Below are 121896 nucleotides of genomic sequence, written 5' to 3'. Positions count from 1 at the left end.
GCCCCTTGCACGCGCTGCGGGGCCGGCGCGCTCAGCTCTGCGCCTCGGCCACCTCCGGGCCGGCCCGGCGCTAGGCGCTCCCTAGGACTCGGGTCTGGAGCGGCGTCGGCAGTGGGCGGGGCCGGCCCGCAGCCCCGCCCCGTTCACGGCCCCTGAAACCCAGCAGCCGAAAAGCTTCAGTCCCAGAAGGGAGCTGCTGTCTGAGAAGGAAGCCGCATCCTCGCTGCCAGCCATAAGAGAAGGGGGATCGCTCTGGGCTCCCGACGGACCCTCCCCAGGGACCCGCCTGCCCCCCGCCGCCCCGCCCCGCCGGGCGCTCCGCATCAGGTTCCCCAGCCGCAGCCTTACCTGCCGGCTCCCGACTCCCCAGGGCTTGCAGAAGATGCTCAGGCCACCGGCGGGGACCTCGAGGTCGCAGTGAGGGGGCATCCGGCCCCCCATTCAGCTCCTCTCCTCCTGTGCTAGGGCCTCCCCAGGGGGGCGAGCATGGTGGTTTTCCCTTGGAGCCTCCTGGCTTGGGACGTCTGAGAAGATGCCTGCCATGAGGCTGTTCACTTGCTTCCTGCAGCTCCTGGCTGGGCTGGCGCTGCCTGCTGTGCCCCCGCAGGTAAGACCCACCCCGCCAACCCCAGCCTGGCTCCCCTGACCTTCCCACCCCCAGCACTAGAAGCAGGGGCTCTGAAATCACAGACTCACTCTGGGGAGTGGCTCCTCCAAGGATGTCCACACACTTCCCAGGAGCCAGCTGGACCATGCCGTCTGGGAGGAGACCTCAGGCTGCACTGTCCCAGACTCTAGCTCCGGGGTCTGTCTTGGTGGGGGGCAGGGAAGCCACAGGGAAGGGAGGGAGGTTTCCTGTCTGGCCCCTGGAGCTCTGGTGGCTTTGCTAAAAGCATCTCTCCACTAATCACAGGCGGGTCCCTGGCCTTGTGGTCAGGGTCGAGGCCCCGTGACAAGGCAGGCACCCCCAGGACCTCTGACCTGGCCTGACAGAGGGAAAGCCTGCTGAAGAGGCCATTGGTGGGGAGGCTGGGCCCTGCCCCCACCAGTGCTCTGGGCTGAGCCCAGGGCTCCTGGGTGGGCTGGGGGTGAGACAGGAGGTCATGCTGTGCCCTCTTTCCAGGGTGGGCAGCCGGAGGTCCTCAGTGCAGGGCCTGGGGAAGTGAGCAGGGCCCTTTTCCCAGGAGCCGGGTGAGTCTGGCCGGGAGCCAGCTTGGGCAGTGAAATCCTGACAAAGCCCATGAGCTCCCTTCCCACTACGCTGTCCTGCTGCCCCGGGAGTCCCCAGCCCCAGCCCAGGAGTGGGTGGGCTGGGCGGTCCCACAGGGGTGGAAGAGCCCCACCACCGCCACCCATCTGCTGGCTGCAGGATTGGCCAGAGGTGTAACGTTACCGGCAGCACCAGCTCATGGCGCCACCCGCTCCAGCCCCTCGGCTCCCACTAGCTGATCACCTCGCCCTGGGCTCTGGCACCCAGCCAAGGCGGGCTGCACAGGGCCCAGCAGGGCTGGGTGGAAGGGAGACCCCAAAGGATTGCAAGATCTTTGGGGCACAGAAAACAAAGTCTCCAAAGCCTCCAGCCTGCCACCCTTTCCAAAAGAGGAAACTGAGGCCAAAGAGAGGGGTGGGACCACCCAGGGTCCAGTGAGTCTTTAGTTGCACCTGGAAAGAGGCGGCTCTGAGACTGAGCAGAGAGTGTGTGCAGCAGTGGGAAAAGAGCCCAGAGGGGCCTCTACGTTCTTGTCAACACACTTGGCCCCAGAGCGCAGAGACCCAAGTGGTTCCCTCATCTCTGCACCTTTCTGTCCACAGCAGTGGGCCTTGTCTGCTGGGAACGGCTCGTCAGAGGTGGAAGGTAAGCCGGCTGGGCTGGGGGTATGTGTGCTCATCCAGCCCTCCCTCCCAGGCCTCTGCGGAGGATGGGAAGAGACTGGCATGAAGGGTGGGTATTGGCTGAGACTGAGTTGGAGAGAATCTGCAAGCTGCCTGACATCCTGGCTGATGAGGTTGGCAGGGCCTGAGAGCTCCCCCGTTGTGACCTAGAGGCCTAGAGAGGTGTATTCCTGGGCCGGGGTCACCCAGCACACAGAGAACAGGGCTGGGGCCAGTATGCCCAGGGTGCATCCAGTTGGCTCAGAGTGCCTTCCCAGCATGTGGAAGGGGCCAGATGGGGTCTTGGAGGGCAGTTCGGGCAGTGAGTGCTGGGGGCCACACTGGTGGTCTGGGAGTGGATGCCGTGGGCCATCAGTCAAGGGGATCAGTGAGGGCTGAGGGGACCTTCCCAGCAGCCCAGCCCTGGCCCGTCTGCAGCGATCTGACGAGGCCTTTCCATTGATTACAAACAGACAGAACATGAGTCGGGCCCTCCCTGACCCCTCCACTCCCCACCCCGGGTGGCATCAAGAGGAAATCTTCAAAGGGCAACATGTTTGCCAAAAAGGCATACGTGCAGAAGGCAGGAGGTGCATGCCAGGCCCCCTGCCTCGCTCCTCCCTCCCGGCCTCTCCGAGACGTGCGGCGAGTCCACACACCACTGCTGAGGCTTCCTACTGTGCGTGTAGGGGAGAGGGAGTGTGTAGCGACGTGCACACGCACGCGTGTGATAGCCTCCGCAGGCTGGGAACACCCTCTCTCTGCTGGCCTGCCTGCCCGCCCACCAGCTGCCTGCGGGCACTTGGGCACCGAGTGGTGGGGGAGGTAGCAGCCCTTGACTTCACTGACGCCCTCCCCCTCCCCTGCTGTGCCCTCTGGGGTTTGGGGAGGGACCCATCACCCATCTCCACCCCATGGCCTTTATGATGCTTTCAGCGTATTTCAGGCAACAGCTACCAAAGAAATCTGAGTCTCAGTTTCCTCATCTGTAAAATGGGAGCCTTAGACTACATGATATTTCAGGTTATTTTTCTAAGATTGTAGGATTATCTGACTCCCTAGAGGAGTCACAGGAGTATATATATCTCCCAGGGACCAGCGTGAGGAGGCCTGGAAGTGTCAATTCCTTAGGGCAGCTCACCTGTCAACCTCATCAGTCAGGAAGCCTCTATGGTGGCCAGGGGAAGTACCATGAGCTTTGGACCCCAGCTATCAAAATCTGAAAATGCCATGCCCTCCCACAAATGCCAGACAAGAGACAACGTGGTCTGCACTTTGCAGCCATGGACATTGATTTTTACTATTACTATTCTAATAATAGCGTTGGGCGTTTACCAGAATTCTATGCTGAGCACAGGCTGTGAACTAGGAAGGCATTTGTATTCTCCTCATTTTATAGATAAAGAACCTGATGCTCAGAGAGGCCCTTGGGGTCATCTAAAGCATCAGATACTCCTCAGTATATGTGGCAGAGCCGAGTGCATGGCACCAGGCCTCCCCATGGCTCATGGCTGAGCAGGCATGAGCAGGCTGTCCCTTGAGGCAGGCTGGCTGTGTGCCCCGCCAGTGACCATGGAGAGCACACCTGCTGGGCTCAGGCTGATGGCCAGCAGCTCTGAGACAGCCCGAGGGCCCCTCCCCAGCAGCCTCTCCAGAAGCTTGCTCTCAGGATTAAACATTTCCCTTCTTGGGTCTCCTCTGTCCTGGGTGGTAGGCAGCTGGAGCCAGGTGGGAGACCTATAGGGCCGGCGGGAGAGCTGAGGGCCCACTTGTGGCCCTTGTGGGACCGCCTAGCCCCACTCAGGTGCCTGACTGGGCCACAGTCTCCCATTCCTTTCCCTGCAACCCCTGCCTCTGGAGCAGGTCTGGGGCCAGAGGAAGTGCATTCAGGAGCAGCTGAGCAGAGTTCTTTCCTGAGGGCTCAGCCCACATCTGGGAGCGGTCGCATGCTCCCTCAGCTGGCCCCTCGCCCAGCCCCCTTTGTTTCTCTCTCACACCCATGCAGCGGCCTCCACCGATGAATTGCCCTCTTTCCCGGGGGCTGCCAGGTAAACCAGGCCCAGCCCACCTTCTTTTCAGCCCTCCCCCAGCATGGTCTGGCCATGTGGCCCAGAAAGTGGTGGATTTCGGGGCCCTGGAGCCTGGGACCTGTTGACACAGTCTGCATGGTGGGGTGTGGGGGTGAAGACAGGAAATCTCTTCTACCGCCAAGGCCCAGCCGGCTCTGCTTAACCTGGCCCAGCCGGGTGGGAGTCTGTTGGTGGAATGGTAGGGGACTGGGGTGCCCCTTCTCTGCTGCTGTCCCCTCCCTGATGGCTGGTCCCAGGGCAGGAGCCTGAGCCTCCTGTGGCACTTTGGCAGCTGGCTATTTCTCTGCTGTTATTTATGTTTTCCAAGGCGGAGATTAAGCGCTAGAGTTACATGGTGCTCGTGAAGATTTTAGACTAAACACGCGCTCATGGAGTTAGGATGGGGAGGTGCTCCTCTGACCTCGCACTGCAAAGGCCGCCTTCCCCCAGGCTTTGGGGCTGCCTAGAGGGAGAGCGCCTCTAGGATCCAGGGAGAATGTCCCTGTGGCTGGAGAGGTGGGCTCAGGGGAAGCGTCTGGTCCCCTTCCCATTCCTGGACCTAGTCCTAGTGCCCCCTGAGCAGACAGGGCAGAATGGAGCAGCAGACGCTCAGATAAGCACGGTTTATTGCCTCTGTGGCCGCCTCTGCCAGCTCCACGTGGACACACCGCCTCCTGGGTATTTTCCACCAGCTTGCAGCCTTTCCCAAGGGCCTCTGCGAGGGCTGAAGTTTATTTTTCCTCTGAGATTACTCTGAGACTCACGTCCTCAGAGGCTCAATGGAATGGACTTCGGCCCCTTCTGCCTCCTAGGAAGGGCCGTGGAAGGAAGCGAGGGGCTGCCAGGAGAGGCCATTGCTCTAGGGCAGAGGCTGCAGGGTCCCCAGGTAGCCCAGCTTTCCTGCCCTCCCCCACCGGCTGAGGATGACCAGCAGGTGTAGGGCAGGATGACCCAGGGCTGGAGATGTTTCTCTGCCACAGTCTCAAGGCTGGGTTGGGATGTGTGCGCAAAGTCACAGACCGTCGTCAGAGCTGGGAGAGAGCTTAGCAACCATCTGCTCCCAGCCTTCTTTTTCCCCAGCTGAGGAAACTGATATACCCAGAGAGGTTAAGTGACTTCCCCACGGTCACACAGCCAGTGTAGGGCCAGGACTAGAAGCCAAGTCTCCTGGCTTTAGCTACTCACTTCCTGGGAGCCTCCATTTGGGGCCAGGCCCCAGGCCTTCCCCTGAAAGAGCAGCATCTTTTGAGAGGTTCCAGATCAGCCCCTAAAAGATCCTGGTCACAACCACCAGGACGTTGTGGTGGTCCGGGACATCCCTGATAATCCTCAGTGTACTGTCATCTAATCAATCAGTTCTTACTTAGCCTCTGTTTACCGGAGGCTTGGGGCCCTGTCCTCACGGAGCCTCAACTTGGTTGTAAAGGAGATAAGAGCCACCAGTGGGCGAGATAAAGCAAGCCCTCAGGGCCGAGTTATGCTCAAAGGAGGAACATCTGTTCCTGCTGGAAAAGTTGGAGAAGCCTTCTGGGAGGAGGTGGCGGTGGGCCTTGAGAAACGGCTGGTGGGCTTTATTTGGTTAGAAATGAGAAGGGGGCAAGGAGCAGAGCCCAAAGGTGGGAATTATGGTGATGCGGCATCCACTGGTGCAAGGGTTGGTCCGACTAAAATGGCGAGTGGGGATGGAGCACGTGGCTGGCTGGTCTTGGCTGCCAGGCAGAAGAGCTGGTCCAGGGCCGCTGGAGGGGCGGGGGGGCGGGGGGGAAATAAGGGCTAAGGGGAAGGCTAACCCTCCCTGTGGGACTCTGCAAGCCAATCTTGCAGAACTCGCAGAACTGACTGTTTGCTGCAAATTCTCCAAGACCAAGGAAGCACCGGGTCATGCCTGAGAAAGACCCAGAAGGCCTGGGGAGCTGCCAGAGCTGCTCCTCAGAGCTCCAGAGACACCAAGGCAGATGTGCGAGCCTGAGTTGAGAACAGAGCAGACAGCTCAGGGCCCCGAGAAATTCTGTTCCACTGGCATTTCCATCCAGCAGATGAGCCAAGAGGGAAACAGTCCTCCCAGAGGGATCACGTCAGGAGCTCGGAGCAGAGGGAGCTCAGATAGGCTGGGGGCTTCGTGGAGGAGGGGGTGGAGGCTGAACCTGGAAGGCCCTGCAGGACCTGGGGAGCTGGGGCTGGGGCTTCGAGGAGCAGGCCCCTCCTGGCCTGACCCAGCTGTCTGTGCCTCCTCGTAGTGGTGCCCTTCCATGAAGTGTGGGGCCGCAGCTACTGCCGGACGCTGGAGAGGTTGGTGGACATCGTGTCCGAGTACCCCAGCGAGGTGGAGCACATGTTCAGCCCATCCTGCGTCTCGCTGCTGCGCTGCACTGGCTGCTGTGGTGATGAGAACCTGCACTGTGCGCCCGTGGAGACGGTCAACGTCACCATGCAGGTAGGGAGAGTCCCCTCCTCATGCCCTGGCCTGCTCAGGGGGCCACCCAGCGAGGGAAGGAGGGCAGCCCAAGGTCACAGGACTGGAACTGACTCCAGCACAGTGCCCTCCTTCCTGAGCCCCCGCCCGGGGTTTGAGCCCACTCACCTCCTCCCTTACCAGCTTACTCAGGCCCTGGCTTAGCCCTCCCCCAGGACCCAGGATATCTGGTTGAGGTTGGAAAAGAAATCCGCTCAGATTCAAGAAGCCTCTGTTTGTACCAGGAGCATCGGGCGCCCTCTCAAGCCAGCTCAGGCCCTGCACTTTGCTTGCACGCAGGCACGCACACACGTGCACGTACACACACGATGGTTTGTCGAGTGCTTTCTGAACAATGCCAAGCACTGTGCCAGGCCCTTCATAGGTGTTACCTCAACTCTCATTCCTTCAAGACAAGTGTTCCCATTTCACAGATGAGGAACTTGAGGTTCGGAGATGTTATTTCACTTGCTCAGCAGGTGAAAGAGCCGAGATTTGAACATGGGTCTTTCTGACTGCAGAGCATGGGCCCCCTTCCTACACTATGGCTATGCTGGTGGCCCTGGGTGGGGAGGGACAGGGGTGTCCCTCAGATGGCCATGCAGGTAGGAGGGCTGTTTGCCCCACCCTTAAAGCAGAATGAGGGCCTGCATCCAAAGGCTGGTGAGGAATAGGGAGTCTTGTCCTCCCCCCACGGAGAGGATGGAGAGAGTGTTGGAAACCACTGGCCACCCCCCCAATCCAGGCATCCAACCTTTCTCTCCCTACAGCTCTTGAAGATCCGCTCTGGGGACCGGCCCTCCTACGTGGAGCTGACCTTCTCTCAGCACGTGCGCTGCGAGTGCAGGTAGGTCCTCAGGGTGGTAGGGACAGGACCCATGCAACTGGCAGCCTCAGCTGCAGCCTGCACTTCCTTCCCGGCTGGCTTTTGTCCCACCATCGGCCGGTTTTGCCTGGGGAGGTGGTCCCAGCAGCTGGAGCACAGCTGTTGAGAAGCTACAGGGCTACAGGGGCAGAGGAAGCCTGGGTCCCTCCCAGACTTTCAGGGGCTCGGAGCATGTCACCTCCTCCCCGAGATGGGAGGCTGCTGCCCAGCCCTGGAAGAGGCACCTGGGCAAAGACGTTGTAAGCTGGGACTTCGTTCTGGCCAGGCTGGTGCCCCTGGGAGGGGGCAGCTGGGCAGAGGAGCGCAGAGAAGGACAAGCCCTGGTGGAAGGACGGGGCAGAAGGAAAGAGGCACTGGGCTTCCCTTAGAATTGAGTCCTCACCTGGCAAATCCTCTGCCCAGTGCCAGTCTCGCTGCCCATGCCCAGGGTACCCTGAACATTCGTTACCAGGAGTAGCCGGCCTGGCACCGCCAACCAGGCTGAGGGAAGAGAGAAATGGGCAGAGATGCTCTCCTGGTGCCAGTGGGCCACAATGGAGGCACCAGACTGGGGTCCTGAGCCCTATCCTGGGGCAGGAAGAGGGGAGGACTACCGCTTATTGTGCATCTACTCTGTGCCTAGCCCCACACGAGGCACTTTTCTCACTTATTCAACAAACATTTATTGAGTGCCTACCGCAGCCAGGCACTGTCCTAGATGCTTGGGATACAGTGGTGAGCAAGACAGACAAGGTATCTGCTCTCAGAACCACCCTGGGAGGTAGGTACTCTTGGCATCCCCATTTTACAGATGGGGAGACTAAGGTTTGGTCCGGTTGCATGATTTGCCACTGCTAGTGCACGACCCCCAGCCTGTCTTCCCCTAAGCCTGCCCTTTTTTCCTGCTGCCTCTCATGGCCATTACCACATGCTCTAGGAGCCCCAGTGCTGCCCTGGGCTTGGCCCTGCCTAGTGTCTAGGGCTCTGGCTGCCCTTTTTGGACCTGAACCCAGGCTCTAGGCCCTCTTTATTGTACTGCTCTTGGGGGCCCTGCCTCGATCTGTTTCCTCCAGTCCCTCCCAGCCAGGGCTTAGCCATATGACAGTCGTTCAGTAGTGAACCCCCCAAGGCACAGTGCCAGATGGTGACCTTTCACCTTCTACCTCAACTATGCCCTCATAGCCACTCTGTTGGGGCAGGCAGACCAGGAGACTGAGGCTCCAAGGGTGTCTCTGACTTGCCCAAGATGGCAGACACATGGCCAGGCTGTCCCAGGAGGCCCCAGTACCATGCCCTGGCTCCCAAGGGAGACAGCCAGCCCAGGGCAGCATTCCCTGGCCCCGAAGCAGACTGTTAATACACTGTCCCACGCCCCCAGCCCCGTTCCCAGGGAAGACTGAGGCCCTGTCCCCTTCCAATGGGCTGGGCAACAGGGACACCTTTCTTCTTGCTTCTGGGCCAACAGCCACAGTGCCGGGAGGCAGAGCCAGGACATGCCTGGTGACCATGGGGCTTGTGCTCACCTCCCCTCACCCTGCCCTCATCCACTCCCCGTGCTGTTGCCTGCAGCGTCACACATCCCCAGGGCAGGGGTGGCAGTTGTGCCCTGACAGGCAGCCTTAGCTCGTGCCAACCATCCTCCAGTCCATGGCCTTGGCCCTTATTCACTGTCCTTGAGGAGACTCCCAGAGTGCACCCTGGGAGGCAGGGCAGGAGCCAGGGAAGGAAGTGACCAGAGAAGGCAACAGAGAACAGGCTCACAGGTCCCCAGACTTGATGCCAAGATGCTGAGGAGCAGAAGGATGTAGAGAGGAGCCGGGAGAGGGATTTGGTACCTCTCTTGGGGAGGTCACCAGAGTCTTGAGTGGAGCTGAAGCCCAGAGCCCTCTGGCTGTCTCTCCCTCGCTAGCTCCATGCTACCCCCTAGTGGCTACATTGCCAACTGCAGGGCCAGGACTGGCATTTCCGAGGCGAGCTACAGGGGTAGGGAGGAAGCCCCCACTTACCTCTCGCCTGATTCTCCCCTGCCTCTCTCTCTATCTGTTTTCCTAGGCCTCTTCGGGAGAAGATGAAGCCAGAAAGGTAAGTGGTCTGGCTGGGGCTCCAGGTTTTTCTCGGGCCTGCCAGTCCCTGTCCTAGCATGGGGGCCCCCAGCCACTTTGTCCTGACGCTTTTGGCTTATTGCAGGAGGAGACCCAAGGGCAGGGGGAAGAGGAAGAGAGAGAAGCAGAGACCCACAGACTGCCACCTGTGAGTGCGAGGGGGGACCATGGATGGCAAGGAGGCTGGGCCAGAGGGGAGCCCCGCCCTGCCAGCAGGGGTCAGTGGTCGGAAGGGGAAAGCAAGGCCCAGGCAGTGGACCCAGGAGTCATCAGGAGACCTTAGTTCTTGTCCTGGCTTAGCCCTGAGTCTCTGTGTGGCCTCCAGCAAGTCATGTCACCTCTCTGAGTCTAGTTTTCCTCTGTGTGGAGAATGAGGGGTCAAGGGCCCAGCAAGCATTCAGTCAGTCATTCTGTGAATATTTACCAAGCATTTACTGTGTGCCAGATTCATCAGTGACCAAACCGACAAGATTCCTGCTCTCCAGTGCTTACACTGGAAAAGTTGTTGGAAAAGTCCAACAGCTGAAAACTTATCCATAGCTGCTTCCTGGCGGCCCTGGGAAAGGTGCAACCCCTCACTGGCTCCCAGGCCAGTATTTCTGCCCACCCCCAGGAGGCCTTGGGGTCCACTCACTTCCTCTTTCCCTTTCCATGTTACCTGCCTATCTTGGCTTCATACCTGGAGTCCCAGGCTGGAGTCCAGGCCGGGGTGTGGCTGAGGTAGAAGGACTAGAGAAGGGAAAACCCGAATCCATGGGAGTAAATAGTAAAAATAAAATATTTCATATGCACTGGAACTCACTCACACTGCCCTTCTCCTTCAGGGCCTGTCTCCTCCCCCTCTAAGACCCCAGGAAGGCATTTCATGCCAGGGGATTGGAGCTCACCCAAGCCCCACCCCATGAGCCTGCCCCTCCGTGAGCAGAGACTTCCACCCCACTCCCTGTAGACAGGGATTCTGGGGAAGTTGGTTCCCTGAAGACATGTGGCCCTTCTTTCTCCCCTGGGCCCAGGCAGCAACTTGGAGAAGGAGCTGGCAGTGTAGTCAATGCAGGGCTGCCCCCAGGCTGGGCAGCCCCACATAGAAAGTGTCTCATTGCTCCATCTGCCAGGACAGCATTCTTGAAAAGTCTCATTCAGGAATCTCCTGAAAGAATTTCAAAAACCTATGTGCTCCCTTGTTCTTTTTTTTTTTCCTTAAGATTGGCCCTGAGCTAACATCTGTTGCCAATCTTCTTTTTTTCCCTTCTTCTCCCCAAATCCCCCAGCACATAGTTGTATATCCTAGTTGTGAGTGCCTCTGATTGTGCTATGTGGGACGCCACCTCAGCATGGCCTCATGAGCAGTGCCATGTCAGCGCCCAGGATCCCAACCAGCGAAACCCTGGGCCACTGAGGCGGAGCGCGCGAACTTAACCACTTGGCCAGGGGGCCGGCCCCATTCGTTTTTAAGTTGACATTGAACTTTTCCATCAAAATTGTAAATAGTTGCAAAGGATATCATTTCTCGCATGTTATATATAAATATAAAAATACTGTAAATATTTTTAAATGTTATAAATATTTAATATAGAGCCCTTATATAACTCTTCAGGTTTATCCTATGAATAGGACATCCTAATTTCCTACTTACCATCATGCACTTTTAAAAAATGAACAGCAACAACAAAAAAATATGAACACTCTCATTAATAGTTGCATATTCACATTGCTTCTTTTTTTCTTGAACTTGTATTTCCATTTCACTTTGCCCATAGACTTTTAGCTTAATGAAATATTTTTTTAATGTTCAGAAGTCTAATGTATCACCTTGCCGTGTATACCCACCACAACAATGGTATATAAGTCTGAATTATTTAAAATTTCCCTTGAACATAAAACTCTAAATTAAATTTTCTCCTGGAGTGAATTCTCACAATAATTACTAGTAGTACAGATTGATCAAATCAGCACAAATGCATCACATTTTAATAAATGCTAAACATGAAAGTGCAATCAGTCTTATCAGGAGTGGCTCTCAATGAGATGGATGTGGCCACCTCTTTTCAATTAGCTAATGAATGTTGCCTCCTGCCAGACAAGACAGCGTCCAGCGCTCCTTCCCTCCCTGTCCGTCCTTGTTTATAGACGATAAAGGATGAGAAACCGCACCCACGTAAATAAGTGAGTGGAACTAGATGTCACTCAATCACTTGAACTCCTTCCAAGTTCTTTGCCAAAAACCTCAAGGTGATGTGCCAACAAAAATGACTTCTCCTGACATAATTAGCTGACAATTCAGTCAAGTTGTTCTTCAGTTTTGTTGAAAGCAAGGACTCGGAAACCGCCTGACTTGTGAAAGGCTTGGTTGCCCAGTGGTTCGCCATATCTCCCTTCTCCATAGCTGCACCTCAAATTGTTCTTTTGTTCAGTGTGTCCCCCCAAAATACTTTTTTACCTTGGGGCAAAGTACGGTAGCAGGGTTTGCAGTGGCAAGATGCTTCCTTCCTTTCTTGGGGGAGAAGGGCAGGTGTGGCTCGGTGGTGGGGAAGCTGACCTTAGGCGGGGAAGATGGTGGGGAAGCAGATGTCGCGGGCAGACAGTTTTCAGGCAGAGCACACGTGGAGGCTGAAAACTGATTCCTTTAAAACCATCAGTACTCACATACACCTTGGGCAATCTTCCTGTACATCTAGGGGTACCTGAAGCCCCGTTTGAAAACTGCTGTCCCAGAGTAACCAGAGGCATTAGTGCATGGAGCCAGATTGGGTTCAAAGCTGGCTCTGTCACTGACTAGCTGAGTGACCTTGGGCAAGTTTCTTAACCTCTCTGAGCCTCAGTTTCCTCATCTGCAAAAGGCTGGTAGTAACAGTGCCTTCCTCATGGGATGCTGTTAAGGGTAAATGAGAGAGTGCTTGGCGCAGGCTGGGGCAGCTGGGTAAGTGCTTGGTGAAGCATAGCTCCTGGCTTCTTGGCGTCGGTGCAAGCAGAGGTCCAGGAGTGCTGCAGTCTCCCCACGCTGCCTGCTGCAGCTCCTGCTCCGGCCATCTGCCTGCCCTCCCCTAGGAGGGACCCCGCCCTCTGCAGTGGGCTCATCCCCCGTCTGTGTTTGTTCTCTGCAGGTGCGGCAATACTGTTCCCCGGAGGTAACCAGCCCCTCGGAGGAGAGAGAGACCCCACACCCAGCTCGTGTATTTATTACCGTCACATTCTTGGTCACCTCCCTGCTGGCACCTGCCCTCTATTTATTAGCCAATTGTATCCCTGCTGAATGACTCGCCCCCTCCGAGATGAGGGGCAGGGAGGGACAGGACCCTCAGGAATTCAGTGCCTTAAACAGAACGTGAGAGAAGGAAAGAAGGCAGCCACAGACCCGTGTGTGCCTTAGCTTGGGAAGAAGCAGGACATGTGGCTTTGTGAGGGGCAGGCCAGGCCCCAGGGGCCCTGGGGGTCTGCAGGGGGCTGGCGAGGGAAGGGGAGGGGGACCCCCTGCCACTACTGGTCCTTGGGCTCCGCTCCGACAGGCGGCCTTTGTTTTGGGAGCTCCTGCCCAGAGTGGGGGTGGAGGGGCCTGCTCAGGCCACCACAGTCCAGCTGGGCACAAAGGCAGGCGGGGTGCGGGGGGTCCCACTGCTTCCTCCTGGCAGCAGCTCCGCACCCTGGAGATCAGAACGTTCAGCTCTGGAGAACAGTGGTTGCCTGGGGGCCTTTGCCACTCCTTGTCCCCTATGGTCTCTCCTCATATCTTACCACTGCTTGTACTGGGACATTGTTCTTTGTGGCCAAGGCGTCACCATCCTGCCCCTCTCAGGGACACAGGCCAAGAGTGGGCCCCAGGCTGGACAGGGAGCAAGCTGCCCCTGCGTAGCTGTCTGACTGCCAAGCCAGATTCTCTTGAATAAACTATTCTAGTCTGGAAACAGCTTTTCCAGGGGAGTGTCTCTGCCGGATAGTGGACAACAGCAGAGAATGGAAGCCGGACAGAGGAAAGGCTCCTGGGCTCCCGGCCTGCCCTGGAGGTGGCTCCGGCCTGCTCTTGCAGCGTCCTGGGCTGTCTTCCTCCCAGCTGCTTTTGGCAGAACCCCAAGGTCCGCTCCTCCCATAAGGAGTGGTTCCCAAGATGTGATCTTGACCCCAAATTGGGGGGCCCTGGCCCCAGCCACCCCTGAACACCCTCAAATGCAGGAGCACAGACCCCTTCCCCTACCCCCAGTGCCACCCCACCCCCAGCCCAGTGCCAGGCCCTCTGGACCCCGCATGAATGGGGCTCCCCATCTCCTCAGGTCCTGGTCGCCGGCTGCTCAGGCTCTGAAGGCAGGGATCCCCAGGGGCTGCTCCATTTTTTCTTCCTTTCACCTCTCATCTTTCTCCGCCTTCTCTTGAACGCCTTGGCATGAAGCAAAAAAAAATTCCTTTTTTTCTTTCCTCAGTCCAAACCACTTACCATCAGACTCCCATGTGCCTGTGACCCACAAGGTGTGTTTGTTTTTATGTCATAAGTGGTGCAGGAAGGGGAGTTCCCATTTTCTGATTGGGGGCTGCTCAAGACAAACCCTCAGGGGCCCAGGGGGCAGGGGACCACCTTCAACTTTGGAGGGAAGCCATAGACAGTCCGGTGGGGCGGGGTGGGGTGGGGTGGGGTAAGGTGGCTCTGCTGAGGCAGCTCATGAGGCCTGGGCACCCCTGGAGGACACTCTGGTCAGAATGTGCTTCTGGCTGGTGATCACAGAGGGGGTGTGGGCCAGCCCCAGGGGATGCACTTTGCAGAAGGAACACACTTTCTCTCCTGCTTCTCCGCTCTTGGGCTGCAGCCATTCTGAGGCATTGCCTTTGACAGATTGAGAGCTGAGCAGAGCACCCCTTCCCCTTGGCCAGGCCTCCAGCTCGGCCCCAGGGACCCCAGCTCAGCCCCTGTAGCATCTCCAAGGCTGTCAGCCTCACAAGTCACCCACTTGGAGGTTAGCCTCCCCACCAAGGCCAGCAACCCTGTGGAGACCTAGATAGAAACCGCGGAGCTCCTGGAGGCCAGATGCAAAGATCTGCATCCATGGCCGGGAGCCTCACAGCGGACGAGTAGGAAAAGAACTGACTGGTCCATTTGACTGGATCAGTGGTCCTTTCAGGTCATTTGGGTCCTAGAGGGCCTGTCTCATTTGCTTCTTTCGTATTCGTAGAGCCCCACCTGTGTACCTGACGCTGTCCTGGGCACCGAGGATCCAGTGGGGATAAAACACACAGGGACCTGCTCTCACAGATCTTGTATGGAGTGGAGAGACAGACTGTAGTCCTGTGTTACAGGATATTGGGTAGGCTTTATTCCTGCTCAAATTGGTGACTGGACCCAGAGCTGAGGAGAAAGGGGTCTTGAGTATCCCCCACTCTAAAACAAAGGAAAACCTGTTTAAGGCTGAACACATCTGCCTACAGGGTTCATTGAGAGATGGCTGAAGTGATTCCACTGGTCCCAAACATCACCCAGATCCCCCTTCCTCAGTCTCCATGAGCAGAAGACCAGGGTTTTGTGGGGCGGGGGGCTGGGGGGGTCACTGGAGACCTGGTTTGCTGGTTTCTCCCTCCGTGCCTCACTGGAGCTGGATTTGCCATTCAGATTAGCCCATGTGCTATCCAAGTGGGAACTGAGGGGAGTGGAGAACTGAAGAGTGACAGAGGACAGAGGGAGGGACACCTTGGAGCATCCAGCAAGGGTTTCCTGCAGGTCAGGGGGACATGGTGGGAGGTGAATGGCCATGAGCTGCCTTGCCATGACATTCCCCTCCCAAGAAGGAGGCCTACAGGCGAGGAGACCCCACGGGCTGCAGACTGTGCATGTAGGATTGGGGCAGTGGCCGAGTAGGGGGGTTAGGTGCGGAGCTGGAAAGGAGCACATCAGGGAACAGTGCTGTGGGGTGGCCTGCGGTGTGCCCACAAGACAGTTGGCATATGGATGCTCGTCATGTCAGGCACATTCATAGCCAGAGAAGAGATGGCCATGGCTAAGAGGGAATTTCCCCAATTCCTCCTTCCTGACCCTGGTTGAAAGGAGAGAAAGGGAATGTGGAGAGGGAAGCGGGTACAAGGGCAGACCATGCCCCTCTCCGCTCCCTTGAGCCAAATCCAGGTCTTGCCTTGGGGAGGGAAAGGGGTTGGTCTTAAATTGGAGGGACCAGCTAGATGGGGCTGGACCTTTAATGAATTAAAGTGACAGGAACATTAGAAGAACTGCTCAAGATGCTGTTAAGAGACAGGAAAAGGAGAATCAATACAGTTCATCTAGAAGCAATAATGAAAGAAAAAAACTGGTTTGTTTGTACTCCCACTCTTTACTCAATAAGCAAGTTACACACATAAACAAAGAAATTAATAAGAAAGTGTCTTATTGCCAAAGTGTGGTTCTGGCGTATTAGAGATGGCCTTAAATTCTCTGACATTCCTCCCCTTGAAAAGGGAGGTCTCTGTTCCCTCCCTTTGAATCTGAGTTGACCTGGGTCTGCTTTGATCAATATAATATAACAGAAGGGACCCTATAATAGTTCCAAGTTCTTTTAAGAGGCCTGGCAGCTTCTGCCTTAGTCTCTTGGAACCCTGAGCTGCCATGTAAGAAGTCCAGCTATCGTGAGGTCACCATGTTGGAAGGAAGCCCAGGCCAGCCATACAGAGGTGTGGAGAGAGAGAATGAGAGGGAGAGATGCTCAGCTGGCCTCCAGCTGTTCCAACTCCCAGCCATCACAGTCGAAGCCCCAGACCCCATGGAGCAGAGAGAAGCTCTACCTACTGTGCCATGTTGGATTTCCTAACCCATAGAATCATGAGATAGAATAATCACAAATCGCTTGGGGGCAGTTTGTTATGCAGCAATAGAGGCTGAATGGAAAATAAGGAAAGGGGATGAGAGAGTGTTTGGGGCAAGGTACTCTGGACCAGGAGGTCACAGAAGGCTTCTCTGTGGAGGTGACATTTATGGTGAAGTTTGAAGGACAAGAAGGAGTTGGTCATGCGAAGATCACTCCAAAACAGAGGACAAGAGCACTCCAAACAGAAGACACTGATGCAAAGGCCTAGAAGGAATTCCAGTGTGGCGGGAGCAGGATGGGCAAGGGAAGGAGGCACATGAGACGTGATGTTAGAGGTTGGCAGAGGCCAGATCATGAAGGGCTTTGCAGGGTAAGGAGTTTGAGTTTTGTTATAATGTGGAGGAAAACCATTGGAGGGTTTCAAGCAGGAGATGAAGTGATATCATGTACATTTTTGAAAGATCACTGCCTTCTGCATGAAGAAATAGACCTTAGGGGCACAAGACTAGGGGTACAAATATCACTTAGAAGGCTGTAGCAAATCCTGGCAACCCATTATGGTGGCTTGGTCTCGGAAGAAGTACTGGAGATGGAGAGAAACAGAGAGTTTGGTCCTAATTTTGCATGTGGGCTGGTTACCCTGGTCATTCATTCATTCATGAGCAGTTTTGAGCCTACTAAGATGAGCCATTTTGTAGTAGACACTTGTGAGGAGGCAAAATATATTAGCATGTGAATGTCTTCCCAGTTTCTCCATTTACCAAAGAAAATCCCGTTCTGCAAGAAATAAGAGAATAAGGAGAGAGGTCTTAGCTGCAGAGGCTGAGTTGATCTACCTAAGAACTAAGAGAGAAGGTAAGCCCAGAGGGGGAAGTAGACTTCAGGGCCAGATCTAGAGAAAGAGCTTGGGGTTTCCTTGTGGAGCTTCTGATGATTTAAGACCACTTGGGGAAAGAAGGAGGGGTTTTGGGAAGTGCTGTTACATTTCCCTCATGTTGAAGGCCCTGATGTTCTCTGAGAGATGCTCACTCAGTGAGACACTAGGCAGAGACCAAGGCCTGTGGATTATTTGGATGAGCTAGAGTTACAGAGAGAAGTAAGACGTTGTCTCTGATCTCAGAAAGTTGGTCAAAGAAATCAGATATGCACAGGTGGTTATAAGAGAAGGAAAGAAGGCCACCTTGCTTAAGCAGATGCAGATGAAGTGCTACTAAAGAAATCACAGGTGTCTGAGATGATTCACACCTGGGGAAAATGAGGGCCGGCTTTGCAAAGTCAGTGGCATGTGAGCTGTCACTTGAGGAACGGGCAAGATTGAGGGTGGGGAGATGACCGGGAAGGCATTCTAGGTGGAGCAACCAGTTAACAAAGACCCAGAGGTGGAAAACCCATGGCTGCACGGGGATTTTCAAGTGTTCAGTTTGGCTGATGCTTAGGGCACGTGAAGCAGAAGAGTGATGGATAAGGCTGGAAGGTAGGCTGGGCCCTGGACACCGTCCTGGGGAGTTAGGGCTTCGCTAAGCAGTGGGAAACACTGAAATTTTTAAGCAGGAGAGTGACGTGATCTTGGAATTCGAGGCTGAAAGAAAATTTACAAATAATCCGTTTCCACCTTCTCATTTTACAAATGAAGAAGCTGAGGCCCAGACTCAAGGCCCCAAAGCCATGAAAGTTAAGTGAGCCAGAATTTAACATTTTACCAGTAAGTGACTGAGATAGAATTGAATCCAGATCTGTCTCCAAGGCCTGTGCTTTCTACCCCTCACCACATCATCTCCTCAGGATGGAGAGCAGGGGAGGAGGGGAAAAGAACCGTGTCTGCTCCAAGCCCGAGAGGCAGGCCAGACATCTGTGAGGTGGGTCAGCGTGGGTCAGCAGAATAGGCCCCTCCACAAACTCTGGTGGGAAATCAAGGCTCCAGACAGGGCGGAGACAGGACAGAGCCGCAGTGTGGAAAGATGGCTGTCTGTCAGCACCAGAGCCCAGCAGCTGTTTTCCTAGTGAAGGCTGACCCTTCCCTTTCCTGAGGGAAGCCTGGAGCACCCCCCTTCCCCCCGACATTGGCTGTGACTGAGGCAGAGAAGGGCCTGGCCCCTGCTAGCCATCTGTGGGCCCCACCTCAGAGACCAATGGGCTCCAGGCCAAAAAGATGGTGTGTTTCTAATCCCTGAGGTGACTCTGTTACCATGGAAACCACCAGGCAGGACAGTCAGGGAGGGAGGAGGTTGAAGGCTTCCTCCCAGAGTTGGACCCACTCCCTGTTTCTGTCAGTGAGAGGGTGTTACCTGGGTGACAGGGAGAGGGTCCTGCTGCCATACTGACCTCTCATCGAGGCAGGAGAATCAGCCCCTGTCCTTAGACAGAGTAGGAGAGAACCCCCTGCCCGGCCCCCCCCACCCCCACCCCATGCTCTGTCTTCCTTTTCTCCTTCTCTCTCCTCTAAGGCCCCTGCCCCCACCACGGCCCCCACCCCCACCCCCCCTCCCCACCCCCCGCAGCCCAGCAGTCAGCCTGGGCCACCCATGAGTTACCATGTGGGCAACACGGTAAGGGGAGCCCCTGGGCTCACACAGCCCCAGGCCCGCAGGGCTGGTTGTTTACAGACATGTGACCGCCTGACGCTCCCAGCTGGGGTCTGAGGTTTAGACTGTAATGGTGATATCCTTCCTTCCCTGAGCTCTTTATCCCTTTCAAAGCTGTCTCCGCCACAATCCCCTTCTGAAGTCTTCTCACTTGCGAGACAAGCTGGAAGGAAGCACTGAGAGGGTGAAAAATGTGCTCAAGGAATTTCAGCCCCAGAGTCTCTGGAGGGCCAGGGGGCTGACAGCTGGCCAGGGGGCTGACAGCTGGCCATGGCTGCCCCACGGCAAGGCAGACTGAGGCCTCTCAGGCTCCCATTCTCTTGTGGACCCAGGGCCAGCCTTGTGGGGTCATGGAAGCCATCACTCAGGAGGGAGGGCCCAGTCAGAACCTGGAGGTGCATCCTCGAGCTGTCCTCCCGGGTCAACTGGAAATACCACTTCTCACCAGACCTGGGCAGGCTGAGGAGGGGCTAGGACTCTTCTCTGGCAACCAAGCCCCACGTGCAAACCCAGGAGACTCTAGATGCCTTTGGGATCCTTCTTTAGAAACCAGCCCTGGCCTATCAAGATTAGCTCCAGCCGCAAAGGGTCTCCTGAGCTGTTTCCCTGAGACCTTTCATCTTTAAATATGTGTAGATGTGTGTAGACTTCCCTGCCATCCCCTCCCCTTCCCCCTGAGAAGATAACATTCCCAGCCTCTTAGGAAAAGACTCATTGTTATGTGGCCGTAATAACAAGTACCTCTTAGAACCAGTTATAAACCTGGTTTAGGTGACCACTCGTTTCAGTAACCACGCTCATGAAATCGCGTGCTCAATCAGTTATGAAAATAACCAGTCAGCACCAGCCTCGCTCCAGCCTTCCAGGGTCAAAGGTCAACTAATTCTTAAACCCTCTGAAAATTGACCCGTCCCTGAACTCCGAGCTTCCCCAAAGCCTGTGTGAGATCACCTCTCTGCCTCGCTCAGACTGTGCCTTGCAAGCACAGCTGTCCCTTGCTGAAGCCAGCAGGAAACTCAGCCTCTTGTTTCAGATGTTGAGAGGTTACGTCTTCCTTCAGTTCTTCCTCCAAAAAATCTTTTTTATAATCGATCAGAAATTCTTCCAAAAGTCAGAACACAAGCAATACATTTTTTTCCAGCTTTGGTATAAAGTTGGCCTAGGCTGGGGCCAGAAGCCCCTTCCTTCTTATTCCTTTGTCCCCTCCCAACATCCCAGCTCCATCCTGGACCCACGTGCAGCATCCACAAGACAAGTAAACCTCTCTTTTGATAAAGTGGATCCCTTCCCTTGGCATAATTTTTATCATGTTGCATTAAGTCAAAAGACCCCCCTACTCCCACCACCACAAGGCATGAAGACAGGGAGAAAGGAAGAGGTGGAGGAGACATCCTGTCACGTACCCTTAATTTCTGATACCAAAACGAGATCATAATATACTCGTTATTTTATAACTTGCTTTCTAAACTTAATATATTGTAAACGTTTCCCCATGACATTAGATATTCTTCCATAATATGACTTTTTGAGTACTGAATTGCATTGCAGCATTTGGATGTCCCACAATTTAATGAATTGACCCATCATTGAATATTTAGGTTCTCTTTTTTGTTGTTATTATAATAAACAATGCTATGATGAACATCCCTGTGGAAATGTCTTTCTGCATAGAAGTCTCTTCCGTCATAAAAATTACAACAGCAGCAGAAATCAAACCCACCCCTCAGTTGCACATCCTCCCTCCAGGGGCCTCCCTATTTTTCTCTTGTGCTTTGGATCTACACGTTTTGAGAGTTGTCTACACTCTCGGACTCTTTCTTGGCATTTCCACTCGCTAGCATAACACAGCCTTGTGAAGGTGACTCCAGGGATCTCCATGGTGACAATCAGCGTTTCCAATTTTCATCTTACTCAACAGTGTGCGTTGTTCTTAGACTTGAACTCACAGTCCCTTCCTCAGCCTGGAAGATTCCGTGAGGTCTGACCTCTGCCCACCTCTCCAGCCTTATCTCATGCCATGCGCCCTCTTTCTCTAAGGTCCAACACATTTGTCTTGTCTTCTTAGTTCCTGGAATTTGTGGTGCCCCCTCAGGGCCTTTGCTCATGCTGCTTCCTCTGCCAGGAAATCCCTTCCCCGCCTCCCACACCCAACCCCTCAACCTTGCTGACTAATACACATGCATCCTGCATCACTCAGCTCAAAGGCACTTCCTCAGGAGAGTCTCCCAAACCACCCCCCTCCATGCCCTCCACCCCCCCCATCAAACTGGGTCTAGTCCACATCAGAGCTGTATGGAGCACTGTCTACTTCCTTGTAGCACTGATCACTATATTCTGAAAAACAATGCTATAATTTCATGTACATATATTTAATATATATATTTAAAGTTAATTTTAATAATTTTGATTAATTTTAATATTAGCTTTTAACAAGTAATTTGCCAATTTACTTTGCTCTTTAAAAACAGAACATCACAGGTTTTGTAGAGCTTTGTTTGACCACTACCAGTCCCTCCTCCAAGTCCAGGTCTGGGCCACCCTTCCCCGGATGTCACCACTGTTAGGAGCTTCAGGTGATCAGCATAGTGGTCCAGAGCTCAGGTTCTGGAGCTGAACTGCTAAGGTTTGATTCCTAGCGCTCCTACTTCCTGACCGTGTAAGCTTAAGCAGATTACTTAACCTCTCCCTGCCTCAGTTTTATCATCTGTAAAGTAAGAATTAATAATAGTAACTAATAGTGTAGTTTTAAGATTTACATAAGATGTTCCACGTTAAGTGATTAGGATAGTGCCAGGCTCACGGTAAGTGATGAATAGATGTTAGCTATTTCTATATGTGATGGTTGACTTTATGTGTCAGCTTGACTGGGTCTTGGGGTGCCCGGATACTTGATTAAACATTATTTCTGGATGTGTCTGTGAGGGTGTTTCCAGATGAGATTAGCATGTGAATTGATAGACTGGGTAAGGCAGATTGTCCTGCCTGATGTGGGTGGGCATCACCCAGTCCATTGAGGGCCTGAAGCGAACAAAAAGGTGGAGGGAAAATTCGCTCTCTCTGCCTGACTGAGCTGGACACTGATGTTCTCCTGACCTCGGCCTGAGATGTACGACGCCATCGGTTCTCCTGGTTCTCAGGCCTTTAGATTTGGACTGGAACTTATACAACCAGTTCTCCTGGTTCTCAGCCTTTCAGATTCAGCCTGGTTCTATGCCACAGGCTTTTCTAGGTCTCTAGCTGGCACATGGCAAACTGTGGGACTTCTTGGCCTCGATAACTGTGTGAGTCAATTTCTTATAATAAGACATCTATTGGGCCAGCCTGGTGGCCTAGTGGTTAAGTACAGAATGCTCTGCTTTGGGGGCCTGGGTTCGGTTCCCAGGCGCAGACCTACACCACTTGGTGGTGGCCATGCTGTGGAGGCATCCCACATACAAAATAGAGGAAGGGTGGCACAGACATCAGGTCATGGTGAATCTTCCTCAAGCAAAAAGAGGAAGATTGGCAACAGATGTTAGCTCAGGGTGAACCTTCCTCAGCAAAAAAAAAGAAAGGAAGAAAGAAAGAAATCTATTTATCTATCTATATATCGTATTAGTTCTATTTCTCTGGAGAATCCTGATGAATACACTATAATATATAGTATTGTTTTGTGTGTGTGCTTTAAAAATACAAATACAAATGGCATCATACAGTAGGTGGCATTCAGAACTGACTTTTTACTCAACAATATATTTTTGAGATCTTGCATATTCACACACATAGATTTAGTTCTAGTTCATTCTTTGGAAATGCTGAATGATAATAATAATTCAATATATGACCATACCAATTTTATTAGATATTTCCATAAGGTATTGAATTTGGATTTTTTTCTCATTTTTTGGTATTGCAAGCAATGCTGCAATTAATATCCTTATGTATCTGGGCAAGTGTTTTCCTAGATTAAATATCTGGAAGTGGGATTGTTAGGTCATAGATTATGTGTATTTCCACTTTAAATGGTTCTGTTAAATCACCCTCCAAAATGTACTAATTTACATATTCCTCCCCATGGGGAATATTTAAAAGACACTTTCTGCCCGAGGATCATGCTGACGTTCTTTGATACTTTCTTCTAAAAATTTGAAGTTGTTCTCTTTTTATAAATTTAAATTTGAAATTTGAATTCAGTTTTGCATATGGTACAAAGGAGGGATCAATGCTTTCTTCCCATGTGTTAAGTCAACTGTCCCAGCACGTCTCATGAAGAATTTGTCCTTGCTCCCCTGATCTGAAATGCCTTCTTTATCCTAAGTCAAATCCCCCTAGATGTGCGAGGTTGTTTTTGAACTCCAGTCTGTTCTCATCATCTATTTCTATGTACCAATGCCACCTGTTTTCAAAATTGCCGCTTTCTAATATGCCTTTTGATCTGATAAGACAAGCTCCTAACCCTCACCATTTGTTCTTTTTCAACGGGCTACTGTTGCACGTTTATACATACTGTGTAAAATCACATGAGATATTATGTATCTATATGTCTGTTTATTACTAGTTTTTCTCCATTAGAATGAAACCTCCGTGAAGGCTTTTTTTGGTTTGTTTTCTTCACTGCCAGATCCTCAGTACCTAGAACAGGGTCAGACCCTTTGTAGCCTTCCACAAGGTTTTGTTAAGCGAATAAATAAACATATGAATTTTAGAAGCATTCTGTCAAGTTCTATGAGGAGCCCTTTGGTATTTTGATTGGGATTACATTGAAGTTTTAAATCAATTTGGGGAGAAGCAACATCTTTACAATGGTAGTCATCCCCTTATTGAACACAACACATCTCTCCATGTTTTTGGGTCTTTTTTGTGTCTTTCAATAAACTTTTATTCTTTTCTCCATGAAGGTCTTATATATTTCTAATAAGTTTATTCCTAAGTATTTCATAGTTTTTGTTACTATGGTGAATGGGATTTTAAAATTGTTATTACATTTTCAAATTGTTATTGCTGATATATGGGAAAGCTCTCGATTTGTAAATATTGATCTGGTGTGCAGCCGCTTTGCTGGACTCACCAGTTGTTGCTGCGGGTTTTCCAAGTGGATAATCATATCATCACAAATGGCAGTTTGGCCTCTTGTTTTCCGATCTTTAAACCTCTTGTTTATTTTTAATTTCTTACTGTGTTAATTGTAACTTCCAGGATATTGTTGAAGAGTAGAAGCATTGGTTCATTTCTGACTGCACTGGGCGTATCATTCAAGGCAGGTCAAGAAATGCTGCAGTAACAATCCCCAAATCTAGTGACTCAACACAATAAAAATTTATTTCTCACATCACATGTCCAACACAAGGCATGGTACCAGGAAGAGCTCCTTTTTGTCATTTCTCAGAGCCCTAGGCTGATGGGGCCTCCGTGCCTCCATGGACATGAGCATCCATGGTCACGGAGGAAAGGGCAAGGGGGAGCATGCGCTGGCTTTTGAAGTTTCCACCCTGAAATGACTCACATTCCGTCCACTAGCATTTCAAATCACGTCCTGTGGGCAAGCCTAACTTCGAAAGGGGTAGAGAAGTGTGATGCTACCATATGCCAGAAGGACAACTGGACCATGGGAATGCTTCTAATGCTCCACCATTACAGATGGCGTTTGCTCTAAGTTTCTGGTAGATAATCCTTCTACAAGTTAAGAAGTTCATGAGTTTGTTTAAAGTTTAAGTAAAGAGTTTGTCCTTATCAAGAATGAGTGTTAAATTTTATCAAATGATTTTATGCCATCTGTTTGATGTGCAAATGTTATTTTTCTTCCTTAATTTGTTAAGGCATTTAGACATGTTGTTTCTCTTCCCAGAACACTCTCCTCCATTGCTCTCTCCAAACACTTTCTGGTTAATTCCTTCTCGTTTTTCAGAGTTCATTCATTCAATTCAGCAAATATTTATTGAGCAACACTCTCTATGTACCAGATGCTGTTCTAGGCACTTGGGATACATGAGTGAACAAAGCAGATAAAAGTCCTTGCCCACGTGGATCTTACACTGAGGGGAGAAAAGAAAATAAACATATAAACATAAATAAGTAAGTTATATAGCATGCTATTGGTGTTGAGTGCAATGGAAAAGAAGCAAGCTGGGTAAGGGAGAATGGAGGTGTGGGGAGGGTGTAGTCAGAGTAGGTCTCTCAAAAAAGTGACATCAGGGCAATGACTCAAAGCAGGGGCAGGGAGCTGCCAGGTATGTTCCAGAAGCCGTGAGGAAGCTCGACTGGCTGGAATTGAGCAAGAGAGGTTGGTAGGAGATGAAGCTGGAGAAACAGTGGGAAAGGGTTGCAATGAGGACCTTGGCGGTCACAGTAGGGACTTTCAGATTTCTTGGAATAAGATGGGACCCCTTGCAGAGTTTTGAGGAGAAGAGGGACAGAATCTGACTGGTATTTCAAAAGCACCCCTCTGAGATAGTGTTGAGAACTGCTTTTAGGGTGGCAAGGGCAGAAACAGGAAGCCAGGAGGCATCTCCAATAGTAGATAAGGTATGAGATGAAGATGCCCCTACAAGAGGCATACCAGTGGAGGGGTTGAGAAGTGCTCAGATTCTGGAAATATTATGAAGGAAAACCTATTATGATACGCTAATAGATTAAATGTGGGGTGTAAGAAAATAAGAGAAGCCAGGATAGCTCCAAAATTTTTGGCCTGAGCCATTGGAAGGATGGAGCTGGAAGAGGCTTTAGGTAGGAAGGTTTCAGGTGGGGCAGGATCAAGAGCTCAGTTTCTTTTCTTTTTACTTTCATTATGATAATTTTTAAATTGAGATATAATTCACACATCATAAAATTCACCCCTTTAAAATGTGAATTTGGTGGTTCTTAGCATATTTACAAGTTGTACAACCATCACACCATCTAATTCTAGAACACGTATTGACCCCCCCAAAAGAAACCCATACACATTAGCTACTCCTGTTTCCTCCCTCCCTGATATCTACTTTCTGTCTCTATGAACTTGCCTATTCTGGAAATTTTTATAAATGGAATCATACAATATGTGGCCTTTTGTGTCTGGCTTCTTTCACTCAGCATAATGTTTTCAAGGTTCATCCATGTTGTAGCACAAATCAGCACTTCATTCTATTTTATGGCTGGATAATATTCCATTGTATGGATGTATCACATTTTATTCATCCATTCATCAATTGATGGACTTGTGGGTTGTCCACTTTTTGGTTATTATGAATAATGCTCCTGTGAACATGCATGTATACGTTTTCATGTGGACATATGTTCAGGTCTCTTGAGTATACAAGTAGGAGGGAATTGTTGGATCATATGGTGACTCTATGTTTAACTTTTTGAGGAACTTTCTAATTGTTTGCCAAAGCAGCTGCACCATTTACATTCTGACCAGCAACGTATGATGGTTCCAATTTCTCCAGATCCTTGCCAACACTTGTTATTGTCTATCTTTTTTATTTTAGCCATCCTAGTGGGTGTGAATTTGCATCTCATTGTGGTTTTAATTGCATTCCCCTAATGGCCTAAAATGTTGAGCATCTTCTTAACTGCTTATTGGCCATTTGTATATCTTCTTTGGAGAAATTTCTACTCAAATCTTTGCCCATTTTTAAATTATATTATTTGTCTTTCTATTGTTCAGTTGTAAAATTTCTTTCTATATTCTGAATACTAGACCCTTATCAGATATTTGATTTGCAAATGTTTTCTATAATTATCTAGGCTGTGTTTTAAGAGTTTAGTTCCAGGCTCGTTGAATTTGAGATGTTTTATTAGACTCTTAAATACTTAAGTTTGGTAGAGAAGGCTAAGAGATACAGAAGATATAAGATATCTGTAAATAGATATACAGAATCGTCAGTGTATGAAAACATACTATTTAACGTGAGATTAGGTGCAATCGTTCATCAAGAGAGCAAAGATAGAGAGACGGAAGAAGATGTCAAGGACTGAGCCCTGAGACACTCTAACATTCAGAAGTTGGTGAGGAGGGGAAGAGCCATTAACTGAGATGGAGAAGAGGCTGCAGCGAGACAGGAGGCAATCAAGACAGTATGGGTCTTGGGAGCCTGGGGAGAAAGTGCACAGAGAACAGGTTGTGATCACCTGGGTCGGATGCTCCTGAGAGGTCAAGTAAGGTGAGGACTGTGAAACAACCATTGGGTTTAGCAACTAGGAGATCATCGGTAGCCTGACCAAGAGCAATTTCAGAGGAATGTTGAGGAAGAAAGCCTCATCAGAGTGGGTTCAAGAAAGAGTAGGAGAAGAGAAACTGGAGACAGCAGGTATAGACACCTCTTTTGAGGAGTTTTGCTGCAAACCTAGGGTGGTAGATAGAGAAGTGAGGACAAAAGTGTTTTTTGTTTTGTTTTGTTTTTAAGATGAGAGAATAAGCATTATATTTGTATCAGATGGGAATGATCCAGTGGGAGCAAAAATGAACCATGTAGGAGAGGGGAGGATTGCTGGAGCAGTGTCCTGGAGTAGGTGACCAGGCAAGATTGATTCCAAGTGGAAGGCTGGCCTTCAATGGGGGCACAGAAAGGTCATCTATGGCAAGAGGTGGAGGCAGCATGTGGGTGCAGACCTGGCAGGTGATGGACAGCAGGCAGGGTAGAAGTCTGTGCTCCCATGTTTTCATGGGAAGGAGGAAGCAACGTCTCTGGCTGAGAGTGAGAATGGGGAGGAGGGGTGGGAGTCCGAAAAGGGGCGCGGTATGAGAAGGTGTCTCCGGGAGAGCAAGAACACCAGGGAAGGACAGTAAGACTCCAGGCAGCACTCGGGTGCAGGGAGGTCTGTGTGCTCAGCTCGGATGTCACTTCCTCCAAAGCCTTCTGACGCCTAGACGAGGTCTTTCCCTTTGTTATAAGTCTCCAAGCCCCTGTAGTGCTTCTCTCTCACAACTGTCATCACAACGGGGACGAAGTAGCAACTGTAGTCTTTAGTTCTTTACTCCCTGTATCCCTCACTAGACTGCAAACCCCGTGAGGACGTGAGCAAACACTGTCTACTCTCTCTCTGTATCTCGGCATCAAGCTCTCCTTGCATAGTAGTCTCTCAACACATAATTATTAAATAGGTGAGTAAATGAATGAAATAACGAATGAGAAAAGTCCTGGAAGTGGCATGTGTGCTTTTTTAGTCGGTCTAGATTTCTGAAGCAGTCTCTCCGGCATCCCTGGGTAATTACGGACCTCCTCTCTCTGCAACACTCTTTCCACCAGCCCTCGCCCTCGCCCCCGCCTTCGCCCCCCGTTTCGCCCTCACCCTACCCTTCCCCCCACCACCCCTCCCCCGCACAGCTGACGCTGCGGCTTTAAGGGCCGGCAGAAGCCGAGCTGGACGCTGATTGGTGGTTTATTCTAACGGCTAGAGGATGAGCTCATCAGCAGCCAATGGCCGCGCTGCACCCGGCCAGACCCCTGCACCGGGCTGGAGGGCGCTAAGCAGCGGTCCGCGATGCACGCTTTCCCGTCGGGGTGACGGGACGGTGGCGGCAGGGGTAGGTCTGGCCGCGCGGACCGGGCTCCTGGCTCGGGCAGGTACAGTGTTTGCCCGGCTCCTCCCCCATTCCCCTCCCCCAGGGGAGGATGCCCCCTCTTCTCACTCCCCCACCCACCTTCCTCGGCCCGACCCCAGCGGGCGGTGCACCTTGCGTCCCAGGGCCTCGCGGGCTGCACGCGCGGCTGTCTGTGTCCAGGTGCGGCCGTGCGGCTCTGCCCCGCAGGACCCGGCCCGGCGCAGTGGCCCCTGAAGCTGGGGCCTGACTCGAGCCGCCCAGCCCATCGGCCTTGGCACTCCCAACACAGGCTGTCCAAGCTGCAGGTCCGGGGTGGCTGGGCCATGCTGGGAGGGTGCGGCTTCCCTCCCTCCCTTCCTCCCTCCCTCTCTCCCGCTCCTGGCCAGGGTCCGGCTCCCCGCTGGCTTGGGTGTGTGGTTTCCCTCCCCGCCCCACTCCTCATCTCCCCTTGCTCTCTCCACAGAGGCAGAAATGGCCTGGGTTGGAAGTCTGGCCCTGCCCCTTCCCAGTGGGGCCTGAGAGAGCAGAGGTGCCGAGGCTGCGATGAAGGCAGAGGCAGCTCTGCTGGCCTCTGAGCGCTTTCCTTTCCCGCAGCCGCTGCTCTTGTCCCTTTGGCCACTTGTATCACACACTGTTCAGGGACCAGCTGCTGTCAGGTCCTTGGAGGCCACGTGGCCTCCTGGCCTTCTCAAGTCAGAGCCATCCCCTCCCTAGGGCTGGGTTGGCCCTGCCCTTCTTCCTCTAACTCCAACCAGAATCTGCCTCTCAGTCATTTCATTTGCCCACAGGCTTTAAGGCCTGGCCTTGTGCCCAGCTCTCTGCCAGGCTCTGCTGGGGGTCCTCACTCGCTGACCACACTGACCTCAGCACCAAGGGAATCGAAATAAAGCAGGAGCAATCCATCCTGTTCCCAGAGGTGCCACTGAGCTGAACCCTGAAGGATAAATGAGATTCCCGCAGGAGGAGAAGGGAGGGCAGAACAGGCAGGATGAAGGGAACAGTGTGAGGAATGACCTTTGAGGCTGAGGCCCCTGCCTTGGCCTCAGAGTGTGTGGCCTCCTTATGTTTACTGTGTACACTGGTTTGTTCTACGGAGTCCCCGTGAAAGCAGCTCTCTCCAGGGCCCAACAAAGAGTAGGTGCTCCAGAAATACTTCTTGAACTGAATTTGAATTGAAAGGGAGAGCCCCAAGCGTGTTATTATTCTATTACCACCACCACTTAAGAAAGATCTGGCTCAGGGAAGGGACATTACCCACATTAGCTCTGATCCCTCCAGCCCTTGGAGGTGAGTATTAGTCTCCCAATATTCAGTGGAGGAAACCAGGGTGCAGATGAGGTGTTCCCAGCTGGGTCCTCCCTGGTGCATCTGTTCATTCCAGGTTGCAGCCGCAGGACAGCAGCCATGAGCCTGGTGGCCTGCGAGTGCCCACCTGGCCCTGGCCTGGAGCCTGAGCCCTGCTCACAAGTGCGGTCCCAGGCCCGCATATACCTGGAGCAGATTTGCAACCGGGTGGCTCCGGGGGTACCTGAAATGACCAAGCGCGACTACCTGGTGGATGCAGCCACGCAGATCCGGCTGGCATTGGAGCGCGATGTCAGTGAGGACTACGAGGCAGCCTTCAACCACTACCAGAACGGCGTGGATGTCCTGCTGCGAGGCGTGCATGGTGAGGGCCGGGCTGGGCAGCGGCCTGTGGGGAAGGGCCAGCGGGGGGGCTAGTCCCATCATCCCTGCATCTGTGCTGGGCGCGTCTGTGCAGGGCCAGCATAGAGCCCTGCAGGACTCTGTGAAGAACGATAATAAGAGCTAGCATTTACTGAGCAGTTCCTATACGCTAGGCCCTGGTGTGAGGTCTTTACCTGTGTTCACTCATTTGAGCCTCACAGTAATAGAAATTACTATATATGTTGTTGCACATAGTTCCAAGTATATAGGAACTATTTTTATTCCTATTTTCCAGATGAGTAAACTGAGGCCTAGGGCAGTTAAATAGCTTGCTTAAGGTTCCATAGCTATCAAGTGGCAAAGCAGGGTATGAAGGTGTTGGCTTGGGGCGGGGAGGGGCTGGGAGCTTCCGTGCCCTGGGCCTAGGCTGGGCTCCTGCCCTCTGGGACTTACATTATAATGGGGAAGACTGTTGAGTTGGTGATGGAAGAGCAATGAGGGAGGGAAGAGGGAAACTTACGCCAGGCTGGGCCAGCAGAGGGTATTTTCTAGAAGTCAAAACTCAGATCTGATTACTACACAATGATAGGTGTGCTGTCCAGCTCCAGGGCTGGGTAGTGCTCCAGGAAGAGACAGCAAAGGCCTGGAGGGGCAGGGGAGGCCTGTTCTGGGCAAAGTGAGGCATTTCCAGGCTGGGGGAGAGGCTGGCCCTGAGGCCAGCTGGAGACCCCTGAGGGCTGTGGTGGCCCGGAGGTGGGTCCTGATTCACCTTCCTACCTTCCTGCTGATGAGACCCCTCAACACCTGGGCTTCAAGCCTGTCCAGTGAATTTCTTTGTCCCCAATCCTGATCCCCACTCTGGCCTTTTTCTTGGGCTTCAGAGATGGAAGAAGGTGTGCTCTCTGGGAGCTTCTGTCTTCTCCTTTGAAAATGGACATGGAAGTCCCCACTCTGTCCCTTCCTAGCGTGTGATGGCAGCCAGCAAGGTGGTGGGGCCCAACTGTAAAGTGCTGTAGGCTGAGGGGTGTCGGCGGTTCCCAACCTCTCCTGCCATCTTCCTTTTTCCTCCTTCCCTGCTGGTCTCCCACCTACAAGATGGGCTCAAGAACAGATGTGGGGTCAGAATCTGCTGACCAGCCTCAGAAAGTGGCGCTGTCTCCTGTGGAGGACAGAGGGTGGCCAATGAGAGCAGGAACCCCAACCCGCCAAGACGGGGGGTGGGTCTTGGTGACCCCTTTCCCCCCACAGTTGACCCCAACAAGGAGCGATGTGAGGCCGTAAAGCTGAAAATTACCAAGTACCTGCGGCGGGCAGAGGAGATCTTCAACTGTCACCTGCAGAGGACGCTGGGCAGCGGAACCAGCCCAGGCACGGTGAGGGGACCCCTCCCCAAATGCCTGAGGGCTCTAAGGGGAGAGAGCTGAGGCCCCCCTCATGGCCAGAGCGCCAGCTCCTGCTGTCCTCCTTCTGGCTTCCTCTCTCTCCCACACCCTCCTTCGTTCATTCACTTTCAGACACGTTGAGTGAATCATCTCTAGTCCAGTCTCGCGCCCTCACAGAGTACACACACACCGCCCCCCACCCTTACACACAGCTTGTACACATGCTCACGTGTGTCCACAGTCTCCCAGATCTGTTTGTGTTTGAATGGGCCACAGTGAGTATCTGCAGCATGAATGCCCACTTGTGCGTACACGTGTGAATGCACGCACACACAAATGTGCACAAGTGCTTTCCCCGTATGGCTTTTCCTAACCAGTGGGCAGTCAGAGAGGGTTTAAAATGCACGCACACCTCTCACACCCACAGACACGCACACATACTCCTAGGCTCGCTGCATCTTGTAAGTTGCCTTTCCCCAAAGTACGTGGCTGGGGCACATGCCTTGGTCTTCGGGGTGTGTTCCCTGAGACCCACCTGTTCCCAGGTTACTTCCCCACCCCTGGGGGCATCTGCCTCCTGTGGATGGGGCTTTCGAGGGACAGGACGGGTTCGAAAGCTCTGAGAACTCCCTAGGCCTGGAAAGAGGACTGGGTGGGGGCTGAGTGAAGAAGGCAGTGTGGCCACCCTGGACCAGTGTGGGCCCCCTGCTGGTCAGGGCCAGCTTCTCCACTCAGCCTGTCCCTGTGAGGTGGGGTCTGCCTGTACCCTAGTCCTGCCTGCTGTGGCCACTGCTCTCCTGCAGCCGGAGGCGCTGCCCACTGCCTGGTAAGAAGGCAGTGGCTGAGGAGGCCTGGGCCCTGAGGCTACATGGCCTGTCTCCACCTCCACAGGGTTTCAGCAGCCTGAGGCTCCGGCCCATCCGCACACTGAGTTCTGCCCTGGAGCAGCTGAGGGGCTGCAGGGTGGTCGGGGTCATCGGCAAGGTGAGTGAGCAGACACCTGTGGGTGTGGGAGGAGCTGGTGTGTGCCGTTAGGGGTAATGGGTGGGGAGAGCGCTACCCCCCAGTCCTCCAGTGGGGGCTGGAAAGGGCTCAGAGGACCCAAGAGGAGGAGAGCAGCTGTGTCCAGTGGTTTCCCACCCCTCCCCCATCCCAGCACACACTGTCAGGTCCCCGAAAAGGCAGATACCCCTCACCACAACCCTCCAGCTCAGACACAGAAAACCGCCCCCTCAGAGATTCAAGACGGAAGCCACAGGAGAAGCTGTGCCTAGGGCCCCCTGCCAGCACCTACTGCCCACTCACTCCCACTTCCTGCTTCCCACAGGCCACCACCCTGCACTCACTCTGCACCCCAGGGCTGCGGCCAAGAGTCTCCCCACCAAGCACAGCCAAGAAGTTCCTGTGGCAGGAATGTGCTCATCTCCAGAAACCTGTCCAGCAGAGGGTCCAAGCTGGCTGGTGGCAACTCTGCCCCTCCTCCCCTAGCACCCCCAGCCTCATCCGGACCCCCTCTGGAACCCCTTCCCTCAACTCAAGGCAGACAGGAAGATAGGAGCCGACATCCCAATTCGTACCTGGGACACTCGTTAGAGTGGAAGAATCAGAAGGACAAACGGTTGGGTCAATTGGGATCTGAGCCAACATTCGATTGCCCTCTGCCCCAACGAGGGAGACCTGAGTACTCCCTAAAGCTGTTCTTTCCCAAACTGGCTGTTTATTAGAATCACCTGGGGAGCTTCCTAAAAACACAGATGCCCGAGCTCCACCCCAGGCCTGTTGAGTCAGAATTTCTAGCGTTGAGCCCAGGAATCTGTGATTTAAACACTCATCAGGGGATTTGATGTGCCTGGGAGCCCACAGAGAAAACACCACAGTGTGCTTCCTCACACGCCGGAGAATGAAGTGCTGTCCGGGCAATGCACAGCGTGGCCACGGGCAAATCCCTTCACCTCTCCGAGCATTGGTTTCCTCATCTGTAAGTGGGGTAAGAATTCTCCCCCCCATGGGGTGATGTGGGAACTAAAATGAAATCATTTTTGGGAAAGGCCTGGCACACGCTAAAAAATTTCATACATGTTTGATGGCTCTAAATGCTGGTGACAAGAGCGAGTCAGGAGGCTGTAGGCTTCCCGTCCCCCAGCTTTGCTCCAGCTGCTTCTCCCGGGTCCCTGGAACAGGCCCCAGGCTGTCAGCCAAGGCCCAGCCAGCTTCCATCTGCGAGGTCCTTCCCACTGCACTGGTCCATGTGGCTCAACCAAGCACAGCCGCTCCCAGAGACAGGCTGGGTAGGAGACTGCCACCACCATTTACCTGTGTGGGATCCCACTGAACCATACCTGTTATGGAGAGAGGGGTTCCAGGTCAAATAAGTCTGAGAAACAGTGAGTTAAAGTTACTTTACTTTGTTTTTGTAATTATAGGAGTTTTCAGAGCTTTTAGGATGCAAATGTACACTGTGAGTTTCCAAGAGGGAGGTCTATGACAGAATTCCCCGAATTTGTGTTAACCCCAGGACACGCATATGCAAAGCATTTTCATGTCAGAATCCAGTGTTCTGAGGCCTGTGCATATGGAAACCACAAATTTAGGCCAAGTTCAACCATTCTATCTGGAGCTGGCCGTTCTTTTCTGTTTCACCCTTTCTTGGGCATTCAACTTACCTACTCCACCTCCCTCCTGAGATCCTGCTTCCTTTTCCTGTATCATTCCCAAGCCAGGAGCACCAGCTTCCCCAAATTAGGAGAAGTGTTAAGGCCGATGGGCCCCAGTCCCTGCAGCCAGGCCTGGCTGTGTGGTCACAGAGTTCCATTCCACAGCCCTGCCCAGGCAGATCCGGGCGGGAGGGCCCTGCCGGCCAGCAGCAGCCCACAGAGCAGAGAAGCAAAGGGCTCACTCAGGAATCCTTGAGTGCCCTCAGAGATGCCCAGTTGTTAGGGTTAACTGGGCCAGGGAGGGGGTCTCTAGGGGCTGAAGAGGTACTGGCAGGGCTAGGGGGTAGCAGGGAACAGCGATCTGGGGGGCTCAGGAACTAGGTAAGCAGCTGGCCAGAATACCCGGGGATTTGCTCTCAGGGAGCGTGGGGGTCCTGGTAGACATCACCGCGCATTTGCTGAGCCTTGTCCAGGAGCCAGCCTCTGAGTCAGGGATGGGGAAGAAAAAAGCCATCCAAGTCATGTCTTGTTTTTTGGCTCAAACACCGGGGTGTCTTTTTTTCATTCTTATTAGTTACCAACATTTAAAAATTGGCAGCTTTCATATAGAAGTCCAGATTTCCTGCTTCTCCTGAAAATGGGAAGATCTGGAAATGCTGGCTCACATTCCCGCATGGCAGCAGGGAGTGGAGGAGGGGCTGCTGCTTTAAGGGCACCAGCCCTCCAGTGGGTGCCTGTTCCTGCCCCGCCCACTTGGCTCATGTGCCCGGCCCCTGGGGGCCTTGGAGTTTGAGACCCTGTTTGAAACTTTTGGACTTGTTTGCTCCATGAGAGTTTCCTCCTGGGATTCTGATACTGTGGGCATTTTTAAATAAAGGGTTAATGTGTTTCACCAAAACTTTAATTGTCCCCACGTCCTAAGAACTCACCTTTTCTAAAAAGATGAGAGCAGGTCCCCAGAACCCGTCCACCTTCCCAACAGCCACACTCACCTGACGATCATAGGTCACAAAGCAGTTGCATTAAACCCTCTCAGTCGCCCAGGGGAAAAAGGCGTTATACCATGCAGTGTGCTAGAGTGGTCGCTAGCCACATAAGACTATTTAAATTAAAATTCATTGAAATCAAGTATTCCGTTTCTCACTTGCACCAGCACATTGCAAGGGCTCCATAGCCACCCATGGCTCTTGGCTTCTATTGGACACTGCAGATGTATAATATTTCCATCACGGCAGCATGCTCTATCGGACAGTGCTGCATTTTAATAATTGTCTTACCAAGAATGAAACTGAGGTTCATAGAGGTCAAGTGATGAGCTGGGGCTCTGTCCGTCATAGAATTGAGCAAAAGAGGAAGGGGATTTTTTTGTTTGCTTGATGTAACGGGAAAATGCTCCCTCTGCAACCCTTTTGAGATGTAATGAAACAGGAAAAACAAAAATTCCCCACCATCCTACCTAACTCCAAGACAATTACTGTTAATGTTTTGGTTTAATTCTTCCTAGGTAGGTAGGTTTAAATATGTGTGTGTGTATATATATATATATTTTAACACACGTTTTTCAGTATACTGATCAAGTTTTATTTCTGGCTTCCCCCACCATCACTGCTGGCTTTTTGGACTCTGTAAATGGGAGGACCTTGCCCAGGACAAGGTGGCAGGGAATCCCACTTGGCCAGGGACGTGGGGAATTATCTGGGCTGTCAGTACTTGTGGGAAACTCTGTTCTCCTAAATGACTCCAGAGTTTTCTTCCTTTCTTTTTCAAACATTGCACAAATTTAGTGAAGGAGCTGGAGCCAGGCTCCGGCTGTTGGAGGAGAGACCTCTGGTGGTCAGAAGGGCCTCCTCCCTCCTGCTGCGGATAGGGCCCTGGCGCTCCTCGACTCCCTCACCTTCATTTCTCTGATGATGAGAAAACTGAGGCCCAGAGGGGAGGGCACATACCAAGGTCACCTGGTTGTGCCCCTAGTTGCAGTTAGGTCTCCAGGGCTCTGGGATCAGCCTGCCTGGATTCAAATCCTGTCTCTACCCCTTTTTAGCAGTGGGCTTGTAGGCAACATAACCTCTCTGAACCTCAATTTCTTCATCAATAAAATGGGTCACTAGTAACACTCACCTGGTAGGTCTGTGGGAGTAAAATTAAATAATCTAAGTAAAGCGCTTAGCACAGAGTAAAGGCTCTGTAGCCGGTGTGGGTTCCCCTACGATCATAATCGTCAGTACAGATTACTGAGGGTGTGCTGTGTGGTGGGCACGGGCTGCTGCTGTTGAGTCGTCTGCTTTACTAGAATCCTCCTAGTGACCTTCTGAAGGAGGTACTGCCGCGACCCCATTTTGCCATTAAGAAGAACAAAGTTCAGAGAGGTGATGCGACTTGGCAAATGTGATAACTGGCATTCTTAAGATGGTCTTTACGTTCACAGAGGGCCTTCCCATTTATGGCCTCAACCAACCAGGGATGAGGGAAGCTGGGCATTTCTGATTCCTGTTTGATAGATGAGAAAATCAATTCACTCACCTAAGAGCTAAACCCAGTGCCCCTGTCCCCCCCCGATCCCAGGCTGCATCTTCATCACTGTCCTCCCACACGCCATCATGGGGAGTGTCTGCAGGGCCAAGGAGTCACACCACCAGGGTGCCGGTCTTGCCCCCGCCTGCTGCTCATCTGGGCTGAATCTTCCGCCTTTCTGCCCCAGTGTGCCAGCGTACCCTCTCCTAGGGCTGGGGTCCACCCCTGCCCACCATGGAGATGAGTCAGGGCCCAGCTCAAGGCCCTGACCCCTGCCTCTACCCCAAACCAACAAGGGTAGGAGCAGGCTGCTCTCCAAAGACAGCCTCCAGAGAGAGAGAGACTGTTTAAAAGGGGTGGGGCGGGCAGAGCAAGAGACCTGAAGGAGCAGGTGAACACTGCGTGCTCCCAGCTCAGCACATGGGTGAACTGGGGCCACACTCTCAGAGCCTCAGCTTGTTCACCTGTAAAATAAGAGATCAGAAGGGGTTGACTGAGGTCCCTTCCAGCCATGACACCTTCAGAGCCTGCAAGATGGACCACTCACCACGCATGCGTGGAGCCCCTACAACATCCCCATGCTGTGCAGGGCTCTGGGAATACAGAACCGGATAGTGTGGTCCCTGTCCTCACGGAGCTCACAGTCCATTGGGGAGACAGGAAATTAGATGCAGTGTGATAGCGCTCCCCTAGGGGCGAGCCCAGAGAGTACTGGAGACAGATTAGGGGCCCCAGCTCAACCTGAGGGTTGGGAAGGCTTCCTGACAGTGGTGGCACCTGAGCTAAGATCTGCAGGTCTAACAAGGGTAGATGAGCAGGACAGGATCAATGTCAACTTGGGGTCGGGAGACATACTTGGTACCACCAAAGCCTGCCCTCCCTGCCCTACCCTTGAAATGAGTCAGCCTCAGTGGAGGACCCAGGGGGCCTGGGGCTGGGACCATGGGGCCCCGGGAACTAGCATGTGCCTTTACTGTTGCCTCTTGGACCTTGGCAGGTGCAGCTGGTCCAGGATCCAGCGACTGGAGGGACCTTCGTGGTGAAGGCAGGTGCCACCCAGTCCTGTGTCACTCTGCATTCCCCTTGGGACTTTCTCAGAGCTCTTGGGAAGCTCACCCTCTGGAGAACCCTGTACCCAGAACCTGTATCTCAAGCCCCTGCTCCTTCCAAATCCAAAAGCTGCTTGTTCTGCCCCTGAGCATGCCCCCCGCCTCCCAGCCAGACACACACACACATCCTGCCTCATCTTTGGCCTGGAGGGTGGAGGACCTGGATGCCACGGTGGAAATAGGGTGAGGGCCAGGTCAGGAACTGGGGAGGCAGTTGCTCCTCAAGGTGGCTCCCATCCCTCATCCGGTTTCCCCTGAAGCTGGGGCCAGGACATCCCCCAGCAGAGCAGCCTCTGGACTGTCCCCAGCTGATCTGCCTGCCCCGTCCCCTCCCCAGAGCCTGTCCAGGTGCCATGTGGCAAGCCGGGAGCGGCTAACCATCATCCCACATGGTGTCCCCTACATGACCAAGCTGCTGCGGTACTTTGTGAGTGAGGACTCCATCTTCCTGCACCTGGAGCATGTGCAAGGTGAGGGGGCCTGAGGGCCCTGTCAGCTCCTCAGGCCTTTGGGGTGTTGTCCTCTTTCATCCCCTTAAAATGCCAAGCCCTGAGGAGGGGGGTGACTTGCCCCAGATGTGCAGCACAGAGTAGGGGACCCAGGCTTTCTGGAGGGGCATGGCAGGATCAGGCTCTCGTGGGCCTCTGTGGTGCCAAGGAGGCAGGGCACGTCCTGGGGAGGATGCTCACATCCTAGGCGGACAAGAGAACATTTACACAGATGTCCCCTTTGTCACCATTTCCTCCAATCTTGGCTGTCTTCATTTTTCTAGTCTGTGCCCATCCATAAGAATGGCCACATGGTCTGGGGGTGACTGAAGCTGTAAGGACAGGAACTGGGCCACGTGGCAGCTATTTATTGATCACCTATTAGAGGTGATTTTTTGAATGAGGTACATGTCCTTGGGTCATGACCTGTAGTCATCACAGCTCCATGCCTGGCCTTCTTTTATTTTATTTCGCTTTAATTTTATTATACTATTCTCCCCAAAAAAGAAAAAAAAATTGTAACATGTTGAACACCAGTGAACCTACCACCCAAAACAAGGACAGTAACAATGATTTACATCTGCTTAGGGGTTAAGCACCAATTTTATGCCCGGTTGTGGCACAGGGGTCCTCCAGATGAGTCGAGAGGAGGGAGAGAGCCTTCTAGGCTGAGGGAAGGAGGGAGCAGAGGGTCAATGCCACAGAGAGGGGAGGCAGGAGTGGGACAGGGACCTGGCGTCCATGCTCTTCTTCTCCCCTGTCCCCATGCTCGCCGCTCCCTCTGCATGGCCCAGGAGGCACTCTGTGGTCCCACGTGCTCTCCCAGGCGTGCCCCCAACAGTCTGGGCTCAGATCTGGCTCCAGCCTGGAGAGGATGAAGGCTCAGCTCAACTGCCCCCTCAGCCTCCGGACCCCAGCACTGTTTCCCCTGGGCCACACCCGCCTGCAGGACAGAATCACCCCGGAGCCTCCACGGACTTCTCAGAGCCTTCCCCCAGCCAGGGATGCCCCATCCACCAGACCCCAGAGAGAGGCTGAAGGTGAACCCTCAGCCAGGACCAGCACCGCGTGCTCCTCGGACCTTCCAAAGGCCCCAAGTAGCCACCTACACCTCCAAGCCAGGTGGGCACCTGGCCAGAGCCCGGACATGGGGCCCTCTTGGGGGCTTCCTTGGGTTCGTGAGGGGGCTGGCCAGGTGCTGGGGGGCTGTGGCGGAGGCAGAGGTCAGAGCCGCCCCTCAGGGGATGGGGCCAGCCTGGGGTCTGCTGGAGGAGCCTGGAGCGTGAGAGAAGAGCAGGTGAAGCAGTGGGCGGCAGAGACGCTGGTGGCACTGGAGGCGCTGCATGAGCAGGGGGTGCTGTGCCGGGACCTCAATCCCCGGAACCTGCTCCTGGATCAGGCAGGTAGGTGCCCCAGGCCAGCAGGGAGGGGAGTAGGCCACCCTCCCCCTCCCCCCTCCCTGAGGTGGGAGCCCCTGAAGGCAGAGAACGAGAGCTCCCCAAAGTCAAAGGGAACGCAGGGGCTATCTGCTTCTTGCCATGCCTCCCCCCAGCCTTTTCATGCTGGCCTCTGCCGAGTCTGGTTGGCAAGGTTGAGCCTGGGAAGCAAGCCCCTTTCCCCCACGAGTCCAGGGCAGCAGCTGCTAGGAACACCTGGTCATCTCTGGGCCTCAGGGGGCCGTGCCCCTAGGGAGGCTCTGCCCGGTGTGGTCACTGGCTCCTGCCCTGTGACTGCTGGCGGGAGCCCTGGAGTACCCTCCCCCATGCCAGCTGCTCAACAATGACCACAATTTTTGTCGCCCTTATTCTTCACTGCACACACTGGATGGAAGGTCATGTCCGGCTCACGTACTTCGGCCAGTGGTCTGAGGTAGAGCCCCAGTTCTGCAGGGAGGCCCTGGACAACCTCTACAGCGCCCCAGGCAAGAAGGGGGGTGCCGGGGGCCTCTAGATCTTGGGTGCCTTGGTGTGGGCTAAGCTGGGGGCCGAAGGAATGTGCCACGTCTGGGTGGGATGAGTAGGGTGGAGACCTGCCCTCTTGGGTGAGGCTGGGACATGTGTGTTCTTGTTCCCACAGAGGTGGGTGGGATTTCTGAGCTGACGGATGCCTGTGACTGGTGGAGCTTTGGGTCTCTACTGTATGAACTGCTGACTGGCACGGTGAGTAGCCGGGCAGGGTCTGGAGCCCTGGTGGGTGTCACTGAGTGCAGAATGGGCTGGGCTTGGTCCAACCAGCCAGTGTTGTGGCTGGGGCTGCCTGGTCTCCAAGACCTGGCCATTGGGCCGGGTGTCTTGCTAGCATAGCTGTTCCCCCCAGCTGCCCGCTCAGGCCATGAGAGATGCAGGAAGCCACTCCCACCCAGGCCATGGACACACTTAGCACCCCCACCACACTAGTGACTATAGCTAGAGCCTGTCAACTTATATGAATGAGAGTTGAGTTGGGATGGTCAAGGAAGGTTTCTGGAAGAGAAAACTCGGGCCTACGTCTGGAGGGAGGGTGGGGCTTGGCACGGCCCTTCTTTCCTGGAAGGCCACTGACTCATCCCCCAAGCTTCCTCTCCCCATCCACACCTTCCTGGGCTGTAACCCCCAGACTTTGGTTGGAGGACAGGAGAGGGCGTCCTTCATTCAGGCCAGCAGCTGCTCTGTCCAAGAGCTCAAAGTTCGCCCTGCAAACACCTGTGTTCAGGATGGCAGCCTCTGAGCTTCCTCCTTTAGCTCAGCACCGCACCTGGGACTGGTCAGGTCAGGCAGAATGGGAGAGGCCAAACTGCATCTGAGCAAGAAATGACAGGAGTGGATGCAGTGTGACCTGCAGCCCAGATACGACCAGTGCATCCTGGCTCCCTCTGGCTTCCGTCCCATAGCCCGCGCCTCTGAGAGCCCTGGATGCAAATCTCGCCATAGAGTGGTTCTCCCCCCTTGGTCTCCCGCCACCTGTCTAGCCCAGGGCTCCTGGCCTGCCTCCTGGTTGCTTCTTGCAGCTCTTCCTGACCTCCAGACAGACCTCTCTGCTCTCCACAGCTGCCCCCTTCTGGAGCATGGGGAGGTTCTGCCTTCTTCCCTTGTCTCCGCCCTGCCTTGGCCCTGAGTAGCCGGGGGAGTTTTTTCTATAAGGAGACAAGTTCCATTGCTGTTCTTGATAGAGTGCTTGCCCTGATTGCAACCCAAGATTGATGCTTCGAGGAAGCTTAGAGCCAGAAGGACCTGGGTTCAAACCCTGAACTCAGCACAAGTCCTTTACCTCTCTGGGCTTACTTATTGTCTTTAAAATGGGGATACTCGTACTTGCTTTGGGGGTTGTTGTGGGAATTATGGATAATGGATGTCAGGCATCATCCACAGCCTGGCATACAGTAGATCCAAAGCAAAAGGCCACGATCAACATCATCATCATCATCATTCCCATGGGATGTGGCACTGGCGGGTAAATAAAGTCCTGGCTGCCACTGGAGTGTACGGACTTTCCTGGGGTTGTCTCCTCAGAGGCTCTTCACTATGTCTTCCTAGGCACTGTCCCAGAGCCATCCCTCAGGAATCCAGCCCCACACCCAGCTCCAGCTGCCAGAGTGGCTCAGTCGCCCAGCAGCCTCCCTGCTGACGGAGGTGAGGTACAGCCAGCCCAGAGGAGGCAGCTTGGCCTGAGGGCGGGTGCTGGGAGGGTAGAACCCTGTGTGTGAGCAAGCTGTGCTGCGTACTGGATGTCTGATGTGGGTGCAGGAGGGTAGTAGGGATGACAGATTTCTGTATGTTGGTGGCCAAACACAACCAAAGTCCCCCCAGGGGGACTGGGGGTCCTGTGGGCTGGGCTGGCAGGGACTGAGCCCCTGGGTCCATGGTGACTGGAGTCCCTGGAGGTCAGCCCATGCCTCAGCAGTGGGTGGGGCTGGGAAGGCCTGCTGAGTGCTGACCCGGGCCTTTCTCCGCAGCTGCTGCAGTTTGATCCCACTCGGCGCCTGGGCGCTGGAGGAGGTGGTGTCAACAAACTCAAGTCCCACCCCTTTTTCAGTACTATCCAGTGGAGCAAACTGGTGGGGTAAGAGGGGGTGGAGCAGGCGATGGAAGCAGCTGGACTGGTCTGGATCGCCTCTCTTCTCTTTGCCTTCACCCCGAGTGGGCCCCTCTAATCAGTGGCCCTCAGGCAAAGAACGCAGGCCAGCTGCCTTTCCTGCTCAGCCCCTAGAAGTAACCTCAGAAGTAACCATCGCCACTACCCCGGAAGGGCCTAGGGAGTGGCCCTGGCCAGCTCTTGGAGAAATCCTTTTTAGTCACTCCTGAGGGGGAGGGACAGGGGCATCTCACCTTGCTAGGCAGCTTGGACCCCTTCACCCATCCGTCCTCCACCCATCAGTCAACAGATACCTGTTGGGCACACACCTTGTACCTCGAACACAGACCTACCACGTTAAAGGGTGCCTTCCACCACATTAGCTCTGAACTACTGACCACCTGCTGAGCTGCCCAAGAGGTTTTGTGACTCACCATCTGCCATGTACCCAACTTGGGACATCTCTGGACACTCATCTCAGGATACTGGTTCACTGGCTCAGTGGACCCAAACCAGGGCTGTCCTGGCTGGTCATCTTAGCCATGCAACTAGTGGGCCTCTTCCACCAGGCTACTTCTGCAGAGGGTGGGGAGGCTGGGAAGCAGAGAAGAAGTCTGTAATGGGCATGGGGTGAAGTGGGGGACAGGATGACCCCGCCGCACCTTCCTGACCATGCTCTTTATCTTGTGATTCCAGACTTTGGAGAGCAAAAGGAAGGGAGGGGAGGACAATAAGGATACGGAGGAGTGGGGAGAGGGAGGGATGCACAGCTCTGTCGTGTCGAGCAATTCTGAAAACAGAATAAAGAGCTCCCTTCTCCAGCTAGCCCACTGGTGTGGAGAGAAAGGGGAACCTGCCCCACGGGTCTGAGGTGACAATTCTGCCTCCAGCCTGCTGAAATAAGTTGTACCTGTTAGGATTCCCTTCTTGGACACTAGTCCTGTTTACCATTTTGCATTTTAGTCTTGAGGGTCCACTCAATTCACTGCCCACTGTGACTTCATCCCTTTTTGAAATGAGAACCACAAAACACATGGAATGATTGCCCAAGCTTTTAGCCAGAAGCAAGATGTTTCTGGTCTCTGAAGAGCTGGGGTAAGTAGTTACCCCCAAAGACAGTCCCAAGACTGGGGGCCTCTTCCTCTCAGGACTCACCCTGTCACTGGGGTGTGGCACCTAATACAGTAACTTCCACTAGCTCTGCTCCCAACTCCTTCCTTCTGGTGTGTCTCTACCACCACCAGGTGGCGCCTCTGACACTGTCCTCCAGTCTGGCTGTGAAGGACCAACTCTAACTGGGGCTAGGGGGCCTGTGTTATGGGGAGACCATGACACTCCTGGGGTCCCTAGGGTGACTCTGGACAGAGAGGACATGCGGAAGTGCAGCCTGTGTATGGTCCTGGCTTTCCCTGGGGCTTGCCCACACCCCCCCCCCCCCCCCCCCGCCCCAATAAAGCCTGCTGTTGCCTATGGTGTCTTTGCCTCATTAATGGAATGAGAGCGGCCCTGCCCAAACAGTGAGATTGGAAGGCAACCCCAGGGAAGCTCCATGATAGGAGTGAGCTTGGAGTCTGCTAGGTAATAAGCAGCAGGGCTGGTGGTGAACAGCATGCCAGCCTGTGCCCTGCAGAGCAGCTTTGAGCCCAAGGGAAGTGCTGGCATGTAGAGGGCACTGGGCTCTGTGGGAAATAAAACAGGAAGCGAAGTCTTAGAAGAGGGTCATGGTGCCTCAGAGGAACACGTTTAATCCTCACAGTGACCCCTTGCGACAGGTGGTGGCTCCTGTTCAAAGAGGTTACTATTGGGACCTGCTCAGAGCTGGTGGAGCCTATTCAAATCTGCATTCCTTTTGCTACACTTCCTAAGTCAGGCCAGACCACTTCCAATCACTGTTGAATGAAGTGCGAGTTGCTTCTGGAACTTCTGGGCCCCATGCATGCAATAAACACTGCACATCTGGCACTTTGCTAGGCCCCGAGTTGTGAACACTGTGGTCCCACAGTATACCTCCTCTGTGTAAGATATAATACGGATACCCCCTCTGTAGTCTACTAGAGAAATCAGGGCTGCTAGCACCATGCCCCAGACCTGATACATAATTCTAAAATTCTTCCCTTCATTGAACTAGAATTTTTCTACCAACTCTAGTTCTACCCTCTGAGAGCCACTTCATGCTTGTGACACCTTCACATAGATGGCATCACTTCAAGCAAGTTCAGCAGGCAGGGAGTGTGAAAGACCAGGCTGTGATTAAGCCTGGACACCAGCATTAATGCCTGTCACCTGTAGTCGTTCTAGGTTAGCTCCCAACCCTGTCCACTTACCCTCACAGGTCACTGCTCCCAGAGGTGATCCACCCTCATTTGTTCTTACTGACCTTGAGCATCTTGGTACACACGTGGCAATAAAGTCCAAAATTGTATGAAAGAGTCGCCCTACCTCTCCCCAGTCCATCCCCAAAATAATGCAAGTCCTCAAATATGTTAATGCAAATATGTTAATGTTTGAAGGGGCTTCACAAAGGAGGGAACCAATTTCTCGTCAAGCACATGGCCTGCCAGGTCAAGGGGTGCAGTGGAAGGAAGCCGGGGCACTTCCCTGGACTTCTGTCAAGTTAGTAGTGTTAACTTATTTCAGAAGTCAGATACCACAGGGTAGTCTACAGGACATTATGTGGCTTTCAGTGCCAATGCCAATCACAGTCCCGGAGACTTGTACCACCTCAGTAACCAGAAGAAACACAGAAGCAGGAACCCTGTTTGAGAACATTTGCCCTTTAATTTGCATTTAAAATCAGTTTCTTTAAATACTTTAGTTGCAGGTTCTGAATAGTGAAGACATAGTAGATGCTGCAGGCACTCAGTATTGGCTCCCATCCCTTCCCCCCACCCCACCCCCCAGGCCTAGCTTCTTCGCTCAAGATACAAATGGGCACTCTGCACTAAATAAATGGCTCCTGGTGTCAAGGGTCAGCAGTCTCAGGCCTGGATGCAGTTGGATACAAAGGAATGAAGTCCAGTAGCTTTCATGACAAGATGTGTGCATTGAACCATACTCCAAGGAATTCCAATGATTGTGTCCAGACCTAACAGGCAGGACCTCAGAGGTGACAATGGCCATCTCCCCACTGTACTAGCATCTTGGGGCTGGTTTCCACCACAGTCCATCTTCCCCCGACCTGTTTTCTACCGAGGAAGAGCTAAGGCCCCACTCCCTAAGGGCCATGACGTAGGAAGGAACAAAACTGCCTCTCAGTCCACATGCTTATACTGGCGGAATTTAAGAGCCCAAGACAAGCTGAGCCAGTCCACAGCATCTTGCACCCCAATTTCTACCAGGCTCCAGCCCTTGGTTGTGACCATGCTCTGTCCCACTGCCATGATGTGCTTGAATCTGCTCTAAATGAGAACAGCATACTCGAATGGTTCCTAGCAGCCTGGAAAGGTTGGCATGAGCACAGCTGTGTGTGACTGTGCCAAAATGGGTCTTCCTGGTGCAAAGCTATGATGGAGAGTGAGGACAGGCCTGTGTTCTGCTCCCGTGTTGTTTACAACATATGACCTCAGGGAGAACCTGCCCTCCCCCTTTCAACACTGCCCACCCTGCTCCCAGCCAGATCCCCTGGCCTGTGATTCCCGGAAGAGGTAGAAGAGGCATCTTGAAGTCAGTGACAGCTGAGAATGAGGGTGCCATTTAAGAAGCAAAGCAGCACCTCTTGGCCTGTGGGCAATACCTCCACACAAGTGGAATGAGCGAGAACATGCACAGCCAGGTCAGAGGCTGCTCTGAGCTTGGGAGGCACATGCCCCACTACACATCTCCGGAGACCAAACTTTCAAATGGTAGCAACTTAATCACATGGTCCTACAGTGTACTCGCACTGGGAAGAAGCAAAGTCATCTCTGCAGAAGGCAGCAATATTAACGAGCATCCATTAAGGCTCTCTCTTTCCCTCAAGCCTAAGGATATAAGATATTTGAGTGTTAAGAGAACGGTGCAGAGAGGGAGAGAGCCTGGCAGGAACACCAAGAAAAGACCTGCTGGTTACATAGTGCCCTGGCTTCCTTTCGTGAGGCCAACAGCATGTGCCTGTCACCAGGCTAACCTGGGACCCATGAGGGGACAGGGAGAAGACTGGTTTTCAGTTCCTGCATGGTCGATGTGTATGGCACGTGGCTTCCTCCTAGAGGTCCAGTAGGAGGACTCTGGGATCCTCTACCGCTGCCTTGATTTTGCGGAGGAAAGTCACGGCCTCTCTACCGTCGATCAGCCGGTGATCATACGTCAGTGCCACATACATCATGGGCCGCACCTCCACCTACAGAGAGAAATGAACAAGTTTGTCTGCAGCAGGGCAGAGAAAGCCCCGCTGAGGGGGAAGATGAGAAAGCACAGCCCACAGGAGAGTTCCCAGTTCCAGAGCCTTTCCTATTGCTATTGTTTCTAGATAGAATATTTTCAAAGACCAAGGCTTACGCTTAGTGCAAAGCTCCCAGACTCCGAAACAAAGCTTAACCAGAAAAATATGAGACTCCTCACAATCGCCTTTTTTAAACACGTTCTGCCCTCTTATTGATCTGCTGTCTACACAAAGTTTATCCTTCAGTTCTGGCTGTCTGCAGCTTCTTTTTTAGGGTTATAATTTAAAAAAAAAATTTTTTTAACCTGGGGTCAACAAATTGTCTGAAATTGTATGCAAAGTTGGGTGTGTGAACATTTTCAGGGAAGAAGATCTATGATTTTCGGATTCATGAAGGAGTTAGTGACCCAAAAACGTTCTAAACACAGAAGTCCCGGAAAACATATTCCTACCAACATATCTTCCAGGGCCAGCTCTAAACCCTTTGACTCATTCCCTGAACTCCTGGAGAACCTCTAAGTCTTATCATACAACTTGACAGCTCGTAGACTGCTCTGCATGGTTGTCCTGTTTCCTGGGGGCAAGGACCACGTCTCCAACTGTATCCCCCTATAGCAACCTGGAGAATGAAGCTTGTTGACTGATCCCAGATGAAGGAGCAAGCTTTCTTAGCTCAATGGTTCTCAAACTTTAATGTGCATCAGAATCATCTGCAGTTTCTGCTTCAACAGGTCTGGGAAGGGGTCCAAGAATTTGCACATCTAACAAGTTCCCAGATGATGTGAATTGACACACAATTTGAGAATCAGTGCCTTAGGTACTAACTAGAAACTATGAGATGGAACTTATGCCTGAAATTACAGCTAATCTTTTATAATTAGCATTTATATTTCCCTCTCCTCATCACCCAGCTGGTAGGATGTTAGCAGTGATGGTTCCTACCTTGCCTCCCACGGCCACTGGCCTATCAAAGATGCCATGCATGCCCAGGATGGCAGACTGAGGGGGGTTGATAATGGGTGTTCCAAAGAGCGAGCCAAAAACGCCTCCATTGCTAATGGTGAAAGTACCACCATCCATATCTTCAATGGCAAGTTCATTCTTTCGGGCCTAAAAACAAAGATTTCATAAGTGAAAAAGTGAATCCAGCTTTCTTTACCTAAATGAAGTCCAGTAGGGCTTGGATCTGAGATCATTTTGATCTACTGTGTCCAAGTTCTAGCTTCAACATGAAAGATGTTCAGCTGAGATGCTTGTGACCAGTGTTCCACCAGAGGAAAGGCATCATGCCACAGAGTTGAGGACTTCAGGACCTTTTCTTTTCCCAGCAGGTCTCACTTGATGAGATCTTCAGTCATGAGAGCAGACTAAGCTCCGCCGGATATCTGTACTTTGGCTCTTGGGGGTGACTGCTGTTCTCAGGGGCTACACACTTCTTACAGAACAGAGTGAGGCTCCAGCTCCCTGAGCCGTGCTCACTGGGGAGCCCAGCCTTCTCCAGGCTCTCTTCCCTGACCTGCCCGCTAGCTCATACACATACTCCTTTCTACTTTACCTTCTCTCCAAGTTCACTGATGATTCGCTCAATGTCGGCGTAATTCATAGCTTCTACATTCCTGATGACGGGAACCACCAGACCCTGATGAGAGTGGAAAGCTGTGTTCAGTTGCAAATTAACAGTACCCTTTATAGTTATAACTCCCTTGACTCCAGCCAATGGTCTCCCCTCTCCAGAATATCTTAATTACTCAATGTGATTAACAGAGTCTAAAATATTTAGGTTTGACATTCAGATAAAATAATGTGCTATGGTCAAAAACAGGTTACTCTTTTACTAACTCCCTTCTAAAAAGACAGCATTACAGAAAGGATCTCTCCCAGGGGTCCGCTTCTTCACACAGATAAGGAGAGAGTCTAAAACCAAAGCTGCCCACTTTCTGCCCCAACATACCCGTGGGGTGGCCACTGCAACACTGATGTCAATATAATCCCTATACACCACCTCTTTGGTTGCATCGTCAATCACTATGAGAGAGAAAACACATGTTACATACAACTCCCCAGGCCTAGGCTAATGGGGTAATATAGGAATACAGTAAAAATCTGCAGAGCTTAGTACGATGTGGCCTGACCAACTAGTACAAAAACTACTGCATTACAAGTGGAAGACACTTCTTACTCCCATGCCAACCAGTTGTAACATCTCCCAAGTGCCCTGACTGACTGAGCCTGAGTGTAGGAGTATCCATTTCTTTGGCAGCCCTATACAGTGGCTGCCACGGGATCGGAACACATTAATTTCTTGTTAACGAGCTCTACTCAAGCCTTCCCTTAGCTAACTGCTAGGTTTAAGAAGTGCTCCAAAAAAGGCAAATTAGCAAAGGCAGGGGATGCTGTCATTCTGCTGCCCACTCTCAACAAGGGGTGAGACTCAAGAGGAAGCAGGGTGGTCTGGCTTTTATATGCTAGCTTGAGAGAGCAAACCAGCAGCTGAAAATTTAGGTCTAGTGCTCATGAGAAAATACTCAAGAGAAAAGGCTGGGGAATCATTTTCCATAGAAAGTCTATGCTGTATTGTTAGATCAGACACACAGGAAAAGCATGTGAAGGGAGAAAGAGGCCAAAAGAACGCTGAGAAATGCCTACACGTACAGGCAGACAGAAGAAAGAGATGGAGAGAGCCAATCAGGAAGATGAGAGGATCGGAAGAAATAAGGAAGTACACATCTGGACAAAACAAAGATAGCCCTTCTACCTAGAGGACTAAGATGGAAGGGACTAGCGTTTCTATTTGTGGATCTTTAGGGACCCTGGCACTGTTAAGGGTTGCAAAAGTGTCACTGTCCCTTCTCTAATCTTCCAGGAACAGAGAAGTGATTCAACAGGAAAGAGAACTGCCTGTTAGGTCAACATTTCAATGAAGCGGTGAGTTAGAAACAAGGAAAATGAGCACCAAGTCCATGAAAGAAGGGCCAAGCCCAAGACCTCCCAATGAGCTCCAGTGATCAGAAATCAAAGGTCACCCTGGAGCCTTGCCTAGTGTGGAAATCAGGCCCAAGATATTAGGGTTTATGAGAGGGCAGGTGCTAGCCAGAACATGAGCTTCCACCTTGACAATGTGAAGCCTGGAGAGCTGAGCTGGCTCAGGACTGCCTGTTGCCAGAGCAGCTGCGAAGCTATCCACTGGGAGGAGAAACTGTTCTGTCCAGCTGGTAGGGAGAAAGTAATTAGGAAGCCATTTCAGGAAGGTGAGTCAAGAATCCCTGGGGAAGATGCTCATGTTTGCACAGACATGAGGTAAAAAGCCTTGGTCTGTTGACCCCCATCTTTGTGTGTGTTGGAGCAGGTCTGTGTCCATACTCATACTGCCCAGGACCTCTGTGATTCTGGCCACCACAAACTCACCTGCATTTACAACAGGCTGCTCCTGCAAGGCAAAGGCTGAGGCCTTCACAAACGCCGACATGAAACCTAGTTTGAGGTTATGTTTCTTCAGAAAAGCATCTCTGTGCCGAGCCCTCATCTCCTGGATGTTACTGAAAAACACATTACAAAACAAACTGACCACAAACGAAGCCTTACTTTTGACTTTCATACCAATTTCTAACTCCACGGACACAACTGAGTAAGCTTTTTTCCCTCATTCTGGACCATCTACCTAAGTTCAGGTTTTTAAATAGTCCACTAGAGGTCGACACAATAACCTTGTTCCTTCATAAACCAGGATACAAAGGAATCAGGTCCAATCTGTCTCTAAGGTGGGTCGAGTCCTTTACAGGGCTCCGTCATGTGCCAGAAGTCACAAATTTCAGTAACAGATAATATGAAGAAGAGATCACACAGCACACCAACATCCTTGCCTTGGATGAGAAAGTAATTTCTGGCTACACTAAAATCATGAGCCATTTATTCTGGAAAAAAAAAATTTAAGCATAAAAAAAGTTCACAAAATAAGCAATATTCTTTTTATTTGTTGTTAGAATTAGTTTCACAAAATCTGATTGACTTCCTTATGACATTCCTCCTATCTCTTAATTGGGGGGGGTTGGGTGGGGGAGTAGAGACCAAACCCCACAAGTGTATGGGCTCCATGTGAGCAACAGAAGTCATGACTATATATGGATGAGTATACAGCATTCTTTTAGGCTCATGGGACAGCCAGCAGATTCATTCTTCATCTCCCCAGACTTAGCAGTTCCATCTGCTTGGTCCTTCAAAGAGGTGCTAACACTCACCACACGTGAGCGTCAATGTCAGGCACCAAGATACAAAGATAATAAAGACACAGCTCTTGCCCTTGCGATTAGTTTAATGGATGTGGTTTCTTTGGTTTTAGAGAAGTGGCCACGTGTGGACATAAGCTTTTTTTTAATTTTATTTTATTTATTTATTTATTTATTTTCCTTTTTCTCCCCAAAGCCCCCAGGTACAGAGTTGTATATTCTTCGTTGTGGGTCCACCTAGTTGTGGCATGTGGGACGCTGCCTCAGCGTGGTTTTTGATGAGCAGTGCCATGTCCGTGCCCAGGATTCGAACCAACAAAACACTGGGCCACCTGCAGCGGAGCGCGCGAACTTAACCACTCGGCCACGGGGCCAGCCCCTGGACATAAGCTTTTAAGGTATGAGCAGCAGGGCCTCTGAGAAGTCTTTGCAACAGGAAGAGCCTTTGTTCCTTTGGGGGGGCGTTGCTCCATATACATACTACAGAGTGAATGGGAAATGGCTTTCCCATCATTTTGCTGCAGAAACCTCCGTATTGATGGGAATACATACAGTTCCGTGATGGAAATTGAATTTAACTTTATCTCAAGTCCAAATGCTTAGTTCTCCCTTTCTCCCCATAATGGCCTAATTCGACATCAGCATGAAAGATAAGATGGTATAACTTTAACTCCCCTCTTTAGACCTTTTGTTTTTGAAAAAGGAAGTTTTCCTGGGGGGCCTGATTGGGTTTAAAATGTTTGTTTTCCTGAATCTAACCATATTTAGTGCTAGGATTACCACCCTAAAGACATTACTGATTCCCAAGACACAAGAGCTACATAAGATGGAAAGAGAAGTGATGAACATCTCTGCTCTCAAAACTGTCCAAATGCTATTGTCTGGTCATTAAGCAGTTTCTATTTCAGAGCTCTGCCCTTGGAGGCAGAGGCTGGGACAACAGAAGAGAGCAGACGGTCTCAGACAGGCCCCTTATGGGTTAGCCGATCAGCACAAGAACCAAAGGGCACTCAATCTAAACCAGATTACTGACTGCAGCGAGACCCCAGGCCATTGTTAAGTGACACCTCGATTAGCTGCTGAAAGGGGATCCAGCTATTGCATTTACCTTCCAAACAAAGCTGTTAAGCCAACTGCATCTTTCAGGGCCACAAATATTTACATGTTTTGTCTTAAGGAATTGGGTAGAATTTCAAAGTCCAATTCAATTTGTGTACAATTTAGCCCTAATGCACTGAAACATAATCTGCAGCCTTTGTGATTCATCAGTCAAGGTCCTTCCCTACATCCTATGGATAGGAGAGAAATCTTTGGCTTGAATGGCAACTCAACTTTTTAGGAAGCTTCAAAATAGAATGGATGACATCAAGTGAAATAGGCCACAGAGCCCTACTCTGTGAACAATGTCACAGTACACTACCAATAAACCACTGCTTTCTCTTTACTTTTCAGACCCCTTCCAAAGGAAGACAAATTTCCATAATGAAAAGTAGATTAGCAGGGGCTGGTCCAGTGGTGTAGTGGGTAAGTTCACATGTTCCACTTTGGTGGCCAGGGGTTCGCGGGTTCGGATCCTGGGCATGGACCTACACACCGCTCATCAAGCCATGCTGTGGCGGAGCCCCACATACAAGACAGAGGAGGACTGGTGCAGACGTTAGCTCAGGGACAATCTTCCTCAAGCCAAAGGAGGAAGTTGGCTACAGATGTTAGCTCAGGGCCAATCTTCCTCACCAAAAGAAAAAAATAGCAGATTAGCAGATTAAACCCTTAGGACAAAAAGAAGCAGAGAGGAACTGAAGACTTGTTGATTTACCTTCAGAATTAAACATAAACTCTTATCCTGGCATTCAAAACATTCTGAAATATGGATCCAACTCTACCATTCTTTCCTACATGTTTGTCCTCACAGCAGATACTTCTCAAATGTGTCTTGGACTTTCCTGTCTGTGTCAAGTCCATATTGTTAACATTGTCTGGAATGACCTTCCTCCAAGATGCTACCGGTGTCAAAATGCTAATGGTCCCTTAAGGCCTATTAAAACTGGTCTTCCGTCCAGGAAGCCTTTCCCCTGACCCTACCCTCCCCCTCCTTCTGCCTCCCAGCTCAAAAACAAATGATCTTATCCTCTTCTCCACTTCATGCTCTTTGTATCCTTCTGATACTTATTTTTCTTTACATTTATCCAAACCAAACAGTAAGCTCTTTTTCACTTATCTTTGTATCCTCCCTAAATACAGTATAGTATCTTATACCTACAGTATCTTTTGAGCACAGTAAGCGCTCAAAAAATGTTTGTTATATTTAACTACATTCTCTTCCCTACAGTGCTGATACTTATAAACATCAAAATCTTGAAGAAAATGGGTCAGTCAACAATTAGCTCACTACAGAAATGGGTATAGTGAATTAGCCCCTGTAGTTAATATCCTAAGGTTTTTCTTTAAAAACATAATTTGCTTTCCATTTCACTACCAAGCCGGGAAAGGTGAAAGATGACAAGCCTATGCCTTTTCACCCCCCTCATTCTGAGGCGCTTAGGAACACGCATAGGGAGCAGTCACTGTGAGAAAGAGCAGGGTGTGGTGCCCTGGTTTTCAGCATGCTGTCAACTGGTTCTCTATCCCAAGGGGTAGGCCCAGGCACAAGCCTTGTTGGCCTGGTTGCCCTATCTCTACTTGGCAACATGACATTAGTCCTCAGATTATTACTAGCCTCATTTATCAGAAATCACAAGATTTAGGTATAAAAATCTAAAAGGCTAAGTTTTTTAAGTTACAGAGGAGGCAGACACAGTATTAGGAAAGTCAATCAGAGAATGACACCAGTGCATCACTCTGCGTAAGTCAACAAGCAGTGCCGAGCAGTACCTCTTCCCTGTTAAGCTAGTTTTGCAATCAGCAGTAGCGACTGGGTTAAGTTCAAGTGTTTTCCAAAGGAAAGGGCGTGGGGATTACGAGGACCAGCGTTCTTACCTCATGTCAATCTCATTGAAAGTGGTCAGCATTGCACATGTATTCTGGGCCTCCTTCAGCCGCTGAGCGATGCGCTGCCGCATCCTGTTCATCTTCTCCTGAAAGTGAAAGTGGGACATGTACTGAGTGTGTCTGGTCTGTGTGGATCAAGCACTCCCCACTACTCTGAGTGAGCACTCGGCTTGCCAGGACGGGATGGTCAAGGACTACAGTATCTAAGGACAATGAGAACTCCTGGCTTTCTCTTTCCTGGGGTGGTCCTGCTCCTGAGCAAGAATGAGGAAACTGAGACAAAATCTACTCTCTCAGATGTGCCTAAAGTTTGACCAGGAATGCAGGCTCAGGAAAGGTTTGATTTAAAAACCAAAACCCATTTATGAAAAGGAAGAGTGTAGTACAGGGCTAGCCAGCCCAAGAATCATTACAGAAAGGGCAATTTCTGGTGATACAAGCTTGCATGAGAATAGCTACCTGTGGGATGGAAACTCACAAGCAACAAACTTTTGAGGCTATAGTATTTTTAGGAGATAGTCTCAGGTAGAGGAACCCACACTCTTGACCATACTTCCTTGAGGTTTTATGTCTGCCCTTGACAGCCACTGCTAATGTGTAGCCCTCAGCCAAGTATCCAGGAAGTACAGGAACAGAGCTCAGCAAACCAGCTCTCTGAAGTGGGAAGGAGGGGGTGCGTTACTAAGCTACCATCCCCTGCAAATACTTTATTCACCCAAGGCATTTCAGTGGTAGCTTAACACAGTAGGAAAAACCACTGGACAACTATTTAGAAGACCTCAGGGTCTAGTCCTATCATATGATAGTTACATGACTATGAACAAGTCACTTCCTAAATTCAGTTTCCCTGTCAAGACCAAGAGGGTGAGGTGCACGCCATTCAAAGGTAAGCACCACCATACTCCCACCCCACTAATCTCAACAACGCCCCCTGCCTGTTTCCTGGATCGGTCCTCAGTGGCTTACCCGATGTTCTGAACGCACACCTTTGCCAGCTCCTGGCTCAGCTACTGGAGGGGAAGGAGTTGGTTTTACTGCAGACACTGAAAACCAAGAGAGAGGGTACAGACGCATCAGAAAATGAGAGAAACATTTACTGAGTATGTGCCAGTGCTTTCATACTGTACTGTCACTTAATCCTCAAGATATTCTGAGGTGTATTAGTACCATTCCCACCTGGGGAATGAATGATCTGTATCAGAAGATCTGGTATTAACAATGTGCTCAGAGAAGTTAAGTAGCTAGCCCAAAGTCACACAGCTATAAACAAAAAACTTGGGTGCAAATACAGGTCTTCTGATAAAGTCTAGAGTTCTTTCTACAAAGCAGCCAATGAAGCCATTCATTCTGAAGTCTGTTCAGAGCCATTATTACCCTCAGACCTTGCCCTGTGAAGGAACATGACATTAGATGAAATATTCCTCTCCCATCTAAGACACATGGGAGGTAGAGGCTTACCTGGTTTGCTAGCAGGAGGCTGTGAGGGAGAGGGCACTGGTGGCATCTGAGTGGGTATGGATGCTGCAGGCGGAGGAGGAACTGCTGCTGCCGGAGGCTCTGCTTTTGGGGCTGCAGCAGCAGGAGCTTCGGCTGGCTTGGCCTTGGCAGGAGCAGCTGGAAAACAAGAAAAATAGATGCCACTGGCACTGTCTGGAATGGAAAGCAACCAAACTGCAGATACTAAGCAGAATTTAGCAGCAAAAGCTCCATCTCTGACCAATTAACAAACATTTACTGGGTATTTGTTTTATATGCAAGGTACTATGAGATATACACACTGATATAAGGCACTGTTCTTCTATTCCCCAGGGCTCCTACATGTCCTAAGAAGACAACTGACTGAATCCAGCTGCCTTTCTGATTTCACAAACACTGATTGATCATCAAAGTCAGCAACTACTTTCAAAGCACCTACCAAGCCCATGGAAATGTAACTTTCAAAGCACCTACTAAGCCCATGGAAATGGAAACTTCCAGGCAATTTAAGATGTTGAAACACATACATAGAAGTAACATATTTCTAGTTATGGTAATATTCACAGTCTCATCTATTTTCACATTACATGTGGAAGAATACTCAACTATTAAAAAACAAAAGTTGTAAATAATCAAGGGCTCATTTAGACTTAAGAGTTCAAAGCATTTCATCTAGGATGTTTCTCATAAATCAATACAGGGGTTAAGTAATAAACCCACAACTTTATTTTTTGTTTGTTTTTTAAGCAAGATTAGCCCTGAGCTAACTGCTGCCAATCCTCCTCTTTTTGCTGAGGAAGACTGGCCCTGAGCTAACATCCACGCCCATCTTCCTCTACTTTATACGTGGGATGCCTACCACAGCGTGGCGTGCCAAGTGGTGCCATGTCCACACCCAGGATCTGAACCAATGAACCCCGGGCCGCCGAAGCGGAACATGCAAACTTAACCGCTGGGCCACCGGGCCGGCCCTAAACCCATAACTTTAAATTAGATGTTTATTTTGAATTTACCCATCTGGACACCACAGCTGGTTTTATATTTAAATTAGACATTCTTTTAAGGAATGAATGATCAGAAGATAGAATTCTTCAACTGGAAGAATCAATCTTATTTCCTAGCCTTCTACTGTACATTCTTTCCCTTTTGGGCTTCTGGTCTTGCCATGATCAATCTCAATGATGCAATCTACTACTTATCTGCTTAACTATTTTAATAATGAGAAGTAGATTTTAGTAGTTACAGCATTTAACTAAGAATCAGAAAAAGTTATTTTCTTTTCTAATCTCTAATAATGACTGTGAGGTCCAGTACAAATTCATTTCCTTATTTCTTCCCAAGAGAAATACCAATCCTCTCTAGGAATGTCATGAGAGAACATATGTGAAAAAACTACACTGAATTCTCCATAACAGCATCATGAAATATTGCTTCTTCTCACTTTAAAACAGTAGCTCTCAGCCCTGGCTGTGTATCAGAATCATTTAGAGAGCATTAAAAAAAAACCCACAAAAACTATGCTAGATAACCAGGATCTGATAATTCCAGATATCAGAATCCCTGGGTCATGGAGTCCAGGCATTTGTATTATTTTTAAAGCCCCCAGGTGATTCTGATGCCACGACTGAGGAGAAAAAAAACAATAACTGTCTTTAGAATCTTCTTCATTTCTATTACATCTTTAAGAAAAGGTCTAGCACAAGAAACATACATAGAAAGAACAGAGCATTATAAGGTCTATTTATTTACTTATTTTTTGAGGAAGATCAGCCCTGAGCTAACATCTGCTGCCAATCCTCCTCCTTTTTGCTGAGGAAGATTGGCCCTGAGCTAACATCTGTGCCCATCTTCTACTACTTTATAGGTGGGATGCCTGCCACAGCATGGCTTGATAAGTGGTACGTAGGTCCATGCCTAGGATCCAAACTGGTGAACCCCAGACCGCCAAAACAAAGCATGCAAACTTAACTGCTATGCCACCAGGCCGGCCCCATGAGATTTACTTTTTTAGTATCCTTTTCTTCTAGAACTTGACACTTAAAATTTACAGTATATAAATATCACCCCTCTTATTCCCTCAACTAAGGGCAGCTGGAAAGCCAAATAGTCTTTGAGGTATCAAGGAATTAGGAGATTAGGCTCAGCTCCAATTTCCAGGGGGAACACTGGAGACCTTGACAACCAGGAGAATGTCTTTACCGCCAGTTTTCCTGAGTGTGAAAAGAGGAGTGCCTCCTTCTACTTTTCCCCCATCAGGTACCAAAAGAGCTTCAATCACGCCATTTGCTGGTGCTGGAACCTGCACAGAAGTCTGGAAAAGGAAGACACATGGACAGAGAGTCCAATTTTCACTCGGCATTAGAAAGTTAATTGTATAGAATCTCAAATATGAGTCACAGGAGTTGCAACACTGATACAGAAAACCCTGCATACAGAAACGCCAAGGCCACACTTTCAGAGTAAGAGTACTGACAGGTCAATGCTACTGTGAAGATTCACCCTTTCTCAGAAACATTAAAGCAATATTCAGTTAATGTGCCTCCAAGTGATAATGAAAAACAAAACTAAAGCTACTAAAATACACAGCACATACACCTAGAACGATCTAAAATTATAAAATTAAAGCTCTTTTTTTAAATGAGCTAGCCTAACACTTTTTTATTAAAGATTGGCACCTGAGCTAACAACTATTGCCAATCTTTTTTTTTCTTTCTGCTTTTTCTCCCAAAATCCCCCCAGTACATAGTTGTATATTTTAGTTGTGGGTCCTTTTAGTTGCGGCATGTGGGACGCTGCCTCAGCATGGCCTGATGAGTGGTGCCATGTCCGCACCCAGGATCCAAACCAGTGAAACCCTGGGCCACCGAAGCAGAGCACGTGAACTTAACCACTTGGCCACAGGGCCGGCCCCTAACACTTTTACAACTCAGGTTAGAGGCAGTTAAAAATTATCTTTACACATTAACAGTCAGTCCCTGTTTCTTTCATTAGGTCAAGAAACCAATAGGAGACCATGAAAAATTGGTACTAATATAGGACAAGCTTACCTTGTCAGTTTCAATTTCACAAACCACTTCATCTTCTGCAACTGTGTCTCCAACAGCTGAAAAGACAGTCAGAGGCTACCTGTTAGGGGGGAACCTCCAGTAGCCACAAAATCTCTTTCCTATAGGGCCGGGAGAAAGTACACTGCATGTAAAGAAAAGGGTGGAGCCATAGGTTCCACTGATTATCATGGCCGGAGAGGGGACTTGTAGAAAGCGTTTAAACTTAAGAAGTGAGAGGGCACTAAATCTTACCTTTCTCCCACCTGACGTCCCCCTCTGTGACAGATTCTGCAAACGCTGGGGTTTTGACTGTAACCACATCATCCTCTAGGAAAAGAGCGAAAAAGAAAATCACAAGTCGTCCATATTTTTCCTTTAAAATGTTTGTTTTTCTTTAGTTAAACTCAGTCAACTATTGTTCTTCCCACTGAAAGTCCATTCTCAAGAAGGCAGGTACTTACTGCACACAGCTGTAGTTCTGAAGAAGCGAACGCTGAAGACGCCACTGCTGTTAATGCTGCAAAAGAAACAAACATAAACTCCTTTAGCAGGTGAACCACTCACGTTAGTCTAGATAAGGCACCAGAGATCATCTTCCCTTTCAATCAGTGGTTCTTGACCAGGGGTGCCCATCAGTGTCACCTCAGGGAACTTTTTCCAAGCATACATGCCCAGGCCCCATCCCCAGCGATTCTGACTCGGCAGGTCTAGAGTAGAGCCTGGATGACTCAGGTGCCTTAAGTAGTGAGCTCCATGGGTGAGTCCAAGACCCTGTGCTGCAGTGAAATGCCAGCTCTCACAAAAGAAAGACTTACATTTGGTTCTTTGAAGAAAAAGATAAACATTTTGGTCCTTTTCCACACCCACCAAAAGGACTTAGCTTCCTGATTAGGTTTTTCAATTAACTAAATCCAAGTAAGAGAAATTGCGTGCCCTTGGGGTACACGCCATTGTGCCAGATACAATGGAATTTCTGTGCCTAGGATTACAGATTTAGATCAGACGAGGCAGGAAGATGAGACAGTTAACTTGGAAGTAAAACAAGGGTTATACGCAAAAAACTCACAAAAACACACCAAAAAACTCATGGTTATCTCCTAGTCTGTTCTCTTAGTAAAAGGCAGCACATCAGTCCATTCTGGACTCATTCAGGAGGAACCTCAAAAGACTAAGGTAATTTTGATATGGCACTAACTTCAAATAATGGAAACTGGAGAATGAGATCACCTCCTATGCTCAAAGCCATTAGGAGTGGTTTCCTCTGCACAATGGGACACAGCTATCTACGGTACCTAAGGTTATCCATTATATATATATATACATTTTGGGAGAAGGACTGGGACTGATGGAGACTTTCACTTCTACACTTCAGAATTGACTATTCTACAACAAGCACCATTATAACAGAAAAGCACAATAGATTTAAGTTGCCTTTTGATATTTTAACCTTTATAACATCAAAATGATCATAATATCTATGTTGAATCTGGGGAAAAAATGTATGTTACAGAAAAAATACGGAACAACATTTTCTGCCTAAAGTTTATAACCATATATAAGTACAAGCTCATGGGCAAGAACTAATGGGTAATGTGCAAATATAGAGAGTGCTCTGCGAAGATACTCAAGAACCTGGAGCACTGGCCGCCTCTGGGAAGAACCTGGTGGCACTGGAGGACAAGGACACTCTTTTTACTTTTGAACCATGTAAATGTATAACCTATTAAATAAAAATGTAAACCAAAAATAGTTTTACAAGAACAGATTTTTAAAATAAAGTGGGTACCTTATTCACAGAAAAAAGACAATACATAACACAAAACAGATATTAGATTAGGGTGATACCCTACTCTAATGTGTGACCTCACCCTTCAAAGTTCAGGGTTTTTTTTCCCTTAACAATTTACTTTCCAACAGTAAATTGTTGTATTTATTGCACAGAGATTTGTGGTTTCCAATTTTCATTTACATTGTAGATGAGTAGCACATTTTGAATCTAAATAATTTTTTAAGTTACAGAAGTATTAAATGTTCACTGTAGAATATTTGGAAACAGCAAAAAGAACTTTTATAATGGGATTATACTGTACAGCAGAAAATGAAATCATTTTATAACCTGCTAAATTTTCCCACTTATCATAGTGAAAACACGTTAACATGGCATAGTTTAACCAATCCCCTGTTGTCTGCAAATTTTGAGAGAAATCTGGATATACCAGGAGTTCTTCAGTCTAGATTCCTAGAAATGGAATTGCTAGATCAAAAGGTACACAAAGTTCAAAGATTTATGAATGCCAAATTGCCCTCCAAAAATAACACAAGAACTCATAGTTCTAATACAGTGTGCATCATTTTCTCAATGAGAAAAAATCCCACTGTGATGCATAGTGAAGGAGCTAATCTGCTGACCCTTCATTTTGAAGATTCTCCCTACAAAGTAGCTTGATAGCTGCTTAACAGGTAACTAGAGAGCATCCTCTTACCACCACCCTGAAAATACTTGTAATACAAAGTAGCAGTAAGCAACATTCATAAACAGAAGTTAATCTGAAACACACGTGTGGCCTTCCTCCAAACACTGCATTATGCAATAGCAGTCCCTCCAAACTAGTCAAAGTCCCAGGACTCAAACCCACTAGTCTTTTGCTTTTACCAGTTAGAATATGCTACCAAGAGGATGCTCTCAATCTTAATACCAAAATTAATGTAACCTCCAGCCCTTCAGCTGCACTTGTATCCAACCAGAATATTTAGAAGCACCTTTCTGTATCTATTCCCATAAAAACAGGGTTCCAACTTCACCTTCACTATAATCTAAACACCTGAGGACAGGCACACTCCTGGTCCAGCACTTGACATGGGGCTGAGGCCCAAGGTCCATAACATGTAGTAAATTAACATCAAGGTTAGGTCTAGGGACTCAGTATAACCACCTCAATTTCAAGGCCTGGAAGCTGGAGAAGAAATCAGATGGTCAAATTGAGAACTGGTATCTTAAATACCCCATGGCCATATATCTGTGCTCCCCAGTGATACTTACACAATCTTCCTGCTGTCAGGGTAACCTGGTCCCTGACATAAGGAGACCCCTGCAAGAAACAAAACAACTCTTAACCAACAACTCTTATCTTATACAGGATACTTGCAGAGATGGAAAAGAAGTCTATTCACCCCCTAACTCTGAGACAGAGCAGGAACAACTGCAGGCAACAATACAATCTTTATCACACAGAATCCTGCTTCTCAAACTTTTCCACCAAAGTAACCATAATGGCAGAGATCAATGGATACATGGGGTTGAGACTGGATATGTGTCTGAGGAAAAGGGAGAATTCTAAGGGCAAAGCCAGAAGTAGTTTTATAATCTTATTTACCTTAAAATACATAAACTTTCATTATTCCTATATGTTTTCATAATAAAATTGAAGCTGGAGAAAAGCATAGGATGGCTTATCCTGTGACTACACACAACCTAATCTGAGAAGCAGGGGGAGTATTTGGTCTAGGTTTCTGCTTCCCTAGTTATTTAAAATGCACTGAGCTGGAAGTCTTATTGCCTGAACTCTGTTAGCAAAGACTGGGCTACTTTAGGCCCAGGGTCCCCAGCTTGTTGTAGGACTGAGCAAATCATTATCCCTCTTTTCAGTTTAGTATTCCCACCCTCTTCCTAAGGTCTTCCACTCTGGTCACACTCAACAAGGTGGGAGCCCCGTTTCTGCCCCACCAACTATCCTTATCACAGATAACTGCACTTCCCCAACTGACAACTAATTATTACAGCTGCCTCACCTAAACATATTCTTTCATACGTCTTATTTTTTTCAGATTTATTAACAACTCTTTCTCAACCACGGGCTCAGGAGACACCAAATGGGAGACAACTCTCTCGTGCCCACCTCCTCGCAAACATCCCCAGAGTGTCAGAGCCAAGTAAGCCACCTCTTTGTCCAGCAGCCAATGACTCTGCAGTACAAATCCCAAGTATGGCATGTCTTTGAGCTAGAATGGCCAGCAGACAACAGTGATTTTTGGAACTCCGAGTCCAGCTTAGAATTATCCTACAGCAAGTTTCATTTGTACCGTGCTTTAGAATTTATAAAAAGCTTTCACATAATGACCTCATTTTGATTTTCGTGTCTCACAACTCCCTGAAGCGGAACGACCATCTGCCATCATTCCCCATTTCATATATAAGCAGGGCTTCCGGAACTTAAGTTGACCAGCCCAAGGTGCAGCCCTGAGCCACGATGCAAACTTCAAGTACAAAGCTCTTTCCATCGTCCCGCCAGTCTATGAAGTGGAAAAATGTTTCCTGACATTTTTTAGGATTCCCAGTTAAAAAGAACATCTATTATTGAGAGTCCTCTGTGAGCTAACATTCTGCTAGGTGCCTATGTTTTCATGACTCTTAGGATAAAATCCAAAACCTCTGCACTTTCCTGTACTGTCAGCCCTCTCTATCTTTCCAGCCAGTCAGGCTGCCTTTCCACGTCTATGACCGGTCAAGTCCCTTCCTGCCTGAAAACCTTTGTGCAAGTAATTCCCCTTGCCTGGAATATAGTTCTCTAGGCCAACTCCTATGTATTCAAGACTTGGCTTAAATGTCACTTCTTCAGGGAAGCCTTTAGTGACATTCCCACCGTTCTCTCCACTCTCCCAAGCTGGGCTACATCATCCTACCCTCTCATTACACCCTACATTTCTCTTTCATAGTCATCACAATGTAATTATATCCTTATGTGTGCATAAATGTATATTTGCTATCTCCCCAGGTAGCACCTAAGATCCTTGAGGGAGAGACCATCTGTATCGCCGTCCCCTAGCACAGAGCCTGGCACGCAGCAAGAACTCAATAAATGATCTGTTGGGTACATGAGTAAATGATAACATGATGGGTTAGGAGTTTAGGTTAAGAAGACAGGGAGACCTGGCTAGACCAACAGTTGGCTGAGTGACCCTGGTCAAGGCACTTGACCTCTCTTAGCCTGGGTTATGCACTTGTAAAACGGAACACCTCTCCTACTGTTTCTTGATGATTAACTGAAAAATGCACAGAAAGCTCTCAGAACAATGCTTGGCAGGTAGAAAACTCACAATAAGATCGACTCATTCAACAAATATTTATTCCAAGCATATAAAAAATTGAGATACAATCTAAATTCCTTCCAATAGTCTCTACACCATCGTCTATCTCATTTAATTAAAACACTCTCCCTTAATTAAAATGCCCTGGCCAAATCACCTTTTTTCCCAGTTCTGAAACACTGCCAAGCTCTTTCCTTCTAAAAGGACTTTGTAAATGCTATTCCCTTCCTTCTCCCTCTCTTCAGCGGGCTAGCCTCTGTCACAGCCTCCAGGTCACAGCTTTAACGTCACGTACTAAAAAGGCTGCTTCTGTTCACCTTCATTTGTTTCCTTCTCAGCACTTAGCCAAAGTTCATCATCGTCCAGCCAAAATTCATCATTGTTCATTTGTTTAGTGATTTACACTTTGTCTTTCCCACGGGACTGTATGCTCCAGGAGGGTAAGAGCTGTTCACTGCTGTGTCCCGAGTGAGTGCCTAGCACAGTGCCTGACACGCAGCAGAAACTCAGTAACTGTGCGCTAAAAGAGTAAATGGCAGCTGTTACTGCTAAATAGCATTTCGTTTCACGCCTATCTACCTGAAAACGATGCCGAGAAACACAGGCACCCCGATCTCCTCACAAAACTGCTCTGCCCTCGAGGAGAGCATTTTAGGCGACGGCAAGGGCAGAACTTACCAGGCAGGGAACGTCTCCCTAGAGGGCAGTTCCCCTGTTGAGAAAGAAGACATTATCGACGTCACCCAGGATGAAAGGAAAGAAGAAACAGCTTTCTAAGCACAGACTCAAAGCTGTCCAGGTGCCGGTGACAGGTGAATCTCCCGACTCCAGAAGGGAAACGCAACAGCCAGGGCTCTCAGTCCCAGTCGGCACACGGGGCCTCCAGGCTCTCCCACTGGACTGACTCCCGCCACCTTTAACAGGAGAGGGGCCGGCCCGGTCCTGGGGGGAACTCCGTGGCGCCTCCTCCAGAACTCTGAGTCTCGTGCCGGGGCGGGCGCGGATCTGGGCGGCTCCTCGGCCCCGGCGCAGAGGGCGAGGTGCAGCAGGGGACCGGGCGCCGGGGGCCTCGGGAAGGCGAGGGGCCGCGGGGCTCCGCAAGACCGCCCCGAGGGCAACGCCGGCCCCCAGCCGCCCGCCCGCGGCCTCCGCGTCCCGGTGCCCTTGGTGCCCGGCCTGGCCGGCGCGCCCCTGCCCCAGGCCGCCCCCCTGCCCGCCTGCGGGGCTCTCACCCGCCAGGGCCCGGCCCGACTGGCCCGACCGGCCCGTACCTTCTGGAAGGCGGAGAGCGAGCGGCTGAACGCCCGGGACACGCAGCGGGACCGGGACAGCATCGCGGCGGCAGCGGGGCCGAGGGCGGGCGGACACCGGATATAGGGCTCGGCAGCAACCGGAAGTGGGGCTGGCCGGGAACCCGGCCGCGCGGGGAGGGGGTGTTCGGAGCGAACCACTGGCAGGCCGTGGGGGGAGCCGGCGAGCCCGCCGAGCCGTCCGCGCGCCGGCCCGTCAGCTGCGGGGCGCTCGTGGGGCTTGCTGTGCTGCCTGCTGGCCGCGCCGGCTCTCCCGAAGGTGCCTACGACCTTCCGGCGACCCCCCGGTCCGGCCCTTCCCGGCCTTTCCGCGGAGCTGGCTCTACGCTTGGCGCCCTTCGCCGCTGGGACCCAGGGCGCCGCGCCATCCCTCCTCCGGGCTGCGGGAAAACAGCGAGAGGGCGGGCACAGGCTGTAAAGTCAAACCTGGCTGGGCATGCCTTCCTGATCTTACACTGTGTGGCCTTGGGCAGGTGACACTGCCTCCCAGAGCCTCAGGTGCCTCAAATATAAAAAAAGCAATGGTCATTTCCCTGCCTCCCGGACCCCGGAACAAAGAAACAGAGCCCCAAGGAACCTCTAAAGGGCTCCCACTGCCCTTTTACCAAGCCGAAGATCTTCACCAAGAAGCCTTACTTCTGCTGCGACATCTCCTGAGCGTCCCTAGTTCCTGCTCAAACTCTGTCCAGCCAAGCTACTTGTTTCCCATACGTTCTGTGCATTTTGGAGGCTGTTCATTTGTCGCTTTACCCTGGAATATAAACTCTATGAGATTAGGGACCTTGTCTGTTTTGTTCCCCACTGTATCCCCAGCACTTAGAACAGAGATTGGCATAGGTCAGGTGTGCAATAAATACTTGCAGGCTGAATTTGCGCCTCCCAGCTTTGGGCATCCTATTCTGCCCGTTTCAAAGTGGAAGCACATGACCTCCCACGTCCCTTCAGTTTCCCTTTCCCTAAAGTCGCCAGGCCCCTAAGTAGTCACCTTTATAGCTCACTTCTCTAAAAGAAAAGGTTTTCTATAAGCCTCTGGCTGAATTAAGAATGAATGAGTGAGCCACTTGGTGCCTGCTCATGTTGGTTTCTTTAACTAAGTCATCTTGCCTGGTCCTCAGGACCTTTATGGTACCGCCACTCATCCAAACTCTGAAAGCACTTCCACTAGAATTCTGAAGGGATGGGCAGAAGCCCTAACTAGAAATAAAATATCCTTGCCTTGCTGCTGCCCCTGATCAAGTCTTCAGCGTTCTCCACCTGCATTACTTCCTAAACAGACCGGGCCTCCACTCATACTGTCTCTAACCCATGCTCCACACCTGTCAAAGATCCCTTTGAAATGCAAATCTAATCCTGTCACTCCCCTGCTTAAAGTCTTTCAATTGCTTCTCCCTGTTGGTAGGCTACAGCCCAAATGCCTCAACTGCACCAGGTGCACCTGGTAACCTGGCCTCTGGCTATATTGTGATCCTTGCGTCCTCTTTCTCACAGGTGCTCAGCCCTAGTCCTACCACACTACTGGCCATAGTCCCGAGGTGCTATTTCCCTCCTTCAAATCTTTGCGTGGGCTGTTCGCAAGTCCTCTTTGCCTAGAGACTGGTCTCTTTTGAATGCCTACCTAATTGCTTCTGGCAGAACTAACAGATACCTTTTCTGTGCTTCCAAAACAGTTTGTCTGTATCTCTACATCACATTGTAATGTCCTGTTTACCTGTCTGTCTCCACTACTGGGCAGAGCAGCAGGAGGAAAGAGATGACTTTGTTTTCCTGAATCCCCTGCACAGAACACAGTGCCTGGTACTCTGTAGGTACTCAATAAATGCAAGTGGAATGACCAAATAATGCCAAGCTTACAACACTGCTGGATGTAGCTAGAGTCCAAGAAGAGTAATCAGGGACTATGGCAATCCCTTGCAGGGGTTGCTATTAATGTTTCTTAGATAGTTACTTAGTATTTTCAGTTTTAAATAATTAGTTTTTAAGATTCTTATCTAAGAAGCTCAGGCTGGATGATGTGGCAAAGCGTTTCTCCTGGAGTTTCAGTGATCACTAAAGTTAATCTTAGGTGTTACAGTCTTAGACACCACACGCACCCACCCACACGTGCACAGTAGCATGCAGAGTCCCTCTCAGAGGATAAAAGTGGAAACTGATTTCTTTGAGATTCACATATGAGTTTCCACGGAATCTAAGGTGCAACCTAATAAGCTCACGCCCTCTTCTGTATTTAGAGCCTCCCGGATCACAGTATCATCTATTGAGACAGCAGTTCATGAATACAAGTTCATCAACTTGTGGTTATGGCAGGGTTCAAAAGAGAATTTTTAAAAAACCACTTTCCTTGTAACATAGATATTCAAAAGGGTGTATAAATATGTGTATATGATTTAAAGGAAATGATAAAAGGAATACCTACACTCGCCACCCAGCTTAAGGAATGGAAAAGCCTTATGTGGCCCTCCTTACAGGTCCTCCCAGAGTTAGCCATTGCTATACTAAATTAAATAGTAACCATCCCCTTGCTTTCATTGTAGCGTCAAGAGATATGTATCCTAAACTATACACATTTTTGCCTATTTTTTAAATTGAGGAAAAGATGTATTTACTTGCAAATTATGTAAGAAAAATTTTGTTTCTAGGAAGGATAAATGGTTCAGTTAATGAAAAGTACCACAGAGTGGGCAGCTCACCTTAAATAATACACACAGCATTCTTTTCCCTTAACTGAAATCCCCCCATATTTGTATGTGTGGTCTGAACTATACACTCACATCTTCTCTTACATATTTTTGAAGAGTATTGACCAGATGGTAGATGGGGCTATAGAGTATTCTTCCATCTCTGGGCTCCTTAAGACAGAGACTATACCCCCTATTCACTTTGTATTGCTCATGATACTTAGATTCCATCTCTCTGCCTGTCTCTCCATTCAGTTGTAATTAAAAATAATGGATAGATGGGGCTGGCCCAGTGGCATAGCAGTTAAGTTCACATGTTCCCCTTTGGTGGCCCAGGGTTCGCTGGTTCGGATCCTGGGTGCGGACATGGCACCACTTGTCAGGCCATCTTGTGGCAAGCATCCCACATATAAAGTAGAGGAAGATGGGCATGGATGTTAGCTCAGGGCCAGTCTTCCACAGCAAAAACAGGAGGATTGGCAGCAGATGTCAGCTCAGGGCTGACCTTCCTCAAAAAATAAAAATAAAAATAATAATGGATAGATGAATGCTGGTGAAAATCTAGGCATTGTTTGGCCTATTTTTAAACGTAATGTTTAAATGAGTGTTTATTATGAAATGTTTATGATGAATGTTTATTATGAAAATTTTCAAGTATGCAGAAAAGTGAAGACACTGGCAGAACAATACCCATCTATATATCCATCATCTAGTAACATAAAAGTAACATAAATGGAATGACAGTGCCTGTATTGTTCTGCGACTTACTTCTTTCACTCAACATTGTGTTTTGAGGATTTATCCATGTTGAGTTGAACTGTAGCTCATTGATTTTCATTGTTGTATTTCGTAGTATTCACTCCATTTCCCAAACTGAAGGAGGATGAGATGATACAATTCGGCTGATGTTCAGAGGTAGGTGATTTGGCCAGTGAGTTCTCGCAGTTCTGCCAGACATGGGGGCTTTGGGCCCAGCAAACAGCCTCCCCAATAGTGTTTGGACCTCTGCTGGAGGAAGAGGCCACACAGCTGCTCCTTCCTGCAGAGCTGAGATGCCCTGTTTTGGTGCTGGGCTGGTTTCAGTATCCTCAGGATGCTTGAAGGACAGGGACAAAGATGTTCGCTTTGGAGCTGCCTTGCTGGGGAATTTGGAAGCAGAGGTCAGGCGCTCCCCACTGGATCCCCAGTGTAATGGGAGAAGCTGGGTAATTCAGTCTCCAAATTTTCAAGGGGCTCTGTGGGTCCTTAGGCAAGACAGAAGATACATCATCTCAGGAAGGTCCTCTCTGAGCTGGCTTTTCTGGCATCTGAGTTGGGGTGGGGGTGGGAGATGGCAGGGGGGCAGCCAACCAGCTCTGGCCTCTATATGAATATTCATAAGGCCCCCACACTGGTTGGCTGTGCTGGGCAGCCCCCAGTGTCCTCAGTGCCGGCGGCTGCAGCAGGGCTGGGTCTGTCAGATGGTGCCTTGCACTGAGAAGGGGTGGGAGGCCAGCCACAGGCACCAGGCCTGCCTGCGGAGGAAGCAGGGAAACCAAAATCACTTCCTGACCATGGCTCTGTGTGCCCAAGGCTGATGAAGAGTGGGCTGCTTCATCTTCTGGGGTGGCGGGCCCCACCTGGCTGCAGAGCCCGGGACTTGGACCTCCCTGAGGGCACCTTCTCCGTGAGTAACACCATTCCTTCCATTTACCTTGCCAGGGCACTTTTTTTAATGATGAATGTTTATTATGAAAATTTTCAAGTATGCAGAAAAGTGGAGACACTGGCATAACAATACCCCTCTATGTATCTATCACCTAGATTTAACCATTGTTAATATGTTGCCATATTTGCTTCATCTATTTTTGTTGGCTGAAATACATTCAAGTAAATCAGACAACAGGACTTTTCACTCCTAACACCTCACTCCCTAATGCTCTGGTATGCATCTCTGGAGCACTTTTGAAACTCTGCTTTCGTTAGGTTCTCACACCAGTGTTGAGTGAGGGGGCAAGATTTTAGAAAAGTGGAAAAGGCAGAAAGTATGGCTCAGGAGCAAGTGGCTAGGAATAGAGCCCAGATCTCCTATCTTCCAGCCCAGGACACCTGTCTTGGCCACCCTCTCATGTCCAGGGGTTTTTCCTAGATAGCAATGAGACATCACAGCCACTGTGTGACCTTGGGCATGTCACTTCACCTCTATGGGCTTCGGTTGCCTCATCTGTAAAGCAAGGACATGGCATGAAGATCCAGGGTACCCTAATTTTGGTCTTGGTGTTTTCATTGGTTTTCAGAAAAGACAACATAAAGAGATTTTTACACAGCTAAGTTTATTTGTATATTATTCCCCCATCCCTTTTTTTAAAACAGGATGGTTAAGATTTTCTTCTTTTATGAAATAAAAATGACAGTAGATTGTAGTCTTTTGTATACTTACTTTTTGTTCGCTTACCTGCAAATAAAATGTCAGCAACTCTCAAGCTGTTCCAGTTGTTTGTTTTTTGTGGTTTTTTTAAGGAAGATTGGCCCTGAGCTAACATCTGTTGCCAATCCTCCTCTTTTTTGCTTGAGGAAGATTGTCACTGAGCTAACATCTCTGCCAGTCTTCCTCTACTTTATGTAGGATGCTGCCACAGCATGGCTTGACAAGTGGTGCTAGGTCCGCACCAGGAATCCAAACCTGCGAACCCTGGGCCGCCAAAGTGGAGTGTGCTAATTTAACCAGTAGGCCACCGAGGCGGCCCCTGGTCTAGTTTTTTTTTGTTTGTTTGTTTTTATTAACGATTGAAATCTAAAAGTCTGGAAACCACCCCCTGTACCAGGTGGTCTTTAAGTCCCTTCCAGAGCTAAAGTTCCAGGGCTGTAGGGCTCCCAGACCCATCCCTGGGGGAAGGAAACTGCAATTGAAGGAGTGCCTGTTATCAGTGCTGGAGAGTGCAGGCCCTGGGCATGTTATCACGTGAGATCCTCTCCACAACCCTAGAAGATGGCACTGTTATCAACCCCATTTTACAAACAAACTGAGCGGGGAAAGAGGCAAAGTTAACTAGCGTAAGATCACATCACAGCTAGCACATCTGACCCAGGTCCGACACCCGGTAGGTCACTCTGTAGTTCATGGGCACCAGTGATACAGACCACCAGGGCTTCTGACTTGGTTGTATCTATGTCTGTTGATGGACAGGATCATGTGGCCCGGACTGTCAATCTGACCGCCTCTCCTCATTTCCACTGTCAGCCAGTGGGGCAGGGAGAGATGCTCAGGGCTGGACCAGAGATGGAAGGGGCTGCCTGTGGCCCACAGCCACATGGGGATGATGCAGGGGGCCCCCCAGTTGCCTCACCTAAGAGAACGAAACAGAGATGAGGTTGTATATGAAAATGCCTTAGCAAAGTGTAAAACTGCTGTGTGACCTTGAGATGTGCCACCTTGAACAAGTCTTACACTGACAGCAAAAGTTTGCTGAGCCTGCTAAGTACTCGGATGGGAGACTGTTCAGGAATACTGTGGGTCAGACAAAAACGTATTCATATATAAATGTGTGATTAAGTGGTCACTATTATGAATTGCCAGTGGTGGACTGTTAGATCCCATGACATCCACACAGGAGTGGCTGTGTCAGGATAAAGCATTTTCCTCCACATTTCTCCAACCATTTGTGGGTGGTTATCTGCTAGGCACAAGGCTGGTCCAGTTGAAATCCAACTGACTCTGGGAAATGAATGAACAAAATCCTGCAAAAAGACACACGAAATTTTCCCAACAAAAACCTGGCAGGAACTTTATCAAGGAAATAACAATAGACCTTCTTGTATACATCTGGACTGGGTGTCACTGACAGTGATGAGAATGAGTTGGCATCTCTTGGGCTTCGCGTGGTGCCTTTTATCTAAGGACTCCCCATAGCCCACCGGCGGCCCTGCCAGAGAGTGTCAGAAGTGTTTGCTGTTCCCTGATGTGGACACCCCACAGAATGGGACACACAGCCTATGAGCCACCTCAGGTGGTCTGGGGGCAGCCTTTCCCCTTTGCCCTCTTGGACACACAGACTCGCAGGCAGCAGGGCTCCTGTGTTAGAGGTGATCTGTGCACTTGCTAACACCACAGACACTGGCTGTCTTTTCAGCTTGTGCCCACCGCCTCTAACACTTCAGCTGAAAAGAGGTGACACACAGCTTCTTTCTTATGTCGATTATTTACTTTGAAATTCAACCTCACCCTCAGTTTATACTTTCTAGCTCTAAAATCCTACATAACTTTGCAGTTATCTCATGAGTCCTGTGTTCTCTACTCATGTTTGTAGGTAAATTTGCTTCTCTGATGGGGCTTTTTATGTCTGGTGCCCAGGAACATATATCTGGGAAAGAGTCAATGAGAGAAAATGCGAGCTTTGTTTTTTTGTTTTGGTTTTTAATGGACTTTAATTTTTAGAACAGTTTTAGTTCACAGCAAAATTGAGCAGAAGGTACAGAGATTTCCCATATATCCAATGCCTCCACATGTGCATAGTCTCTGCATATATGCAAGTTTTTAATTATCAAAGGCAAGCGTTGCCTTTTTTTATTTACACAAGTAAAAACACACCCATTGAAAATATAGAAAATACAGAAAAGTAAAAAGAAGTAGAGAAAAAAATTACCCATGATTCCATCACCTGTAAACAACTATTGCTGACATTTTAATGTATTTCTTTCTCATCTTTTTTCTTTGCATTTTTAATAAGTAATTTTCACTCTGCCCGCTTATTATAAAATAATGTTCTATAAACTCTTCTTAAACATGATTTTTTAAAAAATGGCTGCATAATTTAGCATCACATAGAAGATATCATACTTTATACTTTATTTAACCAGTCTCTACTCTTAAAAATAATACTAAGATGATCATTTTTAACATAAATGTGTGGGTATAGTGTCATTTTCTAGGTTTTACTTCTTAGACATAGAATCATTGACTCAAATGGTATAAACATGTTTACATTTTGTAGTATATACCACATAAATATTTCCCCCAAAATATATGGAAAATGAGCAAGATCACTGAGAATCAAAGAAATACAAATAATGAGATAACATTTTCACCCATTTGTATTGGCAAAGATTAAAAGACTGACATTGCCCAGCGTTGATGAGGATGAGGGGACACGTGTTCTTTGATAGCTATGTTGGTAAGAAAGCAAGTGGATTTCTTGGCTATTTAAAATTATATATACAAATAACGCATGAATGCATCCTTGTAAAAATTCTCTTAATACAGAAATATACAGAGTGAAAATTAAAAGTTCTCTTCCAGTCACTCATCTCCACTCTCAGTTGGTTGGCACATTTCTGGAGGGCAGTCTGGCAACAAGTATAAAAGTTTAACATATGTCTATTCTTTGACCCAGAATTTTCACTTCTAGAAATATATCCTAAAGAAATCATAGGGTAAGTTTCCAGGAATATAGAAGGATGATTCATCCCAATATTATTCATAATAACAACAGCTGACCCTTATCAGCATTTTGCTATGTGCCAGAAACTGTTCTAAAAAACATAACATGTTCACTCACTGGATTCTGACAACCGCCGTGTGATAACAGTAAGTATTATGGTTATTCCCATTTTATTGATGAGAAAGCTGAGGTCCAGAGAGGTCACAAAGCTCGTAAGTGGCTCTAGGGATCCAAATCTAGGCAGCCTGACTCCGAGGTCCTTGCTCTCAACCTCCACACTCTATTGCCTCGACTGCTATAATGGGGAAACATAGGAATACATTGAACTGTCTTTCAGAAGGGAATGTAATAAATAAATTATGGTACATCCACACAATATCATCAGCTTTCACAATGTTGCTGTAGATTGATATTCATTGACATGAAAGAGAAAAAAAGGAAGCAATGCAACTATGTATTTATAACTCCATTTCTGTTTTTTTATTTATGTAATTATGAGGAATTATGTAAATTTATCTGTACCCAAGGAAAAAAGTTTGGAAAAAAGGACCAACACCAAAATGTTCACTGTCATTTTTTTGTGGGAGGCAGCATGATAGGTATCTTTTTTTCCTCTTAGTACATTTCCCTATTCAGGAAGTAAAACGATCCTGTATTACTCTTACAATTTTACTTTTACTGAGAAAAGCAGTCAAGCTATTTTTAAAGGGTTGTGACAATTGCTGCTTTTGTCAGTGAATGTGAGAGTGCTGCTGCTTATTTTTCAAACAGAAAGCGGAGCGGCTTCACGCCACACCCAGATAAAGGGCTCTGGGCGGCACTCTGGCCCCTGGCAGCACAGAGGTTTCCTGTTTCTCTGCGGCCCAGATGCATAGCCTCCACGACTGTCCTACAGAGCGGGGCGTAAACGTCTCTGGGCACCCAACCACAGCGCCCTCTGGCTGCATTTCCAGTTTCTGGCCTCAAGACATTCTGATTGTTGCTTCATTCAACACACCGAGCCCTGTCTCTTACCCTGGTAGTTCTGCCTTCTAGAACACACCAACTACCTGGAACCTCAGAAACAATACCTTAAATAACCCATGAGGGAGAGTTGGCAAACTTGGTGGTTCTATGCCCTCTCTATCTACCTACCTATCTGCCTCTCTGTCAGTGTCTTTATTGATTTTGTTCCATGAAGTTGCGAGAGGGATCTAGCATAAAGTTTCTCTAATAAGGAGACAAAAATCAGTCTAAATGAAGTGCATCGAGAATAATGTATTCAAGTGAGTCACAAACATGGATTTGGTGACACTTGGCAGTCAGGCACTACTTGGGGACACATAGAGGGAGCTCACAATCTACAGGCGAGGAGACATCGATCGCTTCAGAGAGAAGGTGACATTTCAGTTGGATTTTGAAAGAGGAGTAGGGGTTTGTCAGGTGGAGAAGTGGGAAAAGGGCCTTCCAGGCAGAGGGAACAGTAAGTGCGAAGACGTGGAGGCAGGAAGGAGTTTGGCATGCTCAGGGAACACAGAGCCCAGGACAGCTCAACTGCAATACCTACACTAGGTAAGTATTGAGGACAGTGGCTCCGGAGCGGTTAGATTAAGACCATGTTTATAAGGAGCTGAGACATCTGAACCTTATATTCAACAGGAAGCTAGCAAAGACTTTGATTCCATGGAGGGCCATAAGCAGACCCACATTTTAGAAAATTAATGCTAGCCACAAAATGTCACTGAAGAAACTGAAACAATTAAAAGGGAACTTCCACCGATTCCCGTCACCACGTTTCCCTATCTGCCGGCACCTGACCACACACACTGCCTTCCGCCGGCTACCGTGAATGAACGGAGGGGTGTCCCCTCTAAGTCAGTCCCTCCACGTGTGCACAACAGTTCATTTCCTCCTTCCTCCTCAAGGACTGGCTCCAGAAATTCTCCACCTCTTGCCTACATTAACGAATTTTATCTTTCTATGGCATCGTTGACATCAGCCTATAAATATGCTGTTATTCTTCCTCTCTTGACCCCACTTCTCCTTCCAGCCGCTGAACCATTTCTTTCTTTACAAAACCCTTTGAAAGAGTTGTCATAGTCAATGTCACCAATTCCTCGTCTTGTCCTTTCCCTTACATCCACTCCCATCAGGCTTTTTCTCCCTCTGCTCCACCAAAACTGCTCTGATCAAGGTCCCGAATGACTCTACATTACTAACTCGAATGGTCAATTCACAATCCTTATATGACTCGACATCTCCCCCTTCCTAGAAACACTTTCTTCACTTGGTACCCTGGACCTCACACACCTAGATTTCTTCCTACTCATTGATGCTTCTTCTGTTTCCTTGATTGATTCCCCTCCTACCCCAGCCTCTTCACGTTGTTATGTCCCAGGATTTGGACTTTGGCCCCCTTCTCCTCTCTATCTATGTTCACACCTTGGTGAGCTCATCCATCTGCATACTGACAATCCCCAATTTCGTATTTCTAGCCCAGATCTCCCCACTGAACCCCAGGCTTATTTATCCAACTGCTTTCTCAACATCTCCATTTAGATGCCTAATAATTACCTCGAACTTAACATGTCCAAAACTGAGCTCCCGATCTTCCTCCCCAAATCTGCTCCTTCTGCAGTCCTCCCATCTCAGCCATGCAATTCTATCCTTCCAGTCACTCAGGCCAAACACTCTGGAGTCATCATCAGCAATACTTTCTTTTCTCTTGCACCTGACATCCAATCTGTTAGCAAGTCCCATTGGCTCCAACATCAACATATATCCAGGATCTGACACAACTTTCTGCTTCCATTGCTGTGACTCTGATCCAAGACATCTCACCTAGATTGTTATCATCCAGATTATTGCAGGAACTTCCTAAGGAGTCTCTTTGAACCCCTGCTCCTCTCCTTCAGTCTATTCTCCACTCCTAAAGAATGATCCTTTTAAAACTAAGTCAGCTCATATTGCTTATAACCTTCCAATAGATCCTCATGCATTTCAGAGCAAAGGCCAACATTTTCACAATGGCCCCCAAAGCCCTATATAACAGCCTTTCATTACTTACTCAGTATGTTATTGCATCTGCCTCCCTTTGCATGAATATTAGCTCCACTTGGGCAGAGGATTTTTGTCTGTTGTCAGCACTCAATCCATGTTTTTTGAATGAATAAATGAATGTAGAAGAAGGATCAGAGTGAGGAGAGCCTAAAAGATGGGGGACCAGTCATGAGGTGTTGGAATTGTCCAGGTAAAGTTATGAAACCCTGAATCAGGAACGTGTAATGGGAAAGGCATGGTGGAATGTAGTTCAGAGCCATTTTGTGCCATAAATTTACCAGACATGGTGACCAAATCAATGTTGAGGAGGAGGAGTTGAGCAGATGTCAAAGAGAGTCCTCAGCACCAGCTTGAACAGCAAGATAGGCAGAGGGGCAGCTGTAGAGTTTTAGTTTGGAAATGTTGAGTTTCAGCAGGAGATGTTCAGTAAGCAGTCAGAATATCCATAACCAATCCTCTCTTCTTTTTGGAAGCTACTAAACTGAAAATATATATGGTTTGTATTATTGTTGTACAGTCCTTCTTGGTTAAAATATTAATTCTGCCAGTTTAGTAATTGTTATTAGTTAGAAAGCAGCTAATGTATGCTCCAGGATCCAGTTAGGCTTATCAGATGATAAGATCTGATTTAAAAATAATTTTTCATATTATACGAATAATATATATTCATTTGTCAAATGATCTTGGAAGTTAAATGTTTCTCTCTCCAAGAGGTGGTAAACCATCCAAACTGTGGGTATAAACTTGGTGATAACAAATTCCTTAATTTATATTCATTTGGCAAGTCATCCACATTTATTTTAGTAGTTTACAAATGTCTTACTGACTCAGAGCAGGAATTGTCTAATTATTTTGACCCAAGAGCCTAGCCTTCTTTTTGCGGCATTTTCCCCATGTTGGCACTGCGGCTGTCACTGCTCCCCACCCTGGGCCCTGCCACTTGGAGTGACATTGCTCTCCAGGAGCTTATGTTGGGGGTCTCTGCTAGTCACCCGGCAGCTCCAGGTGCAGGCTGTGGCCACGTTTACAGACTAGAACCCACGGGCTACAGAAGATTTGAGATTTGCCCGAGGTAGAAAATTCCAAGTAAGCTTCAGGATGAAAGCAAGAAGAGGACAGCAAACCCACTCCTGCCAGCATGTGTGCAAGAAAAACAAAGGAGCGTGGAAATTGGTAGAGGAAAACAAAATTCATCAACCTCTTCTAGGAAAGGATGATCTGGCTTAACAGAGAAGTGGATCTCTCGTGCAGGTCTTTTCACCTTCAGGGAGGCAGCTGAGTTGTGGTTGTGTCAGAAGAGTTGGAATCTTAGCAACTGAGAGCCACTCTTGGCCTCACTGAGCCTCAGTTTCCTCATCTGTAAACTGGGAGAATCACACTGACTCCCAAGGCTGGAGTGAGGTCCAATGAGGTAACGTGGATGAATGTTTTGTAAACTCGAGGTGCCTCATACCTGCTCTCAGAAGCCTCCCAGTGAGGGCGCAGTGTATTTTGATCCTTCATGGGAATAAAACAGCTTGAGGCAGCTTTTCCTAAAATTGCTCCTTCCTTCTCCCCACACCCGCATCCCATTTTCCAACCCATTCCTGTGCTTTTTCTTCATAGCCAGTATCACGGCCTGAAAACATGCTTGTTTCTTCTCTCTTCCCCAGCAGACGGTCAGCTCTGGGAGAGGAGGACTCTGCCGTCTTGTTCACCACCGTCTCTCCAACTGCCCAGAAGGCCTGATGTATATAGTAGGTGCTTAATAAATAGTTGTTGAATGTTGAACAATGGGTGAATGCATAATCTGATTCTTCCAGGGGCAAGATGGGATAGCAGTCAAACAGCTGGTTCTCAAACTTTGGTTTGCTTGTTTCAGGTGCAGTTTCCCCGCCCCAGGGGGATTCTGATTTAGCAGGACTGGCGGTCTACTGAATTTGCTACTTTTAACAAGTGCCCGGGGTGATTCTGTTGCTAAGTCACTAAGAAAGTTACTGTGAATCAGACAAATCTTGTTTTGACTCCATCCTGCCACTTTCTAGCTGTATGACCTTAAGGAAGTAACTTAACTTCTCTGAGCCTATTTCCTTATCTGTAAAATAGGAATGACAGCATTCTCACAGAGTTGTTATGAGAATTAAATCAGGTAATGGATGTAAAGTTTTTGGCATAATGCCAGTTATGCAGTTAGCTTTCATTGTTATTTTTATTATCATTATTATTTTATGGTTATGTCCTGGCAGGAGAATTTTCTCCCTGGAGGATCCCTCTGGGGAATCCCCTCAAAGTGTGGTCTGGACCAGCAGCTCAGCATCACCTGGAGCTGGTTAGAAATGCACACTCTCTGCCCCACTCCGGACCTGCTGAATCAGAATCTGCATTTTACTAAGATCCCTAGGTGATTTGTTTGCACGTTCAAGTTTGAAAAGCACTGTTCAAAGTCACCTGTACTGTTTTCTTCCTGTCTCTAATTTCAGAGCCTGCCCTGAGGTTCATAAGCCCTGGCAACCCAGAGACCGCTTGATCCTGGACCCAGCTCACTCCAGCTGAGGACACCAGGAGGAGGGATACCCTCAGTGAGCCCCAGCTAATCCCACAGGCTCTGAACAAGTGACTGTGGAGCCAGGGGATGGACCCAAACTCTGGTGTGCTTTCCCCTCCATCTCCGGCCTGCTCCCATCTGGCAGAACTCTGTATGGAAGGTGGGAGAAGCCCATCCGCTCAAGAGCAGAGCAGAGACTTCCCTTTTCCCTGGAGCCCGGTCCCCAACTCCAGCCTCGCTGACCCTGATTGGTTTTGGGATGAGCACATCCAGGCAAAGAGAGCCAGAGTGGAGACCATCGTCCGAGGCATGTGCCTCTCCCCTAATCCTCTAGTGCCGGTCAACATCCGAGCCAGGGACAGCCCACGCTGCCCAGAGAAGGCCCGGGAGCGGAAGAGGAAGCAGAGCCTTCCCACGCAGCAAGGGCCTCTGAAGCCAGGCCCTGCCAGGGACCATGGCAGCAGGAAGGGGGGCCCTCGGGTGAGAGAACAGCTTCATCTGCTGAAGCAGCAGCTAAGACATCTGCAGGAGCACATCCTACAGGCTGCTGAGCCCAGAGACACGGCCCAGGGCCCAGGAGGCTCTGAGAAGGGGAGGGGCCCTCTGAGTGTAAAGCAGAGGAATGGCTATGGTTCTAGGCCCTGGGCTAAGGGCAGTGACCACCAGCAGGGTTCCAATGGGGACTTCTCCAGGGTGGAAAAACACAGAGTATCTCAGGTTGAATACCAGTCTGAGGAACCCAGGTTCATTCCTTCTGGAACACGGGCTTTGCTGGAGATTCTGAGGAAAGAATTGACCGGGGCAGTGTCCCGGGCTGTGGACTCAGTATTACAAAAGGTTCTATTGGATCCTTCAGGCCATCTGACTCAGCTGGGCAGAAGCTTCCAAGGGCTGGTGCCAGAGGGTAGAAGTGAGCTCTCACCTCCTAAGGGAGGTGCCTGTAAAGATCCACTTCCTCTGGCTACCTTGTCCAGGAGGGCTCAGCCACAGGCTGGGGTCCCACTGGGAAACGTATCACTGGCCAAGCTTCTAGATTCTCCTAGGTACCCTGTCTCCCCAAGAATGATCCCTAACCCCTATCAGGGTGCCCCAGCAAACTGTCCCTTGACTGTACCTTCCCACATCCAGGAAAATCAGATTCTTAGCCAGCTTCTGGGTCATGGACCCAATGGTCACTGGAACAGCTGTCTTCCCCAGGACTCATCTTCCCAAAGTCACCCCTCCTCAGAGTCTGCCCTGCAACCTTGGGGTGCTGTCAAACTGCGACCGTCGGTTTTGAGCCAGCAGCCGTACCCTCTGCCCTTCACTTCCACCCGTGTGGAAAGACTGCCCCTTCTTCCCTCGGTGAAGATGGAACAGGGCGGCCTGCAGGCTGTCACAGATGCACTTCCTTTTCCTTCCGTCCACATATCCTTTACTAGTAACTGAAGTTCTCATTGTCGCAGCCCAGAGAAATAGGAAACCTGAAGGATGAGGGGAGGTGGGGACAAATAACTATGTGGCATAAGGAATAGCTTTGCTTTCCCGATGGTCTTCTTAATGTTGCTTCTAGGCCTTCCTTCCCTGTGGCTCCTACTTATTAGTTTCCATGAGAAAGTGTGACCGCACTGTGGGATTTAAGGATGCTAGGAAGGTTTATTTACCTGCTTCTGTGACACAGATTCTACCATTACTGACTTATTCCTTTGGGTCTGAAAGGGTGTTGTTTGTTTGTTTTTAAAGTCAAATGGGCTTCCCAAATATGATAAACACCCCCTAGAAGGAAGAACCCCATAATTTGGTTGTCAGCTGCTCACACACCTCGGCAGAGAAGGTCAGAGGAGTGAGCTCATCGGAAGCTCCTCCAACCTGTTGGATCTCCAGGCAGAAAGCCTGCGCTGTCTCGATAATTCATGGGGAAGACAGGAGGGACTTGAAACTCCCGGGGTGGATGGGAAAGGGGAAGTTTTCCTCAGGGACTAGATCTGAGAGGCAGCTAGAAGGGCTAAGAAGCCGTTAGTTTAAGCAACAGCTTCTAAGCTGCAGCTGAGAGGACTAGAGCCTGGGGGCTGAGCACATGGAGGGAGAGGAGGCCCTCATGGGGAAGGCTGAGGGGCCCAGGCTGGTCTGCAGGGGTCTGGATCTTATCGCATCTCCTTTGCAACCCTTGGGCAGGAGCCACTCTTAAATAGTGTTTCTCAGAGTAACCCTCCCTCAGGATATTAATAGTTGTTGAATTAAGAAAAAAAAGCAGCTTGGGTAAATCCTTCTTTACTGCAGGACTTCTCAGAGCCCTTAACATGCTGAAATCCAATGTGAAGCTCTAAGAGGAGAATGTATGCAGCCCCAAACTCACACCACCAAAGAACTCTCTTCCAACAAGCATCTTGTAGGACTAAAGTTCCTGACAGATTTTGGATGTTGCTTTTTAAGCGAGCTGAGCTCACACAGCTGCTTCTCCTGGGCAGCCTTGGATCTGCTTTCCAGAGGTCGATGTGTCTGTGGAGTCGCATATCCAGGTGTGAATAGTCATGCCCTCTGCCTGGCGAGCTGTAGTGAGGGTGGTAGGACCAGGTGGGACCAGCTTACTTTCCACTAGGGCCGGCTCTTGCGCCCTAAATGCTATGAGTGCCCCGTGCTGGTCACAGGTGTTGGGAACACCCCCAAAGCTGGGGCGCTGCTGGGTGTTTTCCCCGCAGGCAGTGAGCAACTATAAAACTATCGCCATGAACACCTTGCCTGCCACGACTGCCTCTTCAGGCAGTAGGGAATCTTCTTGGAGGTACAGAGATAGCAACATAGACATTTTCTTATCAGATGATCTCCCTGTGTGAGAAAGGCTACCTGTCTGGGCCTTCGATAAAAGGCCTCTGGTTGAGACTCCCTGTTAAAGTCAGGCAATGGTGGAAGACCCTCAAGAACTCAGGTGCCAAAGATTCTCTGCTATGCTTCCCTTGGGAGGGGCATGCTGATATTTCTCAGGCACCTCCTGTGTGCCTGGCCCTGCCCCGTGAAGTGAGGACTGGGCACAGAGAGCCTCAGGGCCCATCCTCAGGGCCTGGCTGCCCGGGTGACAACCTTTGGAATGATTTGGGGCCCCGAGGCAGCATCCTGGCCCCCTAACTATTCCCTCATTCCTGCTGCCTATCTTCCAGCGTTAGAGATTTGTTCTGTGGGCCATGAAAACCATCTAAGAGCAAGCTGCTTTGAGATGCAAAAGAACTTTCACATTCACACAACATCCCCATGAAACAGGCAGGGCAGGTGTGACGAGATGGGAACGCGGGGAGCAGTGACTGTGCACTTTCTCTGCGCAGGCCCCGCTACTAGCCGTTCACACGGACAAGTCCACCGCCACCTCGCCAAAATTCTGAAACTCCAACTGCTCTGATAATCCCTATGATTTCTTTTCTTAAGGTTGATGGCAACTCTTTTGGTGGCAAAATCCAACCTGCACTGCTTGGAGGCTATTTATAGACTATCGCACTTGGTGTAAATGGTCATCCATCTTGCTGTGGGAATATTAATGTATTGGATTACAGGCTGCTGCCATAGCCCCCACTGCGGGTGTTAACTAACATATGGTACAAATAACGTATTACTGTTATAACAAATTCTGAAATCTGAACCCCTTTGACCCAGCGTTTCAGATCAAGGTTGTGGGCCTGTGTAACCTCACAATCCTCAAGCGTCTGTTCTAGATTAGGTATCTGAGTGGCAGACAGAGGGAAGCAAACTAACTTGCCCAAAGTCAGGAGAAAGACACATGCAGAGCAGGATTCAAACCCAGGATCTGACTGCCAAGCACAAGCTTGAACCACTACACTCTACATTTTAGAAATGAGGCCCAGAAAAGGTCAGTGGCTTGCCCAAGGTCATACAGCTAATAAGTGGCAAAATCAGTATCTGAAACTGGGTCTTTGGACTCCCAAACCCAGGATCCTTTCCACAGCATTTATGAACCTGTAAGAAGGATGACAAATAGGGCCAAGGAGACAGGGGCATGGGTCTTCTGGGTGGCAGCCTGGGCACCAGGGCCAGCTGTAACTGTAAACAGTTGGCTTGGTTTCCTTTGGCTAAACTGCTATGTCCCACTGAGACTCTGAATTGTCCTAAAGCTGCAGCTCTCAGCCCTGAACTCCAAGGTTACTCTGTACGCTGGTTCTCCCCCAGCCCCAGGATTCCCCTGGGACGCTGAGTCAAGTCCCTCCCTGGTGCTAGGCAGTCACCCCACAGCTCCCTGCTCTTATAAAAGGGGAGGGAATCTGTTCCCAGAGTGAGGGATGGGTTGGAATGTAACTTCCCTATTTGTGTATGGATTAAGGTGGACCATGTAATCACTCACTCACTCCTTCATCCAACGTACATTTATTGAGCACCTACTATGTACCTAGCACTGGGCCAGGCACATGGAATACAAAGATGAAAAGATAAGGTTCTCGCCCTCACGGAGCTCACAGTCTAAATAGGGAGACACACATGCAGTAAAAATTCCAATAAGGTCATTGCTACAACAGACGTTTGCAAAAGAGCCTTGGTAGCCCAGGGTGAGGAAGGCCTCATTCGGCATGGAAAGGTTTCCCAGAGAAAGCGTCTGAGCGGAGGCAGGAAGGACGAGGGAAAGTTCTGCCAGGCAAGCAGGGAGCAGGTGCAGCCCAGAAGTTCAAGCTGTTGAGCCAAAGCAGACTGTGATCTGGTCCTTAGTCTGGGAAGATGCTTGTTGGCTTAAACACTGCAAAGGCAATTGTGAGAACCAGAATGGGGACCACCTAGTTGACTCCTCATGTTTTACAGAGGAGGAAACTGAGGCAGAGAGGAAAGGAAAGCTCTACTTGGAGTTTAGGAATAGTTTATCTGGGCCAGAACTGCCATCTTTTCCTATCCTATTTGGAAAGCACACACACACAAAGTACAACGAACTGTGTTTGATAGTACAGATGCCACAGAACTTTTACACATCAAAAGGTTTTTCAAATTTTGCAACTTTACTGTAACATATATGGTATTCAGCATCCAGAAAGATAAAGCTTATCTGCTCAGACTTGCTCGAGACAGAAAAATGGAGCAAATACACCATTCACTCAGAAAAAAAGAAAATAGAATAGAAACTGTAAGGGACAGGACAACTGACTATTTGGATAATTTGTCAAAATTATTTGATAAACTGGTGCTGGTTTTCCTTGACGCTGGGATAAATCCAGGAGGGCCTAAACCCTGGTCACTTGAAGAAGGCCAAACTAATGTTTTTCTTCACGCGCTACCCCAGCTCCAACCTCCTGAAGGCTTATTTCCCTGACGTTCAGGTAAAGTCATTCATTGGGGTTCAGCCTCTGCAAAACTCCCCAGTGGCAGTGGGTTTGCCTGGTGTGAGGCAAGTCCGAGGTCATCATATGTGCACATTCGCTCCCCTTCATGTTGCTGATGGACTCGTGCAATTTCCAGTCTGGGCTGAGACTGCCTGAATAACTGTGATTAACTTTGGGCTAGGAAGGCTGGGTAGCTGAATTTTTAAGCTTCTGAGTTTGAGATATACCCAGAAACACATGGAGAGGGAGGGTAGGGGGAGAGAGAACCCTTAGTAAATGGCATCTTTGGCCTAAGGTTCTGTCTCTGCTGGGGACAGTATGAAAAAGAAATAATATATAGGGCCAGACACTGTCAAAGTTACATTCAAATTGCTGTGTTTCAAAACTGAGTGAAGGCGCATACAGATCAAGAGTGACAATAAGGAAAACCAAACTCTGATTGTTGGAACCAGACCTTGCCTGTTCCCATAAAGCTTCTGGGGGCCCCTTTACCCTGGGCGTTGGGTTAGGGCTATTAATACTTTATAGTTATATCATGCCCTTGCATTTTCCAGGTCTTTCCCTCATAGTTAGCTGCTGGGTTGATCTCTGCACCAAGCTCTGATTTTGATTCACTCTGCAACTCCAAGTTGCCCATAAACTGGTCTCTGAGTTACACCCTCACCCCTTCCCCTGGCCCCTGAGCTGGGAGAAGGCTCTGGGGCTGCCTTGCAATCTGCCTGGGTGCAGCAGAAGCTGGTACACACTGGCCTTGACCCTCGACCCTCCCAAAGTCACAATTACACACCGTGGAAAGCTTTCTGTGGGTAAAAAACCTTCAGAAATCTAGTATATACAAAAACAATTATTTTCTAATGGGCATGATAGCTAGTTCAGATTTTTCTGTGTATAAGTGAATAGGCTTGGAAAAGAGCTGTGGTTTCTTTTGTAAAGGAAGTCCTTAATGTTGGTTGAAGCCATTCTTATTAAACCCAATGTTGAACTGGAAGCTGACAGTTCTGACTCTGAGCACCTCCTGGCAAACGTCTGACTTGATGGACCCCTTGTTTGTACAGTTCAACCGCTGCATTACCTCTCAGATGATCAAGTGGTTCAGCAACTTTCGTGAGTTTTATTACATCCAAATGGAGAAATTTGCCCGGCAAGCGATTTCAGATGGTGTCACAAATCCCAAAATGCTGGTGGTACTCCGCGACTCAGAACTTTTTCGAGCTCTCAATATGCACTACAACAAGGGAAATGACTTTGAGGTAAGACCATGTAATTGGTCCCATGAGGTCTCATGGGTACCTCCCTTTGTGATTGGAGTTTTGGAAAAGATCCCCCTCTGTGTCTGTGCTTAAGTCACTGAGAGCCAGGTCAGCCTGGGGCCAATCCCTGTATTATCCACAAAGATTACAGCCTCCATAGCTTCTCTTAGGCAATAGGTGGATGCTGCAAACTGAATATACAGCCAATCTTCATTCTGAAACTTAAGCAGAGGTCTGCAGCTCTTCTGCCATTTTAGACTTAATACTCTTTATTTACCAAGTTATATAACTTGTTGACCTTTTTTGCCTGAGTGCCAGGAGGCCCAGGACTGGGCTCAGTTGCAGCACCTAGTCTTGGCCTTGGTTTTCTCTACAACATTTTCTGTTCTTTTCATCATTTTGTTCTTATCTTTATTCTCGCTTGAACAGTTTCATTTGTGGGCCTTCTATGGCAAGTCACCTCAGATCCTTTCCAGAAATAATGAATAAACAGTACTCAAGCTTCTCTGTCCTTTGGGGATCTCAATGAAGGCACACTGGTGGCACCTTAGAGGTAAAGTGTCAGTAAAGGGTGAGCAAGTGGCCTAAGTGTCATTTGTAAGAACTCCTAATCCAGACACACGTTTCCTTGTGTGTGACTGACAGCTCTGTGAGGCTGGCGTCTTGTTCTGCAGGTGCCAGGTGTGTCTGGCCGCCTACTACAGTTCCTTCTTCTTGCCTTTCTTACTTGACTGTGATCACAAAGAGCAGTCTATCGATACCTCCAAGAAAGGGAAGAACTGCTGGCATCCACTAGTCGGATGTTCCATCGGAATACGTTTGGAGACCTAGCCCTCCTTCTGAGGCTCGTGGGGTCGGGCCATGTGGGAGTGGTAATGCTGCCACATCTTTCCATGTGGGGGTGGTCATTTGGCATGCAGTGGTGGCAAGCTTCAAGCCAGGCAGGGTCTGGGGGACCTGTGGGACTCCCCACCATTTACGGTGCCAGTCTGGGTGAAGTCCTGGAACATATTCTTGACCCTCCTCAACCTCATAGTTGGCTTTGGAAGCAGGAATGATTCCAAGTCCTTTGAATCCAGCCTCACAAGATGATGGGATGAGGTACGACAGTCATACACTTGGAGGCACTCCTTTCCACATTAGGCACCAAGGAAAAGAATACTAAAAAACTCTTTTGAACCACAGGTTTAATTTCAATCCGAGTCAGAGTTTCCCACCTGAACATCAGCCATTAGTGGAATCAGCTCCTCCTATAAAGGGAGTGTCCCTAATATGCTTTCTCCCAGGGCCATTTCATTGGTACCACCATTTTAAGGTTTGTATTTGATGAGGGAGCAGGGGATTCCTAGGGCTGCAAAATTCACGGTCCAGTAGAGCAAAGATGCTCTTATCAGCCCATCACCAAAGGAACAGGCAGCATCAGGCAATAAGGTCTGTATGGCGCCAGTGCTTCACAGCCTCACGTCTTTTCTTTCTTGTGGGTCTCTTTGGGAATGCAGGTTCCAGATTGCTTCTTGGAAATTGCCAGCTTGACGTTACAGGAGTTCTTCAGGGCTGTCTCCGCAGGGAAAGACTCAGATCCTTCCTGGAAGAAACCCATTTATAAAATTATTTCGAAACTGGACAGTGACATCCCAGAGATATTCAAATCTTCCAGCTATCCCTAGGAGTTGATTCGGAATTAAGATCCCACAAAGTGAGGAGCAACTGGCCAGGGTTTTCTGAGTTTGTCTTAAATGGCAGTTAGTATAGCTGTAGTCATATAAAAAGGGCATAAGAAGAAATCCCCCAAATAAGTACTATTACCATTTCTGATCATTTATTTCCATTTCCAGAACCATCTAGAAGTTTAACTTTAACTATAAAATATATCAACCAAGTGTAATGGTGTGTTGGTAGCATATCGTAAAGGAACACAACAGTTTGGAATCAGAAGACTTAAATCTCCGCTCCACTGTTTCCAGGTGTCGTGACCCTGGGAACTTGCAGGTATCTCTGCACCTGTCAGACGAGGCTGTAAGGATTAAAAGATGATATGTCCTAAAGTACTCTATGAAATGTTACTCACTACACAAATGTTAGTTTTTCCCCCTTGGCTTTCAATAAGGTTATCTTGTTTGGATTTTTTACAAATTGCTGGTTTTAGTTACCTATTTATCAAGCTTTACCTATTTGCTAGACACTTTCAAATATATTCTCGTTAAGCTTTTCATCCTGAAAAGTAGACATTATCTTCATTTAAAAAATAACCAGACAGAGTTTTAGAACTGTGAGGTAACTCGCCAAAGTATAAGGCTAGGGCATTTGGGTTGGTAGGGATGATCAGGAGTGTGGAGGAACCCAACGCCTTCTGGTACCAGGCTGTATGCAGGACCACCTCATGCTGCCTCTCCTGATCTCAAACAGGCCACCAGCCCCAGTAAGCATCCAGCACTGATGGGGCACTGTCATCTGACAACCTCTGCCTAGCACTTAGAAGTGCTTCATCACACAGGATTTCCCCTGATCATTCCAGCAAGCCCAACACAAACTTTCTCCAGGACTTGAGTGTTGCTGTTCATTCCCATTCTTCTGCTGGAAGAGTTTATCAGCTGGACAACCCAAATAGTATTTAATTGACCAATGCGATTGGTGCCCCAACCTCCTATGTGCAGAAGAAACTGATCTTCAGACTGTGAAAGCTAGAAAAGGCCTTAGGAGATCATCTGAGCCAACCTGCAGAAACTAGGAAAGAGGAAACGGAGGCCCAGACAGGAGACTTGCAGAGCCTGTGCATAGCCTCACAGACAATGAATGGGATAACTGGGACAAATACAGCAATGACACACAGGAATGGAAATTCTCCCACTCCATAAGGAAATCACAGTCCATGGTCAATCTTTTACAGATAAAGGAATTCATGAAATCAACGTTTTTTTCCTTCCAGCCCAACACAAATTGTGACTCACTCTGAGCATACAGGCAAGATGTCTGCAAAGCTGAGTGCCTGAATCTGTCTTCTAAGCTAGTCAGAATCAAGTCTTTGCCAGCCAGAGGCCTGCAGGCTGGGGTGGGGGTCACACAGGGCTCGGGCTCCGTCGTCCTGAGGAAGGGGTATCTGGGACTCCATTAGCTTACTTCTTTCCCATCTACATAAAACAAGTTTCCATATTTGACTACCCCACTTCCTTGACTTTCTGGGTGAACAGGATCAGATGAGATAAAATCTCTAAACTATTGCAAGATGTAGCAACATAAAAAAGTATGAAATATGACTTTGTTTTGAATTTTCTCTTCAACCAGCTGAGAAGAAAAACAAAACAAACATACTCAGCCCAAACCAATCTTTTCAGTTGTTTTAAGGTTATTTTTAAGTGTCCTTAATACACCCAATTGCACTCAGATGATCTTGGCCCTATTTTCTCCCACAATGTTCCCTTTACAAAAATAAAGGAATCTGCCAAATCTCAGTTTTAAGAGTAGGCAAGCACTGAGTACCTTGAAAAGGGCAATCAGTTGTCTGTGTTTGGAGATGCAGAAGCACCCACCGTCTAGACTGACAGTGCAGAGCTATTTAAGGCATTCACGGGAAACGATTCCAAGTTCACATGATTGTCTGATACAGAGCAGCCGTTTTCTGTTCCGAACCTGAAATTCATTAGTGTACGTTTTAAAGACCAAGCCAAGCCACCTCCAGGGCAGTGAACCTTGTCCCCAGGACCAATGAGATGAAATGCACAAGCTCAAATAGAAAGCATTTGTGGCCTGCAGTCTTCCCAGGCAGTGCTCTCTAACCACTGAGTTAAACACAGAAGAATGTATAAATACATATGCTCTGCCAACAGAAGAATTCTATTTTATTCTGTTTTTCTCTTTCTACCGAGTATATCTCTCTTGTTGGGAACACAGTCTGGGTGTAAGCTGAGAAGGTGATCACGTTCTTGTAGCAGTCATAACATTGCCAAAGGTCTGGTCATTCTTTCCATTAAGGTAGATGTGGGCACTATTCTTTCCCAAATTAGACATGTTTAGAGTCTAGTCAAATACTGCATAATTGTCTAATTCTTCGGTGGTGGACAGTAGGGCCTGGACTGTGGTTTTTGATGATGGCACTATTGAGGAGTTAATGCCCAATTATCGATTAAAAGCAGGCAGTTAATGGGCATTCCATGCAGGAACACAGCTCCAAACCAGATTTGTACAGTGAAGAGGCCAAAGGCATCACCTGGGCATGTGAGGGTGCCTGATCATCTCCTTTCCATCCGAGAAAGGGCAAAGTACAAACGGCAGAGGTGACACAGCACTCTTTAAACAAGCTCTGCACCCCAGTGCCATCACTATACTGAGGTCCACTTTTAAAAAACTGTCTTTGTTTTCAATGACAAAATATAGAATTCTCAGAAAAAATAATAATTTAAAATAAGATTTCCATAACATAATTTTACACATGCCTTTAGAAAATATCTTTTTAAAATTCTTATAAAATTAACTAAAATTTTGTAACCAGTTTCCTGGATAAAGTCCTATATATTCTAAATTTTCATAATCTTTGATTCTAGCTCTTTTCTTTATAGTTTTAACCCTTTCTTCTGTAAAGCAGATGAAATATAGCTTGACGATGCATGCATTCAAAACAAAATAGAAATTTAAAAAGTCTTTCAATGTTTTTACACAAACTGTATTAGGCATTTACATCAATTTTGCATAATGCAAGATCCATTTCTCAAAATCAGAGAACATAATGAAAGAGTGATGGGTGGGAAAGAGATAAAGAACATGTTACCTAAAATAAGTTATAGCTCTATCAAGCTGATGTTAAATTCTGTTCATTTGAATTTGAAAAGTGCTCTACAACTCTTAACAATTGCTTCAGTGTTTGATGCTATGGGGGAAAAGATAAACTTGTGACAATATATGGCAAATATAATACTTCCCTTGAAAGTAGAAAAACATTCTTGGTCAAATTTAAGTATAAACAACACACGTCATCGAGAATGAGCTCTGATTACCTGTTTGAGAGTACTAATAATGTATGCTGTATATCTGAGGTAGATCACAGTACCTATACTTAAAAATATGTATTAAGCACACATATGCGGAAAACAATAATTGACGAAAAGAATATTTCTGAGGGTAGACAATTCCTGTAGACCAAGAAGCAGCTCTTTCAGACTAAACAAACCTAAATAGTATAACTAAATGCCCAGGGGTTGAGTGCCCAGTCATATTTTTAAAAACCAGATGCTAGCTTCCAGAGGAAGAAGGGAAGGTCTGATGAAATGTTGAGGGCGGAGACTGACAATGAAAACAGTAGAGGAACATCCACCCCAAACCTCGCCGGTTTTACAGTCTACTCAGCGAGGAGTCTGCCTTCTCTTTCACCAAGTCTTTCAGGGTTATTGCGCTTCTCACAATCTTACCCCTTCACGCACACAAACTCTGTTCTCCTCTTTTCAAATTCTCCAGAGTCACCCCTCAAACAAACATCAGGCCCTAGTCTTCCCTTAGAAAACTCTTCTTCTCCCCATATTTACTGCTTTCCGTGGCTCAGACTCCTATCTCCATGATAACTGCTCTGGCTTGGAAATGTAGCGTTGGGCAAGATTGCTGTCTCTCTCTTACCTTTCCCTACTTTATCCTCAGTCATCTGATCTGCTGCCCCCTACATTCACTTTCACCCTCCGCCAATACATTTCCTAAGTAGAGTACCATGGTTAGGTTACTCTCTTGGCCTCAGCTGTCCCATCTGTAAAACAGAGAGAATAAAATAGTACCTACCCCATAGTACTTTTCTAAAATAATACATAGGAAATTCTCAGCACATTCCTAGTGCACAGTATGAGCTCAGTAAATGTTAGCTATATTTTCACTCAGCAGTCATAAACTGTTAGCAAAGTCATGAATTTGTACTCCTTTACAGTGAAAAACAATTATTGCTTAGCTTAAGAACAGCACTGACGTGTGACATTACTGATATAAAACATATTCTGAATTTTGTTTTTACTATAACCATGCAGTAACATGCGCTGATACCTGTGATAACAGCATAAAACTTGGCTTTAAACTGATGTTAATGTTTTCTGAGAGGCACAGAAAATTCGGCTAAAAAGAAGCCTTGTGCTATAAACTCTATAAGCATTCCCTTTATAACAATCCTATGTTGACATGTTTACTTGACACGATATAACTCTTATTGCTATTTGCTAACTGGTTGCTAAGACATCGACCAGCTTCTGTCTTTTATAGGCCAATACAATACACTGCATTTTTTTTGTTTTGTTTTGAGGAAGATTAGCCCTGAGCTAACATCTACCACCAATCCTCCTCTTTTTGCTGAGGAACACGGCCCTGAGCTAACATCCGTGCCCATCTTCCTCTACTTTATATGTGGGAAACCTGCCACAGCATGGCTTGACAAGTGGTTTGTAGGTCCGAACACGGGATCCGAACCAGCAAACCCCGGGCCACCGAAATGGAATGCGCAAACTTAACTGCTACACCACTGGGCTGGCTCCAATACATTGCATTTTTGACACCCTCTTAATTATAAGCATAGTGACTAGTGTGGTATTTCTAAAAATATTCAACTTGCCATCTTTAACAATTGCTTTTAGGGGCTGTATCAATGTCCATCGAATAGGCTGTTTTTGGCTTGAATATTTTCTTGATTAACTTCTGTATAGTTATTCAAAATATCTTTGTAGTTGTTCCACCTGTTAAAAGAGACTGGTTCAGGGTCCGGCTCTGTGGCTGAGTGGTTAAGTTCTGGTGCTCTGCTTTGGCGCCCCGGGGTTCACTGGTTCGAATCCTGGGCACAGACATAGCATTGCTCATCAATCCATGCTGAGGTGGCATCCCACATAGCATAACCAGAAGGACCTACAACTGGAATATACAACTATGTACTGGGGGGCTTTGGGGAGAAAAAGAAAAAGAAGGTTGGCAACAGATGTTAGCTCAGGTGCCAATCTTTAAAAAAAAAAGAAAGAGAGTCTGGTTCATTGTTTTCTTGATGGGGTGGGTATGTAGGAGGAGCATATACTGACACATGGCTTCCTGCCTTTCTTCTCCTAACATTTAAAATCTGTGTTCAGGACTACATTTCCACAAAGATAAGCTTACTTTTTTACTGAAAATAATCTGGCCTCTTTTCTGGTCCTTTTCATTTTATAGTCATTAATGTTGGTTACCTTCCTCCTCTGCTCTTTCATGAATGTGGGTTGGCGATTATCTTTTCCAGAATATTTAAGACTCTCAATGTTTTTTTGGCTGCTCTGTTTCTAAATAAACTGACTTTTTCAAATCAAGCTTTATGAGACAATGGGATTATCAATTTGACGCTTTGCTGAACTCTCACTATAATAAATCCATAACAAAAACCCCACAATTATATCTGGCAGAATGTATTCTTTATAAATACCCTAAAGCCCCTTTGGCTCAAGATGACTATCTTGGTGTTTAGACACTTCATTTCTCATCACATATCCCATTACTTCATCAGGGCTGAGCTTACTGACTCTGGACCAATCAGAACAAATTCCAGAACTGTTATCTTCTATAAAACTGTTGCCAAAAATAGTGTTGGAAATAAGACAGTGGGGTGCAGATACTAGAACAGAATACAAATACAGTTTTGCTAGATTGTCGATTTCTCAGCAAATCCTGGGAACAGAAAGTTTAGTAACAGTGGACTTACATTCCTAAACACCTTGGTTTTGATATACCAGGTACAAAGACAATTAAAATCCTCACGCCATGTGAATGGTAGATATGATTATGTGTCCTTAAGCTCTGGAGACAGTAATTACCTAAAAAAGTGAGGCAGATTTTAATACGTTGACAATGCTTAGAATATGCTATTAAGTGACTGTGTCCATTTCTTTATTACAGAATCACACCTATTCACTTCAAACATACCAGGACATTTCTCTGGGAGGTTGACAGTCTTCTCACTGTTTCAGGAACTAGAAAGATGCACTATTTATTGAACAAGTCTCAGATGTTCTAAAACTTCAGAGAAAAAGAACTTCCTAAGCATTCAGTCCATTGTTGTGCCAGAAGTGGTGGATTTGCCCCCAAAATGAAGATCAATAATAGATTTTTATACTTTGGGTATATACTTATCATTTCACTTCCTTCAAATAAAGTGACCATGATTTACCTCCTCAAAACATAGTTACTGAGAAATGCAAGTTTAATGACAACTTCATGTAAAAAAGATGAATAAAAAAGCCACTTTATGTTGCAAAAGCTATGCTACCTACCCCCTCAAAGCAGCAGTCCCAACAATACAAAGTCCGGAACTCAGCTTGGTGATGTGACTACAAGAAAAGTGACTCATTCCATATCCCTGAAGAGGTTTTCAAAATCCCATGTGGAGTACCATGTCTTGATTGCAGTGGTGGTTACACAAAACCACACATGATCAAATTGCATAGAACTACACACACACACACTTGAGTCCTGTAAAACCAGTGAAATCTGAATAAGCTCTGGGAAGTATACCAATGTCAATTTCTTGGTTTTGATACATAACTACCTATATAAGATGTTACCATAAGGGGAGGCTGGGTAAAGGATGCATGAAGACTTCCCGGTAAATTTTTTTGCAGCTTCCTGTGAACCTATAATTATTTCAAAATTCAAAGCAAAAAAATCCCACAATCCATGTAGAATCAGAATCTTTGAGACAGAGTTCTATTGAAGGAGTCCTATCCCCCAAGGAAGAAGCAAATAAAACTTCACACCACCCAGAGATTATAATGCTTCTATAAGGACACTTAAAACCACAAATACCTAATTATCTTAAATGCCAAAGCAGATTAATTTTCATTTTGTTAGAGTTTGTTTGGTTTTGTTCTGTTCTGAGTACACAGATAATCAAAACTATCAGGTAGTTCTGCTCTCCTTGGAATCATAAAGAAGTCATAGAAAAATATGCCATTTCTCCTTCCTGTCCATGGCTCTTTTCTTCTCCCATCTACAACCTCCTCCACAAATCAGATTTCTTATCTAAACTTTCAAGTTTAAACAACATTGTGCCACAAGTCATTTCTATCTATTGTTAGGAAACTTCACCACAACTATGAAGATCTTAGCTTGTTTGCAGGCCCTGGGGCGCATAAGTGTTTTAGATTAAAAGACACTTTAAATCTTGGCTTTATTTGCTCCCAATAAGCCAGATTCTCCCTGTGCCGAAACTGTTCCTTGGCTACCAAGCACCTTTGGAAACTGCATTAACTCTTTCAGGCTAGGTGGATTTTATTTTGCAGTTAAAGAGTTTGTTATTAACAAGTATCCTTCCAACATCTCCAACATCTTCCACACCTGCAAGGTTACTAACAAACCAGGGCCTTTGGATATTGTGATTAATGAGCCTATCTTCAGATGGACATGAAATAAAATTTCAAATCTCCTTCAGACTCCTGGTTCTCAAACTTGGCTGCACATTGGAACTACTTGATAGCTTTAAAAATTACTGATGCCTGAGTCCCATCTCTAGATTCTGATTTAATTGCTATGAGGTGTAGCCTGAGCTTTGGCAGTTTTAACAGATCCCCAGGTAACTCTTATATGCAAAGTTTGATAATTATTGCTTTGGCACACAACTCTTCACATGGAGCACTTTTCATATTTCATCATTCTTCCAAACATGCAGACATAAAGAAAAGAGTAATCATATGTTCAAGCGCTTAAGGAATCTAAGCACTTATTCAACTAGAACCTTAACAGTTCTTGGGTTAGGGCCTCCACTGTCGATACCCTTCCCTGACAATAAACTTTGAAATGCCTTTCAGATCTTGTAGAGGCCCTACTGACACACTCAGATTCAAATCTAGTGAAAGCAGAAGGCTCATATGAAAAACAGAAAATCCTCAAAGCATAGCTTTTGTTTTTTTAAACCAGACTTTAGTTTTTAGAGCTGTTTTGGGTTCATAGCAAGATCCAGCAGAAGGTACAGAGATTTCTCATGTACTCCCTGCATCTATACAAGCACAGCCTCCCCCATTATCAACATCCCTACCACAGTGGTACATTTGTTACAAGTGATGAACCTACACTGACACATCAGCGTCACCCAAAGTCCACAGTCTTCATTAGAGTTCACTCTTGGTGTTGTACATTCTCTGGGTTTGGACGAGTGTATAACGACACGTATCCACCATTATAGTATCACACAGAGTAGTTTCACCGCCCTAAAAATTTCTCCCTTCATATTAACCCACAACAACCACTAATCTCTATTGTCTCCATAGTTTTGCCTTCTCTAGAATGTCATATAGTTGGAATCACACAGTGTCTAGACTATGATTCTTCTTTCATTTAGTAATATGTATTTAAGTTTCCTTCATGTCTTTTGATGGCTTGATAGCTCATTTCTTTTTAGTGTAATAATATTCCATTGTTTGGATGTACCAGTTAATTTATCCATTCACCTAGTGAAGGACATCTTGGTTGCTTCCAGATTTTTGCAATTGCGAATAGAGCTGCTATGTAAACATCCATGTGCAGGTTATTGTGTCGCCATAGTTTACAACTCCTTTGGGTAAATACCAAGGAGCATGAATGCTGGATTGTATGGAAAGTGAATGTTTACTTTTGTAAGAAACTGCCAAACTGTCTTCCAAAGTGGCTGTACCATTTTGCATTCCAACCAGCAATGAGAGTTCCTATTGCTCCGCATCCTTGTCAGCATTTGGTGGTGTCAGTGTCCTCAATTTTAGCCATTCTAATAGGTGTGTAGTGCTATCTTGCTGTTCTAATTTGCATTTCCCTGATGACATAGGATGTGAAGCACCTTTTCACATGCTTTTTGCCACTGGTATATCTTCTTTGGTGAGGTGTCTGTTAACATCTTTGGTCCATTTTTAAACTGGGTTGTTTTCCTATTGTCGAGTTTTACAAGTTCTTTGTTTATTTCAGATAATAGTCCTGTATCAGAAATGCGTTTTGCAAATATTTTCTCCCAATCTGTGGATTGTCTTTTTATTTTCTTGAGAGCGTCTTTCACAGAGCAGAAATTTTATTTTGCATGAAGTCCAACTTATCAATTCTTTCTTTCCTGAGTTGTGCTTTTGGTGATCTAAAGTCATCACCAAAACCAAGGTCATCTAGATTTTCTGTTATCTTCTAGGGTTTTTACAGTTTTGTGTTTTACATTTAACCCTGTGATCCATTTTGAGTTAATTTCTGTGAAACATGTAGGGTCTGTGTCTAGATTCACTTATTTACATGTTGATGTCCAGTTGTTCCAACACCATTTGTTGAAAATCTATCTTTGCTCCATTGTATTGCCTTGCTCCTTTGTCAAAGGTCAGTTGATTACATTTATGTGGGTCTATTTTGGGCTTTCAGTTATGTTCCATTTATTTGTCTATTCTTTCATCAGTACCACAGTCTTGATTACTATAGCTCTATAGTAAGTCTTGAAGTCAGGTAGTGTCAGTTCTTCAATTTGTTCTTCTCTTTCAATATGGTGTTGGCCATTCTGGGTCTTTTTGCCTCCTATATAAACTTTAGAATGAGTTTGTAGATATCCACAAAAAAAGTGCTGGGATCGCACTGAATCTATAGATCAATTTGGGAAGAATTAACATCTTGACAATATTGAGTCTTCCTATCCATGAACATGTAATATTTCCACATTTAGTTCTTTGATTTATTTCATCAGAATTTTGCAGTTTTCCTCATATAGATCTTGTACATATCTTGCTGGATTTATACCTAAGTATTTCATTTGGGGGGGTGCTGATATAAATGGTATCATCTTTAATTTCAAGTTCCACTTGTTTATTGCTGGTATATAGGAAAGCGATTGACTTTTATATATTAATCTTGTATCCTGCAACCTTGCTATAATTGCTCATTAGTTCCAGGAGTTTGTTGACTCTTTAGGATTTTCTACATAGACAATCATGTCTTCTGCAAACGAAGACAGTTTTATTTCGTCCTTCCCAATCTGTATATCTTTTGTTTCCTTTACTTGTCTTATTGCATTAGCTAGGACTTCCAATATTATGTTGAAAAGCAGTGGTGAGAGTGGACATCCATGCCTTGTTCCTGATCTTAGTGGGAAAGCTTCAAGTTTCTCATCATTAAGTATGATAAAATACATTGGTTGTAGGTTCTTTATAGCTATTTTTTAATCAAGTTAAGGAAGTTCCCCTCTATTTCTGGCTTACTGAGGTTTTTTATCATGAATGTCGGATTTTGTCAAATGCTTCTACATCTATTGATATGATCACATGATTTTTCTTCTCTAGCTTGTTGATGTGATGGATTACATTAACTGATTTTTGAATGTTGAACCAGCCTTGCGTACTTGGGATAAATCCCACTTGGTTGTGGTGTATAAAACTTTTCAATACATTGTTGGATTCAGTTTGCTAAATTTTGTTCAGGATTTTTGCATTTATGTTCATGAGAGATCTGTAGTCTGTAGTTTTCTTTTCTTGTAATGTCTTTGTTTTTGATATTAGGATAATGCTGGCCTCATAGTATGAGTTAGGAAGCATTCCCTCTGCTTCTATCTTCTGGAAGAGATCACAGAGAATTGGTATAATTTCTTCCTTAAATGTTTGGTAGAATTCCCAGTGAACCCATCTGGGCTTGGTGTTTTCTGTTTTGGAAGATTAATAATTATTGATTCAATTTTTAAAACATATTATATAGGCCTATTCAAATTGTCCATTTCTTCTTGTGTGTGTTTTGACAGATTGTGTCTTTCAAGTAATTGGTCTATTTCATCTAGGTTATTAGATTTGTGGGCAAAGAGTTATTCATTGTATTTGTTTGTTATCCTTTTTATGTCCATGGGATCTGTAGTGATGTCCCCTCTTTCATTTCCAATATTAGTAATTTGTGTAAAGAATATTCTTTTAATAAAAGTTTTAATACTTACATAAATCAGCTAGATCCTCTAAAGAAAAGTGAGTATTCCAGACTTTACTACTTTTTTTTTTAAAAAAAAACTTGTATTTTCTAGGATTATTCAAACTAGCATTAAAGAAAATGTGTGATGTGAGAAAATATTTTCATTGTACCTGTGGATCTAGTTGTTATAATTCCAAAAGGAGCAGAGGAAGACTTGGGGAAAAAACTTTCATGATTAAAGGAGATTATCTTCTCAATGGACAGTTTAATTTCCCCACCATTGAAACACAGCACCTATTCCCCAAAGCTTTTTAGTTTTGAACTATGGCTACTACTTAGAACATATTTTGCTTATCCATATCAATTTCAAATTGACTCAAAAGGCAGAATTCAAATGAGAGTAGCATATAAAACTGGAATTTTTAAAATACCAAGAAAAGAATTTCTTTTGATACCCTGGACATTTAAGTTAGGACTCTCTCTAAAACACATATAGAGATAATTATTAGGAGGACATAAAAGGAGAAATTGTTTCCCTATGGCCTAGTAATTAAATTCCTCTATATTTTTCTTGGAAAATTTGAAAATATGCCCCAAAGGGGCATTTATAAGGATGTTCAATGCAACATTGTTATGAGAGTGAAACACTGTCACAAATAAGGGTAAATAATCTATGTTATATACATGTCATGGAATATACACATACACATATGTACGTATATTTATATATTCATATGTATATGTGTGTGAGGGTGTGTGTGGGTATACACACACAAGATATAACAGGTCTGTAGAACAATATGTAATGAATATCACTCATGTAAAAAACAATAAAACCATATCCTTGTACGTACACATATATGTATATAAATGCACAGACAAAGGTTTGGAAAGCCATAATCCAAAATGATAACAGTAATTATCTCTAAGATTTTAAGGTGTTTGTTGCTCAATGGGAGTTTTAGTAGTATCCACAATATTTTAAATTTTTTAAAATATTGAGAATGAATTTACATTTTATGGCTGAAATAAACTTGAGAAGATGATGTTCAAAAACATACTTTAAGAAATCCAATACAGCAAAAGTATACCCACCTTAACACTGACAGATGCCAACAAAGAAGCTTTAATGACATGCATCCTCTTTCCCCAGTGGAAATAGCAGAAAGCAATGGAGAGTTAAGAGCGGAACATTCTGGTCAAATTCACATCTGGGTATGCTGCTCAGCTGCTCCACTTAACCAAGGGAATTCTTGCTGTCTTCTTTCTCTGGGATAGGTGTGTGCCCATTATTTAATTGTGCACAGACAAGGTGCTTACCTGCATCTTGATAAACAGAGGCACTGGAAGGATGTCACCCAAGGAGGGGGCATATACATGCCTCAATGTGAAAGCAAGCAATGGACAAAAATTAACCCATTGCAAATTCAGCATCAGTATATTATATATGTTGCCATCTGGCTCAACGAAAACAGAATTGCTCATTCCAAAATATCAGTTAAAAGGTGCTGGTCAAGATATTTATATCCAATCTATGTAATATGACCTGATGTTTCCTCTCCTATAGATATATTCTTTGTAATAACTGTCTTTCAGAATTGTCACCATCCTTTCTGGTATATGTCGAAAGTCCCAAAATGATGGTCTGCAGGTAACATGTGGCCTCCACCTGTGACTTGTTTTGCCTTTACTCTATTGTCCCCATAGTATATTGAAAAGTAGTATTTTATATTTCACATAAAAATCCAGATTTGCACTTTATCGTCATCTGGTAACACTCGGTCTACCTTGCTTCACGGCAACCACTGGCTGGAGAATTGTCTCACTGAGACAGGGCAAACACTCTGCATCATCTCAGTGCCCACCATGCCCTATTTCCTCCCTAACACTGAGGCTGAGAGTCAGCTGCCATTATCATTCTGCTTCTGCTGTTGTTTTTCTCACAGTAAAGAAGAAAATTGATTAATACTTATACTTACATCTCTACCAAAAGTAGGAAAACTAAAGACACACAGAGTATCAAATGTTTCGAGAAAAACGGGAAAGAGGATATTTTCCCACAACAATGAAGAATATTCCTACATATCTAATTTGCAAAAAAAGTATGTTTCTGATGAAAGAATATAACTTATACCATTATGAAACTACTGGCCAATTCTCTCACTTATGATATCTTCCTGTCCATAGCAGGCATTTGAATTTGTGATGCCTTGTTTATATAATACTTATGAATATGCCACCAACCACATACAGAGACAGTGAAAAAGCAAACACAAGAATTAAGTTTTGTGAATTACACAGATATTGACCTATATGAATTAATTTTATACTTAAAATTCATCACACCATCAAATTTAAATACTCTTGTTGGGCACCAACTATACATAATGGGTATTGCATATTAGGTGTTGCAGGCATGGAAGATGAGTAAAATATAGTTCTTACCCTCTAGGAGCTTGCATTTGGATGGGGAGAGTTATGGAGAAGAAAAAATAGACGGATATATGTTACTCTACCAGAAAGGCAAATTAAGAAAAGATCATAGGATAAGTACAAGCAAAGCCCTGTGAGAGCTGGAAGGAGGGAGCAAGACAGGAAGATTAGGAACAGCTTAAGGCAGAAGGTAGCACGTGAGCTTGGCCTTAAGATAGTTATAATTTGTAAAGGAGGAGATAAAAAAGAGGGAGTAAAACAGGAAATTTTAGGGAGTGTTGAGGGAACAGTAAGCCACACAGTGCACCTGCAGTGTAGTGTATGTGTGGTAAGAAGAGTGGAAGAGGAAGCTGGAGAAGTAGTTGGGATCGTGTTATTGACAGACTTCACTGCCAAGTTGATGAATTTGTCCTTAAGAAGGTGTGTAACAGGGAACTTCCAAGTGAAGTAGGAAAGATGCTTGACACTGGAGCTAAAGAAAATAGGCTAGTCACATTACACAAGAAATTAAAGAAAACAAAATTACTTCTGTAAGCTATCTGAACAGCAATACATGAATGATTTTCTCTATTCTGTGCAGAAAAACCCTACTATTCTTGTACAATAATTAATACTCTTGTCAAAAATTCTAGCATCTGTGATTTACAAAAAGTATCAATTTAACAAGTAATAAGTGAGATCCTGGGTGTACAGCTGACTGATACTTGTGAGAGTTCAAGTAAGATGGTTTCAGAGGTATCAACTGAATCACATTCCTCCTGATAGATATATTTAGATCAGAAGGTATCTCCAGGTCACAATACCGGAAGATTCACCATCCTAGAACTTATGAAGGCCTCCATAAAGGAGGTGTTGCAGTTAAGGAAAAGGAAAGTGCCAGCTTATGGACCACAAAACCCAAGTTCTAGCTTTGTTTTGCCATCAAGTAACTGTGAGACTTCAAGCAAGTTATTTCTCTTCTTTCAGCCTTAGAAACTTCACCTGTAAAATGAAAGGACTTGAGAGGAATGAGCTCTAAGTTCTCTCAAACCTCTTCTCTAAATATCAACAGTTATAAACTGGCAGCCTTCAAGTCAGAAACAGCAGGCAGGCTGTGCGGGCCAAAGCACTTACAAAAAACCCCCCAAAAACGAAATATGTTCCTGCTGCTAAAACACTGAGGATCTCACATAAAAATCCAGATTTCTCACTTTTCTTGAAAACCCAGAAAATCTGGCAACACAAGAGCCACATCCCCACATGGCCACAACCTGCTGTGGCTGACCAGGTGCTGCCTCCCCTTTAATCAGACCTACCTTGTTCTCCAGTTGGCCAGCTTCCACCCTCTGCCTCACTCATTTGTTACCTGTTCGATTCTGAATGAGTGTGACCACTGCCATATGTATAGGAGACATCCCCTCTATTTATTCATTCTACAGATACATGAGCCATGCACTGAGCTAGATGCTGTAAAAGAAATAAACATTAGACATATCTAGTCGAGAAACAGGAACTCACTGTCAGAAGTAACAGACCTGAGAGTGGGATTTCAAGTTTCAGTGGGAGAGATTATTTCAATTCTTCAAATATCATAGAAGAGGGATCTGTAATCTAGATTGATATTGTCAAAACAAGAATATGAATAGTTGGTAGAAATTTCAAACCTCTTAAGTAGAAGACTCAAAGTCAAGTCCTTCCTTACATAGAAAACCATTAAATCTACAGGCTTTTCGTAGGGTCACAAGTGTAAGGTCCTGCTGGCAGGCAGAGGGATGTCCATAACTGCAGAAGCTCAGCCCCAGTCATGAAGAAATGCCTTGACTATGGTCAAATGAGAAAGCAATGGAGCCTGAGAACTGACATCAGATCAGTCACTGAGGTGCAGGGACATAAATATTCAGGTACAAGGGACAGTGGCCTAAGGTCTTAACACAGTCATGTGTAGACAAGGGAACCATCAGTCTCTGGCCACTCTGGTCCTCTAAAATACCCCATCGTTCTTTGTTTTGTCAGAATCCTATCACGTGGGATTTTCCAGGAAATAAGATCTGCCTTTGTCATTTCATTATTGTCATCTCTCTTCATAGTTCACTGCTGTTGCTGTGTCTGCCCTTAAGCGCCTGTCACCTTCTCAGGATGTCTATGTAAAGGATACCATCAGTAGTGTTCCTTCATTGCTAGAAATTAGCTAAGTATAAAGAGTGATGATGATATATGAAATTCACAGTTTATAATAGCAAAAGACAGCATGAATACTCATCAATAGAGACCTGGTAAATAAAATTATGGTAAAGACATAAAATAAAATATTCTGCAGCTGTAAAAAAGAACGGAATGGAATGCTACTGAGCAATAAAGATGAGCAAACTATTGATACACATAACAACTTGAATGAATGTCAAGGAATTATGCCAAGTGAAAAAAGCCAAAAAGCCAATCCCAAGAGGTTATATATTATATCATTTCTTTGATCACTCTTTAGGGATCACTCTTTAAATGATCAAATTATAGAAACGGAGAACAGATTAGTGGTTGCCAAGGGTTAGAGAAGGAGAGGCGGTGGGAGGAAGACAGGAGTGGATACACAAACCTACACGTGATAAAACTGTATAGAAATATACCCACACCCACACAATATATATTTCATGCCATGAAAAGAATAGAAATATAGTTGAAGCAATTTCTAAAAACTTTCAGTAACACTCCTTACCATAAGAAAGCATCTTTGAAAAATTAAAGAGAGAGAAGGGAGGGAGAGAAGCAGGAGGGAGTGGGGAAAGGAGAATGGGAGTGTTTTATGTATGATATGAATGACCTCTAAGACATAATATTGAAAAGAAACAAAACAAGGCAGTGTGTGTAGCACTCTACCATTTGGATAAACCAAAACAAAAACATTAATACTTAACACCTATTCACACAATTTTTCTGAAAGGACACAAAAGAAACAGCAACACTGGTTGCCTTTACAGGTGGGGTAGTGGGAGGCTGAGGGTTTTGATGGAAGGAAGACTTTAATATACACACTCGTGAACCTTCTGAATTTTATATCATATATTCATACAAATATTACCTATTCACAAAATTATTTTCTTTTTGAATACATAAAAATCAAGGCAAATCAAGGCTTCAGTGCCTTCACCTTTGTTCATGCCTGTGGTCTGGCAACTGCTTTCTGTTACTACTCAGCCCCTCCTGGGTATTTATTAATCAGCCTTTGCACCTAAGCCTCTTAAGCCTTCATACTGGTTCTGAAGCTCAGGTTCCCCGGTTCCCTGAAAATGCTTCTGAATTAGTACTCTCCCACACCCCCACACTGCACTGTTTCATATGGCAGGGCTCAGTCCATGTAGCTGACTATAAAAGGTGACAACTATCTTCAAGCCAAGTGAAAATTTTGAATTTCAAAAGCACATACGAGAACAAGTTAAAAAGTAATAATGATGATGACAGCCACCAATCTTTGAGCTTTTACTGAGCCAAGGAGCTTACAAGCATTATCTCAATCTACTCCTCACAGCAATCTTTAATAGGTAAGTTCTGTTATTTTCACTCTATAGATGAAGAAACTGAAGCTCAGATACATTAAATGATTTGCTTAAGGTCACATAGCTTCTAAGGGAGAAACTTCAACTTGTACTAGGGTCTGTCAATAATAATAAAAATGAGGAATCATTCTTCTATGGCTTAGTAAAATTGATCTCAGTTTTGGTAGCTCTAAACTCTAAAATCTACCTGAAACAGCTGTATGGTCTCTTTGTAGTTGACAACTTGTTGCTTTTATACTCTTAGCAGTAAGCCAGGCTCCAGACACTTATTATTACCAAAATACCTGCAACTTGCATAGTTAGCAGGATGAAATACTTAACAAAAAAGCTGAGGCGCCTCCAAAGGAAGAAAACTTAGGTTGAAATTTTTAGTCAATGCAATTCAGAATTTAAAACTTGATCTCTAGATGAGAAGGCACTTACTTTGGTTTGCCCAATCAACAATCAGAATTCTTTCACTAGGGAAATAAATCCAACCAGAAAATTTAAGACTTTATCTTTGCTAATAAACTTCTGAATTAATCACTGATATCTGAATCAAATTCGAACTTTCAGAAAATTATGTGAATCAAATAAGTGTTAACAAACAGACTACTTAGTGTATTATCGACAGCTTTTGATCTCTGTAATCAGTTACAACAAATTTTGAATATGCCAACTGAACTCTAAAAAAGTGATTCCCAAATAGAAAAATTTCTGCATCTCATCTACCAAATTACTTGCACAGGGAGTTTACAAGTAGAGTTGAATCACCGAAGTGAGAAGTTTTACATTTAGTTTAAAAGATCTGAAATGTTAAAGATCTCAGGAACTTTCCCCAACATCAGACTATTTTGTATTAAGACATAAGACACTACAAAAGATTTTAAATAAACTTAAGACGATTAAATAAAAATTTTAAAACACACACTAAGCTGCTTTCTGAGATGATAAGGAAAACAATAAAATAACAGTAAAATGCTAGCAAATAAATGGAACCCAAGTTTGGTCCTCTGTACTCCAAGGACATCTCTTATCAACTTCAAACATTTGTGTTATCAAGGCATTTTCTACCCACACCAAATTTCTCCAAGATATTCTTGGACTTTCTATTCTATTCTGCTTCTAGCGATGATGCAAATTTAAGAATTTCTTAGCCCCATATCGGACTAGCAAAGTCAAATATCAACTGATAGGCTCTATTACTTTCTTTTTGGTGCCTAATCTTTTTTTCATTTACCTCCTTTCATTGAGGTTATTTGTTATACCAATTGCCTACAGTAGGAAACATTCCATGTTCATCCCCTAAGTCACGATAATCTTTATCTTCTAAAAATCGGTAGAGGCCATTTCCAACTCTGTTCACTCTCCCCCATCCCCTCTTGGCATAAGATCGCAGACACAAAGCCATGACTGCAAAGCAAAAACATGATGGATTTAAAATGATTCATGGGTAATGACCACTTCTTATTTCATTGGCATTCTGAATACTGTCAGCCAGAACATAAAAAGGTTCTAAGAAAACGGAAGTAAAACATCCTCTATAAGAACACACATGCCTCCATTTTCTTCTGAACTAGAGAACATATTCTAGAAATAGTATTTTTGATGAGAACAGACATTCGGCAGATTCAGTATCTAGTAAGTGGGTCTTTGAACAAACAATAATTCTATTGGCTATCTTGCAATGTACCTTCACTCAACATAATAAAGGCGGCTGAGAAAGATCAGGACATAAAAATGTATTGTTGGCCAATAAGCAATCAAAGTAGCTTGTTAAATACTACAAACAGTGGAAGTTATTCAATGTAGCAAATTATACATTCAATATTGACTTGTTAATGAACTTCAAGCCCTTATGTGTAAACATTCAGAATTTCAGAGAAGATAAAAGTACAGAAAGTTGTCAGGATTTCCCATTAAATTAGTCTTCAGTACTATAATTTCAAGTTCTTGAACCCAAAGTGATACTATTTGAATGCAAAAAAATATTATCTCTATTCACACAGTATTTAATGCAGGTCATAAAACTAAAAGGTTTTTGTCTGTAGCCCAAAAGTGAACATTTCAAAATATTTAAGCCTTTTGTGAGCAAAGTTACAAGATGCTGAGTTGGATTACAAAATGGAAATGGTGTCTGAAGAAGAAGGCTCTTATCTGTCTTCTCTCGTGGTAGAAAATGACTTTTTTTTCTTTGCAGAATGAAAAAGGGGAAAGAGCTCCTTTTCTGTTTTTAAATAGGAATCATATTTGGGTTTTAGCTCTGTATGTTTCTAGGTTCCACCTGGTACCATCCACTAGAGAGGAAATTCTGTGCAGAAGGCCATGCTTTCCAATAATGAGCAATCTGGCAAGAACCTGAAAATGGGACAGGCTAAAGGCTGCCTGCCAGAGGGCTCTGCGTCTCCACGCTCCTTCCCTGCAATCCTGATTAAAAAATCAACAATTCAAGTTCAGCAGAAAGGCAACAAGCTCCTGAGTTCCATGGAGTACACCAGTTCTATCCACCAGGAGTCAAAGCCAGATTAGTGAAAAATCAAAACATATAGCATGAAGGGAGAAACTGAAAAGAGGAAGGAAAGAAGAGAGGGAGGAACAGAGAGAGGAGCAAAAAAATAAACGATAAAACACTATGTTACAGAACAGATGTGCTCCAGGGAACTGATAAATATTTGAAATTGTTTCTAGTAGTCTTCAAGATGCAAAGATAGAGAAAAAATTCAGCTGCAAAACAAAGATGATTGTGTTGAACATCACTGAGCCTTATGTTTACAACACGCGCTATGGAATCATTAAGCTACATAATATTCCATGGGAAAGAAGTTTTGAGATGTTCAGCTAGCATGTAATCAGAACACACCATATTAAAAAAGCAATAAAAATAAAAATAAGAAAACAAGAGAAAAGGGCCCATGCTGTATAGCCCATGAATCTCATCGGCTTTATCGTGAAAGTTTATTGTTTTTAAATCCTAGTACAATCAGCTACCAGTTACATACAGTAAAAAACAAAAACAGCCACAAAGCGATGATGATAGAGATAGTCTGTGACATTGTACAGTGGAAGAAATATTTTCTGTTGGAATCCTCCAGCAGACCCCGACCTGGCTTCAACAGTTAAGCTATCCCTCCCTCCCCAAAATAGTTAAAAAGAAAAATTAATGTCTTGCTTGGGTACAGCAAGATTCTAATACCTCTTGGGGACACTGGAGAACTTTAAAAAACTAAAGCAGTAGAAACAAAACAAAAACTGAAACGTGGAAGCAAGGTGACACATAACGAAGCTCCATGAGGCCTTGGCTTCAGATCACCTCAAAGCGAACCACCTGGAAAGAAAAGAAAAGGCTGTCATTCCAGGAAAGAACAAGCAGAAAGTTCAGTAGGCCTTAGTATCTCAACACTCCACTCCTTCCCAAATCTACAAAATCCAAGCTTTTCTCAAGTCTCATATTTTTATAAGTGAGCCAGGATGCAGAAAATTGCTTCCTTTTCCAATACTCTGTACTAAAATGTTGGCAACTCACACATACTTACTCTTTTAGAACCAGAAAACAATACAAGAAGAGAAGCATTTATAGCAAAGCATGCTGTCTTCTTTATTTCAAACCCTTCAAAACAACCACACAGTAGGCTATTTATATGACTGTGTACCCTTACCTTAGAGGAACAATGACTCCGTTCAAAAACTAAGTCTCATATATATTTGGTTCGATTGAGGGCTTTTTCAGCCAGATGACCACTTTCATCTGTGATCTTCTCCCAATCAGTCTGTCCGACCACAAAACCTATGGCCCTTTTCCTATCTGCATCCTTCTTCTCTTCCAGGTCTGCCCATCTCACCTAAAAAGAACATAGCATTAGGCTGGGCTTTAAGAAAAATAAATATGTAAAGGGCCTCTTCCCTCTCCGGATAGTCTAAAGGGTAGGATAACTAATTTGAAACCAGGAGTTTAAAAAACTAGAAATTAACTGGGGAGAACTGGTGAAAGTCATATATCTTAAGTTACAGAAAGAAAACTCTAGTCAATCACCAAGTCCTAACCATTCCTGCTCCTGAACAGGTCAGCTCTTGGCTCAGCCTGTCCCCTCCATCTCCTCTGTCCCTCCTTTTTAGTTCCCTGACCTCATTTTTTACCTGAAGTAAAGCATCACCCTCTACCTGGTCTTCCTAGCTTCATTCTCACTCCCTCCAATCCATTCTGCTAAAGTGATCTCCCTAAAATACACACAGTTGTGACTCTCATCTGCTTTAAATCCTTCGCCTACCTACAGAATAAAATCCAAGCACACAGGCCCCTCTGGATCTGGCCCTGTCTACTATTCTGCAGCATCTCTGGGCAGTGCCTGTGGCATTTTTATACAAGCAATACAAATTACTCTAGCTCTCAGAGCACACTGGGCCATTTCCCATCTCTGTAACCCTGCATATACTAGCCTCTTTCCCTGACATGTCTTTGCCCTAACCTTGTCCACCTGGCATGAGTCTAGTCATCAACCCCTGCTTTATCCCTCTCGTCCTTTGCCAATCCAATTAATCATTGCTTCCCTGGAGTTACTTCTGGATTTTGACATGTCTACTTTTGAACTTCCACACTATATTGCAATTATCCATTTACAGATCTGTCTTCCCTAACAGATTATTAACACCCTAGATCAAGGACTGAGTTTTGTTTGTCTCCACACAATAAATATTTCTTGAAATTTAATCTTAGAAAACAGGGAGCTGCTATTATTACTTTCATTCATGAGATAAAGAGACCAAGAGACTCACTCAACTGCTATCATTTATGGCAAGATTATAACTACAAATATATAGATCAGGGATATTTTCTATTGGTATTCTGACATTAAAAAATACAGATTCTTACATATATTAATAATTTAAAAATATAAGCAGATACATTATAAATTTTAATAATATACAAAATATATTTATATTAATAATTTAAAAAACATAAACAGATATATATTCTGTAAAAGGTGAAATACTTAAAGAAAGACTATGAAACTGGTTTGCAGTGCACAGTACCAATGTCTGCAGAGACTGTGTTTTAAATATGGCTTGTGATTTATTATCTGTGACAAGGAAAGGGAACCAGAGCATGCATACTCCATGCTCTTCACACTGTACCTGGAAATGCATTATTGCTCTTAGAGGTACACGGACCTTCCCTATTATTATTTACAGGACTGGTAATGAAATGATTAGCCTTCTCCAAACAGCAACCACTTGGCGAAAGAGAAGATACATAGTAATAGCAGTGGGGAAAAATTGATAATACCTGACTCTTTTTAAAGTAGATTTTTAGTGTGTAGAAAACCTATGGCTCAGTTACCGTCATGGGCCTTTAAAAAGCCTGATAAGTAACAAGTATACAAAGATCTCTGGGTCTTCTGCCCATTAATACTGATGTATTTATTCTGACAGATTCATACACCCCCTGTCAGTTTAGCAAAAGATGACAATGGGTAAGAGGGATGAAGGACAGACAGATTGTGGCCACTGAACAAAGAAATGGTAACCAGTCCACAGCACATCCTTAGCACAGAGTTAAACACACTCATCAATCTCACCTTGAACAAACTAAGAGCTAATTTTTAAATTCACAGTTTAAATTCTAAGTCTTTAAAATTTAAATAAAGAATATGAGATTCAAAGAAAAAGTACGTAATTATTTTTTAAATAAGCAATATATTTTAGCACAAATGGCTTAAATTTTAAAGTTGAAATTAAAATATTTTGGAAACTACTGTATTTTGTTCACATCTCTAATATACACTGAGGCCATAGCAACATTATTTATTTACACGTTGGACTCTTCCACCAGAGGTGGAAGCTTCATCCACAGACCTGACACAGACATTCAGCATTGCAGAATGAATGACTGATTACCAAAACACTAAGAATATAAGGAGCAGAACAATGACTTTCAGCTAGAAATGGCTTCTTAAATGTCAGTGTCCCTCCTAATCTTCCTAGAGGTACTCTTACTGAAATTTACAATCTCAATTTTTTGCCATTTATCTTAACGGTAAAAAAAAAAAAGTTTTAATACAGAAAAATCTTAACTAACACTCAAAGAGTTTGAGGTACCTATATTTCATCCCCTGTCACTAAAAATATTTCTAAAATGTATGAATTCAGCAAACAACACAGGGGAAATATTCACCTTCCACAGTCATCAAAGCAATACAAATTAAAGTCTACTTGAGCTACCATTTTACAGCCAAGGTAAGTGAGAGTTTTAAAAAATAAAGTATATTTTAAAACCTAGCCAACTTGGTAAAGTTCTAATAAGATCAACTCCACAGAACTGCCTTTTTGTTATAGTGGAAATTAATCCCAGGAACCTGCCTGCAGGATCTGCTTGTGCTCTGATGTTGACTCTGATGAGTGGTTTGAGAATTAAAAACTATTTGAAACGAGGGTGTGAGGCAGGGGAGGAGAGTTACAGAAGAGCCACTTTAAAGAACTAGATGTGCACAGCTCAGTTCTCTTTGCCCACCTAGCTTACCAAGTACATTACACGGGATCACATACTCCTTATTGAAGGGAGGATAATTATCTGACTAAAAACAAACTAGAGAAAAATATTTCTCATTTGAGATTATTCACTGTCACCAACTACACCAAATTATTATTCCCAAGGAAGAGCTATTTCTACTTCTGTTGCCCCAAACTTAAAACTGGAATAAGAGATATCAATACAAGTAGTCCCTGAGTGGAGCTGGGCCCATACACTAATGGAATCTCTGTTCCCCTAGCCCCTCAAGCGACGTAGACAAGGGTGGGCCTAGTGACTAAGTATCTGAAAGAACTTTGAAACCTGGAATTCTCTGTAATGGTAGCCACTGAAATGAAGTTTTACTGGCATTTTTTTCCTCTTGCAATAAACTTTTAATATTAAAGTACTGAGGAAATTCATAAAAAATAAATGATGTGTTAAGGTAAAGAAATGATACACAACCTCATTCTTAATTAAAGAAATGCAAAATGAGACACCATTTTTTTCACCTATCAGATTGTCAAAAGTTAAAAAGTTTGATAGCACTGCTGGTGCAAGTGTGGAAAAACAGGCATTTACTTACATGCAGGTGTATAAATAGGTGTAACCTTCTTGGAAAACCATCTCACAATATCTGTCAAAATGACAAATCCTATTCTATGAACTTGCAGTTTCAGTGCTAAAAATCCAACCTAGGGATATACTTTCAAAGAGATGCCAAAGCATATGCACCATGACTTTCACATAGTACTTCGAATAGCAATAAAATGAAAACAGCAGAAGAATCTACCAATAAGAGACTGGATAAATAACCGAATGTACAACCAAATAACGGCACACTAGGCAGACATTTAAAAAGCACAGCAGGTCTGTGTATACTTATACAGAAAGATAAAGACAGATTAGCTGGAAAATTAGACATGCCAAGCATATATAATATGATCTCTCTTGCTTTGTTATTTTGTTTTAAAGATACACACAAATATCACTTTGATTGAATTGACATCTATGTAGAAGACCTATCCAACACCCTGGCTTCACTTCTCTGCTCCCTTTCATAACAAAACTTCCTCAGAAAGTTGTCTACATTTGCTGTGCTGTACTCCTTCATTTCCTAGTCCTTCTTCAATCTGCTCCTAACTGGCTTCTGTCCCTCAACTCTCTAAGAAAATCTGACTGATTGTTGATCAATCATCAACGATCTTCATGTTGCCAAATCCAATGGCCATTTCTCTGTTCCCAATTTACTTTGTCTTCTTTGTATCACTGAACAATTGACTATTCTTTACTTCTTGAAAGATTTACCTCGATCTCAACTTCTAAATTTTGGAGTCCTGAGTCCTATTATCATTTCTAACTTAATTGGTCCCTCACTGAACTTCTGATTTTTCATTTTCAAACCTATGACTCCCCCAGTTTTCTCTAACTCAGTAGATGGCACTCAGATAAGCACAAATATGGAGTGCAGAACCCCGAAGTGTCACCTTTGATTCCACCCACTCCTGGACCCTCTACATCTAATCCATTAAGAAGTCCCACAGAATCTCTTCAACATTCTACTCTGTTATCTGGCTCTTTTGCCCCATGACATAATGGCAGAAGTGGCCACTCCAGACTCCTTTAAGGTCGACAACATGCTAGGCATGTGAGGTTCTGTTCCCCACTTTTTTTTTGGGGGGGGGGGAAGATTAGCCCTGGGCTAACATCTGCCAATCCTCCTCTTTTTTTCTGAGGAAGACTGGCCCTGAGCTAACATTCATGCCCATCTTCCTCTACTTTATATGTGGGATGCCTACCACAGCATAGCTTGCCACGTGGTGCCAGGTCTGTACCCGGGATCTGAACCAGCGAACCCTGGGATGCTGAAGCGGAACGTGCAAACTTAACCACTGTGCCACCAGGCTGGCCCCTGTTCCCCATTTTTTAAGTTACTTGTACATTCTGCTCTAATAATTTGTAAGGTTTGACGCTTTTTGGGATGTGTAACATGATACAGTATAAACTAAATTACTCTAAAAAAAGTAGCATTCATATGATTACTTTCCTATAGCTTTCTAAAACCAGATGCCTAAACGGGCCCTCCATCTGTCAGTGGTTATTGACAAAGTCTCTTACCCTCTTCTTCCCAGGCTCAGAAGCACGAGTATCATAATCATCAGGGAGCTGAAGATAATCCTCCATTCTGCTGGCAATTGCCTCCCAGTCTCGTTTCCTTTTAGCACCAGTTCTCAAGCCATCCAACTTGTCTGAGGGACAAACACAGAGCCGCAGCATTAAGGGAGAGTGTGAGTTTGCACACAACACACAAACAAGGGAAAAGAAGGCTGGAACACTGTGAGAGGGCACATCCACATTTTTGAGAGCAGCATCACTTGCAGATCCAAACTATCTTCTTGGCTGAGATAATATCAAGTTCTGTGTAATTTCGATTGTTTATCTGGTGTCCATACTGGCAGCCATTACATTATGATGTTGGTTTAAGTAAGAAATATGGGCAGAACAAGAAAAGGCACTTGTCTCCTGGAGTCCTTGTCCTCGCACCACCTCCCCTTCCCCCAATCACATTTCAGCTCTCATGTTCTGAAGGAAAATGCAAAGTTGAGTTTTTCTAAAAACAATTTCTTCCATTCTTTTTTTTCTTTAGCACAATATTAACACTACCCATTTGATCTACAATCATGTATGATACTGTGTCATATGAAAAGCAGGTAGTACCAAGAACTTAATGAGCCAAGCTAAAGTTTAAAAAGTTTTTAGATTAACAGTTTCTTGAGATTTTGACCACTGTGAGAGTATTTGCCATGAGTTAACGTTTACAAGTAAAGTGATTGTACAAATCACCATTTTCTTTGGTTAAACTGTGAAGTGAGGTTGACCATTCTGAAACTAAGGGCTAGTCAGCCAAAGTGACCGGAACTGAATTTCCTTTCTGAATCCTCAATCTCAGAGGGCTAGGCTTTCCAAGAGCCCCAAACCGTAATCAATTAAATGAACAGGGATTGCTGATTCAGAAATTTTGAGATATGAGTTTAGATGTCTTCAAGAAGAATACGCAATGAAAATGTGTGGTCTGTTTTTATTGGTTGTTAATACTGATTGTGAATTCTACATGTGAAATATTATGAGTTATATATATTTTTAGCTATACTGAAGCACTAAAGTTTTGAATCATCTGTAGTTATATAAACACAATGATATTAAGCAGGTCAGTAAAGGAAAACCTAAAAACTTCAGAAACACACAATAACCACACTTCATTGAACTCCATAAAGGGTGCAGAGTGTATATAACGGAAATATTTTAGGCACCAGGTTGGAGAGAACTTGATATGAGAAGAAAAGTATAATGAAAGCAGTAGCAGGAAGAAGGGTGAGTTTATGCTTCAAATGAAGAAGTTTCATACCCAACTAACGGTACCATACCATACAGGCTTCAAAAACCAGTAAGATTTTGCATACTTGGCAAAGCTTTTATTTCCTAAACCCTTTCCCCATAAGAGCAATATTAGTGAAAAATCAGCAAGGCAAACTACAACATTTTACAAAACTCAAGAAATTTTTATATCACATTGGGAAAATTTTAACATGGATGAGCTCAACAGAAATAGTCCTAATCACCTCTGTAAAGTACATGCTGTACCAAATGGCTCTATCTACATGTATATGACAGGCTATATTATACAAGCTCTTAAAGAAGTGACCCCTTGATTGCACAGGGACACAGGATATGATATTAGAAAAACAAGAAAGTCTCACAAACAATAAAACCATTCTCAGTTCAACAGTGTACAGTATTACCAGAAGAGCCGGAAGCTCCAACACACTTATTATTAAATAAACCTGAAAGGATTTCTAAACTTAATAAGATCAACTTCAATATTAACATACTTCAAAAGAAAAACTTCATATTTCAATTCCAAGAACAGAGCTTGGCCAGGCAGCAATGCAGAAGGGCAGTGTGAAAACTGCAAGAACTTTTCCTCATACACTGGTTATATGACAGGAGTTACAAAACCAGGAGTCCCATATTTGCAACACGGAAGTTCACAAGAGCATGTGTTTCTAGTCTGACCACCCTTGTTTGTAATGTTTAATCTGAAATTTTATTTTGCACAACATGTTTAAAGCTTCCTTCTTGGGGCTGAAGAAAGGTTCATACCTCTTCCACATGGCATCCTGGAAACCCAACACACAGATGTATGCATAAGGCGAGGGAAGAGGAATCTGGGGTGTTAATGACAGAAGACGACTGGTGTCCAACACACTCAATACTAATGATTTTCAGAGGTCTGAGTTTCAAAAGATGAAGTTTTAAGATGAAGATGGAAGTTTATATATTCAACCTGGCAGGTCACAGAACTTTACCACATCTTCAAAACTGTATATATTATTATAATATAGCACAACAGGAAAAATTTTAAGATACATCTATGTATTTTCTACACATAAATAGCATTTCTGAAAATTTGTTCATGGTGAACATACAAGGGTTATGTGCCTATAAAAATAATAATTGCATTCCAATTGTGAAGAGATGAAACTGCCTGACGTGTAGAAGGCCAATACACAGTAACTCATAAGCAGAGACAAATGACAGAGACGAGAAAAGCAAAAGCACTTTGTGCTTTTTTAAGTACGGAGAAACCTAAATTAGGATGATAACAGTTTCAAATATTCTTTTGGTATCTCACAGTTTGAGAAACCAAAATGTTATTGGAATTTAAGTAGCTTCAATGCTGAATCTCAGCATCTGATGCGGCATGTAACACCCACCCTTGCATCAGGGTGCCTGTGTCCCAGCTGGGAAAGAGCCAGTTAGGTGTAACTGAAGGTGGGCCACAGGCAGGCTTCAACAACTCCATGACACTCATGCCAGATGTAGCTCAGGCCACTTCTGAATTTTTCTAAAATTACACCACTTCCAATTTAACCCTCCCACATAGGTTGAACTGTATACTATACTTAATGAACATAGATCAAGAATCTGCAATGAGATTTAACTAGCTGTTTGAAAGATTATAGGTGAGTATTTTCTCATTGGTCAACTCATTTGTGAATCAAAATTCCTCAGTTATAGATTCAGCTCTTCTGGCTCAATGTGTAACACTGCTAAATCTTAATATGTTTCCACTCATCATAGTCATGTTACCAAGATTAACGTAAGAATGTAAGTAAAGTACTCAGAAAAATAAATTGTACCCGGTAATCAAATCTATTGAATTTGTTATGATAAGGAAGGCAACATAAATGGGCTAATTCTCAGATGAAGATCCTCATATTTTAGACAAGAATCTTCTTCTCAATTGGCTCCATGGACCAATCTCAAAGAAGCAAGCAATTTCAAGAATGCTCACACTTAATTTGCCTTCCTCCACAGGTGGGTTAGCTCTTAAGATAACACAGTGGTGCAAGATGCAAGTCATTATATGAAACATCACCATCACTCTTATTAAAAACAAACAAAAACCCAACTGCAAACATGATAGAATTTATTTTCTAGATTCATTACTAGATCTTCAGTGCCTTTAACTGAAATGGTTTATTTAACAAATCAATTTCTGGAATTCACTATCTAACATTGTCTTTGAAATGCACTGAATTTGGATAAAACGTATTTTCTGAGAAGCAAATGGTAGATAGGCAAGAATTTTTCCCAGAATCAGTACCAAAATTAATATCATGTTTTCTTGAATAATCATCATAACTGAATTCCATTTTCCTTGCTCTTTAGAAATTAGAAAGGAAAATAGAAAATGGACTAGTTCAAGTTTAAAAAAGTATTATTCTAGATGACATATTACACATAAGGCCTCTGAAGATTATATGTTTAGCTAAAATGTTTATTTTATAATCCCTTTGTCTCTATTTATAATCTCTTGTTACCCCAAAAGATAATCACTATTTAGAGAACTGGAGAAGATGAAAACGATCTTACAGTCTTACAAGTTATTCTACAAGTACCAAACTTCAGATAGACTTAATCTAATGTCAAAATAAGCAGATCTAAAGCATTATTATTAAAAAAGTAATGTGCGATTATTTTCCTACATATTTAATTACGCTTAAACACTTAAAGGTTTAGGGAAGGAGATAGTTGGTTTTTATTAGGATTTCCCACAGAGGGGAAGACTAGTGGAAGAATATATGTCAGTAACCATATATAATTTCACATAACATACGCTAGAAGAAAATTCTAGGCTTTACAACAAAGCACCTATCCCAATAATATATTAATACTACAGTTTATGGAACTATCTTTTAACATAGGAACTTTTAAAATAGGTCAACATCAATTGCTAACATGAAGAGTTACGTAAAATGAAAGGCAGAGCCTACGCAACTGTGTGTAAAATACACCCCTCTGATGTCAGAAACACAGACAATGTGTCCCAAACAGTGAAGCAACTAAATGACTCAAATTTGTTCTACAAATTTAAGTTATTTAGATCATTACTTCAGTTTTGCATGATACCAGGAAGAGAAACGCAGAAACTGACAGTCATACTTCATACATTAGTAAGGTCAATCTTTCAAAAAGTCCTTATCACATTTTCTTAGATGATTTATTAATATATCTTAATCAACATATTAAATGGCTCTCTTAAGGTCAAAAAAAGAACCAAACTGAAAACATTCTGCAGTATTACCATGAAATATTGGAGGAAAATCCATTGGATATGTATGATTTTCTGCTTGACAGATAACCTCACATTAAGCAACTCCAATTTTTGCTTTAGACAATCATTTTATCCAGTTTACCATGTAATCTGGCACTAAAGTTGAAGAAAAATTTTAATGAAATCTTATAGAGAGGGCTCCTCAAAAACCTGAATTATATCCCTACCTCCCTCCATCCAGAAACTCTAATTATACAAGGAAAATAACTGCCTTTTAATTAATTTTTAAACTTCAATATTTATTATTACTACTATTATTGCCCAAAGTATTCACAATCAGGTTCAACTTTGGATTGCAGTTAAATGTTCTCTTACAAAAGCAGAAATCTCAGCACCAACATTTCTCATTAATATAAAAGAATGGATTTTAATATAATAGATTTTAGAAGTATTTTATTACTAAATTTATCACATATTTCTGTTTACTCTAAAAACCTCAAATGGAACTGAAGGTTGATCCTTTAAAATACTCTTCTTTCACTCTGTCACAAGATATAACTAGTTAAAGTGAAAGCTAGCAAAATAGACTGAGGATGTAAAGTAGGCCAGAAATCTTGGTTTAAGCAGAGATTTGGGGAAATTTGTTCTTGTTACAGCAGAAAGATCTATGACCATTACCATGAGGTATCACATATAAAAACAGGAAAAAGGAAATACCCACCTAGCTTTGCCTCAGATGTGTCCATCTCCCATTTGCTTTTCGGAATGTAACCCTAAATCGTACACAGAGAGAAGCTCGAAGGGTTAGAAAGAGACACATACATGCATATCACTTTTGAATTGGAAAAGCATTAAAACTGGGAATGGATTCAGTTTCCACTCACTAGTTACAAATATATTCCTAGAGAAAACACAGTCTCATTATCTTTGAAGAAACTGAATTACCAAATTCACCAAACTTCACTGCCCAGATTTCAGAGGAGTCACTCCAGAATAGTGTAATGAAGGCGCTTTGAGGCAGCTACAGTTCAGGACACACAATCGTAGTCTGAACAACAGCTGTATAGCAAATATGGCAAGAATGTACGGTCGTTACTGTGCTAATATTAATATCATTCAGGATAGCAGAAGATTTATAATACTAGATAGGTTATTTTCTAAATACAACTGCTATTCTCAAGTGATAGTAGCCATGAGGTCCAAAGAGTGTTCTTCAAGACTGTTACTTTATATTTCAGTATAATTTTAAATACTCAAAAGGAAGGAGAAAACTTGGTATCACTGAACACAATTATGAAGTTCAACTTCATTTTAAAATGACTCAATCCATTTACCAGTTAGATCTTACACAGGCTAATTTTACTGAATCAATCTCAGAGCATTTTTTTTCATCAGTCGGAAACTAGATGATTATTTCTGATGTCTTTTAAAATTACATTTTCCTATTATATGAAAAACCAGAAATTTCCACAGGCAATTTACATCTTATTGAATAAAATAACTGGGTGGTTTATTTCAAATAAAGTCCCATAAGATTTTCAAATTTCCCAACGTACCTATTTAACTATGTAGTAATCCTTTCAGTTTATTCACCTAGCAAGTGTGTGGTTTTTCCACATAATTTAGTATGATTCCCCTTTTTCGTTATTTGGACTCTGTTCTCTATTAGATTCTAACATACAGAACTTTAGTATTAGGACTTATTTTATAGGACAGATTCATCAAAGGTGTCAGCATCTTCTTTTAAGAATCAATGTATCTCTCTACTATTGGGAATGTTCAAGTTCATAGAACAGTCTGACACGCAGGTAAGTTGGAAAGTATGCTGAACATATCATGACAATAGCTTCTGTGTAAGAGTTTACTAGAGCATCATCATTCTTCCAGGAAACCTGTAGGTTTTATACATTTCTAGTCTTTAAGCCAGACTAATAATTCAATTTTAACTTATTATAGTATTTCAGTTTATAAATTATATCTTTTCCAGATACATTTTTAGAACAAACCAAGACAAAGCTATCTGAAGTGATGTGCTAAAAGTACTGATGAAATGTGTACAAGTTATATCCCAAAAATCATCTGAAAACCTTAAGCATCACTAGAATAATATATTCATAAATTCTGAGCCATATCTACTAGGTTCACTGAAGCACTAAAGAAGGCAAAATATCATACCAGTGGTCCCCAAAAAGGATTCTCTTAACCAAGTAAAGTTTGGATTTCATCCGGCTGGCTGTAGTAATCAGTACAGAGTAGAAAATGCAGTTTATTGAGAATTTCATTAAAATGGTCTAAATGACATGAGACTTGCTCTTAACCCTTTGGTTAAAATTTTCCAAGAATCTTTTACTCTTGGAATAGAACCCAACAGTAGAAGATCTGGATTCTGCATTTTTGAATGGGTTAAGAGAAGTTTTAAAACATAAAGATAAGCAAAACGAGTATATTAATTTCCCCCTGCTGGAACCACCCTGTTCTTCCTTAAAACTATATCATCTTCTCACTGCTTGAAATGTTAGGCTACTTGGAAATAAAAGAGATAGTCCAGCAGGGTAGAGGGCTAAGGCTTCCTTGCCATTTTTCCTGATGTAAAAATACAGTATTACAGTGTGTTTCAATTTTAGAAATAAGAGTAAATTCAATTAGAAGTTCCAAGTTTTGCCCTGAACCTAAGCAAGTCAGATGTTATGAACCATATCCTGAACTGAAATCTCCACAAAAGGAAGACGGAGCTTCAGAAAGCTAACATTATAGACTTTTCACATGATCATTTTCTAGTACACACGCTGTAAGGAGCTAAAGAGGTCATTAGCCATATTCCAGAACAGCGTGGACCTTTATGTGAATTTCCTGCCTACATTTTAGATCATATATGTCAAAATACAACCTAATTAAGAAAAATACTTCATTTAAAGAAAAAAAACATACTGAGACTCAAATGTCATTAACTTTAAAGCTTATTTTTTAATCCACATATGAAATCTAAGAATGTAGAGGTTGACACCATCTCTATATGAACACACAGTTTCTATCCAGAGTCCTCTATATCACACACGGGTTTGATGAGACCACTCCTTAGAGAGCCTGTATTCTCTAGGGGGTAAGAATCAGAGTTCTCGCTTTGTACATTTTCAGAAGAATATGAGAAGCAGCTTTAGCAAGGGCTAAAATATTAAATAAACCAAATAATATTTTGAATTAAAAAAGCAACACTATTATTCCAAGGCATTGCTATTTTCTGTACCTCATTAGCAAACACTGAAAAGTAACATAACTCTATAGGTCACATATTCTTGAATGACAGGGTAAGACAAACATCTCTACAGAGGTGTGATCAAAAGCATTTACAGTAGGTACACGGGAACTTTGAACTCATACTACATAAGCCTCTAATCAGCCTAAGCAAAATGCATTGCCTACACAGTCAAATCATTTTCCCCATCACTTAATAGGATAAAATGCAGAAGAACAAATCCAGCAGTCAGTGGAAACTCTCTGCAAAACATTCAATAAGTTCCTTTCCTTCAGTTGACAGAAACTCAATTTTGAGATCTTGTAGCAAAGAAGAGACAATTATGCATATGTTGGGTAGGCTGTACCACATTATCTGCTGGAATGTAAGAAGGCCCTTTCATATCTAATTGATTTTCTTAAAAAGTATACTCTCCTAATGCTACCCACAAATAGATAAGTGAATACAAGTGTACGTTTCTTAGCATTCTTAAAATTTTCTTGTAATAACACAGTAGAAGGCTCTTTTGGTCAGGGGAAAAATAAAAAGTATCCAAAGTCTCCTTGAAGATGATCATGGAAACTTTTACCATTAAGGTGCATATCAACAGTAGTAATCTGACCACAGATCTGAATTTAAACCCTTAAGTATTTTAATAAAGAGACACTTTGTTCAAAGTGGTTGGTCTGTCTCCTACCAGTTCGCTTTCCTCTTCCTCTGCATCTTTCTTTTCTTCCTTCTGTTCTTCGATATTTGCATCAAAATCTTCCATCTCTACCTACACCACCCCAATAATCATCAAAAAAAAAAAAAGAGAAAAAAAAGATTGAGCTAACATTTAGGAAAATGTTGAGTCCCTCACTGAAATTTGAAATGAGTATAGTTGCCCAGAACAAGTTATCACAGATTCACTGTTACATACAAAGTAATTTTTAACACCCTAAACTTTGAAATAGAACTGATAAAAGACAGAATGCCTTTCCTTTTCCTGGGATATCCATCTTCATAATTCCATATCAAGTTGAGTATAATGATCTGTTCTAAGTTGATGGTTTTCTGTTTTGAATGCCTATGGATTACTAGGATTTCTTTTTAAAACTTTAGCAAGTATTTTTCCAACCAAATAAAACATGCACATGATTCAAATTTCAAAATGTAGGAAAGGGTATAATGAAAAGATGATAGTAGCTCGACCCAGAATGGTAGCAATGCAAACAGAGAGTAGATGGATTAGATAAGTATTTTTAAGTTAAAATTAACAAAACGTGAAGACTGACTACATAGCGGAGGGATAGGGTCGAATGTTGGTTTAATGGAGAGTAAAGAATCAAGGATAATGGAAAGTAAAAAGTTAAGGTTTCAGCAACCAAGTGACTGGTGGATCTAAGAACTAAAATAGAGAATACTAGAAGAGGAACAGGTCTGGATGAATTACATATTGGATAGGTTGAGTTTGAGGTGTACTAAGGTAAAGATGTGTTTTGGTGAAGAATTTGGAAAATAATAGTGGAATTATAAAAATCACTCATAATCCTTCCACTTACATATATTTACTGTTAAGATATTGATAAAATTCATAACAGTCTTTACAATTTAATATTAAGGGCATATAAGTGCAAATCCAAGCCACTACCAGAAAGATTAAGATTACCTATATAGAATGTGCAGAATGAAAATAGAGCCTAGGATAGATAGAGCCTTAAAGAACCCCAACGTTCAAGAACTGGATAGCAAGAGAAGCCAGCAAAGGGGTCTGAAGAGCAATAGTCAGAGAGGCCTGAGGAAAACTAGGAGAAGATGAACTCACAGAAGCCAACAGAAAAATGTTTCCAAGAAGGTGGACAAGGTCAACTATGTCACATGTGGTTGCAAAATTAAGCAACAGGAGAAGAGAACTGTCCAATTCTCTTCCAAAGAGTTCATAGAAATCTTCGGTGAGAGAGTCACTGGAGAATGGTGGGGGCAGAAGCCAGAAGGAAAGGGGAGTGGTATGGGAG

General features: G+C 45.9%; 5 protein-coding genes across 7 annotated transcripts in view; 3 read left to right on the top strand and 2 right to left on the bottom strand.

Moving 5' to 3' along the window:
- The first annotated feature begins 218 nt into the window (after positions 1 to 218).
- On the top strand, positions 219 to 13626 carry PGF (placental growth factor). 2 transcript variants are annotated; one of them, XM_046647586.1, is made up of 7 exons: positions 219 to 607; positions 1813 to 1855; positions 6179 to 6375; positions 7164 to 7240; positions 9311 to 9340; positions 9446 to 9508; positions 12462 to 13626. In XM_046647586.1, the coding sequence occupies exons 1-7, from the start codon at positions 533 to 535 to the stop codon at positions 12487 to 12489; spliced, it is 513 nt and encodes a 170-aa protein (XP_046503542.1). In that variant the 5' UTR covers positions 219 to 532; the 3' UTR covers positions 12490 to 13626. The 2 variants fall into 2 exon arrangements, with proteins under 2 accessions (XP_046503542.1, XP_046503543.1); XM_046647587.1 differs by lacking the exon at positions 9446 to 9508.
- A 14539-nt stretch (positions 13627 to 28165) lies between these two features.
- On the top strand, positions 28166 to 42676 carry RPS6KL1 (ribosomal protein S6 kinase like 1). Its single transcript, XM_046647739.1, has 11 exons — positions 28166 to 28236; positions 29596 to 29883; positions 31131 to 31255; positions 32156 to 32248; positions 37427 to 37474; positions 37876 to 38008; positions 38821 to 39429; positions 39858 to 39947; positions 40103 to 40185; positions 41539 to 41634; positions 41958 to 42676. The coding sequence occupies exons 2-11, from the start codon at positions 29619 to 29621 to the stop codon at positions 42066 to 42068; spliced, it is 1653 nt and encodes a 550-aa protein (XP_046503695.1). The 5' UTR covers positions 28166 to 28236; positions 29596 to 29618; the 3' UTR covers positions 42069 to 42676.
- A 2153-nt stretch (positions 42677 to 44829) lies between these two features.
- DLST (dihydrolipoamide S-succinyltransferase) lies at positions 44830 to 64654 on the bottom strand. Its single transcript, XM_046647522.1, has 15 exons — positions 64527 to 64654; positions 63934 to 63967; positions 61211 to 61259; positions 58632 to 58687; positions 58423 to 58497; positions 58171 to 58226; positions 57323 to 57434; positions 55106 to 55261; positions 54614 to 54690; positions 53636 to 53733; positions 49842 to 49972; positions 48388 to 48461; positions 47992 to 48075; positions 47379 to 47546; positions 44830 to 46394 (listed from the first exon to the last, which is right to left on the bottom strand). Exons 1-15 carry the CDS (start codon positions 64587 to 64589, stop codon positions 46260 to 46262), a joined length of 1368 nt encoding a protein of 455 aa, XP_046503478.1. The 5' UTR covers positions 64590 to 64654; the 3' UTR covers positions 44830 to 46259.
- A 13653-nt stretch (positions 64655 to 78307) lies between these two features.
- On the top strand, positions 78308 to 88974 carry PROX2 (prospero homeobox 2). Its single transcript, XM_046646981.1, has 4 exons — positions 78308 to 79627; positions 83395 to 83502; positions 84561 to 84755; positions 86255 to 88974. Exons 1-4 carry the CDS (start codon positions 78308 to 78310, stop codon positions 86420 to 86422), a joined length of 1791 nt encoding a protein of 596 aa, XP_046502937.1. The 3' UTR covers positions 86423 to 88974.
- A 17485-nt stretch (positions 88975 to 106459) lies between these two features.
- The window catches only part of YLPM1 (YLP motif containing 1), a 61512-nt gene continuing 46075 nt past the window's right edge, over positions 106460 to 121896 (bottom strand). The window contains exons 17-21 of one of the 2 annotated variants that reach the window (XM_046647242.1): positions 120597 to 120677; positions 117389 to 117440; positions 112167 to 112297; positions 107203 to 107385; positions 106460 to 106871 (exon numbers count right to left, since the gene is read on the bottom strand). In XM_046647242.1, the coding sequence (XP_046503198.1) occupies positions 107239 to 107385; positions 112167 to 112297; positions 117389 to 117440; positions 120597 to 120677 (411 nt within the window). In that variant the 3' untranslated portion in view covers positions 106460 to 106871; positions 107203 to 107238. Of the gene's footprint in view, positions 106872 to 107202; positions 107386 to 112166; positions 112298 to 117388; positions 117441 to 120596; positions 120678 to 121896 lie in introns of those variants that run through there. The other variant, XR_006886300.1, reaches the window with a different exon arrangement.

This window comes from Equus quagga, chromosome 20 (genome assembly GCF_021613505.1).
Source record: "Equus quagga isolate Etosha38 chromosome 20, UCLA_HA_Equagga_1.0, whole genome shotgun sequence".
NCBI classification, from domain to species: Eukaryota; Metazoa; Chordata; class Mammalia; order Perissodactyla; family Equidae; genus Equus; species Equus quagga.
Note: the sequence above shows the minus strand (reverse complement) of the source record. Positions and strands in the feature narration are given on the sequence as shown.

Bases quoted from the DNA above. Each gene is read 5' to 3' on its own strand.
- PROX2 (XM_046646981.1), top strand. From the start codon at position 78,308: ATGGACCCAAACTCTGGTGTGCTTTCCCCTCCATCTCCGGCCTGCTCC. The intron at 79,628-83,394 runs ATATCCTTTACT...ACGCTGGGATAA, and splicing joins TTCCTTTTCCTTCCGTCCAC to ATCCAGGAGGGCCTAAACCC. The intron at 83,503-84,560 runs GTAAAGTCATTC...TTGTTTGTACAG, and splicing joins CTTATTTCCCTGACGTTCAG to TTCAACCGCTGCATTACCTC.
- PGF (XM_046647586.1), top strand. From the start codon at position 533: ATGCCTGCCATGAGGCTGTTCACTTGCTTCCTGCAGCTCCTGGCTGGG. The intron at 608-1,812 runs GTAAGACCCACC...TTCTGTCCACAG, and splicing joins TGCCTGCTGTGCCCCCGCAG to CAGTGGGCCTTGTCTGCTGG. The intron at 7,241-9,310 runs GTAGGTCCTCAG...CTGTTTTCCTAG, and splicing joins CACGTGCGCTGCGAGTGCAG to GCCTCTTCGGGAGAAGATGA.
- RPS6KL1 (XM_046647739.1), top strand. From the start codon at position 29,619: ATGAGCCTGGTGGCCTGCGAGTGCCCACCTGGCCCTGGCCTGGAGCCT. The intron at 37,475-37,875 runs GCAGGTGCCACC...TCCCCTCCCCAG, and splicing joins GAGGGACCTTCGTGGTGAAG to AGCCTGTCCAGGTGCCATGT. The intron at 38,009-38,820 runs GTGAGGGGGCCT...TGCATGGCCCAG, and splicing joins GCACCTGGAGCATGTGCAAG to GAGGCACTCTGTGGTCCCAC.
- DLST (XM_046647522.1), bottom strand. From the start codon at position 64,589: ATGCTGTCCCGGTCCCGCTGCGTGTCCCGGGCGTTCAGCCGCTCGCTC. The intron at 58,688-61,210 runs GTAAGTATCACT...TTTCTTTTGCAG, and splicing joins CCTGACAGCAGGAAGATTGT to CATTAACAGCAGTGGCGTCT. The intron at 55,262-57,322 runs GTAAAGACATTC...CTTGTTTTCCAG, and splicing joins CACACTCAGGAAAACTGGCG to CTGCTCCTGCCAAGGCCAAG.